Genomic DNA, 144,179 nt, shown 5'->3' with positions numbered 1-144,179 from the left:
GAGATGTCTGCACTCCTCTATTCATGGCAGCATTATTCACAGTAGCCAAGATACAGAAACAACCACAGTGTCCATCGACAGATGAGTGAATACAGAAAATGGGGTGTGTATAAAGATGGGATACTACTAAGCCTTAAAAGGAAGGAAATCCTGCCATTTGTGACAACATGGATGAAGCTGGTGGACATTATGCTAAGTGAAATAAGCCAGACACAGAAAGACTAAAACTACATGATCACACTTATATCTAAAGAAGTCAAACTCATAGAAACAGGGAGTGGTTACCAGAAGCTAGGGGTTACAGGAAATGGGGAAATGTTGGTCAATGGGCACAAAGTAATAAAAATAAAGAAAATAAGTGACAACATTTGAAAAGCACTTAATATATAGTATGAGATCAGTAAATGTTGGCTATCTTAAATGTTATATCGCTTCAGTCTTTTATTTCATAATAAATACAAATCTAAAATATTCTTCCATCTCCAGGCTTCAAAGCATCCACCAGTATCCCTCTGTGATCCCTCTTCCATGGACTTGCTCTCTTGAGACACTTTATTAATAATATTCCAGTGACTAGATAAATTTTTCAATGAGAAAGAAACCAATCCTGTAGCCTCTGGAAGCCAATCTCTTTCTTTAGAAGCATTTGATGATAAATCACATGGAACTTTCACTTAGCACAGATTTTTTCCATGTCATTAATAAAGGTACTTTGCACCAGCAATGACTATATGGAGAGAACCATTGAACTATATATTAAATATCATCAGGGCCATGTAAGTATCTGGCATTCTTTTTTTTTAAATATATTTTATTGATTTTTTACAGAGAGGAAGAGAGAGGGATAGAGAGTTAGAAACATCGATGAGAGAGAAACATCGATCAGCTGCCTCTTGCACACCCTCTACTGGGGATGTGCCCGCAACCACGGTACATGCCCTTGACTGGAATCGAACCTGGGACCCTTGAGTCCGCAGGCCGACGCTCTATCCACTGAGCCAAACCGGTTTCGGCTCTGGCATTCTTAAGAGGATGTCTTTGCTCCACCTCTTCCTATATGTGACCTTAAGCAAGTTAACTTACCTTTCTGGGTCTGTTTTCTCATAGATCTAAAAAGTCTGGGTAATAATTCATACTTCATAAATCAGATGTAAAAATGAAATGGTTAAAAATGTTAAATGTTGATTCTAAGTAGAGTTTGGTAAGTTAAGGATATTAGCTGTATAGCAACCTTTAAAAATAATAGCTAAAATGACAACAAAATAAATAAAACGAATATTAATATATTTCTGATTAACTCAAAAGAGGGCAAAAAACAAAATAACAGAAGAACAAAAGCTAGATGAGACCCATAAAATTTTTTAATAGATTTAAGCCCAACTATATCAATAATAATATAAGTAACTAAACATTCCAATTAAAAAGAAGAGATCATCTGATTGGACAAAACAGCAAGATGGTATGCTGTCTAAAAGAGACATGCTTTATAAAAATTTAAATAGATTGAAAGTTGGAATAGACAAAAATATATATGCAAACAATAAGCATAAGAAAGCAAGTGGGTGAGATATACTTCAAAATAAGAATAGTTTTATAATTATGCAAGAATCAATTTATCAGAAAGACATACCACTCATAAATGTGTATGCATCTAATAACAGAACTTCAAGTATATGAAGCCAAAACCAAGAAAATTAATGGAATAAACATTAAAATCCACAACCATAATTGGAGACTTAAAAATCCCTTTCAGGAATGGTTAAAATAAGTACATAAAAACAATAAAGATCTAGAACAGCTTTCCTAAACTAGAATTTTAAGCTCTTAAAAATAATTTGAGAAATCATTTGATTTGAGAAATGTGTAAGAAATTTAAGCACCTAAAAATTATTTGAAAAAAAATATTTTTTCAATGTTCCCCAAGATGGTACATAATTAGCACCATTCTAGATCCATAAAATAAATTCATTAGGCACCACTGCTTGATTATCTGCACAACCCTAGTTACAAAGAGTTAATAGAGAAGATATGAAAAATACTATTAACTTGATTTAATTGGAAGTTACAAAACTTTTACACCTAAAAATGGATTTGGATGTTAGTTACAAGGTTTTATACACTTTTAAAAACTCATCAACCTATACATTTAAAATGAGTGCATTTTGTCATTTGTAAATTATACCTTGATACATTTCAGTGAAAAAGAAAACCACTAGAAGATTCCACTACACATCTACTAGAATGTCTAAAATTAAGGAATAGGACAATACGTAGTGCTGGTGAGGGTGTGGAACAACGAAAACTTTAATGTATTGTTGATAGGAGTGCAGAGTAATACAACTGCTTTAGGAAACTTTTAGGAGTTTCTAATAAAACTAAGTATAGGCCTACCCTATGCCTTCCTTCCCATTATACTCCTAGCTACATAATCAAGTGAAATAGTTCCACATGCCCACAAAATAATATGTTCAAAAATTTTCATAGCTTTATTCATAATAAGTCAAAAATCAGGGTAGAACCTAAATGTCCAACAACAAGTGAATGGATAAACAAATTGTATTATATTCATATTGTAGAATATTGCAGAGTAACACACAAAAAATAAATTCTCAATTGATATATAACATGAATGATTCCCAAAAGCATCTTAGCAAGCAAAAAACAAACAAACAAAAAAGCCAGATACAAATCGTTCCCTTTGTATATGTTTAAAGACAGGCAAAATTGTTCTGTGGTGATGGAAGCTAGAATAATGGTTGGCTCTGGGAATGGGGGATTGACCGGGGAAGTGGTATGAATGAAGCCTTCTTGGATGATGGAAATGTTCTTTTCCGATCTGGGTGACGGTTACATCGATGTGTACTCACTGAGCTTTAAGAATAAGATCTGTTTACTTTTCTGTATGTAAATTTACACCTCAGTATTTTTAAAAGATTAAATAATATAATTAGGTTAAATCACAGATCAACCTGACATGTGGATGATGTTTAGTAAATTATAGCTATTGTTGTTATTTTATCTTAAATACCTGTTAGTAACATCTGCTAAACATATGTAACTGTTCACTTCGAAAGATAAGCTAAAACAGAAAAAAGAAGGCATGTGTGATTTGAGAAGGGAATCTGTGAGTGCAAAACACTGGACGAAATGCAAAACTTGTAGAGCCTGTGTCCTATAAATCGGTAAATTTCATAAAATGTTTATAAGTTACATAGCCATTGGAGTTTTGTCACTAGTGTCATTTGTTTTCCAAGTCTTCCATTTAGAAAGCAACGATTATAGCATAGTGCTTTTTTACAAACATTTTAAAGGCACTAGGAAAAAAGAGATTTATTTTAAGAAAATAAATGGGTTAAGATTTAGGTCGAAATCCCAAAATGATTTGTGTTTGTCCTTAATTTGCTCCAGGAAAAGGGCTGCTTTGAGAATCTCAGCATCCTCTTGGGACCCCCTTGCTCCCTGCCTCTTTGCAAGAATACAGGCTGGGTTAGCAATGGAGCGGTGAGACCTGCAGGGGCAAAAGAACAGGGAAAGTGTGTGGGTATTCTTGAAGGCACAATACCTAGGCCTTACTTAAAAACAGAACTTCATGGATGGAGGGGACATAAAAAATAGATTGTAATAGTGGTCTTACTCTTCACAGGAGAAGAAAAAGAAGAGTGAGATTATTATGTAGAAAACATGCTTTAAAATGGGAAATACAGAAGTAAAATAGGCAACATGCAGTGAAGAAGCATATGATGCCTTCTAAATGGAGTACCTGGATATTTTAGGGCCTCGATTTTTTTTATTCTAGATGTCTTATTTTCTCCTCTGTACTCCACCAAAGAAAACTAGCCATACACTCATTTATTCTTTCTTTCAATAAATATGTTTTGAACACTCCCATATGCCAAGCATTGTTCTAAGCCATGAACACACAATAGTGAGGCTCAAACAAAGCCTTCAGGGAACATATTTCGAGACACGAGAAATGAACCAGGTATTCACAAGTGAGTTGTCATCCCCGGGTGTCTGAAGAGAGTTGCTGATACAATCCTTGGTTGTCTCACCATGTAATAAAAAAAAAATGCAAGTAAGTGAAGGTCAAAACCTCTGTTCTTGGAGAAATAACAACACTGTGAATGTGGAATGGGACAAAAATTTTAACAGAGTGGAGTAGGGGTAGGGGACCTCTTGAATTTGCAACCAGAGCAATCACGTTCTTACACTAAGTCCTGGGAAGGGGAGGGGTGGTATAGCTAATGTAAAGGGGAGGGGAGGTTCCAACAATTTCACTTAATATTTATGGATGCTAAATAATTAGATTATAAATATGCAATTGTGCAATCAATCTATGTTCAACCTGTAGAACTAGTTCATACTTCTCCATATCATAAAGAGCTAATGAAGTAAAAATCTATTACCAAAGTAAAAACTTAATCACCTGATACATGAACTTGACATTATAGATTCCCTGCATCAATTAAAAATTCAAAGGGTTCATACTTTGCATTTCTTGTTCAGTGTTTATAAAAGCACTAGCTTTGTGATTCCTAATGGTTTCTCTACATCTGTATAATCAATACTGTGGATAACCATTACCTTAAAAACAAGATCAGCGAAATATGATTTTAATATTAATATATTACATTTGCAATGCAGTGCTATTATCTTTGAAAGTGTTTTACATTCATTCTCACTTCCTGTATCTGCATTCCACTTAACAGCATCACTATGCATCTGCATGTCCAAGCCAGAAACTGAAATAATTCTTGTCTCTTTCATTTCCAAGTTCTATCCACTGTACTTCATAAAAACTTCTCCATCCCAGCCCCTCTCGCTCTCCATCGCCATAGTTTTGGCCTCACCTTGTCTTATGGGACTGCTGTGGAGGCCTCTTAACTCACCTCCCACCCTTCGCCATGCTCCCACCACTTGAACCTTCCATATTGCCAGTGCTTCTTAACACAAATTTGAGAGAGTATTTATTTCACTGAAAAAAACCTGAAATGATTCTTTATTGTCAACAGAGAATAAAAGCTAAAGTTCTTATAAGCCATCCAACAGCTTTAAGTTGTTCACAGTACAGTCCCTATCCACTATTCCATTCTCCTTTCCCTTTCCCCAGGAGGATGTAGACCCACATAAAACCACTTGTCATTTTCCCATCATTACAACTCTATTCATTTGCACTCACTGTACCCTCTCCCTAGAAGATTCTCCCCCACAATTTTCTAGCATATGATATCTTTGAAGGCCCAAAAAAAGAAGTTATTTCAGGTAGCTCATGGACAATTCTATAGGGGCATACTAGAGGAGAAAAAACTTTCCAGCATCATACCTAACTACACTATAGTAGATTAGGAACAGCAGTAGTTGGAATTATAAACATACAGTTGAAGAAGGCTCTTGATTTAAAAATATGAACTTGGAGCAATTACTATATATATATATATATAAAGTCTCTGTAACAACCTTGATGTCTGTAAGACACCAGCCAAGAGTGGGTCATTATGGGCCATGAACCAGGTTGGATATAAAAGAAGGTCAGTAATATTGCATAATGAGGATGATGGAAGAAAAGAAGCAGGACCAGAACCATGATACCTCCCCTACCCCTTCCTGGCTACAGGCTCACTAGTGCTTTTGTGAAGAAGAAGCAACAGCATGATCTAAAGGATAAATCCTGGCCCAATTTTGCTTCTCTTCCTTCTCATTTTCCACCCTTAGCAAATATCACTCATTAATCCCATAATTTTTCTCATCTCAGCACACATCTCTAGGAGTTGGTGCACACTCATAAACATGTACGCACACGCACACACACACACATGCACACTCATCTGCTACTTGTTCCTGAGGTTCTCAGTACTCACCCAAGAGCACTACTGCTAGTGTCTCATATATTTCCATCCAAGTAAGCATAATAGAAAAGGAAGAGTGAGTGTGCATCCCAAGGGCCTGTGGATATAGCCCTGACTGCATAATGCAGGAAATTTATTAAAAGTCTCATATTTAAAAACTTCATGTGAATTTACTCCTTAATGCATCCAATTTACTTTGTAATAAAAAAGTGTTTTAAAAGGCTTACTATAGGAGAAAACTGACTTTGACTAGTATGGCTTTGAGTGCCCTTGGTCCTTAGCCAGGTGTCTCCATCCCTGTTTGAGATTCACAGTCTGTCCGATTCTGAAAGCCATATGCATTCTCAGACAAGCAGTCACTTTGAGGAGACTGCTTTTGCTTATGAACCAGGAATAATCTAGAGTCTTAAAGACAAATTCAAATCAAGAGCTATGTACCCCTTTGCCACCATTCTAGGAACCCAAATCCCCTGTTAAGCCCCATTTCACTGGAGCCCCTTTCATCTTAAGTAATTGCTCAGATTTCAAAAGGCTAGAATTGAATGGAAAGGAGTGATGTCTTGCTTTCCACAAACTAATGACAGATTAATTGGCCATACCATTTCTACTATTAATAGAAAATGAAGCTCTAACTTGTAATGGTCACACCTCAATCAGCATCCCCTTTTTGAGGGCAGAGCGGCCAGGTGAGCCATCAGGTGCTAAGAAGGAGGAACTGTTAATGGCAATTGTGTCAAACTAATCTCAGAGCAAGCTCCTGCACTTTATTATGTAAATTCTCAGGATAATTGAATGCCTTATCAAGGACATCCATCCAATTAATTTTTAAATATTAACAGAATTAATTTATCATCAGATAGTTTTAATCATAACTGCCTAGAATTGTTTTTTATTTTTTAAGTTAGCACTCTAGAGTATTTTTAAAAGTTCAAAGTGGTTTGACATTTGAAAAATGTTTGCTGCTATTCTTATAACATGCAAATGGAAGCAAGAATTTACATTGCAATTGATTTAATATTGGTCACATGAGTTATACATGAAAGAGTCAAGTCCTACTTCTAAAATCTTTGAATAGTCATTGATTCACAAACTATTCTGTGAATAGTCTTATCAAATGTGTTATAATCCCAATATGGTATTAAGATCTTTTTTAAAAAAAAAGGAAATCATCAAATGATGAAATTCTGACACTGATTTGACCCCCTGCTATGGATTATAGAGACTACTGGAGACACATCACCTACCTCAGGGGACAGTCTATAGAGGGAGAAAGAAACATTAATGCACTCGGTACAATATGAACAAGGACATATAAGAAAATCATCATTGGTGAAAGGATAGGAAACCCCAAATTCGTAGCTGACTATTTTGTTTTGTTGTTGCTATTAATCCTCACCCAAGGATATTTTTCCATTAATTTTTAGAGAGAGTGGAAGAGAGGGGGAGAGACAGAAAGAGAAACATCGATGTGAGAGGGAAACATTGCTTGGTTGCTTCCCACACACGCCCTGACCCCGGCCAGGAATCGAGTCTGCAACAGAGGTACATGCCCTTGACTGGAATTGAACCCAGGACCCTTCAGTCTGAGGACCAACTTTATCCACTGAGCCAAACTGGCTTAGGCTTAGCTGACTATTTAAATAGGACCCTAAGAAGACTGTGGTTTTAATAAACATTCTTAAAAATGCACCTGTGTTACGAGCTAGGCCTTGACCTCCAACATCTGGTACTTCGTCTTGATCAACCTAGTGGGATCTCGATGGAAGACTCCTTTCCATGTCTAGTTTATTTTGTGGCTGGAAATAAATAAGCAGGATCATAAAAACGAGCTGTCACAACTACTCAGATTAACCAAATGATAGTGCAGTCTCTGCCACCTATTCAATAGACCACAGGATCCTAAGGATAATTTTAAAAGGTATATAAAATGTTTATCGCAGTGCCTGGCTGCCTGTCACTAGGGCCTGAATAAATGTTAACTTCTTTCACTTTTATCTATTTCCTCTCTTCGTCTTAACTATCTCCAATCCCCAATCAAACATAAAGTACATTTTTATACTGGAATAGGGTAAAAGAAAAACCAGTTAATTCCCTGATGTTGCTCTCCAAACCACTGCATGTGTGAATCTCAATGCTAGTTGTGCAGAGGAAAAAGACTTTACAAATAATCCCTTATATTTGAGGGGAAACCCTGAGCTAAATTATTCTCCATTTAGATAAAGTTAATGTGACTTCTTTGGAAAATCTCCTGAGAGAGGAAGAAACATTTTGGCCCACAGGCCTGACTCAGCACATTCTTAATTTCATTCAGCCTGGGGGTGAGAAAGCTCTGGGAAGCCCTCACAGAACACCCAGAGAACAGCTCCGACCCCTGACCCCCAGGGGATCGAAACAATTGTAAAGATGTGAATTACAATTTCACAGGGAAGTAAAGCCAAGAACCCTGGTTTCACTCACTGTAGATTCTAGAATTTAGGAAAACTTTGTTATCTACTTCTCTTTTCTTCTTCTTCTTCTTCTTCTTCTTCTTCTTCTTCTTCTTCTTCTTCTTCTTCTTCTTCTTCTTTTTTACAAATCTATTTATACATATACTAGAGGCCGGGTGCACAGATTCGTGCACCGGTGGGGGTCTCTCGGCCTGCCCTGCAGAGAACTGGCCGAAAATGGCTCTCCAACAGCCCCCAAGGGGTCTTGGATTGTGAGAGGGCGGTTCTTGGGTGATGCACCCCGGGCTCCCTCCTCTCTTCTCCCAATATTGTGTCACTTTCTCTCTGTATCTGTCTCACTTCTTTCATCTCACTTTACCCTAAGTTTGGCAGTAACTGATGACTTGTGGGCATTTAGCTGCAAAATGCAATTATTTAGCAAACAGGATTTACTTAGCCTGGAATCTAGTCATCCTAGGGCAGGACCCTGCTCAATGTCAGGCTCCTGCCCAGGCCCTTCCGCCCAGGCAGAATCCTGTGGCGGCGAAACTACCTCCTTCCCTCCCTGGAGATTGCCCGCTGGTGCTACTGTCCACCTGGAAGGTGGGAAGCTGCGGCCGGTTTCCCAGCCGAGAGTGGTAGTGGGAAAATTCACTGTCTTCACTGGAAATCGATATTAAGTGGATGGGTGGGCGCGGGCGCCAGACGTCAGGGCCACAGCCAGTAGGTCCTGCACGTCTCATCATTTAGCTAATCTAGTCAAAAAGTTTCTGTAAGGGCCAGACCCACGACCTCTGCAATGGGCTAGAAGCCCGGTGGGGAGCCAGACCCGAAGTGGGGAGCCAGACCCAGATTGTGAGAGGGTGGTTCTCGGATGATGCTCCCCGGAATTGGGCTCCCTCCTCTCTGGTTCCAGGTGCGTCACCTGAGAACCGCAGCTGCCAAGTCACTGCAGCTCAGCAGCTCCTGCATTGAGTGTCTGCCCCCTGGTGGTCAGTGCGCATCATAGCCATCAGTTGGATGGTTGGATGGTCAGCCGGTTGACCGGTCACTTAGGCTTTTATATATATAGATTATTTATTTTGCTTTCTCAAAAGGCTCTTCCTCCCTCTAGGTACTTTTCCTTAACTCTATTTCCTCCTTTTTCATGTCTTCTTTTAATTCCCCCTTTTTTTCTATTTGTGTCCATTCCTGGGGTGTTCTCCCTCCCTCCCCATTCCTCCCCATTGCCCCCTCTCTTGTTCACCTTCACCTCTCTCCTTTGTGTCTCTTCTCCTGTCTCTCCAGCTAAGTATCCTCCTAAAACTCCCTTCTCTCTCTGGAAGATAAAGCTGCATTCCATAACCTGATAGTTACCTTGTAAGACAGTTTTATTTTTCCTTATGGTGTAGTTCCATGGCAAACAGGCAGTGTGGTGCAATAGAGAAAACATGAGACTTGAGAGTCTAGGTTCTTGGGATCCACCTATGTACCAACTTCCCCTTTTACGAACTGAAAGTTATGTTTCACAAGATATTATACAATAGAGCATATCAATCCAATTCAATATTGAAAAGACATTTTCACACAGATGATCACAGTGGACATACAATCATTAAATGTTAAGTAGTACAGGTAACAGCTGACCTTGATGTCCCCTACCTGCAGAATGAAAGAGCTTTTATGTTATTGACCAACTGATAAAGGTTCCTTTTAAGAACTAATGTTCTTGGGAGTTATTATAATGGTTAAATAAGTACCAAGCACAGAGCAGATTACTACACTAAAAAAAAAAAAAAAAAAAAAAAAAGGAAACACCAATAGCCTTGAGGGACAACCACCAATAGTTCCCTACTCCTGACACATGTTTACCTTCAAGACAGGATACTTCTGGGCCTTAATTCTCTAGAAAGTACATGACCTCTCTTTAAAAGCATTGTTTAATTCCTCAACATTATTCATACAAACGGAACCAATTCTTACTGCTTAGACTTCTGGTATGTAAACACCCAAATTATAAGCAGGAACTGCTGGTCCTTTAAAAGAATATACAAGTTCTGGGAAATAGGACGAGGTGTTTGTTCTTTCCCACACTTCTGGTAAAAGAAAATAGAAGCACTTCTCTCATGCCATGGATCCAATTTAAAAAATAACTCACACAAATTCAGTTCTGATCATGTAAACACACTGGGTTGCAATTTACTCTTGTATTATTTACAACAAAAGGTTGCTAAACAGATTAATAGCATGCTAAGTAGCGGCATCTCCAACGTTTCTATATATAAATGGGCTTAGAGGCCACGGTCTGGTTGGAATAGAAGCCAGTGGACTTACTTTGAAACTGCCTTTGTATAGGAAGCCCCTCAGTCTTTACTTTGACGATGTGTTCATACATAAAAGTAGTATAGATTTTTAAAAATTATAGTATGCACACTTTACATAAAATTGAAAAAAACATTAATTGTCCACATCAGGTGTTTGTTTGTTTGTTTGTTTGTTTACTGCGGCTCTAGACGGCTGATAGGGATTACAGGGAGAATTAACATCTTCCCCACCCCAAGCATCTCCGGATAATAACAGATGTTGCCTAAAGTAACAACTGGTTCCAAAAATTTTAGCTCTTCCCACAGAGTTGAGGCTACTGGCCATTGGAAAAGCTGAGACTGGGATCCGATAAATGTCTCCAAGTCCATGCACATTCTCCCGCTTCACGATAGCCAGTTTGGAAGGAGCTTGGCTCCGAAACACTTTGAGGGCCAAAAATTCCACTACAGTATGTTCTTGAAACTAACAAAATAGCATTTATAGAATGTAGACTTTTTCCTCAATTTAGACTGTTCTTCCTCATAGTAGGACTATATTGTTATTTTGCTGTATTTATTTTTATATCCTGGTTATGTATTTAAGTGTCACCTACTCTACCACATAGCTGTGTGTATGCAAACACACACATATAATAAATACTTAGTATTTGTTAAATAAACAAATGAATGACTCAGTGAGATTTTATTGAACCATAAAACTATCACCCCTGTGTAAACAGCAGAGAGTAGCTGGAATTATTGATTTCTAAGAAATAGAAAATTAATTCTTCCATCCATGAAAAGCCTCTGAAAAATCCCAGAATTTGTGTAAAAAAAATGGTGTTTGTAAGTGCATTTTCCTAGGCAGAGATTCCAAAGCTTTCATCCATTTCTCTAATGGGGGTCTGTGATCCTGAAAAGATAAAAAATTACTAGTCTAATAAATTCTCTCTATTATATCCCTTATGTCATATAAATGACCAGCCAAACTATGCTGGTCTACTTATGAAAGACTTAACCTACAAAGCTATATACTAATCTACAGATATGTAACATACCTCCAGTGACAAGAAACTCACCACCATGAGGCCGTCCAGACTACTTTCATATTTTGCAGCTTAGCTTCTGATTGACCACAGCTCCACCCTCCAGAGTCACACAGAACGTATCCAGCCCCTATGCCACTGGACAGCCCTTCATTTATTTTTATTTAGGCAGCTGCCATGACCCTTCCTACCTTCTCTTACACAGGCCAGGCTGTACATCCTCAGTGCTTTCAACATCTGCACCCTGCAGCTCTCAGTGCCTTCAGGACTCTGCCCAACCCAACGTGGCGGACCCTCCCAGAGCCAAGTGCAGCTCTCACATCCTCGTTCTGTGAACCAGACTAACAGCTCATCACCTGAGGGCAGTTGGTTCTCCCAAAAACTCCTATAATTTTTTTGTGTTTTGTTTTACAGTTTCACCACGACCCTCCAATTCTGTTCATGCAGTTTGTTTGAGGATCCTATTGCAATTATCCCTGTCAAATGTCCACCTTGTAAATGTAACTTGCTTTCTGTTGAGGTTCCAATGGATTCTTAAGTTCTATCATTCCAACTTTTAGCTGCCATCCTTCACACAGCTTCTCTCTCTCTCACTTTAGTTCAGACAGGTTTTCATATAGGTTACTGCCTTATAAATATGCAACTTTGGCTATACAGTCTTTTTATGTTTATCTTATGTTATAATGTTAGAGGGAGGGATAAGGAAGCAGAAGTGTTAGTCTACTTATGAAAGACTTACCCTACAGAGCTATATACTAGCCTGCAGATACCTACGAGCCCACACAGTGGGAGGTGGGGTGCAAGGGCTGGCTTTCACTGCCATGCCCTCTCTGTGAGAGAGGCAGCCTCCTCCAGACTGACTTCCATGCACACCTGGGACAGCTTCCGGTGGCCATTGCTTCCACTAAGCAGGAGAATCAGGATAGACCCCAGCTGCTGCCCCCTCCCTCCAGCTGGCCGCACAGGCACACCTCAGCCCTGCTCCAGTCACAGATCGCTCTTGAAAACACGAGGAATGGAGCAGGACGTCGCTCCAGCTGTACTCCTCAGAGCCGAAAATATCTTCCAATGTGGATTGCCAGAAGTGAATTCTCCCCACTCCCATTGCTCCTCGCTCTCCTGCCATTTCCCACTGATATTTGCTGAGGTCCCGATGATCAAGCAAGCATTTCCTATTAAACCACTGATGAAGCATGCTTTTTTCTCGATCTTTGTTCTCCTAGGCCTCTTTTGCATCTGACAGTGCTCACCGGTCTTCCAAGTATCAGTATATTGCAAATATATAGTTATTTGCATGTACCTCCTCGTGTTACTTCATTTCACCTTCACAACAGCTCTGTAAGACAGCCAGGACAACAGTACCATCCCTGTTTTACATACGAAGAAACTGAGACATAAAGCAGATGTGCCCACATTGACATGATGCTAGGTGCCAAAGCAAATACTAGAAAAATCTGCCTTCTCAGTCAGGGTTCATTCCATGCCAGGCCACCTTGGCTTCCATGATACTATAGTGAATAGTTACCATTTGATTGCCAGTTACTCTACCTGATCTAGTCTTGTAGACGTATGCTTACTACAGAATCTGACGCTCAGAGAGGTGCAATAACTTGCCTAATGCCACTCAGTTAGTAAGAAACTAGGAGGTCTTGCTCTGTTTTTGGCCCTCTGTTCTTCCCATACTACACAATCTTTCAAAAACCTAATTTATTCTATGGCTGCTCTTCTAACTTTCTAAAATCTATACCTACATAATTATGCTTTCATTTCCAAAACCTATTCCTTTATCTACAATGCCAAGTGGAGATTTCCACTCACATGGCTTTCCACCATTTCAAGCCTCATATGACTAAAAATGAATTTGTTATTCTCGCCTCTCTAACCAGGTCCCCCTCCCATCACTGTAGTACCAGCGTTTGCCCAGCCACAGCGCACAGAACTTTAGAGCTGATTCATTCCTCTCCTCGTCCCCCATATACTGTCAGTCACCAAGTTCTACTGGATGTTTGTGAAGCCACTCATTTTTCTGCCTCTTCCTTCCCACAGTCACTATCTAAGGCCCTGAAACTGATGCTATTGGGTCAGCTGTCTTTCAGCAAAATGTGCAGGTTTCAATACCCACCCCTCCCACCCCCGCCACTGAATTCATCTTCTATGCACTGTTTCACCAATCTTCCTTAACACAGCTTATATTACTTCCTCCATATATACAACTTCAGAGTGCCCATAATCCATAAACAAGGAGTCTAGAGTCTCATATGTAGCTTTCAAGCCTTCCCCCCCTCCCCAACCCCCAACCTGCCTCCCCTTATCTGTCTGGGCAGGTTAAACCTTACTGCTTACCGTTATTGCTAAACTGCCTTTCTGCTCACTTCTGCTTATCCCTAGTTTATGCACCCTTTAGGTGTAAGTCAAACTTCACCTCTTTCCAGAGACCAGGTATTCTGGAACCCATAAAACCATAAAATTCCTGCAGCACTTACAGCTTGCACCATCAATCCAAGCACCAGGCTGTTCTCTGACTCCAGTAGCTTATTTTTGCTTTATATGACAGTAAGCTCGAGAGAAATGGAGGAAAGGGGGTATAGCTCATGCTCCTCTGTTCCCCACGACTCCTAGCAAAAATGCCGAGCATAAGGAGGAGGTTCAATAAATCGCTGCATCTTAAGAGTTTTAGCATGCATTTGTCAGGCTTGTTTCCCCAGGGGGAGGTCTGTGGGTCACCTCATGGGATCTTGAAGCAGGCAGGCTGTAGACCACATTTGGAGAAGCCTTGATTTCTCATGATCAGTTGAAAAAGTCATGCCAAAGGCAGACAAGACACTGGTGTTCATTCTTATGCTCGTCAATAGATCAGCAATAACTTGAATACACACAATTTTCTGTTATCTACAAGTTGTTGTTTTAAAAAAGAAGATTTGCTATGCATATAACAAAATTCCAGGTATGTTGAAGGACATGAGATACTAAATAATTCCTCACATTCCAGAAGCAAAAAGTTGGTCTATAACTGGTTTTATGATAATCTCATGCAGTAGATGAATTTGAAAATCCATTTGTAGATTGGATACGAAAGTTAGAATGCAGAACTGTTCCAGTTAAAATGTAATTCATTAGGCAACCCAGCAAATATGATTTTACAATGAATAATCTGACATAAATATACAGATAGTGAGGCAGAGAAGTAAAGAGAGATTCATATGATGCTTTTAGCTTTACAGAATTGTTTAATGAATTTCCAAAACATTTTAGAATACGTTGAATATTTATGGAATTAAATACAGTAGAAAAAAATGATAGTTCAGGAAAAAGAATAAAAGAGATGCTTGCACCTTTAGGTTAATAACCCACAATGGATAAAATTGTGCAGTTCTTAAGAAACAAATACGTTATATTATGGAATTTTTTCAACAATGGAGAACTAGAGAAGAGTTTAAAGAAGGCCATGATTTTGTAGAGTGCATTTTAGGTAGTCAGTTTGAAGTTAACTATGGTTTTAACAATGTACAACTATTTGATTTCATTAGTGCGCTGACCACTTTTGAGAAATATGCCCATGTTAACAACCACAATGTAAAGTTAGGGTATTGTGTGTTTTTTTTGTTTGTTTTTTGTTTTTTTTTTAATATATATTTTATTGACCTTTTTACAGAGAGGAAGGAAGAGGGATAGAGAGCCATAAACATCGATGAGAGAGAAACATCGACCAGCCGCCTCCTGCACACCCCCCACCGGGGATGTGCCCGCAACCAATGTACATGCCCTTGACCGGAATCGAACCCGGGACCCCCCAGTCCACAGACCGACTCTCTATCCACTGAGCCAAACCGGTTTCGGCTAGGGTATTGTTTTATTTTAGGAAGATATAAAGATCTTGGTGTAACTAACATCTTTCTTTCTAAATTTCTCCTAATAAACAGCAACTTCACTTTTACCTGGATATCAGTAACTGACCTATCGCTTTTCTGGGCGGTCCTAATTATTACAACTTCCTCCTTCATTACACAGAAATCTGCTCCTCTGACTTACCCTCCAGTCCCAACTCTGCCCTGCAAAATCACCAGGGCAATAACCCACAATGGATAAAAACTTCATACGAGTTTTTCTAGTATTTGAACTTAACTTTGAGATCTCCTTTAATTCTTCTTTTCTTCTGGCTAAAAATTCTTAGTTTCTTCAGCCATTTCTCAAGTGGCATTTTCTCTAGAAGCCTCATCAATCTAGTGACCCTGCCCTCACCATTTTATAGCTCACTAACATCTCACGAAGTATGGCTCACATCATTTAGTACAAGACTCTGATGTTGACCGCCCCCCCCCCCCTGCCCCGGCCCCAGAACAGAATCTAGGGAAACTACCTCATCTAATGTGCACCCAAGACTTTCTATTAATACTACCTAAAATTGCATAAGCTATTTTAGTAATTGCACCATAGCACTAGCTCATATTTAGTTAATTACAACCCTCAACGTTCCCATCCCCCACAATAAACTATTTTAAGTAGTGTCTCCTATGTTCTGTACATATTAAATAGAGACTGTAGGATCTATAGTTGGGACTTTACATTTATAATTTTACAGGCAACTATTTGTCCCTCCCCTCTAAAAATCCCTAGCTTTTAAGCCCAGGCAGCCCTGTCCTTCCCTAAAGATATCAGCCCCTGGTTCACTGTCACTCTCCAATCTCTGCCATGGTTCTTGTCATATCAGTAATCATAGAGGCGATTACTTCACTCCTGGCCTTGCCATTTTTCTGGACTCCACTCCTCCAATGACCTTGTCCTCCACTCCATCTCAGTCTCCCACTCCCCTCAATAACTGTATCCCCTTCTTATCCTATCTCAAACACCCATTCTTTCACTGCCCTCTATACTTTACAGTGCCTTTTCCAAAGCTCCCTTAGTCAATAATTTATTTTAACTTTAAAAGGAAAACACAACTAACTAATACAGAGATCGTTGAGTAATATTCAGCCACAGCTATTTTTATGAAAATAATTAGTTAGATATACTAGTAGATAGATATAGATAAATAAATTTTACACACACCCCCGCCCCCCAGCTATATTATCTGAGCAATCTGTGCTCGTTAGATTATTACAATGCCCTTCTAGTCTAGCTTCCAGCAATTACTTGAGAATGAGGACAATAAAAAGTGACACAAAAGCAACTGTTTAACTAAACTAAATACTAATATGAAACAGAAAGATGCACATGTTCTAGGAAACCACACCTGCGTTTAGCACAGATTCTTACCCAAAGGAGGCATTCAATAAATGTTGACCAAATTGAATAGATAATAAAAGCTTTCCATAATCTGTGCTATCCAGGATGGACCATATATTGAGCAAGATAATCCACAACTCTTCTCCAAGCCCTCAGAATAAGAAGTACATGGACAGCCTAGAAAAAAGAAAGGGGCAGGAAGGCCTATAGTATATTTGAGGAGCAATAAGCAGGATGAGTTTCCTGGAACAGTAAGTTCATGAAGAGGAAATGATGCTGAAAGCCCTGATAAAATGTATCTATGTATTTTAGGATATGTGACTGCTTCTACAATTTAACATAACCTAATTTCAATTCCCTATGTGAAAGGATATATAGTGTACTTACTGCTAGAAATGTTATTTATTATATCCAGAGGCTATATCCAGAGAAATAAAGTGCATTAGAAACTCTTTTATTCTTCTTATATGGTCTGTAATATGTTCTAAAAGCAAATGAAGTGTTCCTTCCCATTTCAATAGAACGGGTGTTTTCGCAAAAGATGAAAGAAGACAGAAGACTGAGATTATACCCTCTGAAAAGGATTACTGGGAATGACTCCAAATAAAAGTGTACACATGTCTATCAAATACATCCACAAATGAAGACAGTCAATCCAACCTCCACACGAATTTTAGATTATTATTAATGTGTAATGTACAGTGTATTATATTAAATGATATAAACATAGATATATAATCATTCTGAAAGCTATTTAAATGATTATAGACTAAGAATAGTTTTTCTAATAGATTATCACAGTCAGCATTTGAAAAATATAAATTTATGAGCACTGTGGTCCAAGTAGAAGGTAAATTGGGAAAATCTATTTTTTACCAATCATCTAGAAATTTAAGTCACATTATCTATAACTCAATATTACTGAAACAAATCTTACTGGACTGATTTCTCTACACCATTCACCACTTTGTTCTTTATTTTTCCCTCTAAGCATGAAGCAGTCAATGAGTTAATTTCCAAATCAGCCAAGGAGTTAACTTCTTACCACTGCATTTTGATCAAATGGTCTATTTTAAATTCTCCCTTTAAACAAAGAGCCATTCTTCTATCCTTGTGTTATTGTATGCTCCTCTTGAATAGTTTCCAGGAATAACAGATCATGAAAAAACACACAAAAAAAACACCAGTTGCTCTTAACATCCTTTGTATAAAGTTATTAGATGATGGCACTGATTCCTGATTAACAACTCCAACACGCTGTAGCCTACCCGTGGTGTATTAAAACTTGCCTTGGCAACAGACATCATTTTGCATGCCCATTATAAATTTTAAACATGAAAAATTAAAGAAAGTGTTACTTTTCATTAAGAATGTTGAACCACCAAAGGGACAGAAGCAATAAGACTATCTAAAAATGGGAGAACTGACGGGAGTGTCATAGTGTGGCTTTAATGATGTTTAAACACGTATTCATTTTAGGACACTACTGACAAATATTTTTGGAAATGTTTCTTTAAGAACTTTAATTACCATTAATGTGTAAAAATAAATGATAGAATCTCTGTCCAGATGGCATGATTGGTAGTGTTTTTTCAGGAAAAAAAAAAGTTTTTAAAACATCAATACCTGTTTTACATTGTATAATTCCATCTGAAAAAGAAACAAAATCTGTTTACAGTGCATCAGGACAAAATCTAATTTACTTCTTAGTTTGATTTGAGTCCCAAAGAGCACCATTCTCTTAAAAAGGTAAATCCTCTGGGTTTTATGTCTGATAAAGTTAAAGATACACCTGCTGACTTTGCTTAGAGCAATAGAACTGCCAAAATAAGAGACAAGAAAGCTGGCCCAGATTCTATGGGCATTTTTCAAGATCTGTTATTTACTTAGGCATCATTTTTGGCATCTGGGTCTCTTATAACAGCCATGCAGTCTACCAAGTAAGAAACATACATTAAACAACAGACAGTTATAGGAGAAATTCCTTCAGAAATAACAAACTAAAAAATTCTATATAAATATGTGCTATAAAATTTTATTTCTATAAAATAAGTGCCCCCGTTCCCTCCCATCATTTTCCTCCCATCCAGACTTAACATCATGTTTGATTTTATTAGTGTATTTGCTGCCGCGGATAGGAAACCCCTATGACAGCTAACTAAGTACAATATTTCTACAATAATAATAATGATGATGATGATGTTGAAAATTGCAAATGCCTGCTTTGTGACAGCAGGAGATGTTCTAAACATTGTATAAACAGCAACTCATTTTAGTGAATAGTATGTCACTGAACACTGGGCACTTGGCTTCCTTTCCCTAATTCACCCCACCCCTGGTGACACTAATGGGACGAAGGCCATGTCTCTAAAGAAAGAGTTTACTTTGATGATGGTGGACAAAGTTCTGAACCATGAGCTACCCTCATCAAAGAACGGTAGTGGTAACCCAACAAAAAAAGGTACCTTTATTTACCTACTATCGTTTGCCATCTTGTTTTGCAATTATAAAGAGTTCTGTTTTTACTTTACTTACAGGAAGAAGTTGAAAGACAGGCTAGGCAGCCATCTTAGTCTTATCCTCTCCCCTGACCCCCCCCCCCCCCCATCGTACCCCCAACTTCTCATAAAATAATTAACATAGGACAAGTGGATTTTTCAGATTTAAGTCTTTCTTTTCTTTTTGTGCTTGTAAGATGGTCGCTTTCTCTCTTCCCTTCGGAATGTTGCCATTTTATTCAACGCATTCCCCAAGCCTCCTTCTCCCAGCTCACATCTTGTCCTGGAGCAGAGTTAAAGCTGCCCCAGGCCACGCCAGGCGGCCGGTCGGGGGTGGCGGCTTAAGGAAGGGGCTCCCCTAAATCAGCTGCCCAGAGTGTGAAGGCCAGTCCCGCTGCCTTTCCCCTCCGCTGGGAGCGCCCACCACCCCAGGCCTGGGAAAGCTCCATTTCCAAAACTGCACACGCCCCTTCCCCCACAACAAAGCTGCCTCCGGGCACACAGATGCGCCCTCCTCCCCGGCCCCTGGAAAAACGGCGCTACCAGGCCGGCCGCTCCTGCCCGACCCCGCCGCCCGCAGCCCTTGGCGGGACGTCTCAGACCCCCGGCCCCGGTGGGCACCCGCGCCCTGGTTCGGGGGAGTCAAGCCGCCGGAGGCTGAAGGAACCCCGGGCAATTTTCAAAAGCCGGGGAGAGTCCAGACGGCTGGAAAGCTGAACCTCGCCCACTCACCACCCCGGTCGGGTACCACAGCCAGGCCGGCCGCTTGAAGGGGTTGCAAGTGTCAGTGCTCCCGGCAAGAGCCAGTGCTCCAGGCACCCGGGCAGCTGGGAACGGCAGGCAACCCCCACCCGTCCCCCCTGAATTAGACGTACACACCCTGGGATTTCTGTTTCCTGCGCGGGGAGAGGGAGAAATGAAGGATGGGGGGGGGGGACGGGGGAACCGGGAGGGAGCAGGGTGTGGCGATCGGTGGAGGGAACGGGTAAGGGCCGGTCAAAGTCAGCTCTCTGCCCGGGACGGAGCCGGGTTAGGGGCCGCGGGCCTGCCTGTCGCTTGGCGGTCAGCGCCCCAGTGGCTGGGCGCAGGCTGCAAACACGCCCCCCAAAATCGTGGCAACCGGCCAAGAGGCCCCCAACAGCTCCAACCCCTGGGCAGAAGGAAGAAACTTGTACACAGGCACTCCAGCACCAGGTGCCGCGCGCGGTTCGCCTCTGAGGACCATTTTAAAAGCCAGGATAATGGTGACCAATAAATAAAAGAATCAATAGTATTTTGTTTTCCTCCAAGTCTTTGGGAAAATGAAATTCAGGTTTTCGTCCAATCCGCTAACATGTACAGGCGTCTGAGACCAAGCGGGTGTGTGTGGGGGGGGGTGGGGGGGGGGGATGGAGGGGGAGGTTGGTGCTCAAGGTGGGGAGCGGGAGGAAGGTGCAGAGGCGCGCTGCGGGGAGGGGGCAGGCTGGGGACCCGGTCCCCAACGCCATTTGCGGGGCTGCGGCGCCCGCCCGCCTTACCTGTGGATGCAGTTTCCATGGCAACGGGCAGCGGCCGGGCGGGGTTCGAGCCCAGTTCCCGGGGCGCCGCTTCCCCGGCCCCCGCGCCCAGCTCCGGGCCGGACTCCCCCGCCGGCGGCGCCGGCCTCGCCCCTTTCGGCGTCACCGCTTCGTCCTCCCCTTCCTCCCGGTCCCCAAACCACTGGGACCTGGGGCCGGCCGGCGGCAGCAGCTCTTCTTGGGGATCCGGCGGCGCGGCCATGGCTGGCGATCCCGGGCGGCTGGGGAGCTGGAGGTGCGGCGGCTGGACCGGCAGACGCTCCCCGCTGCTGCCCACGCCGGGACTCGGGGCTGGGGAGGCTGCGGTGTCCGCGCCGCCGCCGCCGCCACTCCGGCCGAGCTGCCGCCCGCCGCGCTCCCCGCTCCAGCTCCTCCTCCTCCCCGCCCCCTCCGCCCGGCCCGCCGCCGCCTGCGCTCCTCCTCCTCCTCCTCCTCCGGCTCCGGCTCCGGCTCCGGCGCGCTGCCGCCTCGCTGCTCCCCAGCCGGTTATTACGCAGGTGGAAATGGCTTGCTCCGGCCGAGCCTTCCTCGGCACACGCCGGCCCCGGGCCTGCCGACCGCAGGCCCCGCTCACGGACGTGCCAGATCGGCGTGAATCTGCATGTGGTTTGGGGCGCACTCAGAGGAGGGGACGCGCAGGTGGAAACCACCCCCTGGCTGCAGCGTGGCTGGTTAGGCCAGCCGCCCTCCCAAGTCCCAAAGTTAAGCCCGGATGGGTGCCCTGGGAACCGAGGCGAAGAAAGGAAGCTGGGACCCTCGGGGCCACAGTGCTGAGGGGGACCACACGGGCTGTGGGGGAGACGTAGGTCTGCGCGGGGAGGGGGGCCGGTGTCGGCGGTAGATGGAGGGGACTAGTCAATGCTGTGTCCTCAGATCGTTGTCTCCAGCACAGCGCTGAAAGTAGTGGAGTACCGGACAGCCTCCTGGGGGGGAAAAAAAGCTTACCAGACCTCATTCCTACCAGCGCTGAGGGCAAGGAGGACAAAAAGCAGCCATGGTCCCCTTCAGAAACACGGAGCCAAGGCCGCACAAATTAGAAGCTGCCTGTGCGTATATTTATTTTGCTGTTTTATTTGTGAAGTTGGGCATTTCAGGAGGCTTGCTGCTTCTGCTGCTTTTTTGCCCTTTACAGCCCTCTCTGCTGCGGTGGAACATATTTGACAGAAACACGGAAACTCAGAAGCGACTTGCCTTATAATGTATTATTCCCATATGGAGACCCATCTTTTCAAACACGACGTGCCTTTTTTTTCTCTTCCTAAATTGTCTATAAAATAATGTGATTGGGGAAAAATAAGGTTCAACCCCACGCAGAGGGTGGGTGAATAGGCTCTGCTCCTTCTTAGAAATGGTGAGGTGTGAGCTGACGTTCTGAGAGGTCGGAGGGACTGCCAAGCCACCCTAGGCATATTGAGGATTTCATACCTGTCGATTCTTGTATTCAACTTCAGCACCATTCAGATGTTCCTCGAAAAAAGCTGAAACTTAAAAGCCTAAATTTTGCCCAGTCTGTGTTTGCTAGTACATTAATGTTCAAAAAACATTGTGTCAATAAATTGGAGAACATGTATTCACTCAACAGACAATAAATATGGCCTACTAGTGCCAGATGGCCCTGAGAATCTAATGATCACCAAATTTCACATTATTGATATCTTCAAAATTATGACGGACATGTTTATTATCTTGATTGTGGTGATAGCCTCACAGGTATATACATATGTCAAAATGTATCAAGTTCACTATAAGTATGTGCATATATATACATATACATATATATATATATATATTACCTCAACAAAGCTATAAAAAAAAGTATTCCCTCCAACAACAATGATCAAAAAATTCTTGGTTATCATGAATCATCATGACTTTTTAAATCTTCCTATAGGGAAAATGAGCCTGTTTAAGAAAACTTAAAGATGAAAAACTATTCCACTGACATCTTTCCATGGAGCTTAGTCCTGTCATGTGATCATGGGGCACTTGTGAGACTTCTCAGATCTATTTTTAGAATGCCCTAAAGCGTTAGAAATACCACATGGAAATTTCTCATAGTTTCATTATTAATAACATGCCAAGAACCCAGAAAACTCTAATGATGTAACAGTTAAGTGGTTATTGATAGGTTCTGAAACGTGGAAAATTGGTATGACAGGGCAGTTATATACAAAATAATATGGAGAATGCTATTTCGTTTCTCTGAGAAACATTAATGGAAGCCATCATTTAAGAACTGGAATAACTATGCAAGCCTCTTAGTTGATAAGGAGTATTGGGATATGATAATATGTATTTTCCATATTTCATCAGATAATAATCAATACTCTAATTGAGACTGTGTGGAAGAAATAAACAGTTAAATAAATTTAGATTTTACTTGTTAAATGAAACTAACATTTTCCATTTTAAAAGAAAATTTCCGTTTCCATTTCCAATTTAATTAAAATTCCATTTTGATAATGACTCCATTTTGCTCTGCTGGAAAAGGTGTGCACAGTCTCAGTTTTAGCAATTTTCACAGCTATCTTTACTTAGCGGATTCCACTTCCGGATGTATACAAATAATTATCCATCTGGAAGAAGAAATTTTCAGGTTTATGCTGTGGTTTGAAATTACCAATGTTTATTTATAAGTGTTATTTATTTTACATTTGCACTCCTGTGAACTGACAAAGCTTGACTAATTTGAAAATGACTGGGCATAAGACACAGTCAACGATGGAATTCCAGGGCTTGCATAGTTACTCTAAGTCAGCGATTGTCAACCTTTTTCATCTCATGGCACACATAAAACTAATTACTAAAATTCTGTGGCACACCAAGAAATACATTTTTTGCCAATAGGTATAATTTTGATTCATTCACACAGGGCAGCTGCTGTTACTTTTTTTTTATTTTTTTTGACAATCTAAGAGTTCAGTACCCCTGACTAAATAGTCAAGTATTGCATGTTTTAAAAATTCTTACGGCACACCAGTATGCCACAGCAGTGCTTAAGAATTGCTGCTCTACGTTATGAATTGCTTTAAAATGTTTTTGAAACAAATAGGGCTGGCACCTGGGAAGGATAGCAAGAAGAGTTGAGATGAAAGAACTGTCAGGTTTTCTCTTATCTGTTGCTTTTTCGAAAAGAAGGTATGTTCGTTGTTTCAAAAGAAGGAATCTGGTATGGTATATTTATTTGGCATTAGCATCGTAACTTAGACCAAACCTTATATCATGGGGCCACGGATGTGGGGACATGCAGGAAGAGCACCACAAGCAACAAACTTGAACCAAGATGAAATCCTTCCTGGCCTCAATATTAAAGCTACCTAATAGCTCTGTGCCTCGGTTTCCTCAACTGTAACCTGGATATTTTAATAGTCCCTTTGGCATTGGATTTGGGAGCGTTCTAAGTGCATTGACAAATGTAAAGAATATTATTAAGATACTAGAGGCCCGATGCACAAAATTTGTGCAAGGGTAGGCCTTCCTTCCCCCGGCTGCTGGCACTGGCTTCCCTCTGGCACCTGGGACCCGGGCTTCCCTCCAGCCACTGGCAGGCACCCAGGATAGGGCTTCCCTCACAGCCCCAGCTTCGTCCAGAAGGTCGTCCAGAAGGATGTCTGGAAGGACGTCTGGTCTAATTAGCATATTACACTATTATTATTATAGATTAGAGGCCCAGTACATGAAAATTCATGCACTGGAGAGGAGGTCCCTCAGCCCGGCCTGTCCCCTCTCACAGTCCAGGAGCCCTGAGGGGCGGGAGGTGACCCAGCAATCAGGGGAAGGCGACACCCCCATCACACCTCTGCTGCTGCCACTGCCAGCAGAGAAAGCCTTGGCCAGCCCTGGTTACCTGAGCCTTGGGCGGCCCTGGGCAGCTGAGCAGCCGCCATCCAAGGCTTTCCTGCACCTCGGGCCAGCCCTAGGCGGCTGTGGGGGCTAAGGACAGATCCAGCCACACCACACACCTGCCACCCCCCACCCCCGGCAGGGCTGAAAGGACAGGGACACTGGCAGGGCTGAGGGGACTGGGCGCCACCATCTTGTGTCTATGGGCACCGCCATCTTTGTGACTGTGTGACGGTCAATTTGCATATCCCCTCTTTATTAGATAGGATAATAGCACATGCCAAATTATTTCCAGAAAATGGTTTATGATAGTAAAAGCTCTGTCTGGGTATTTATATTTGTGAAGAGCAAAGAGTCAAGAGTAAACACTTGAGGCATTTAAAGCAAATTAGATGAGAAAGGATCCCCCTTTATCCAGTTACCATTGGTCTGTTCCTAGTAGTAGTTCCTGTATTCTGAAAGACAAACCTTATATATGATAAACATACTTGAAAGGTTCTTCTAAGTAAGATAGTTGTTTGACGCAAGGTGAGACTCACTCTGAAGCAAGCAATAAATGAGGCATGCGGCCCGTCGGCCGCGAGTTTGACATGCTTGCTCTGAAGCCTCAAATTTGTTTGGTTGTTGTGAGTGGGGTTGGTTCAGGGCTTAATTTGTCTATATGGCATGCAGCTCATTTTACAACATGTTGTTCACTCTTCTATAGAGTGTAGATGCTCTTGAATTTGATATGGAAAAGTTCTCCACTTCCTACTGCAGTGAAAGAATGTTTAAATTGAAACTAACTTATACAAGCTATAGGCCAGTGCACAAGACAGCTGTGTTTTCCCCAGGGGACCACTACAGCACTCACAGCTGTCACAACACATTTGGAACACACCAGACTCCTCCTGTCCCTGGGGAGTGGCTGCTGTTACTTCATCTGCCACCCGAGGAGATAAAGCTTCTAATGCCCTCCAGTTGGAAGAAGAGAATTGATTGCTTTTCATTAAATCCAGATTTGTTTTCTTAATTTGTACATTTGAGTAAAACTGCAAAGATTTTTTATTTCTTCGGGCAAGTATATGAATTAGGAGATCTGTAACTTAAATTCTCTGTGCTTTGAATTCACAGATATTCTGAGCTTGAGAAGCAAACCAAAATATACATGATAGACATTGATTGCCTTTTAATAGTGCTTTGCAAGTTTACAAACAGATTTCATGTAATACATACACACACATACACACAATTTCCAAATTTTGGTGAGATATGGTATCTCGCAGTAATTCTAATTTTTTATTTAGTTGAAGGTCAATGAATTAGGAATTTTTTCATGTGCTTCTTGGTAATTTGTATTTTTTTAAATAACAGCTGTAACTGAGACATAATTTGCATACAATACAATTTAAAGTATATAATTCAATGGCTTTGAGTACATGGTTGTGTAACCATCATCACAATTTTTTTTAATATATTTTTATTGATTTCAGAGAGGAAAGGAGAGGAACAGAGAGAGAAACATCAATGATGAGAGAGAATCACGGATCGGCTGCCTCCTGCAAGCCCCACACTGGGGATCGAGCCCACAACCCGGGCATGTGCCCTGACTGGGAATCGAACCCTGACCTCCTGGGTCACAGTCCGATGCTCAACCCCTGAGCCACGCCGGCCGGGCCATCATCACAATTTTAAAACATTTTCATCATTCCAAATGGAAGCCTCATACCCCTGTCAATCACTCTCCACCCTCACAACCCCAAATCCAGTCCTAGGCAATCACTAATCTACAAAAGAAATTTGCCCATTTGGGACACTTCATATGTATGGATTCATACATTATGTGTCCTTTTGTGTCTGGCTTCTCTCCCTCAGCATAATGTATTCAAAGTTCATCCATGTCATAGAATTTATCAGCACTCTATGCTTTTTAATGTGTGAATAATACTTCATTGTATGGATATCACATTTTGTTTATCCATTTATCAGTTTATAGACATTTGGGTTGTTTCCACTATTTGGCTATTATAAATAACTGGAGGCCTGGAGCATGAATTCGTGCACGGGTGGGGTCCGGCTGGCCCCGCGCCGATTGGGGCTGATCAGGGCCAGGCTGGCCAGGGGGAGGGGCCATAGGAGGTTGGCCAGCCTTCCCCGCCCCTGCAGTGGGTGTCATAGCGACCGATCGTTCTGGTCATTCCAGTAGCTTAGGATTTTATATATATAGATGCTAGTATAGGTGTTTGTGTGCAAATTTGTGTATATTTTTTCATTCATCTTGGGTTTATACCTAGGATTAGAATTGCTGGTTCATATGGAGACTCTGTGTTTAATTGTTTGAGGAATTGTCACACGGTTTTCCAAATTAACTACCTCATTTAAAAAGCCCACAAGTAGTGTATAATGGTTTCAATTTCTCCACATCCTTGTCAACACTTGTTATTATGTGTGTTGTTGTTTTTTATTATAGCCATCTTGGTGGGTGTGAAGTAGTATCACATTGTGGTTTTGATTTGTGTTTCCCTAATACTAGTAGCTAATGATGTTTGGCATCTTTTCATGTGCTTATTGGCCGTGTGTGTGTGTGTGTGTGTGTGTGTGTGTGTGTGTGTGTGATATTTGGAGAAAAGTCTATTAAGATCCTATGTCCATTTTAAAATTTGGGCTATTGACTTTTTTTATTTAGTTGTAAAAGTTCTTTATATATTCTGGATACAAGCTCTTTATCAGATACATGATTTGCAAAATTTCTCCCATTCTGCAGATTGTCTTTTCACTTATTTGATGGTGTCCTATGCTACCACAAAAAGGTCCAATTCATCTATTTTATCTTTTGGTACTTGTGGTGTTGGTGTTATATCTAAAAAATTATTGCTTAGTCCAAGATCAAAAGATTTACAGCTGTGCTTTCTCTTAAGAGTTTTATAGTTTTAGGTCTTATATTTAGATCTCTGGTCAATTTTGAGTTAATTTGTATATATTCTGTAGGTAATTTGTCTTTATTATTTTGTGAGTTGCTTTTGTGTCCAGTTCTATACTTTTCCAGTCAAATATTTTTTTCTCAAATTTTTAATTGCTCTTTGTATTGTATTTTTGTTATTTATGTTTCACATTTATTTTTCAGAGATGATGAGTAACCAAGGCTCTAAAAAATCTTCAAAGACTTCTTTAAAATCATATGGCTAATGCAGCTGTTACTAAAGCCTAAGTCTTCTGACTTTCAACCTCATACTCTCCAACTTAAAAGTCCTGACACAGTGCAATCACATTTTCAGTTTGTATGCAGTATGTCATTAACAAGAGCCTGGCTTAGCAGAGCTCAAGGTAAACTACAAAGGCAGTCAAGTTTAGTGCTCGTAGACTACACCCAAAGTATTTAAAATTTAAAGCAAAACCACCAGCTTCAAGACCAAGGACAGGAAAGGTACAGATACCCTGTAAGGAAGTCAGAACCCTGGACAGCTCAGTAGGAGCATTAGCAAAAAATAGTGTTTTCTTCTAACAGGACTGAAACCACTATTATTAGTGGCTGACTCATGCTTCTAGGGGTTAGTTCCAATTTAAAGGGCTCTGGCCTTATTCATATGACCCCAACGTCTCCTGGAGAAAAGTGTCATATCATCTTCCAAGAATCTGTCATCTTTATGAAGTGGCAAGGCCTAATCTTCAGGTCTGACAAATATGTGAGGAAAATTCCAGGTTCCTGAGTCTTTGGGGGGCGATGTGTGTATGTCTGTGTGTGTGTGTGGGGGGGGGGCATGGGAGTGTAGGGGGAGTGGGGCGGGTTATGCTGGTCTAAAGAGAAATTGTTTTCTTTCCTTTCTTGGATCTCTTTATCCATAAATCTGCTTTTCCACCAAATTTGGGGACTAGGCAGGAACTCCACTGTAAGTGGGGATCTGAAACAGTACTTGGTAGAAGCTTAAGTCTACCTGAGAGTGCCAAGGAGAGTTGAGGGGAATACTTACATGAAAGTACTAAGATCCAGGCCATATTTATAATTCCATGTACACCATAATATGAGTTTGGCCATTGGTGTCACAGGGCAGATAGAACCACACAAATTCTGTGGCTTGCATGCACTTATGAATTGTCCTGAGTCACTGGTCATCTATTCCATTGCAGCCCTATTTGGTGTAAGGCCATGATCAATAAGGATAAGACTATCATGACTGGGAAATAACCTAAGATAAAGTTGCAAACTAAAGTCCTTAGCATGAAGATAATCCAGGATACCTGCACAAAGTCAATAAAGAGAAAGAAACACTTTAGGTCCATTTTGTTTCCCTTGAAAAATAATCAATTAAAAAAATTGAACTTTGTCTCTTTGAAATTGGCATAGCACACTAGAACATCAGTCAAAGGATGCTTTCTGTTTTAATGGCAAGAGGGCAACTATCTTATGTATAGAAACAATTGCTCCACAGAACATCTAGATGATCCTCTGGAATAATGTTACTCTTCAACAGAATCATGGCTTCCTGTGCAGCTTAATTGTGAAGTTGTTAGGAAGATCCTGTCAAATATTGTTTCTACTCTAGCCTGTCACCAGTATTGGAAGTTCAACCTTTTGACTTTATAAATTTGGCAGGTCAGTGCTTTTGTAAATGACAGCATCTCCAAATAAATAACTTGGCATTCACGGAAGTATCATAACTCATAGTGAATTGTCAGACTGCTTCACTAGCTGAACTTACATTCTGATAAGGGGAGAAGACTAGGGCCTGCCCTCCACGTTGCCTGGGAGGACAGCCACTGGAATGCAATCACAGGCCCTTGACCTCAGAGGGAGATGCTTAACTTCCCCAAGGCTGAACACATTTCAGCAAACCATGAACAGGCTCAAGAATCTTGCAGATTGTGATATAACAGAAGTTATCCCTAAGATTGTGAAAATATTTATTTTCTTGGAACTTTTTCATCTTTTCGGAATTCTCTAGGAAAAAAAAGAAGTTATATAAAAAGTCTCTAAGGTAATCAGCATCTTTTATTTAGTTATTTTTTGCACCTTTTAGATACTAATAAGTTTTGCTTATAAATTATACATGTAAGGGGATCTTAAGCATCAAGGATCAATTCATAAAAGGAGCACTACCGGCTGCCAGTAAACCAGAGGAAGACACGGATTATGCATTTGACTGCATCAAGAAAAGCTCATGGATACCTTTTAATGAGCAAGGATGCTCTAATGCCTAACTTCAAATTCTGCTACCTGAAAAACAAAACAAAAAAAACAACTCCAGTGCTGGACAGACCAGCTGGGCCCCCTGCCAGGAGCACTGCTATGCGAGAGCATTGTGAGGACTAATATGGGTTGACTAGGAGTTATTTTGATCCTGTAAAAATAAACTTCTTCCTTCTCACTGATTTATATGCACATTTTATATAGCATATAGTAGATACTTAATACATAACAGCTAAATAAATGAATGAAGTGTGAAGATTTTCACTAGAAGAAGACACATTGAGGATCCTTTAAGCAAAGTCATCTCTTCTATACCAGCCCTGAGATATCAACCCAGGCTCTCCACCAGGCTCCTCCAGATCCTGTGATATCCTGGGTCCTGGCTTTGACCCATAGTTTCTTTCTGGAGATAGAGTAGCTTAGACTTCAGCTTTCAACCCCTTCTTGTCCTGGTTTCTCCCTCAGATGTGGCTTCACCTCTGGTGACTTGGCCTCCTGTAGTGTCACGTCAGCCACTTTTCACCTTGCAACTCTCCACCCACTTCCCAAATAAACCCTAGCCACTGGCTCTCCTCTCCTTGGCTTCCTGCTCTCTACAGCTGTCACCCATGGGATAGAGGCTTTTGTGCAGCTGTGGCAACTGCAGGCTCTGAAGTTAATCTCTTGCTCTTGTCAATCCCTACCTATTATGCCCATTTAGCCCCCAATATGCAGAGAGGGGTACCACTTGGGGATACCAAGGCCATGTGGAAGGTCATAACATTCCTAAATATTGTAAAGCACAGTGCCTTGAAGTCTGAAATAGTTCAGCACGAAGGCCTTGAAGTTTGGACACCTCATAAACCACCTCTTCAGAGGGTTAGAGATTAAAATCTCCAGTGATAATAAACACAGTCTCCTGCTCAGCTGCTATGGGGAATCCACAACTTAACTGGGGTGAATTTTTAAGGGTGCTTAGAGGTAGTGGTTGGGTATGGAAGCGTTAGTGTCAATAACAGAGCTATAACTTAGTCTTGGCCCAGATTGCTCATTTAATTTAGCTAACTCAGTTTAGAATGGAATGAAGCCACTCTAGATAATGAGTTTAAGGAAGTTCTGAATAGTCAGTCTACTTAGGCCATCTAAGTAGAAATGTTGTGGTTCCCTCCAATTTATATGTCTAAAGATTGGAGCTGAATCAATGCCCATTAAATACTAGCTCAGGTATTTGCATAATTATTTTCAAACTTGGTGGCTGCCTTGGGGACCATCTTAAACTGATATACTTAGGCTAACCTGACTCCACTTTCTCTTGCCCTTTGCATTTGGGCAGGGAGGCCACTATGCCATTTTTAAGCCCCAAGTTGAGAGAGGGAGTGGGGGGAAAAAATCAATTCTTGTGTAATGAGGCCCCTCCCAAAGGATTAATTGCATCACAGAGCAACCCCAGCACCTGCACCTATCCCCCTACAGTTTCCCAACAAGTTCGACCAACCTTAAGAGGTTTCAGGAACTATACACTTGGGCTGATAACTAGGGACCACATCTATTTCTGCCTAATATTGCCCCCCCCCACATGTTACCATATTGAAAATATTCCATAAAGCTCCATGCTCATTGCATTCTATGTGGCATTCCCAGGAGCCAAACACTGCAGCAGCCCTCATTGCCCCACTGGAATGAAAACCATTGGTGGTCAACCTTGAGAATTAGCTACTCATGAGAACTATTCAGTATCACTAAAAGACTGTAACCCTGAGTGTATTATAAAAGCCACTTTTTACTACAGGTTTGAGAATTTATGGTCTGCCTCAGAGCTGACATTTTGCTCTCCTAGCAAGGCCTGTTATTTTCCTGGATTCTGTCCAGAAACCAACAGCCAAGAAAAGCGTTCCTGAGATAAGCTAGAGGTATCAAAATTTCCAGTACACTTGTAGTACCACTGAAGCTACCATCCTGGCTCTAGGAGCCCCGGGTATGATGGGGTATGTTCACCCCTCCCAGAATACAACGATGCAAGTCCTCTGAGACTTTCTTCCAACCAATCTGTTACAGTGCCCCAACTGAGGTACCCTATCTTTTGGTACATGTTGAATTGGGGTACAATCATATTCTGGTTGACTGTCACACAACTCCAGGTACCTGGCCTATTCGCTCATAAAATCCTGGGTTGTTGCTAGCAGCACGGGCTCTCTGCTGAGTTGAATCAACCCAAATATGAGACTGTAAAGGTCAATTCTCTGGAATTATCTCTCCTCATTACATTCAATGATGTGCATGATTGGGGCAGGCCACCAAGCTCTAACAGTCTCTAGTATTTTGGGGGTTTGTGGGATACTGTGAGATAGATTGATAATATCTATATATTATTCCTTCCATATTTCTCCATCCTGACTGCCAAGCTTACCAAAATGTTTAAGGAAAATAAGCCAAGCACCATAAAAGACCTAAAAGGCATTTAAAATCACAAAAATGACCATCCTGCATCTATTCTAGTACACCCAGACTATTAGGGTCTTTCCTCCCCAAGCATATGTTCTGAACATACCATAGAGGACTATTTTCTCAAAGTATGGGCTAGAGACCAGCTACATCAGAATCACTTGATTCTACCTTAACATGCTTGTTCCTGGGCCCTACCCCAGTTCTAATGAGTCAGATCCACTGGAAATAGGCTCAGAAATATGTAATTTAAATAAGCACCTTAAGTTATTCCTACAGCTGCTAAATTTTGAAAATTATAACAGTAGCAGCATCCTTCCTAACTCAGCCCTGACTCGGCATTTTTACAAATCTATTCCATAAGTTTACCATTTTCCATCCCTTGCCTCTTCTAACCACCCAGTCAAAGTTATATGATATAGGAGAGGAAGTTCTTGATCACCACTAAAGCAACATAAAGCTTGAGAGCATTATTTGGAAGAGGGCCATGTTTTCAATAATAACAAAAACAGGCTATTGCAACGAAGAATACCACCAAATTGTTCAGAGATTAAGCCAAAGGTCAATTCTTTGGTTCTAAGACCCTCCTGGTGCCAACGTCAGAGTAAGCTAGGCCAAGTAGAGACAGCAATGAGCAGTTAGCCATAGGCAAGGTAGTCAGGTAGGTTAGGGAGAAGTGTTTATAACTAAGAACCCAGAAAGACTGGTGGAGCTGGGAGCATTTAATACTAGACAGTAGCTGGTTGGGTATTTGCAGCAAGGTGTAGAGCTAGAAGAGCTAAGACAGATGGGGTTAGGAGATACAGAAGACAGTGAGGGTGGGAAGAGGGCATTGACAGCACCCAGCAGAAGAATTCAAGGAACAGGCTAATCTAGTAAAGGCCATATTAATAGACACATCAAGACAATGTACAAAGACAGGTACAAAGATAAATGTGTAACTCAGGTTTAGAAGCTACATTAGATTTGTGGTTGGAGTGGGGGTAGGACTGGAGAAAAAAATTGAGATAAAAATAAAACAAGGACCTTAAATGGACAGATGATGATAATGTGCTGTGACTGAGGAATACAATCAACTTTCTGAGCCTGCAGTATAAATAAAAGACCCAAGAAAAGGAGAGAAAGAGGAAAGAATTCTCCACACAAAGAACTGGTCAGCTCTTTAGCGAATTAAGACTATCATGCCTGCTTAATTTTAGGCCATGGCCATGTAGCTCAGTTGGTTAGAGCGTCATCCTGACATGCCAAGGTTTTGGGTTCCATCTTCTGGTCAAGGCACACACAAGCATAAACCAATGAATGCATAAATAAGTGGAACAAACAAAATGATGTTCTCTCTCTCAAAAAAAAAATTTAAAAATAAAATAAATAAAAAATTCACTGTCCCTCAATTTTCTCCTTAGAGCTAAATGCAAATATAAATGGGACAGTAAAATTAGGAGGTTTTATTGTCTGAGAGTTAGTGCCTCCTTACAATTCCATTCTGGCTGCCTTTTAAGAAAAGCTACTAATTACATGTCAACAAATCAGGGACAAAGATTATTTAACTTTCTTAGATAGACCCATCAGAAACAGCATTCTGTTGGTCTAATTAAAACTTTACTTTAGCTAGGCCTATGTGGCTCAGTGGTTGGGTGTCGACCCATGAACCAGGAGGACACAGTTCGATGCCAGGGTTTCAGGCTCCATCCCCAGCAGGGGGCGCGCAGGAGGGAGCTGATCAATGATTCTCTGTCATCATTGATGTTTCGATCCCTTCCTCTCCCTTCCTCTCTCTGAAATCAATAAAAACATTAAAAAAAAACTTTACTTCAGAACAATTCCTAACTTTAATTGAATGATACATATTCACTGCCAGACAATAATAAGAGGCCCTCTGCTGATGACTTTAGAAGTGCCACATAATTATCTCTTCCACTGTCAAAGTAAACCCTAAGTTGTGCTGCATTCATTTTTTGTGTGATATAAGAAATTCAAATGTGTGACATAGAATTTTCACAGATAATCTAATAAAATCATTAACTGGAAAGTATACATTTGCATAAGGATCTAATGTTAACAGTAATATAAAAATTAAATTAGCATTTGAAGTCTCCAGACTTTTGGTTCTCTGGAATTAAATTTAAAGGCATTACAAAGCCAAATTGTAATCTGAAAGTCTCCAGAGTTCTCTAGCAATAAGCATAGGGCTTTGGGGGAAATAAATTTAACTATCAATTTAAAAGGTTTTAATTAACAAATTATTTTGCAACTCAAGATTTTCTTATTTAGGTCTGTAAAGTCACCTCTATTTTGTTTAAACAATCCTCTTTAAATCAGGCACTGACCAATAAGTTTGTTACATTCCGTGGAAATAAACCTTCCCAATTGTTTTCAGATTCGAGCTGCCTTTACCCATAAATAAAGAGATTACATTTATATGTTTGTCCTTTGTCTAGGAGTATAAAGAAAGAGATGAATGAAATGAAGTCTTATTTCACTTACAATGTTTATTTAGTTTGCTTGATTTTCAGTAGTTTCAATTTCCATTGTTTCTTGAATAGACACATAAAAAATATATCATAAACTTTAAAGTGAGAAAAGGAGATTAACAAGACTGATCACTCTTTTTGTATTCCTCCTATGGCTTTTAACTGTAATCGACTTTTGCTCCAAATACTATCTGGAATATGTTAATGACATTCTTCCTTTAAGAATTACTCAGGACAAAGGCTTTAGTCTGGCAAATCACCAGTGGTTATTAGTCTACAGCTATACAGGAACTCTAACTTAATTGTTGGCTGGTCAAATCCTTGAGCTTAATCTAGAAATAACATTCTTAAAGTTATTTGTATATATAATACTAGAGGCCCGGTGCAGTGTGGTCCCTTGTTCTGGCCTGTGGGGATCCAGCCAAAACTGGCTCTCCGACATCCCCCTAGGGGTCCCAGATTGCGAGAGGGCGCAGGCCAGGCTGAGGGACCCAACCGGTGTGTGATCGGGTCAGGGAGAGACCACAGGAGGGCTCCAGGGTGTGTCCGGCCAGTCTCACCCAATCCTGGCCCAGCAGCATGCTAACCTACCGGTTGGAGCATCTGCCCCCTGGTGGTGAGTGCATATCATAGTGACTGGTCAAATGATCAGAAGGGCAATTAGCATATTAGACTTTTATATATAGAGATGAAGAAAGCTGTGTGTTAGCTCTCTCCCAGTCTTGTACTGGGTAGGAAAGACACAACAGATTTCTAATACTATACTATGACAATTACTATACTTTTATCCAAAAGACCTGCATCCCCTCCCAAAAGAAAAGCTTAATGTACATAATTCAACTACTTGATTTCTGAGCCAACTTTTTAATCTAAAAGGTTAGCTATCTAAACTGTTATCTAGTCTTTATATGCAGCTAAGATAAAAATTTGTCCAGACAGGTCATCTTGTTCAACTAGATTTTCAGAGAAGATAATATTAAAAGTGCAGTTATCAGATTTCTTTGGTATTTGTTTTAAGCCCATAAACAAACCACAAGTATTTAATTAATTTGTTTTTAATTAATCAATTAATAACATATGAAAACTGAAAGTTCTGTGAAATAAAAAATATAGAGGAGCACTGACCAGTGTGTTCAGTGGTTACAGTGTCGACCTGTGCACCGAGGGTGAAGGGTTCAATTCCCTGTCAAGGGCATGTACCTTGAGTTGCAGGTTCAACCCCCACCTTGAGTTGGTATACGTGGGAGGCAACCAACTGATGTGTCTCTCTCACATCGATGTCTCTCTCTCTCTCTCTCTCTCATCTCTCCCTTCCACTCTCTAAAAATCAATGTAAACAATATCTTTGGTGAGGATTAACAAACAAAAATGTAGAGGAAAAACGTACCTTTTTCTATATGTTTATGTATGTTTACAACAGTCAATATTAATTGAACCATGACAAATACATTGAATCATTGGTAGTTGTTAGATTGATGGAAATACTTTTAAAATATTTTTCTTGAGAATCCAGTTTAAAACTATAGTCTATTGAGTGAGGTGGCCACCTGGTGATGGAAACGAGCACTGCAGGCACTGTTTTGTATGAACTTGATGTCATCTTCTACAAAAACCAACTGAACCACAAAAATATAGTAGCGCTGTCCAACAGAAACATAATGTAAGTCATACAGGTAATTTAAAATTTTCTAATCACCGTTTTTAAAAAGTAAAGAGAAACAGGAATTTTCATAATACATTTTTATTTAACCCAATATATAAAAATATTATTTCTGCATGTAAACAAGGCAAGAAAAATAGTTTATTTTTTCATATTAAGTCTCCAAAATAGGATGTGCATTTGACAGCACATCTCCATTCGGACCAGCCACATTTCAAGTATTCACAAGTCACACGTGGCCATGGCTAGTAGATCTAGAGCAGATCTAGAGAAGGAAATGAGAGCTGCCATTTGCTTTTAACGCAGTTCATTCATTTCTCAGCCCCTCTCCTCTGGCCACTCTTTTAAAAGTTCCTTCTTTTCTCTCTTTAAATTTTACTTTATTTTGTAAATATTTTTTGCCTCCTGAACATTTTAGAATACTTAAACGACCCTCAAAAGCTTGTCCGAAAACAAGAATACAAGAAGACACTTGGAGGGCCCATTTCTGCGGGGAGGAAGCGGGTTGGGAGGTGTCTGCCTGCGCGGCCCTTCCATTAGGCTGCGTCGGCGCTCGGCGGCTCTGTGCAGCGCTCAGCTACCTTCCTGGAAGGCAGCGGTCGTGGGCTGCACAAGGGAGGCCACGCCGGTGGGGATCAGGGACTGTCGCGTCCGGCATCCTTGTGACATCACAGCGCCATGCTTTAGGGATTCCAACCCACCGAGACTGCGGGTTTCCAGGCCCTGCGGTTCACAGGTTTTCAATGAGAGCGAGCAGGGGGTTCGAGGAGGCAACTAGGTCCTCGCTACGATGCGCACAACCCACTGCTTCCAGTCGCGTCCTCAGACCCAGCGAAAGCAAGTGAATAGACCCGCGGGCCGCAGGCACGCCACCCATTTCCAAGTGGCACTACTAGCTCGGTCTTCCGTTTGGACCCCGACTTCTGCTGATTGGTTGGAGGGTGCCGCCACGTGATCCAGAAACGGTCCGCCACTGCTTCCCCTGCCCTTCCCTCCCCTCCCCACCCAGAAGTCACCCGAGGCTGCGCGCGTTTCCTGGGCAACGGCTAGGCTGAGTGTACACATCAGGCCAGGGGCTAGAGAGGGTGTCGTGCCTGCTGCTGCAAGACAAGGATTGAGAGGTTGGAGCGGACTCGTCAGTCTCTATTGCCTCAGCATCCATCTTCTCTCTGGCATTTGGTGAGTGTCTGTCACACGTAGTCTGACCCTTGGAGTTTAGGCTCCCCTCTTGTCTGTCTCCAGCCACATTAGGAGTAAGACAGGAGAGAAGCAACATTGAAGTCAAAGGACCTGGGAATGGTGCAAGAGGGATAATAAGGAGACAGTGACATGGCTTTATCTGAGGCCATCAGTGACCAGAGCAAAGTTTACTGGTAAGCTGAGGAGGAAAGGGAGGGTGGCCCAGAGCCACAGGTACAGCCCTTACTGCTCCTGAGGTGCTGGGCAGGGAGAAACCACCTGGATACTGCTCCCCTCCAGCCACAGGGGCATTTGGCCCGTCAGTGGTAATGGATGGATTCTGACCACTTTATACCCAAGGGAGGAAACAATTTGATCATACAGGGCTTCTCGTTTGTAGAAAAGAAATTTGATTCTCTCAGAACGACACTCTACCCAGCGCTCATGGCAGACAGAAACATGGTCCTTTACACTCTGTTATTATACTCTGATTGGTCATGTACAGCAAGTATTTCATTTATACCATAAAGGACCCTGTGGTATGACAATTAATTCAAACCATTCAACAAACTTTTATCAAACACCATGTGTGTGCCAGGCACTGTGATAAGTTCATGGTCTCTGCCTTCAATGAACATGTAACCTTGTAGGGAGGAAAGACCTGCAAGCATCACAATACAGTGAGGCAGGTTCCATATATAGGGCATATATGCATGCAGGCCTTAAATGGAGTCACAAGGAAGAGAATGATTATAATACTACCAGACCGAAAGTCTTCACACAGAAAGTTCTCGATTTAAATCTTTAAGGATGTATGGAGTATGCCATTAAGTCAAGGGAAAAGACATTTTAGGTTAGGAAAAACAGCACATGCAATAGTATAAAACTATCCCAGCCTGTTCAGAGAAATACCATTATGGCCGAAGCCTGGGGTGGTCTAGGGAGTTGGTGACTGATGAGCTTGAGAGGTAGGCAGGAGTCAGCGCACAGAGACCATGAATACCTTCCAAGGGGACGAGTGTGAACAAATTTACCTTTCAGGAAGCTGGAATTCACAGTAGAGGAAGGATTGGAGGGAAGTGGGACTATAAGGAGGGCATTCAGTTAAGGTGAAATGATGAGGGCCTGAACCAAGGAAGAGGCAATTGGAATGGAGAGGAGGAAAAAATTTGATAGACAATTTAAGAGGTATATGCAGAAGGATTTTCATGCGTGAGTGAATGTGGGGGGAAAGGAAAAGAGTGGTTGAGGGTAAGTCCCAGGTTTCTGACTTGGATGAGTAGAAGGATGGTGCTATTTACCAAGAGAAGGCACACATTAGGAGAAGCAGGCTGGCTGGAGAATATAACGAGCTCAGTTTTGAGCATACTGAATTCGAGATGTGTGTGACACATTCAGTTGGCCTTTTCCACGTGGTTGGTTGGATTTGTTGCACAGGGAAGAGGGAGATACAGATGAGTAATTTTTCACCAAGAAGGAAACAATTGCTCAGAAAAGTAGGTTTGAAATAACAAGTGGAGAAAAGCCGAGGAGAAAAAGTCACACCAAAGAGGACAACTTAAAGAAGAGAGTCATCAGAATTGTCAAATGCCATGTCAAAGTCAAGTTGAAAGCTGAAACATGCCCAGTGTCTTTATCAATTAAATTATTGTTGTTCTTGATCAAAGAAACTATAAGGCCTAAGCTGTCCCCAATCAGATTGCATTGAGCTAAGAACTGAATAGAGATAATGGAGTATTGCTAATGACTAGAAGTAAGGTATCTAAAACCAGCTATTCTTAGAATACAGGCAGGAGGATTTTTTAAAAGTTAGCAACCACCTAACATTCATATATTGAAGAGAAAAGAGATGCTAGAAAAGAAAAGATGAGAACACATGAGAAAAAGGAAATGCTGACAGAGCAATAGCCTGAAAGAGACTTAAGAGGATGGGATCAGTACACAGGAAGAGAGATTAACTTTGGACAAAAAAAAAAAAAAAAAAAAGAGAATAATTTTACTAAGACAGGAGTCAGGAAGAGAAAGAAATACGTGTTTAGGAGGAGATGGAATTTAGAATGCGTGTTATGATGGCATCACTATTCTCTGGGACAAGATTATCTCCTGGAAAAGAGAATTTGAGAAGAGTGGTGGAAGTTTAGAATAGTCTCTAAGTCATGAGTCCCAGATCTGTAGCTCTAGTCCTACTCTCCTTGGGAAAGGAAGCTGAAGAGGAAAATATAAAATAACTGTTGTTGAAGATCCAGCTGAAGTTAGAGGCATGCATTTGTAGTAACTTAAACTCCGTGCTGATTATGTGAAATCTTCCGGCAGCATTCCAGAGCAGAAGAGAGAGGTGATGGAATAAGTCAGAGATCTGAGATTTGAAGGGTGAAAGCTGCAGAAGCTCCTAGTGGTTCCAGATCCCCTGGAGGGACTAGAGAAGACCTGTGGGCCCTTAGATGAGCAGGTCCTGAAAAGAGCTTTCCCAGAGTGCAGGGGAGTGAGTACAAGCTGGCCAACAGAACACATGTCTTGATGGAATCAGAAGCTTTAGCTGGAAGCCTTGAGCCTCCTTGTGACTAGAAAAAGTATACAAAGCTTATAAGTACCAGAAAGGTCCAGGGTTCTCATAATTCATATTTAATTATGAAAATTATAGAATTTGGCATTTAAAAATTATTTTTTGCTAGTTAATTATGAATAACACTACTTTTTTCCTAAATGAGGGCGTTGATGAAGGGAAAACAAGGTGAATGCCAGGTTAAGTTAGTATCCCAAATATGTATATTTTTCTCTATCAAGAAAAAGTCTTCTTAAATGGAGAGCTATACCTTGTTCTCAAGAAAGACTCAATACTATAAAGATGGAAATTCTTCCTAAATTAATTTTTACAATGGAGTCTCAAAACCCCATGCAAAATTTTAAAAACCAAATACAAAATAATCATAAATTTTATTTGGAAAAATAAATATTAAAGAATAGCCAGGATTTTTCCAAAACAGAATATGATATGGGAATTCACAATATAAATCACAGTGTTTAAAACAGGATAATACGATAGAAATAGACAGAGTTGAAAGAGAGCACACATTGGAAAGTCCAACATTAGACTCAAGTACATGTGATAATTTAGTGAATAACAAAGGGAACAGTTAATGTCTTCTGAAAAAGCTATCTTGGACATACACTAGATAACTTGGATCACCATTTGGTGCCTGTGGGGGTAAATTGTATTAAATCTATTTAGTTATTAATTCATATCATCTAAAATGAAGAAGTTGGCTAATTCATTTTAATCAACATATATTAACATGCCAGATATGTCGCTAAGCCCGTGGTTTCTTTTCTTTGCTCTGTAAGTACACTTAGGAAACTAAAAGACATGAACTGGAGGCAGGGTAAGGGTGTAGATGAGAGATGACTATTGTCTTCAAGTGGTAAATTAGGCTCATACTGTGGAAGAAAATTATACTTGTTTTATATGAACCCAGAAGGTAAAATGGCAACAAATAACAAGAAGTTATGAAGAGACAGTTAAATTCAGAATAAAAAATAACTTTCTAACAGAAACCTTTATAGATGCAGTGGACTGTCTTGGGGCCCAGGCAGATACTTGGTAATGTACTGTGTGAAGGTTTCAAGCCACAGGTGGGCAGTTGCACCTAAGTAGGTTTAAGAGCCCTTTCAATGTGGAATGACATCACTCTAGTGTTTAATTTTTTATTTTCCTTAACAGATAATATATTATCACCATTATTTTTAATGGAAGATGATTGAATGTGAAAATCTAAACCAAGAAGAAATAATTAAAGAACTGGTGAGTTAGGGCCAAATTTATTTCCAACCACATCTGTAAGAATATTAAATAGAATATTTTACACTACTTTCTGGAGTTTACCTAGAGATTTCTTCTACAGCGTGACCTTTGGAATCAAAGAAAAATTATACATATGGTACAACATTCCTTCTTATGAGAGTAAAACATGGCATCAGTGCAAATGACAGTTTATAATTTTTAATGGCAAAAACACATTTTTATTATTTTAAATAGGTTATAACCCAGTTTCTTTTTTGAAAACAGTGTTTATGCAATGGTTTATCTTATGAGATGGTTGTACAAGAAGGATCAGATACTTCAAAACTGGAGATGTTTTTCTCAGGGTATCCCTGTATAGTCGGATTATCATTATTTCCTAATTTAACAAGTCTCACAATCATTGCTCAAGATATAAAAGAAATTTCAGGATTAGAGACTTGTTTACAACTCAAAGAACTTTGGATTGCTGAATGTTACCTAGAGGTAAGTCTAAACATATAACTTTACATGAAATATTTTATACTGAATTCTATGGTTTTGGAAAATAATTCATTGAAATATATGCTTGAGACGTGGATCAAAACAGATCAGTGAGGGGGGAAAAGAGACCATACATGATGAATTGCACTAATACCCTTTATCCAGTAAAAGAAAACAAAACACAAAATAGATAAGTGGGCAAAAGATGGAAATAGATTTACACATAGGAAAAACTAGAAATAAAGAATTAAAACATAGACACATCTACTTTTTTAGTAATCAAATCAGACCAAATAATACCCAGTATTGCTTAGGAATTAAATCAGTTCACTTAGATACTATTGCTAATGTGAAAATTATGACATTTATATTGAAAAGCAATATTGCAAAATGTGTGAAGAGCCAAAGAAAGGTACATACTATTTGACTCAGAAATCCCTATTCTAAGATTTTTGTCCTAGAGAAGTAATTCAGCAGCAGAAAACAACTGTATTCATGAAGTTATTTATTGCAGTATTATTTATAATAGATACATTTTTGAAATATAAATATGCCACATATAGGGTTACTTTAAAGAAAATGATTATAAACTTCCTGAAATATTTTGTAATTATTAAATATTTTCATATTTTAAAATTATGAAATATTTGACAATTATCAAAACATTTTAGACAGTCTTAAGTTTAAAAAAACACTAATCTGTAGAGGTATTATGATTATAACCATATAAAATTAGGTGCAGAGTTGATTTAAATAAAAATAGAATATACAATTGAAAATAGTTGTATATAGGTGCAGAGGTTATATGTTTTTCCTTTAAAAAACTTAGTTAGCCCTGGCCAGTGTGACTCAGTTGGTTGGAACATTGTCCCATACACCAAAATGTCATGGGTTCAATTCCCAGACAGGGCACATACCTAGGTTGTGGGTTCAATTGGGGTGTGTTGGGGAGGAAAACAATTTATGTTTTTCTTTCTCTCCCTCCCTCTAAAAAAAATCAATGAACAAATCCTTGGGTGAGGATTTAAAAAATTTAGTTAATTTTGCTGGGTATTTATTTTGCAATAAAATTTGACTTTTAAAAGAAAATGTACTTAATATCTACTTTATTATAAGGATTATGGTAAAATGTAAGCTAACACTACTCAGTCTGCTCTTTTTTTTTTAAACAGAAAATTGGAGGTCTTCGAGAATGTAAAAATTTAGAAAAACTGTATTTATATTATAATAAAATTTCTAAAATAGAAGGTTTAGAGAAATTATGGAAACTGGAGGTTCTTTGGCTGAACCACAATACAATTAAAAATATTGAGGTAAGATAATTTCACTATATGTAAAGTTAATTACTACTATGGAGTTTAAACCAGAATGTCCAAGATCTTATTATGCTTAAGAGCCAAAATACTCATGATTAGCTTAATTATTGTTGTTAAGAAAAACTAACAAAGAGAACTTCATCTACATTATTTTCTTTATTCCTCCCACAAAGCCTGAGAGGTAAAGTGTTATTTCCTCTTTGGAGGTTTTTTTAAAAAAGAGATTTAAATAAGTTTATATATTACTTGCCTAAGATTATAAGCACACTTTTCCCTATTCCCCTTCCTCTTCCTCATTTCCTCTCCATTTTCTTGTTCCCTTCTCCTCCAATAACTCTTTCCAGGTGCCAGAGAAACAAAGATGGCTTCATTGAGGCTCCCACTTACTTCTGTGCTCAATGCTCAGAACACCTGGAGAACTAACCAGATTGATCAGATGGTTTATAAGTATAGATTTTATTGATTTCTCCTAAATTATATACTGTCTAAATTTTTAGGGCTTGCAAACTTTGAAGAACTTAAATGATCTCAACCTTGCTGGAAATCTAATAAGCAGCATTGGTATGTACTGTTTCATTTGGAATGTAAGGTAATCTATATATATAAAAGCCTAAGCGACAGTCCGACCATCCGACCAGTAGCTATGATGCGCACTGACCACCAGGGGGCAGACGCTCAATGCAGGAGCTGCCAAGCTGCAGTGACTTGGCAGCTGTGGTTCTCGGGTAACACCCCTGGAACCATAGAGGAGGGAGCCCAATTCCAGGGTGCATCACCCTAGAACCACCCTCTCACAATCCAGGACCCCTTGGGGGATGTCAGAGAGCTGGTTTTGGCCCGATCCCCGCAGGCCAGTCCTCTAGTGCTACAATAATATTTTATCAGTATAAAAAGTACATTTCTTTTTTTTAGACCTTTTTGTATGATATCTTTGCAAAGCATTTCTGAATCTATGATTCTAAATCAGAGGTTACTAATTATACAGTGTTGTTGTTTGTCTTACTTACCTGCAAGAAATGATGCCCATATACAATTCAGAAATATGACAGGATATGAACAGGAGGTAAAACAAGAAATTTAATTTTTCTTTCATCTTGTTTTTTTAAATTAAAGGTCGATGTCTTGATCCCAATGAACAACTGGAAAAATTAAACCTTTCTGGTAATCAAATATGTTCTTTCAAGGTATGTTTAAGTGGAATGAATTTTTATTTACCAACCTGGATCATGAACCATCTTATTGCAGAAAATGGACTAAATAGCCAGCCCCCTTTAAAGAAATAACTTGATCATGTTGGACTATCCAACACTCCTGGGAATTTTAGAGTTAGCTGACTAAACTGACCCTAATGATCTGACACTATTAAAACCAAATAACTACTTGGCTTTTAAGGTACTAATTTCTCTTAGTTTCCCCCTGGTCTTTCTAACTATACCTCTTCTGATTACTCATCCTTTCATAACATCTAAAAAACGGACTGCCCCAGGTCAGTCCCAGGGTCTTTTCTTATTTCTGTCTGCATTCACTCAGTAAATAATCTCACCATGTCTAAGACTTTAAATACCTTTTATCCACTTATGCCTCCTAGATTGGTATCTCTACTTTCCCTCACAACTCCCTAAACTATAGATATCTTCTGTGCTGACTCAAACTGATTTCCCCTCTACCGAACCTTCTTCTCCTGCAGCCTTCTCTGCCTCTCTAAAGAGATCTTCATTCTTCTACTAACATAAGCCAAATACTTACCGTCCTTTTGACTCTCCCATTCCTTCAACTCCATTCAATTCATCAGCAAATTCTGTTGGCTCCACCTCAGAATATGTCCAGAGTCTGACCATTTTTTTACCACCTGTATCACTACTGCCCTGGTTTAAGACACCATCATCTCTAACATTCATTATTGGAAAAAACAAAACAAAACAAAACCCTCCTAACAGGTCTCCTTGTGTTAACCTTTTTGCTATGATGTGTGTTCTCCACCCAGCAGTCCATTCCTTTAAAAATATGTCAGATCAAATGACTCTTCTGCTCAAAACCCTCCCCTGACTTCTCTCATCTCTTTCAGAGTAAAAGCCATTAATCAGTGGTTACAATGGCCCACAAGACACTAAATTATCTAGTTCCCCAACTGTCTCTCTGACCACTCTCCCCTTTGCTTACTCCTCTCCAGCCATTCTGATCTCCTCACTGCTCCTTGCACACACGCACCTTAGGGCCTTAGCACTTGCTGGGATAGTCTTCCCATATATTTTCATTGCTCATTTCCTCATTTCTTCCAGGACTTTGGTCAAACATTATATTCTTCATGATGCCTTTCCCGCACAATTTAGGTAAAAGAGCAACAGCCCCTACTGCCCTCCCCATCCTGAAGCACCCCCATATCTCTTTCCCTGTTTTATTTTTTGTCTTGGCACTGATCCACACCCCTTACAAGCTTCGTGAATACAGGAACTTCACCTGTCTTGTTCACTGCTATGTTCGCAAGGCTTAAAACAGTACTTGACATGTAATAAATCTTAACAAACATTTGTCAAGCACCTGAATGAACGAGAAAAAAACATAAAAAGACTTCATGCTTATGGCACATAATGTGGGTGGAAACATGGCATTCATAATTTTGACAGTGTCAGATTGAAGGTGCATATTCCAACACTTCCCCTATACAATACTGAAGAAAGATGAGCAAATTTACAATAGAAATAATTTTAAATTGATCAGTATTAAAATAGACATTCTTTTACTCAGAGAAGAATATAAGACACCAAAAAGCTATGGACTGAGGCAGAATGTTGTAAGCACCTTAAAAGAAATTTAAGCACAATTTTATTTTCTTGATCAAAATCAAAAGGGAATATTTGATGTGGTCACACCTTGAAGGGTTGACAGAATTTTGACAGGCATTGTGGGCCGATCTTCCAGGCAGTGGCAGGTAGGCATTCGAAGATGGGGAGAACAGTATGCACAAAGGCATGGAGGTCAGAAATCAAAGGGTATATTTGACCAGAGGAAGCTATGAAAGAGAAATCCAGAATTCCATGGGAGGTAATGTTTAAGCTACCAAAACTACGAGTTACCTAAGGAATGCGCATTCTGTACAAATTTGTGAAATGGCCTAAGTGGTGGAAAGGGATATAGCAAATTCAAGAAACTAGAAATCCTGTGTGGCTGAACAGAGTGAGGGAGAGAATCATGAGTTGAGGCTGAAGAAGATGAGGCAGAATGCTGGGAGGATAAGGGATTGCCCTGCCAAGAAGCCAGATGGAGGGTTACCTTACGCTGGCTAGCTGTGGCGGCCTCATGTGGCCAAGAGCATGGACTTCACAGGGGGAAAGATCTGTCAGTTCTGGCCCTGCCACAAACCAGATGCAGTGGTAACATGAAGTTTAAGTGAAATGATAATGTAAAGATCTCAATAGTAAACACTCAATAGATATGCAATTTTATTATTATTACTATCACATTTATTATGTTAACCTATTCTCTTTCAATCTGGGGAGAAAATAGGGTTATTGTGAACATCAGTTGTATGGCATAATATTAAAGAGGCTCCCTATAATAATGATAGCTATCCTATATAATAAAAGCCTAATATGCTAAGTGTCCGGTTGACCGGTCGGCTTCAACCAATCAAAGCGTAACATGCTAATGATATGCTAAGGCCGCTCAACCGCTTGTTATGACATGCACTGATCACCAGGGGCCAGATGCTCTGACTGGTAGGTTAGCTTGCTGCTGGGGTCCGGCCGATCGGGACTGGGTGAGATGGGCCAGACATGCCCTGGAACCCTCCTGCGATCCCTCCCCAGCTGGCCAACCTCCCGTGTCTCTCCCCAGCCCCAATCATGCACTGGTGGGGTCCCACAGCTTGGCCTGTGCCCTCTTGCAATCCAGGACCCCTCAGGGGATGTTGGAGAGCTGGTTTTGGCCCGATCCCGCAAGCCAGGCCGAGGGACTCCACTGGTACATGAACTTATGCACTGGGCCTCTAGTTTATTATAAAAGCATTGAACACAATTCACAGCAACTTGTACTATTCTCATCTTAAGAATATTCCTGAAACACTGTTATCTTGAATTTTTATCTCTAACCTTTCCATCCACCCTAAAAAGATACTATCCTAGTAATGCTGGAATAATTTCTGTGCCACTTTCCATCCACACCAGGTAGCTCAACACTAATTTTCAGTGATGAAAAGGACTTCAATGTCATCTGACTTTTGAGTGTGGGTGGGGGGTTTCTGTGTAAGACTTCAGAGTTCACAGTCTCCTAATCCAGACTGATGGTCAAATGCAACATAGTCACCCATAAATTAAAGGGGGTCTTTACTTACAAGAAGCTCTGAGATTTGCCTCCCTTGTTCCTGCTGAATTACACCAAATAACTATTTGCACAGCTCTGACCAGAAACTGCCCTTTCAGAGCAGCTCTGCTTAGCGCCACTCCTCCCGTGGGCCCAGCCCACAGCTGCAGCTCCTGCCTGTGAGTCAAATTCTCACTTGTCCAGAGAGAGTTTGGAGACACATTGGCTACCTAACCCTGTTACTTTCTCCTCTAACAGCCTGACTTCACTACTTGCTTCCCCATTCCATTTGTGCTTTATCTTCAGAATTACTGTTTCCTCGCCCTTGCTTTAGATTTCCCTTAACTCTGATTCTGACTCTACTATGTAGCATTGCATTCCTTTAAGTCCAATCCCACCATAGCACCCTCCTACCCCAGGAACCACCCTAGTAATGCTATTGTTGAGGAAAATATGAGGATATCCTGGAGGTTGGAAGAAAGTAATAATCAATTCAATTCACATATTTATTTAGTGCCTACTGTGTTCGAAATGCTGAGTGCTGGGGATGTAAAGTCAAACAGGTCACAAACCCTGCTCTCAAACAGTTTATCTCAGGAATTGCCAGACTTTTTCTATAAGAGGCCAGGTAGAAAATATTTTAGGCTTTGTGGGTCATATGGCCTCTGTCACGTGTTCTTTTTAATTTTTTCCGCACAACACTTTAAAAATGTAATCACCATTCTTAGGGCCAAAGTCCATATAGATAGACCCTTGGCTTACAGAGTTATGGATGAGCAAGCAATTGGCAGTACAGCATGATAAATTCTATCACAAAGGTAAGCTAGTGGCTAAGAGTTCATAGGAGGAACACCTACCCCAAGCTTGGGGTGAAGAAACAGGGCTCCTAGAGAAGAGGAATTTTAGGTTGAGTCTTGACAGATTAAGAGGTTAAATCGGGGTGAAGTCCAATCCACTCAAAGGCAACAGTTTGAGTGAGGGTCTAAAGATAAGGTAGGGTCTGGTACACTCTCAAATTTCTAGTTGTTCAGTACGTGGCTAAAGCATAAAATGTCAGGGTTTAAATTGGAAGACAGAAGACTGAAGGGTGAAGCAAGGGCCAGATGCCAAATAAAGGCAGGTGGAAAGATGGCTGAAACTTCAGGATAAAAGATGTTAAGGAGAAACAGTCTGGAAGTGCATTATCAACCCCTCTGCTTCCATAGGTTGTGAGAAAAATGAGGCCTCAGGAGAAAGCTAGGTTTCAGAAGTCCTTAATAGGTAGAAAAGGCATTTACAGAAAAAAAAAAAATTAACAACTGAAATTCAGGAATTTGATGGTGACTGTAATAGAGCCAGGGCCCCATGGCCTTTGATGAGAAGAGCAGATCTGCAGGCCTAGGAAAATGGCGAGCTGTGTGCCTCGGTGGTAAGTGTGGGGAAGGCTGGGGAAGGGAGTAGGAGACTTACAGGCACAAGGGGGCGGTGTTACCAAGGAGCTGCGCACAGAGGAACCGTCTTACTGAATGTGCTCAAGCGACTGGCTCCAAGGTTCCAGGTGAAATACATGATTTAGTAAATATTCTTTGGCCTTTTGAAAAAAGTACAATTTACACTCATAGTTATATAGAGTCTGCTATTTAGTTATCGATGATCTACATATATTTAGCGTGTTTTTCATTAGACAAGAACATTTTATCCATCTAGATCACTTTAGCATATTTAAGCAGATGATTAGGATGCATTACATTATAGTGATCTTGAGTGTTCAGAAGCCCTCTTTAGAAATGGACAGTTGTCATTAATTAAACATTATTACTGCTGCTGTTTTAGGACCTTACCAACTTAACCAGGCTTCGTCGCTTAAAGGATTTATGTCTGAATGATCCTCAATATAAAACCAACCCAGTTTGTCTGCTGTGTAATTATTCCACACATGTACTGTACCACTTGCCTTGCCTTCAAAGACTTGACACATATGATGTGTCAGCAAAGCCAATCAAGGAGCTGGCAGATGTAAGTGCATCCCTAAGCGGGTATCTGTGACTTAAGTTTAATTAACTGCTTCTTTCTGGCTGTGTCCACATATGGCAGGTAGTATTATCTTGTCAGTTCTTGTCACCAATTCTACTTTTGCCCCAGTGAGCTGGCTATTTCACACAGATAATATACCATTAATAAAATAAGTCCTAAGATCTCAATTTTGATGACAGTGCCGAAAGGTGAAATAATAATAAAAAAGTTTTTAATTTATACAAAACTAAAAGGTAATCTGACAAATTTTCATCACTGTTAAGATTATTTGCACTAGTGCTATATATACACAAACATTAATAAAGCCTAAAGAAAGTAGAAATGAATCAAGTGACTTCCTCTCATTTGAAATTTTATGTATAAAAATGAGAAAATATCCATGGTGGATGGTAGTATGCTAGGATTAGGTAAATTTTAATCTAATTAAAGATGATTTGGGGAACCATTCACACTGCCAAAATCTTGAAGATCTCTGAAATCTTGAAGAGAACTATTCTGGAGCTGCTGCTGCTGGTGAACCTCCCAGTAGAGGGTCTACTTTGATGTGCTACTAAAGGGTCTGTAATTTCAGAATGGAGTGCATAGGGAGTCACCAGGTTTATTAATAGTCTTTCACATTATATTTCTACCTCTCCCTGCCACATTTGTTCATTCAATTAACCATCCAATAAATAGTTTTTGAGTAGGTAGAATGTGCCAACCACGTGGATCCCCTCACATATGACCCTCCCATTCTTTCTTGTGGCTCATCCATCATCTCAAATAGATAATGTTTTTATTCTTTTATCGTAACTTCTTTCTCTTCTCTTGCTAGTCTGCGAATTTATTCTAAAATTTCATTCTCTCTTTTTTTCCCCCCCAAAACTGGGATTATCATCCCTCCCACCCCCATCTGAGAAATAAATTGTCTTACAATATTAAGTAAATGGCTAGAGTTCTTGTCCACTAACAGATGTTTGGAATCATTGAAGGGCCAAGGAGGAATGCCTTCTCTAACAATGTTAAGTCTAAAATAACAGCAAAGCTTTGCAGTGAAAACCATATTTTTATATCAGGCTATAGTTTGACATCAGGCTGTTACTGCAAAGGTGAGCAGGGTGAATATTATTCATGATATTACTTGGCTGATTCATTTATCTAACACATGACATCCCAGGCACAGTTCAAGGCTCTAGAGACATAGAGTGACCTAAGCAGGCAAAATCCCTGCTTTCTTGGAGCTCTACTGAGAGCAAACAGATAATAAGCAACTAAATAAGGAAACAAGCAGTATATCAGATGGTGATCAATGTTATGGAGAAAATAAACAAGGGTGAAGAAAACAGGATTGTTGATAGGGGCAGAGGACAGGGTGTTGACTATTTTATATAGAACTAGAGGCCCGGTGCATGAAATTCGTGTATGGGAGCGAGTATCCCTCAGCCCAGCCTGCACCCTCTCCAATCTGGGACCCCTTGAGGGATGTATGATTGCCCGTTGATTGGCAGTCAGACATCCCTCTCACAATCCAGGACTGCTGGCTTCCAACTGCTCATCTGCCTGCCAGCCTGATCACCCCCTAACCACTCCCCTGCCAGCCTGATTGATGCCTAACTGCTCCCCTGCCAGCCTGATTGCCCCTAACTGCCCTCCCCTGCAGGCCTGGTCACCCCCAACTGCCCTCCCCTGCAGGCCTGGTCACCCCCAACTGCCATTCCCTGCAAGTCCAGTCGCCCCCCCAACTTCCTTCCTCTGTCAGCTTGGTCACCCCTAACTGCCCTCCCCTGCAGGCTTGATCGCCCCCATCTGCCCTCCCTTGCAGGCCTGGTCCCTCCCAACTCCCCTCCCCTGCTGGCCATCTTGTGGTGGCCATCTTGTGTCCACATGGGGGCAGCCATCTTGTGTGTTGGAGTGATGGTCAATTTGCATATTACTCTTTTATTAGATAGGATTGTTGGGGAAGGACATGCTAAAGTGACATTTGAGCAGAGATTGGAAGGAAGTAAGAAAACAAGCTGTTCAGGGATCAGCAAATGTAAAGACCTTGATGCAGAAGCATGCCTCATATTTAAAGAACAACAGAGGCTAGTGTGGCTGGAGAAAGTGAGGGTGAGAGAAGTCAGAGATAAAGACAGGAATGGTGGAGAGCAGATCATGGGAGACTAGAATGTTGTGAGGACTTTGGCTTTTACAATGAGTGAGATGGGGGCCACTGGAAAATTTTAAGCAGAGGGATGACGAGATGACATGTTTTAAAGGGATCCTTTTGGATAATGGATTAATAATAGAGAATTAGAGGAGGAAAACGTGAAAGCAGAGAGATCAGTTAAATTCCAACAACTTGGATGAGAGATGTTGATGGTTTGTTACAGGGTTTTAGTAGAGGTGGTGGTGGAAAGTAGTCAGATTTTGGTGGTAGTTAGAAGGTAGAACTCATCTGGATTTGCTGATAGATTGGATGTGAAGTACAGAGGAAAGTAGTACAGAATAAGTCCAAGTTATTGGCCCAAACAACTGAAAGGGGAGGAAATTGCTATTTCATGAAATGAGGAAGAGTATGGGAGGAGTAGGTTTAGATGGAAGAATTATGGCTTAATTTTAATCTTATAAATTTTGAATAACCTTTTGAACATTCAAGGAGTATATCCAATAAATAGCTGGATATATGAGTCTGCTCTTTTATAGAATTGCCTGCATTGGATTAGATTGATAATTTAGTAATTTGCTCACTCTAAATAAAATGAGTTCACTTAAAGCATCCTTTCATAGATTTGAAAAACAAAACAAAACAAAAAAACCCTACATGAAATCCTGTTCTTAGCCATGCTTTTAAAAAATGAATTAATTTTACATTCACTTTTAATTCTTTTTAATTTCTTTACTTTCTCCATAAGTTAATGAGATAGGAAAAATGTAGTTATGTATTTGCTTTAGTAGCACTGCCACTTTAGATAAATGATACTATTTTATAAATTAAATTCTATCTCTTTATGTTGTCATCTTGGAAGTAAATGTGAATATGCCTCACATTTAAAATATTATCCATAAGGAAAATCTTTGGAATTTTATATTTCGCTTATCAGGTTTAAATATAGAACATCATCATTAGTAACTTAACATGCAGATCTTTCAAATTGTTAGTTAGAACATATTGCACTCATAATATACTGCTAATAGTTACCTATAATGTTTTTTATTTCAGTTAATCTTTTCTCTTTTCTCACTTTTAGACCACAGCAATGAAAAAGATAATGTATTACAATATGCGTATAAAAACTGTTCAGAGGCATCTTAATGAAGACCTTGAAAAACTGACTGATCGAAAATGTAAATTACAGAAGTTGCCAGAAGAACGAATAAAACTATTCAGCTTTGTGAAAAAAAATGTAAGACATACTGCTGTAAATTTTCAGTGGCCACATCTTAAGGAAACTGGTGAATAAGATAGCATTATATTTTCATTTTATGTATATATACACATATACACATATGTTATTTTAATTAATATTGAATTTCAAGTCAAGCTTATTCCCAAAAATGTATTGATTCCAGGTGTTTTACTAAGCCTCATTCTGTGCTTACAAGTATATAGTTCAAAATAGGTATGGGTTTAATACATAAAAATTAAAAAATTTTAATATATAAGAATTTTAAAGTAATTAATTCAATATGATTCAGAGTTATAGAGATTTGTTAGACTTGTTTTAGCCTCATTTTTATTAGATACCAGTAGGTTACACTCAAATTCATTTTCTTGTCTAAAAGGATGACATATTCCTTTACTAATATTATTAAGGTATACAATAAGGTCAGAACTTTATATCAAGCTATACTTTAGTAGTTATATTGTGTGTACCTTTTTCACTTAGAATAAATTAGGTTTCCTTTACTAAAAGTAGATCCTAAAAAATTAAGGATTATTTATCTCAAAACAGAACTTTGCATATAAAAGAACTATGTATTTTTTAAGTATGAGAAAATAATGAGTTATTCAACAAATGGTGTTACAAAACTAGTTGAACTACTTGGGGGTGGGAAAGTTGGACCCTTAGTTCACATTTTACCAAAGTAAATACCAATGGGAAAAAGATTTAAATGTTACTATGAAAAAAATTAAGAATATATAGATGTAACTGATCTCAGCCTACCAAATAAAAGAAACACTAGAAATCGCAAAGGAACAGAATGTAGATTTGTTTGAAAAAAGAAGGTAAAATGCCTTTGTACTAAAAAGCATAATTAATGAAAATAAATAACAAATGACATTCTGAAAAAATTGTTTTCAATAAACATGTTAGACAACATGATATCCTTAGTATAAATGTACCCATAAATAAAACAAGAAAAAGTAAATAGAAAAATTGATCAAAGTACATCAATTATCTATATAATAATAGGATAATATGCAAATTGGTCAGGACACTGTCACATAACGACCTATCAGCAGGGACCTGAGGCTGCTTGGCGCCTGGCCAGGGTGGGGGACCTCAGGCTGCACCCCCACCCAGCAGGGCTTGACAGGGGACCTCAGGCTGTGCCCTTCTGCCCTGGTGCTGGGCCAGGAGACCTCAGGCTGCACCCCCTGCCCCAGTGCCAGGCTGGGGGACCTCAGGCTGTGCCTCCCGCCCAGCAGGGCTTGATGGGGGACCTCAGGTCATGCCCCCTGCCCAGCAGGGCTTGATGGGGAACCTCATGCCATGATCCCCGCCCTGGCACCATGCCGGGAGACCTCAGGCCACGCCCCCTCCAGGGGACCTCAGGCCGTGCCCCCCGCCTGGTGGGGCTTGACGGGGGACCTAAGGCTGTGCCCTCCACCCTGGTGCTGAGCCAGGGGACTTCAGGCCATGCCCCCCGCCCTGGCACCAAGCTGGGGGACCTGAGGCTGCACCGAGGCACCTGAGGTTGCATTCCCACCTGGTGGGGCTTGACAGGGGACCTGAGACTGCACTCCCCACCCAGTGCCAGGCTGGGGGACCTGAGGCTACGACCCCCCTGCCCGGAGGGGCTTGACAGGGGTGGGTCTGGCCAGGTCTGGGTCTCCTGTGATTTCGAAGCATGTGCAGGTGGGCAGGGACTTGACTCTGGGTCTCACGGCACGCCTAAGACTCTGACAGGAGGGATATTTTCATATACATTTTACTAATTTTCTTTCATCTCTGACACTTTTATTATAGAGAAAGGGCAAATAGCAATATTAAAATATTTCCTCTAATTAATTCCCTTTTAATGTGCATGATTTCATGCATTGGGCCACTAGTCATTTTATAAAAGAAGAAATTAAAAATGACTAATAAACATTTGAAAGAACCTCAGCCGATTATTAATCTCTGAATGTGAATTAAGATAATGAGCAGCCATTTTCACCTGTAAAATAGTCAAAGCATAACACATGATAGTACTCAGCCTGGTGAAGATGGGTGTGACACTATTACACCACTGATGGGAGTATAATTGGGTCAGATATGGTAACAGCCTAAAACTGCTCAGAGCCTTTGACCCAGTAAATCTACTTCTAACACTCTATTCTGAAGATTTGGATATATTTCTTTATATAAAGCTATTCATTATTACTCTATTAACAAAAATAACAAAAACCCTGGAAACTACCTAAATGTTGAAAATGGACAATATTTTCAAACCAATTTCTTTGCTTTTCTAACCCTAACCCTAACCTTAATCCTAATATTTAAGGTTGTCTTTCACTTAGCCAAAAGAAGTTGGCTGACTGAATTTATACCAAAGTTATAATCACCTGCTGGCCATGTTTTATGAATTTTGGTCTATTTATTATCTAGATTTCTACTTTGTTCATTTAAATTAACTACATATTTAATAAAGTCCACTAAAAATATTTGCTATCTGGTACATTGATTTCAACAGTTGGAACGGGAATTGGCTGAACTCAAGGGATCTGGCAAAGGGCAAATTGAAAGACCCAATAACAATAAAGTAACCGAGCTTGAAATATTAAAGAACTCTGAAACTGTCTCAGAAGAGCCAAGCCTTCAGCAGAAGATACAGACCAAACTAAATGCCTTGAATGAAAGAGTAACATTCTGGAACAAAAAACTGGATGAGTATGTTTAATAAATTATCTAGTTGTTCAAATTTAAAACATGAGAGAATATAATGTTCTGGGCCATCAGTTGAGCTCAGTGTCCCCTTCAGGAGTGGGAAGAATTATAGTATTAAGTAAAACATGGAATGTGTTTCCTAGTAGAGATAGGCATCTTTGGTTCAGAGCTGACATATAGGTTTTTTTTAAAAAAATATGTTTATATTGATTTTAGAGAGAGAGGAAAGGAGGGTGTGGGAGGGAAAGATCAATGTGAGAGAGAATTATCGATCAGTTGCCTCCCATTCATGCCCCAACTGGGGATTGAACCCACAACCTGGGTTTGTGCCCTGACCAGGAATCGAACCAGCAACCTTTTGGTACATGGGATGATGCTCAACCAATTCAGCCACACCGGCCAGGGCAAGCTGGCATATAGGTTTTTACAGAGGCAATACTTAATTAGGAACAGTGAACATCCACTGAGTGGCATTCTGTCACATCACTACTCTAGTGTCTGCAAACTAAAAATATTTATGTGTTTTTTCAAACTAACTGCTACCAGTGCAAAAGCTCATGGCATGGAGGAGACTGAGCAAAGCACACACACAGCTGTGTGGAATAATGTAGAAATGAATTCAGGTTGAATGTTAACTAGAAATATAAAGCAAGAAGACTTAGTAAGTATTGTGATTTCTTTTTTTTTATTTACTAGGGCACCAAGTGGGTAAGTTAGTATGCCCTGCAATAATGCTAACAAAATAATAACTAACATTTATTGAATTCTTATTGTTACTCAGTGCCAAACTCTTTGCCAAGAGCTTCACATGCATTTTGCATATAATCCTTAAAAAAGCCTTTTCAGTTATCAGTACCATTAATATTGCCATTTTACTGAGAAACTGCAGCATAAAAATGTTGTGACTTGTCTAAGATCTGAGAGCAAGTGGTAGAGCCAGGAGAGTCTTTGAACCTTCACTTGTTCTGAGATTAACAAATATTAAGGTGATTTTAGTTGCCAAAAATATAATGTATTTTACATGGTTTAACTATTAACACCACACTGTCTTTATCCATTGACAAAAAGCCTTGTATTTTAACATCAGCTTCTTAAAAAATCAATCATGAATTTCAATGTTGTGACGTGTAGATCATTTTAATAGTTTGATACATTTTTTCTTCAATAGAATCGAAACAATTTATCGTACTGAAACAAAGCGAAAGAAGAAAAGTAGTGGGTTATTGATCCCATTTTTGTCAATTGAGTTGGAGACTGTAGGAAATATCCACTTTGAAGAAGGCACTCGAGCTGATGAATGGTAACTCTGTTTGAAATTTAGTTATAGGTTTAAAAATAATTCTAAGTGCTTTGGATCATCAACCAAAATATCAACTTATAAAAATGTTAAAATACCCCATTTTCAAAACTGTTCTTATATAGAATATTCATTCATTGAGAATTGACAGTTACCTATTTTACCATCTATACGTCTTTCTGTTTATATCATTGCCATAAACTAACCTTGAAAACATCCTAATGGTATTTCATTGCTCTTTACCCAATTTCCCTTAGCCCAAAAGAAGAATATAATTTAAAAGTTCATGGTCAAGTATTAATTTTATGTATGTTTATACTGATTATTTCTGGACAGACTGTAGTGCTGGATTCTGAATATTGGGCGAGAAGTTAGAACAGAGAAGGAATGGCAAAGCAGCATTGGCAACCGCAGATTACAAACACCAGAGAAGGCTGCCTAAGAAATTTCCTGGCGGCTCCAGGATCAAAGTCAAACCAAGCTGTCTAGGGCTAGCTAGAGCTCGGGTGCACATAGACTGTACAGGTTAAAGAAAGGCATACACTTGAAAACCAGGAATCCAGATGGCCAGTGCACTTAGACAAAAATAGAGAGAGCTGCCAGAAACAGAAGCAGGAAGCCAGCACCCACACTTCAGAAACAAGGCCTCCTGGTAGACACAAGGAGGTGGTTGTGTTTCCTCAACTAGAGGATACAACCAAAAAAATAATGATCTTTCTTTAAAAAAGCCTTTACAGAAAAGTATCACTGATTATTACTTTCACATTTCTGTAATCAATTTCTCAAAATTGGGAAACCCATGAAATAGCCAAAGATTGCCCTAGAACTCTAGGAGCTTACTGCAAACTTGGGTGTGTGGACAGAGACCAAGAAACACACAGAGCTACAGAATGGACTTGGTACTTCACCCCAGGGGATGCTTTTACTCGCAGTCAGTGTTGAAATAAACTGTGATTCTTTATGGAATCAAATGCAAAATTTGCATTAACTTTTTAGGAAAAAAAAAAGTGTGATTGTTATGGGTTACTTTCAACCAAGCCCCCTGATTTCTAGTAAATGTGGTTCTCAAGAACCTTGTGGGTACCTTGGTGGAAAAGTGTGAGAAGCTCTGCCTCAGGAAGAAAGAGACCTTTTGAAATCTTTTTTTTGTATCAGTACATCCATTTGCCCAGCAGTTACCAATGGTTGCTTAACCACCATACTTTATTTTTATGTGCAAAATATAAAAGGTGTTCATTCCAGTTCCCATGCAAAGAAGTAGAGGCCTTAATTTTTCAAGTGCAAAACCTGAACGGTGTGTCTTTGCAAGATGCATGAATAATTTTTCAGCCTGTCACTTATATGCACTCAATCTAAACATAATTTTTTGTATCTGTTTATTTTTAACTTGTTATAAAGTAAGCTCTTTGTAAAACAGGTAGATTAGTGGAAAAAATATGTAAAAGAAATGGCCAATACACACTGTCTGTGTCTATGGGCTATGTCCATGGGGTGTGCATAAAACCATTTAGGCTATTATGTCAGCCTGATAGTAACTTAGATACCTTGATGGATTGTAATAAGTGCTAACGATTGTTTACTTGGTTTTAATAAAAATAACCTTGATCCATTTTAAGGAGAAAATCAAATACATGTTGGCAGAATTCCAAGGACTGTTTTTCACTTCTAGCATACTACAAACTTGGCCACCTTAGTTCTGATCTTTTATGTATGTTAAGAAATAATGACTAAAGTGCTTTAAATTGTACTAACTTCTCTTTTATTAATATTTTTAAAGCAATAATTTAGCCCATGAACTGGAATAGAGCTAGAGCTCACATATAGGTTTCCCCACTATTTCAAAGAAGAGCATTTCTATGAAACCTTTCATAAACCAAAATGGTGTAAAATGAAGAAGCAATTACTATTACCTTATTTGGGAAAATTTTTGTGCATTCCCAAACCCCCAAAATAATACACCAAATCATATCATTTAATAGATAAAACCTAAAATAACACTAGCATAGTAAAAGCAGGAATTATATGATACACAGCCTATATAAAATAGAAATAATGTATGTACAGGGTAGTTGTTTTTTTTTTTCAATTCTTGACACTATTACAGATGACCCCATTTCTCCACCCCCGCCCCCAACCTTTGTCTACCTCCACTCAGCCCCTTCCACCCCTTCCGTCTGGCCATCACCACACTGTTATCTGTGTCCATGGGCTGTGCAAATATGTTCTTTAGCTAATCTCTTCACCTTCTTTCATTCAGTCCCCCCCGCCCGCAACCCTCTCCTCTCTGACAGCTGTCAGCCTGTTCCATGTATCCATGCCTCTGTTTCTATTTTGTTCATCAGTTTATTTTGTTCATTAGATTCCACATATCAGTGAGATCATATGGTATTTGTCTTTCTCTGACTGGCTTATTTCACTTAGCATAAAAATCTCCAGGTCCATCCATGCTGCTGCAAAAGGTAAGATTTCCTTCTTTTTTATGGCCATGTAGTATTCCACTGTGTAAATGTAGCACAACTGTTTTATCCACTCATCTACTGATGGGCATTTCAGCTATTTCTAGATCTCGGCTATTGTAAATAACACTGCTATGGACATAGGGTTGAATATATTATTTCAAATAGGAATTTTGGAATTCTTAGAATATATTCACAGAAGTGGGATTGCTGGCTCAAAAGGCAGTTCAATTTTTAAATTTTTATGGAAACTCCATACTGTTTTCCTCAGTGGCTACACCAGCCTGCATTCCTACCAACAGTGCATAAGGGTTGCACACCCTTTCTCCACATCCTCATCAGCATTTGTTATTTATTAATGGTAGCCATTCTGGCAGGTGTAGGGTGATATCTCATTGGGTTTTAATTTGCATCTCTGTGATGATGTTGAGCATTTTTTCATATGCCTGTTGGCCATCTTTATGTCCTCTTTGGAGAAGTGTCTATTCAGGTCCTTTGCCCATTTTTTAATTGGATTGTTTGTCTTTCTGGTGTTGAGTTGTATAAGTCCTTTATATAATTTTGGAAATTAACCACTTATTAGATGTATCATTCTAAATATTAATTTTGTACCCTGCTACTTTTCCAAATTCATTTATTATATCTAGTAGATTTGGTGGCATCTTTAGGGTTTTTTTATGTACAATATCATGTCATCTGTGAATAATGACAGTTTTACTTCCTCCTTTCCAATTTAGATGCCCTTTATTTCTTCTTCTTGTCTGATTGCTGTGGCTAGGACTTCCAGTACTATGTTGAATAAGAGTGGTGAAAGCAGACATCCCTACCCTATTCCTGATCTTAAGGGGAAAGGTTTTAGTTGTTGCCCATTGAGTATGATGTTGGCTGTGGGTTGGTCATATATGGTCTTTATTCCCACTTTCCTGAGAGATTTTATCTCAAATGGTTGCTGGATTTTATCAAATGCTTTCTCTGCATTTATTGATATGATCATGAGGTTTTTACCCTTCAGATGTTAGTCTTAGGGAGAGACCACCCATCAGGAACCTCTGTGATCTTAGTCCACACCCATGCTCAGGTCCTGTGCCAGTGAGAACAGACATCTCATCAAAGGCAAATATATACTACATAGGGTCACTTAATTTCCTTTCAAATTGATCCATTTTTAAATCTCCTCTTAATCTAAATTCTGTGGCACTTTAAGACAGGACCAGAATTATTGTGAGTATGGCCAGATGAGGGTAGCAGAGAGCAGCTTCAGTACATTTTCTTGAGCTCTTCACATGGCCTGCCCCTCCTCCTCCTCTCTCAATTCTTAGCTCAAAACCCTTAAGTGGCCCCCACTCCATTCCTTACCTCAAGCCTCTGTTTCTTCAAAGCACTTATCCGTTTAGAAGTGATTTTATTTATGTCTTATTTCTTTGTCTAACCCCCTTGTAGTATAGGCTCCATGAGAGCTGGGATCCCGCCTCTTTCACTTCTATATTCCCTAGTTATGAAATTACTGGAAAAGTCCCACCAAGAGATGGTGGTGATTTAGAGTAGTCTAATCACAGTGGCAATGATAAAATAGGGTCATATTAAGGATGTATTTTAGATGTAGGGCCAAAGAGACTTGCAGAGGACTTGGGTACTGATGAGAAAGAGAGGAGGCAAGATTTATTCCTGGTTTTTCAACCTAAGCTAATAGTGGTACCATATACTGAGGTAGAAAACACTCAGGAAGAACAGGTTTAGGGGCAGGCATTGGTCAAGTTATGTTTGAGAGGCCTATTACATATGCAAGTGAACAAACATATCAAGTGGGTAGTTGGATATATTTGGTCTGGATATATCCAGATAAGTTGAGTAAAGTCTAGAAATAAAATGTTGGAATATATATATGTATATATTCCCCCAAAAATGTATGCACACTTTGACAGCTGATAGCTCAACTTTGAAAATGGAATGTATTTTCATAAACACCATTTTTATAATTATTCAAAGTATGCATATACATTTTGGGACACACACACACACACATATAATATTTTGTATTATATATTGCCAAAGGACCAGATGAAATTATCTAGGCATAGTGTTCATGGAAATAAGAGGAGAGCCAAAGACTTAGTCCTAGGTCAAGCCAACATTCAAGAGTCTGTCAGAGGAAAAAGAAGGAGCAAAGAAAACCATGAAGAAGAACAAAACAAGAAACATGTAGTTTCGCTGAAGCCAAAGGAAAAAGTGTTTCAGAAATGCAGGATTGCTCTACTAATATATCTTTTAGTCAGAATAAATACATAATGATTAATAAGAGAACTATTATTTTTACCAGAGGCCCGGTGCACGAAATTCATGCACGAGGGAAGGGTGTGTCCCTCAGCCTAGCCTGCACCTTCTCCAATCTGGGACATCCCTCTCACAATCCAGGACTGCTGGCTCCCAACCACTCATCTGCCTGCCTGCCTGATTGCCCCTAACTGCTTCTGCCTGCCAGCCTGATCACCCCCTAACCACTCCCCTGCCAGCCTAATTGTCATCTAACTGCTCCCCTGCCGGCATGATTGTCCCTAACTGCTCTCCCCTGCTGGCTTGGTTACCCCTAACTGCCCTCCCTTGCCAGCCTGGTTGCCCCTAACTGCCCTCCCCTGCCAGCCTGGTCACCCCTAACTGTCCTTCCCTGCAGGTCTGGTTTCTCCCAACTGCCCTCCCCTGCAGGCCTGGTTCCCCCCCAATGGCCCTCCCTTGCAGGCCTGGTCCCCCCAACTACCTTTCCCTGCAGGCCTGGTTGCCCCCAACTGCCCTCTCCTACAGGCCTGAATCCCCTCAAACTGTCCTCCCCTGCAGACCTGGGTCTCCCCCACCCCCCAACTGCCCTCCTTTGCAGGCCTGGTCCCCCCTTAACTGCTCTCCCCTGCAGGCCTGGTCCCCCCCCAACTGTCCTCCCCTGCAGGCCTGATTGCCCCCAACTGCCCTCCCTTGCAGGCCTGATCCCTCCCAACTGCCCTCTCCTGCTGGCCATCTTGTGGTGGCCATCTTGTGTCCACATGGGGGCAGCCATCTTTGACCACACAGGGGTGGCCATCTTGTGTGTTGGAGTGACAGTAAATTTGCATATTACTCTTTTATTAAATAGGATGTTTCAAAATTTAGCATCTCTTTTATCGATTAAATAAGTGTGCCCAGTTTGAACCAACATAGAGCCACTATATGATGATGTATCTTTGTGGGGGAAGGGGACATAAAATATGGGCTATAACTATTAACATATGCAACTTTGTGTTCTTCAACATTTTGAGGAAAATCTATTACTTTCTGTGTATATATTTTGTATCCCTATCTAGGTTCAATTCCTGCTATGAATTAATTCTAGCACGTTTTTGTTCATGGGACTTCAGATCATATGGTATTACAGGAGTGAAAGTAAAACGTGTCATCAAAGTTAACAACCGTATTCTGAGACTAAAATTTGAAGATAAATTCCAAACATTTTTGGACAATGAAGATATGCATGATTCAGAGTAAGAAGTTAAATTCCATAAGGAACATTTTTTAAAGTCTGATTTTTTTTTGTAAAAATGTCTTCCTGTTTTAAAAGTTTACAATATTGAAAATATAACTTCTTAGTAAATATTCCCTTTCCATGCAACTCCCTTGACCAAGATGACCTCCTAGTTTAACCACATTTGGGCTCTTGTTGAGACTGAGGGCGAGTGGAAGTTTAATAATGACACTGGAACATCCAATATAATTAGGATAATCCTGGGCAGGACATACAATTTTCTTATCTATAGCTAAACTTTTTTAATATCAGATTTCAATTTTTTTAATCTCTATTCTTAAGGACCTATAGAAAGATGCTGGAATGCCTTTTTTATGTTTTTGATCCTGAAGTTGCAGTAAAGAAAAAACATCTGCTACAAATACTTGAAAAAGGATTCAAAGACAATGAAACAAGCAAAGTAAGGAAAAAAAATGTCATTCAGAACAATGGTCTCTTCCTTATGAACAAAGTTTCGGTTAAGCATGAACTTTTTCCTAAATCCTTTATTTTTAATGTTTTTATTGATTTCAGAGAGGAAGGGATATATATATATATATATATATATATATATATATATATATATATATAGAGAGAGAGAGAGAGAGAGAGAGAGAGAGAGAGAGAAACATCAATAATGAGAGAGAATCATTGATCAGCTGCCTCCTGCACACCCTACACTGGGGATCAAGCCTGCAATCCAGGCATGTACCCTGACCAGGAATTGAACCATGACCTCCTGGCTCGTAGGTTGATGCTCAATCACTGAGCCACACCGGCCAGGCAATCCTTTTTATTTTTTACCCATATGTATATACTAGAGGCCCAGTGCACGAAATTCGTGCACTCATGGGGGGGGGTGTCCCTCAGCACCAGCCTGCGCCCTCTCACCGGCCAGGAGCCCTCAGGGGATGTCCGACTGATGGCTTAAGCCCACTCCCTGTGGGAAGCGGGCCTAAGCCATCAGTCAGACATCCTTAGCACTGCCACGGAGGCACGAGAGGCTCCCGCCACTGCCACTGCGCTTGCCAGCTGTGAGCCTGGATTCTGGCTGAGTGGTGCTCCCCCTGTAGGAGTTCACTGGCCACCAGGGGATCAGCTCCTGCGTTGAGCATCTGCCCCCTGGTGGTCAGTGCGTATCATAGTGACCGGTCATTCCGCTGTTTGGTCGATTTGCATATTAGCCTATTATTATATAGGATAGTAAACTTCTGTTTCACAAAAGGCTTAGTGCTATCATAGAAAGTACAGCATCCTCATTCTTTGGATTGTACAAGAATAAGTCCATTAATTTATCTGCATGACTATTTAATCTTTCTAGGTATCTTACTTTTTATGTTATGATCCTTTTGTTGATGATCTTGAAGTCTACTTTTGTCTGTTTTCAGCATTCCAAAGTCCATCCCATCTTGGGAAAAAATACATTCACTAACACTGCTGTGCTTTCTGTCATCTTATTTTTCTCTTTCTTTTTACTGCCACCATTTATTTATTCTCTACTTCACTGTCCACACCTTGATGCTGACATTGCTCTATTCCTGATCACCCTGAGCTCCAAAATAACATCAACCCTTCTCAGTCCTCTACCTTCTTGTTGAGGCAGCTGTAGCACACTGGTATAGAGCAGTGTTTCCTAACCCTTTTCACATCATGGCACACATAAAACAAAAACATTGCTGCATTTGAATCCACTACACTACTCACCAGTTACCAGACTTCCCCTATCTGTGCCTGTTTCTTCCTATCTGTAAAATGAAGATGATAATGGTATCTACTTCACAGAGTTGTGGTCAGGATTCAGTGACATATAAATTAAAAAAGTTCTTGCATATCAATGTCTACAACATCATTTTTGACAAGAGCCAAAAACTAGAAACAACACAATGAATGGGTAAACAAACAAATTATATATATATATAGTATTATTCAGCCATAGAAAGTAATGAAATTCTCATACATGCTATGACATGGATGAACCTTGAAAATATATATTAAGTGAAATAAACCAGACACAAATGGCTAAATACTATATGATTCCACTTATATAAGGTACTAGAATAGGTAGAGATAGAAAGTAGAATATGGGTGAACAAGGGGGGTGGGGAGGATAGAGGAATAAGGAATTATTGCTTAATGAGTACAGAGCTTCTATTTGGAAGGTTGAAAAGTTCTGGAAATGGATAGTTGTGATGGTTGCACAATATTGTGACTATACTTAATGCCAATAAATTGTATGCTTAAAATGTTCAAAATGGTATCTTTTACCATATTTTTACCGACATTTTAAAACAAAACAACAACCTCCCAGCTGCTCTGTGGAGAATGGATTGAAGGGAGTAGGAAGAAATAACAAGGGCACTATATGCAGGAGGTGCTACGCAGCTTAGGTCAGAGGTGAGGGTGGCTTCAGCAAGTGGTATGGTGAGAGTGCCCTCTCTGTACTTTCTGGAAGAGAAGTATGAAGGACGTAGGGAATTGAGAGTTTTAGAAGGTAAAGTGCTCAGGGTCATTTCAGAGAACTGTGAACCGCCATGGGCACAGAGGGTAGGGGAAGGATGGGGCTAACATTTCTGTCTGTTTTCTGCCAGCCAGACACTGTGCTAGTGCTTCAACTCCTGCATCTCCTAAAGGAGATGCAATATCTCTAATCCTCCCAGTGGCTCTCTACAATGCTCTATCCAGTACAGTAGCCACTACCCACATGACACTGCTGAGCATTTGAAGGGCTACCAGCCAGAACAGAGATGGACTCTAAGTTTAAAATATATACCAGTTTTTGAAGACATAGAACAGAAAACGGGACTGTAATTTCTTATATTGATTACTTATTGAAATGATAATATTTTGGAAATATTTGATTAAGTAAAATGTATTATTAAAATTTATCAAAAGGGTTCTTGGACCAGTTCCTGGCACATAAAATTTTTTAATAACATTTACTACTATTGTCTGAAACATTTGATACTATTGACTGATCTTTCCTTTCTGAAACTCTCCTTTGGCATCCATGGTATTGCACTATTTTTATCCTCTTATCTTTCTGATTGCCCTATCTTTGTTTCCTTTTTGTTCCTTGTCTTGCTTCAAAACATCAGAATGCCCAAAGATTAAATTTTACTAACATGCCCTTCTTTGTACACCCACCATCAATTACTCTCATTGTTAAGATCTTAGAAATGGGGGGACATATTGGCTGGAAAAATCTCATATTTCATTGCTTTATGTAATGTACATGATTTCAATAATAAATAAAACCAGTATAAACAAGTTTAGGAACAAAATTAACTGACTTTTGATAAGCATACAACATGATTGGATGGAATTAGAAGTACATCAGTAATTTTAAAAGTACCCTCTTATACTGACTGTTACCATACTGTGGGTTATAGAGAGAATGGAAAATATTGGTTAATGTTGTGAATTGGTTAAGTGGAAATAGATTAAGTGGCAAGCAGTTGGAGCACATTTGTTATATTGAAATGTAATCCTTTATATGCATTTCTCCAAAAGTCCTTGAGGATAGGGACTTTGTTTATAGATTCTTAGTTCAAGTCTGAGGAATAAAAGATGGATGAATGGCAATCACACCTGTTTCTGTGCCTTCATATGTTTTCTTCCTCTTAAAAATACTTTCCTCTATAAAGTTTCTGATTATTGGAATTATGTCTAATTTTAACCACTTCAGTTAAAAAATGATATCTTATTTGATGCATCTATTGATGCCTTGTATTTTTTATTATTGGGTATAGTTTCCATCCCCTCTCTTATTTGACAGCCAAGACCATGCTATAGCCTCACAATGCCATACAAATAGCTTGCATCTAATAAATATTAAGTGATGTTTCCTAGAAATCTAAGAAGGTTGTACTTACTGGAATGTGGAAATTGTGGTCATATGAGCCACATTTCAGCATTTATTTTATAAAACCCCTGGACAACAGATTTCAATGCAAAAAAAAAGATATAGGCAATTCAGCATTTACAGAAAAGTTATATTTCTAGATAATTTGGCTACTAACATTAAACTAATAATAATTTCAAAACTGAGTAAGTGACATGGAGAAGTAGAACTGAGTTTAGATCACGGCTTTGCCAAATTCTACATCTGTCTTTGGATAGATCATATAATCTCTCTTAGCTCTATTTTTTTTTTTGACTGCTAAAACTAGAGATTGATTGCTCTTTAGAGTTGCTTTCACAACAAGTAACGTAGATATTTCTGATAGAACACTTTGAAGAAAGAAATCAAGTCACAGTGCAAACTGAAATTTCCATGCATTAGCACAGTGAGATGTATCTGAAAAACAAGGTAGATTATTAGACCAGACATATTATTAGAAAAAATATACATATGTTAGAACCTTCATTAATGTAATATCTCATTCCCATAGGATTTTCTTTTTGGAATATGCATAATTACTAGTGGGGTATCAGTGAATATGTGTAAAACTGTAGCTCCTGTACCACATAAACATAAAATAATAAACCCACTATGTTGAAGTATTACCGATTTTATAAAAATACTGGCTTTGTTTTTCATTACAGCTGCCTCTCAGAAAGGAAGCTGTCCCTCTTGCCAACAGCCTAAGTATGTGTGAGTGTCCCAGAATTGAATTTCTACAGCAAAAGCACAAGGATGAGAAGAAAAACTCTTTTGACCATGAGCTCTTTAGACACGGTAATACAAATATACTCTATTTCTGAACTCTTAAGTTCTAAGTCTTCAAATTCATTAGTTTCATAACATTTTTGATACTTGGTTTATCAACTCAGGGAGATTTTCTGAAACCATTTTATTTAGTATTTACCATTGTAGTGATACGTGACTTTCTGATCTATTACTTTAGTCAGGTTGTCAACAAATATTACTGAGTGATTATTATGTGTCAACATAATAGGATGAGACTCATTTGTTACTCATATTTAATCCACGTTATCTAATATAAAGTCAGCTTTTGTTCATTGTGTCCTAAAATAAACTTTAAATATACATACATACACACATACATATAAATGTATATATGTTATTTACACTTACACATACCCCAAATTTGTGGGAAAGAGAACTTGGCCCATTTATGCAATAATCATCATAGAGAGCACTCAGGAAGGCAGGCCTTATTTGTCCTTAATTATCAAAATATAAGATGATAAGAAAACCTGATTATAAATCCAAAATTGGCTAAAGACCCATTGTGAAGTATATGGCTTGCTTTATAAGTTGCCTTTCTAAAGATAAACTTTTGTTATTTCATTGATTCAGTCATCAGAACTTTATTTGCATCTTGAGTAGATATAAATAAAAGTACATGACCCATTTGTAGGACGCTTCTAGAAGAGGTTCCCTGGTACCTACAGATTAGGGGAAAAGACCAGCTCTTCATGTCCTCTCTTGCCTTGCCCTCTTCCACAGTTCATTTTTCATCCCACCAGTATTTACTGAATGCTTGCACACAGTGAGGCACTTGGTAGGTGATAGGGATAGTCAATGCAAACTAGACAGTCTTGTCTTTTATGGTGCTCACAAGCATTAATTATTATGCAAATTAATGTAGAATTACAATTATCATAAGAGCTACAAAGATGAAGTATTAATGCATAGTATCAATTCTCATCATAATGAGAATTGACCAGGTCAGGGAGTAAGGGACACCTATTCTTTGGTCTCAATTATCCAACCTACTGAAGATTGAGTACTTAGAAATTTGGTTAACTCATTTATATGAGTTATATTCCTCCAGAAAATTAAGCAGATTATTGAATCTAGAAAGAACTATTTATTTGAAAAAACAACATTTAAATCTTTTTTCTCATCCTTCTCCATTTCCATCCTAAGGATGGTGTTTTCTATCTTTCTAGCATATGCTTTCTAAAGCAATTAGTGTCTACCAATTAACATTTTATAGCTTACTAGAGGCCTGGTGCACGAAAATTTGTGCACTTGGTGAGAGGGGGCCGGGGGTCCCTCAGCCCTGCCTGCACCATCTCACAGTCCGAGACCCCTCAGGGGATGTTTACAGGCCCAGGGATCGGGCCTAAGCCGGCAGGTGGACATCCCTCTGGCAGCTCAGGAGCCAGTGGGAGTGGGCCTAAGCCATCAGTCAGACATCCTTAGTGCTGAGAGGCTCCCGCCACCACCGCTATGCTCGCAGCCGTCAGGCTTGTGGCTGAGCAGAGCTCTCCCCCTGTGGAGCGTCTGCCCCCTGATGGTCAGTGTGCATCACAGTGACCAGTCATTCATTCCTGGTCATTCCACTGTTAGGGTCAATTTGCATGTTACCCTTTTATTATATAGGATATGCAGTTCTTTAAAAAGTCATCTGAATGTTTTATGCATAATAATTAGAAATTACTCTATATGATTCCTGGAGATCCTTAGGATTTAGTGAATCTCAAGGTTCCCTAAAATCTAAAGGGAAATGAAATGTTCATCCATCAGTAGACATTTATTGAATGTCTCCTATGCTCCAAGCAACATGCTAAATACTAATGATGCAGAGATGAATTTTTACAACAGTTAACATTAAGAACGACAGATTTCTTATTTTAAATTACTTAATAAAAACATTGCTAAATTATTGGGTCCTTTCCTTCCTTTTCTGTAAAGCTTTGCTTGATATAATCACAGGAATCTCCTTTTATAACCATTGCATTTATTCAACAAGTATTTCTTGAGCTACTATTTTGGATCAAGCAATGTGCTATGTGCTATCCAGTGGCAACAAGTTAGGCAGGATCTCTGCCTTTACAGAACATAGTCAGGTCTGGGGCCAATAAGGAATGTTATATTGGAAAATTACTGAAATGAATTGTTAAAAATGATTTGTTTTTTCAACTTAGGCATCCTCCTCATTACAAAGGTTTTCCTTGGCCAGAGTGTTCAGGCTCGTGAACATGACGCCATCAATCAAGCCAACTATCCAATGGTTAATTCAGTGTTCGTCCCTCGAAAATGTGCACTAAGTATGTCTGCCATAAAGAGAAATGTGCTTTCATCTTTCTGAATACAAAATGTTACAATTTAAGCTCTACTTAAAGTAATTAGTAAACTTTTCTACAAAAAATGTTCCTAGATACTAATGAACTTCCATTTTTCTAACCCCTACATCAATGTCATTTATATGTGCAAATATTTTATTTGTAAGATTTTATATTTTACATACATATAATAATATATATATTACATATGATAAAAGATAAAACCCTTTTAACAACAAAGGTTTTAGATAAATACATTTTTAAAAATATATATTTTATTGATTATTTACAGAGAGGAAGGGAGAGGGATAGAGAGTTAGAAACATCGATGAGAGACAAACATTGATCAGCTGCCTCCTGCCCAATCCCTACTGGGTATGTGCCCACAACCAAGGTACATGCCCTTGACCGGAATTGAACCTGGGACCCTTGAGTTCGCAGGCTGATGCTCTATCCACTGAACCAAACTGGTTAGGGCTAGAGAAATACATTTGTCAAAACTATATGATCACATATTGAATAGAAGAGTGGAAAAGTATGAAAAGGGAAATAATATGAAAAAAAGTAAATCCTACTAGTCCATGTTGTGACAAAGTGACTAGTAAGTACTTATAGAATTAACAAACAGTCTAGGTAGTGTGGGAAAATATAAGAAAAAACCCTCCACACACTAACATTATAGTTGGAACTTCCTGAATTTGTTGTTTATGAATCTATGTAAGAATGAAAAAGTAAATTATGTGTCATGTTGAAGAGTGTTTGTTTTGCCTGTTTTTGTTTCTGATTTTACTCTAGATTCTATAGTGGGACAAAGAAACTGTGATTGCAGCTTTCGGCAGTGCAAGTGGTTTGTCTTTGATCATGACCTTGTTTTGCCAGAATACATCGTTGAATTTGAGTTTGTTACAGCGGTATGGATGTATTTTTAATACTAGAGTTTGTTAAATGAGAACATAACATTAATTTGAAGTCTAATAATGTTATGTCAAATACATTATATATATATATATATATACATATATATATATATATATACTAAAATTTTAAAAGCAAATCATTATGACACCTAAATATTTTAATTATGCAAATATATTACATGAGCACCATATGGATGGAGTCCCACTGGAAAAGATTCAAACTATATTGAAGAATCTATATATATAAAAGCCTAAGCGACCTTTGCAACCAGTCACTATGATGTACACTGACCACCATGGGGCAGATGCTCAATGCAGGAGCTGCCCCCTGTTGGTCAGTGTGCTCCCACAGCCAACCTCCCATGGTTCCTCCTCTCAGCTGGCTGGCTCCGATCAGCCCCAATCGCCAGCCAGGCCGAGGAACCCCACCCGTGCACGAATTTGTGCACTGGGCCTCTAGTATGGAATAACATGAAAATCTGCTTTCATTTCAACCGCACTCCCTTTCAGGAGGCATCCATTATTAACAGCTTTGTGGGTTTGTTTTCAGACTTATTCTATGCATTTACAAATATAACAACACATACCATTTTACATTGTAAAATCAAATTCTAAGTATTCTGTGATGATTTTTGCCATTAACAATAGGTTTTAGACATATTTTCACTTCAGTATATATAGGTCTATACATCAGTCTTTTGGTAGGTGCATACTATTCAGTAATAATCTTATTAAATTGACTTCCCTATTGATGAAACATAGGTTTCTTTCAGTATTATTACTATTTAAAACAATATTTCAGTGAAAATCATTGTAGATGTTTCTCTGCAGCATAGATTTAAAGAAGAATTTGGATAGTAAAAGGGCATATACATTTTAAATTTTGATAATTTGAGCATTCTTTGCAAAGATTTTACCATTTTATAAATTTCCAACAGTATTATAGTGTTTGTTTTTTTGCATCTTTACCAACACAGGCTATTACCAATCTTTTTTTCCTCACTCTGATGGGGGGAAAAAAAGGTTATTTTATTATTTCATATGTTATGGGTTATTTATAATTTTTGAATCATCTGTAATATCCTTTTACCGTTTTCTATTGGGCTCTATTGTTTTCATACTGATTGGAAAAAATTTTATATGCATTCTGGATATTAATACTTTATCATGTCTATATGTTGCAAATATTTTCTGTCACTTATATTTTTATTTGTAGCAAAAAACTTACCTTTCATTTTAATTTGAAATTTACACATTAATTTTTAAGAAGTCAGGTATTTCTTTCTTTTCCAGTATGGACTCTAAATTTTATGTCTCATTTCAGAAGGCTTATATAAATACTAGAGGCCCAGTGCACAAAATTCGGGCACGGCGGGGGGGGTGGGGCTGTCCCTCAGCCCAGCCTGCACCCTCTCCAATCTGGGATCCCTCTCACAATCCAGGACTGCTGGCTCCCAACTGTTCACCTGCCTGCCTTCCTGATTGCCCCTAACCACTTCTGCCTGCCAGCCTGATCACCCCCTAACCACTGCCCTGCCAGCCTGATTGATGCCTAACTGCTCCCCTGCCAGCCTGTTTGCTCCCAACTTCCCTCCTCTGCAGGCCTGGTTACCCCTAACTGCCCTCCCCTGCAGGGTTGATCACCTCCAACTGCCCTCCCTTGCAGGCCTGGTCCCTCCCAACTGCCCTCCTTGCTGGCCTGGTCCCTCCCAACGGCCCTCCCCTGCTGGCCATCTTGTGGTGGCCATCTTGTGTCCACATGGGGGCAGGATCTTTAGCCACGTGGGGGCAGCCATCTTGTGTGTTGGAGTGATCATAAATCTGCATATTACTCTTTTATTAGATAGGATAGAGGCCTGGTGCATGGGTGGGAGCCAGCTGGTTTGCCCTGAAGGGTGTCCCGGATCAGGGTGGGGGTTCCCTTGGGGCATGGGGCAGCCTGGTGAGGGGCCTGTGGTGGTTTGCAGGCCAGCCATGCCCCCTGGCGACCCAAGTGGAGGCCCTGGTATCTGGGATATATTTATCTTCTACAATTGAAACTTTGTAGCCTGAAGCGAAGCCAAGCCTTCTGCTCACTCCGTGGCGGCAACCATTTCTGTTGGAATTTATGTATCTTCTATAACTGAAATTTTGTAGCCTGGAGTGGAGGCCTATGCCGGCCAGGGCAGGTGGAAAGCTTGGCTTCCTCCATTGCCGGGGGCAACCCTAGCCTGCTCTCTCCAGCTCCATGGCTGCTGCCATTTTTCTTGGGATTTATCTTCTATAATTGAAACTTTGTATCCTTGAGTGGAGGCCTGGGCCGGCCAGGGTGTGTGGAAACCTTGGCTTCCTCCATTGCCGGGGAAACCCAAGCCTCCCTCCTGCTCTCTGTGGCAGCAGCCATCTTGGTTGGGGTTAATTTGCATACTCACTCTGATTGGCTGGTGGGTGTGGCTTGTGGGTATAGCGGGGTGATGGTTAATTTGCATATTACTCTTTTATTAGGTAGACTTCTTTTTTTCTTCCAATTCTTATATAGATTATTCTAAAACTTTTAGATATTTAGTTCCATCTAGGTATTTTTCTATATTGTGTGAGGTAGGTGTGGTGATCAAATAAATTTTCTCTTAAAAATGAATAGCTACTTGACAAACATCATCTTTTTTCCTCTTAGAGGAAAATTTAATTTTGTTTTTAAAATTATTTTCATATACAAGGGGTTGATTTATAGATCTTCCTATTCTGTTCCATTCATCTCTTTGTCTAATCTTAGACCCCTATCACATTGTTTTGGTTATTACAACCTTGATATGTTTTAATAAATGATAGGGCAAATTCCCTTCCCCTGACCCCAACTCATCGAGAAAATAAATTCTCAGCTACTCTTGAGCATTTTCTTTTTCAAATAAAATTTAGAATCAGCTTGTTAAATTCTATTTTAAAATCCTATTAGGATTAGATTGAGATTGTATTGAATTTAAAACTTCATTTAGGGTAAAATGAACTTTGCAGTATTGGGCCTCTCATCCAGGAACATGATAAGTTATTTCATTTACTCAAGTCCTCTCTGACAGTTTTCTTTACATAAGTCTTAATTCTTGTTAAGTATAGTTCTGGGCATGTATATTTTATATTGTTATTATGAATGGAATTGTATTAGTCAAGTATGCTTTCAGCAAAAGACACAGAAATGCAGACAAATAGTAAATAGAAAAAAACGTCAAATTATAAGTAGTTGTGAGGTGGGCAGTTCCTGACCATTCAGTGATATCAGCAAAGACACTAACTCCATCATTCTTATGCTTGCCACTTCATGAGCTCTTTTGACCTGAAGATTCAGTTTTTTCTTTAGTTTAGGGAAGTTTTCTTCTTGTAATTCCTTGATTATTTCCTTTCTTCTATTTTCTGTCAAGCTCCCTGGAACTAAACGTTGGACATTCTAAATTATCCTCCACATCTTGTAATTTTTTTCTTTCATATTTTATATCTTCAATTTTAAAATTCTGTGTTCTGGATGAGTTCCACAATATCAGCTTCTACATTGCTAATTTGATCTGCTACCATATCCAATTGGTTTGTCAAAGCCTTTATTAATTCCACTTATTGTTTTTATTTCAAAGTTTTTATCTTATTTTTTCTATAGTAGATGCTTTATTCTCCTAGGTTTTTGAAAATTCTCTTATAGACTGTTTCATTTTTTTCTAGAGTCATTTCTGTCTGTTCATATTTTTCTTGCTTATCGATATGTAATTCTTACCACAATTATATAATTATCTGATTACTAATTACCTGGAGCATTCTCCTGCTGTTTTACTTGTCCACTCAGAACACCAAGTTTCTCTGGACCTGCTCTGCAGTGGTTATCTCTTGCATGTGTTTTGGCTAGAGGTTACCTTTCTGCTCCTATTTCTCTGTCAATTCAGTCCCCTCTGATTTATGTCTCACAATTTCTAGTCTTGTTGTGCCCTATCCATTGTAATATAATTTTTTGCTAATTTTAAGGAATATTTAGTGGGAGGGGATGAATACATCACATCTATTCTTAGCCCACAATTTTAATCTACTTTCATACATTGCCTAATGTGATTCTTATCATTATAGGTATCTATAATAATAAAAAGGTAATATGCTAATTAGACTGGACATCTTCCGGATGACCTTCAGGACGTCCTTCTGAACAAAGCCATGGTGGCGGGGCTGAGGCAGAGGCGGTTAGAGGTGATCAGGCCGGCAGGGGAGAGCAGTTAGGGACATCAGGCCGGCAGGGGAGAGCAGTTAGGGGGATCAGGCCAGCAGAGGAGAGCAGTTAGGGACATCAGGCAGGCAGGCAGAGGTGGTTAGGGGCGATCAGGCAGGTAGGCAGGTGAGCAGTTATGAGCCAGTGGTCCCAGATTGTGAGAGGGATATCTGACTGCTGGCAGTCAGACATATGCCGAGGGGTCCCGGATTGGAGAGGGTGCAGGCTGGGCTGAGGGACCCCCGCCCCATGTACGAATTTCATGCACCGGCCTCTAGTCTATAATATAAAAGCATAATATGCTAATTAGACCAGACATCCTTCCGGACAACCTTCCAGATGAAGCCGGGGCTGAGAGGGCTGAGGCAAAGGTGGCCACTGCAGCGGGTGGAGGCCGAGCCCCTTGCACGAATTTCGTGCATTGGGCCTCTAGTTACTATATAACTAAATAAACTTATCTTTTCTAAATAGCCTATTTCTTTTTCAAAATGATAAACTCAGCAACCAAATTTTCAATATTTTAAATAAATTTTTAGGTCAAGACTTATTCTTTATTTTCTTCAGTCAACAATGCTATTCTAGAAGAAAGCAAAAAAAGTTCAGAAGGATCAGTACTGTCCCAGGAATTGAAATTTGATGATGAAGTTATAAAAATGGACCCCAGGATCAAGCCAAGACCGAAACTTATTAGTTTGGATGATAAAACAATACTTTCCCTTGCCAAGACTAACATATACAGTCATATTGTGGTAAGTATTATGATGAATAACATTTTTGGACAAGAACCTTAAATTTGGAATCAGAACCTATCATATGAAATCTAAAGATATTAAACCACCTATCTAATCATGCCAGGCATCATATGGTCAAATTCCAAAGTACCCAACCCTTTTCTTCTATGTGGGCTACATTTGTGCTGTCTGTTAGCAATGTTATATTAACTATACATGTAATTTAAATGTTTCTATTATTCACATTTACAGCTTATTTTAAAAATTGGCCCTGGTCAGGTAGGTTACTTGTTGGAGTGTCGCCCCGATACACCAAAGTTGTGGGTTCAATCCCTAGTCAGGGTACATACAAGAATCAACCAATGAATGCATAAATAAGTGGAACAACAAATCGATGTTTTTTTCTTTCTCTCTCTCTGTCTCTGTGTCTCTCTCTTCCTCTCTCTCTCTAACAATAAATAAATAGATAATAAAATTTAAATGGCAGGATTAATTTTAGTAATATATTTTAGTTAATCTAACATACCCCAAATATTATCATTTTGAAATACAATTGATATTAAGATTCATTAACCAAATTGTTTCATAATAACTATTTGAATTCTGGAATATGTTTTACAGCACATTCCAATTAATTGTTTATTTTTTTCTTTATTGATTAAGGTATTACTTATATGTCCTTATGCCCCCATTTCTCCCCCCAAGCCTCCCACTCATGCCCTCACCCCCCGGTGTCTGCAATTCATTGTTTCTGCACTATAATATCGAGATGTCATATTTGAGTAATAAAAATTTTATTATAAAACCTTAGTAATGCAAGGTATAATACATATGAGTGTGTTTTGACTGGATTGAAATTCCATAACATGTATTTATGTAGACTTGAAGGGACTGAATAAAAGTTAAAAATACAACAGAAGATAGGTCTTTGGTTATCTGTGGTTTGTAAGATAAAAAAAACAGAGAGGAGGAAAAACAAACTAACAAACAAAACAGAGAGGAAGAGAATATGATTTCAGAATGCCTTAGCCTGCTATGACCTCAACCTGGATGCATTAATTTGGTCAACACCCATAAGAATGGAGAGGCTTTTTCATCTTAAATTTGTTTATACTGCTTAAAAGCCAGCAAACTTTCTAGAGCTTCCAGTAAGAATACTAGATGTCACAAGAATGTTTAGAGAGCACATTCTTTGTTTTCCTTCTTTGTGCAATTACTGTAAGTTCAGGTACATACCTCTCATTCTCTTTTTGGTCTTCCCCACTGGATTGAGTTTTATGAAAATATAAATAAAGATAAATAAATTATATAGAAATAAAAACCCCAGATTTGTAACATATGATTTTATATTCTCTTATAGCACAATTACATACCAAAAAATTAGGGTTGTCAGTGATAGTCTGTTTTTTGCATTGATTTATTCATCTAGCATTTACTGAGACTGGGCTATGTTTTAGGCAATGAAGTAAGTATTGGGGGTTCAGAATGAAGACATTATTTTTCCTGCATCAAGGACATCATTTTAGTGGAGGAGACAGATATGTAAAAAAACATAGGAAGCTTGGAGTTGCTGGGAGAGTTCCACAGAAAGAGGTGAGTTTTGTGCAGATTTTTGAAGGATAAGCGAAATGTAGTTGTTTACATATTCCAGGCAGAGGAAATACTCTACCCAGAGGCACATGGTTTTGAAAGAGCATGGTGTCTTCAGGGAACCAGAGAAACTCAGTGTGACTAGAACATAGGATGTGTGATGGTAGGAGGTAGAGGTGTCGGTTGGAATACAGGAAGCAACCTGAAGCAATAGGTGGAAGAGTAGGAGATTATAGCCATATTAGATTGCATTTTTAAAGGCAAATTTAAAATTTTGATTCTTTAAGAAACTGGCTCTCTGTAAAGACTCTAATTTTGGCAGCTTGTGATTAGATTTCACTAAAGTCAGACTGGTGGTATGGAAATCCAGTAAAAACTATTGTAGTAGTCCAAATGACAAATAATAGTCTGAACTAAGGCACTGATAGTGGTGATAGTATGGAGTGATTGGTTTGAGAAACATTTCTAGAATCAAATGAATGTGAAAAAGAGGGAAAGGGGGTAATCAACAAATCTGTTAGATACTGAAACTCTTAATCAGGATTGACAACATAGACTATCAAGCATATATATATATATATATGGAAGTTGATGAATTCAGTTGTGGACATGTTAGGTGTAAGGTATCTGTAGAATTTATGACGGATGATACCTACATATGACCTGTAGAATAAACTGGTATGCATAAATTGGCCCTTCTTAATTTCAGCTAATTTTGACAACTATTTGACATTTACTTGTTTCTCCCTACCAGGAATTTAGTTGTGTCCATAGTATATATAATACGGTATTAGATGGTAGAGATAAGTGAAGAAGATTGGGAGGTAGACACCTGATTTTATCCTAATATCAATTTATTGTGAATACTGCAGTTAATTGTATTAATACATTTTCTTATGTTTATTTTGTAGACTATATATAATCTTCACTTGATACCATTCACAATGCTGTAGCTTAAAAAGATATTTAGATATCAGGGTCTCCCCCAATATATAAATATAAAAATATATAATATAAAATATTATATATAATATAAAAATATATAATAACATTCATTTTTATATAGCCCAGGAGATATGAACAGGGGAAGTCTGGGCTAAATTCTGACATAGAAATTGTCTTAGCCACTCTTCCACCTCCTTCTTTGATGATCTGTCCTTCTACTTTAGCACTTCACTCAGCCTTTCTTCCTCAGTCCAGTGCTCTCACAGGGTTTCCTGCAGTCAAGGTATATCCTTGCCATCCTCTCTCTTGTGAGTTATCCAGCTATTATCCAAAATCTTTAGGGCCTACATTGTCCACTAGCTAGCCTAAGCAATATATCGGTCCTAATAAATATCTCAACAATATCTATATATATAAAAGCCTAAGTGACTGGCCAACCAGCCAACTGGCCAACCGTATGTTAGCTATGATGCACACTGACCACCAGGGGGAAGATGCTCAACTCAGGAGCTGCCCAGCTGCAGTGACTTGGCAGCTGGGGTTCTCAGGTGACGCACCCAGAACCAGAGAGGAGGGAGCTTGATTCCAGGGTGCATCACCCAAGAACTGCCCTCCCGCAATCTGGGACCCCTCAGGGGATGTTGGAGAGACAGTTTCGGCCCGATCCCCGCAGGCCAGGCTGAGGGACCTCACCAGTGCACAAGCCCATGCACGAGGCCTCTACTATTTAACTATTTTCTTAAAATAATTTCATGCCAATTAAAGATAAACTCAGACCAAGTGGAAAATCAAATTAATCAAGAACCACATCTAATGATGCTATAATAAACTATACCTTCTAAAAATCCTACATTAGATTTTTAAAATATATTTTATTGATTTCAGAAAGGAAGTGAGCGGGAGAGAGAGATAGAAACATCAATGATGAGAGAGAATCATTGATCGGTTGCCTCCTGCATACCCCACGTTGGGGATCAAGCCTGCAACCCAGGCATGTGCCTTGACCAGGAATTGAATCATCAACTCCTGATTCATAGGTTGTCACTCAACCACCAATCCACAGGCTGGGCAGATTTTTTTTTGTATTGGCTCAATCTTAATGTCATTTAAGTAACTATGGTAGAGAGTATAATCTGTCTTATTTTTAATTTATGTTTTATTTTACTTCAGAATCTGAATCTACATGGAAACAGCTTGAGTAGACTACGAGATCTCTCCAAGTTAACAGGACTTCGAAAACTTAATATCAGCTTTAATGAATTTACTTGTTTAGATGATGTATACCACTTGGTAAGAACTGTTCTTTTGAAATTATTTAAGTAAAACAGAATTATTAATTTAATGGATAAATTGTGCTTGTAATTATGACCTCATATATACCATATTCAAGATTATATAGCCCAGATCAGGAACAAAACCTACATAGACTATACTATGTTAATTTCTCTAAAATAGAGATTCCATTTGAAAACCAAATATACATCTATGGTCATATCTGATTTCTAGCTACTTTAAAAAAAATTTTATTAAAACCATTCCAGATTGTTTTTAAAAATATCCTTTGGAAAGTGTCATTTTCGTTTTATTCGGCTCTTACTTCTTTACATTAATATTATCAGTTCCTCCCCATCTGTTCATGTTATTTCTTTCTCTCTCTGCCTTGTCCTTTCTACCTGAATGTCACATGCATGGCTCTTGTTTGACTTATGTTTGTTGTCTCATAGTTCATAGGACAAATACAGTAATGCTCATATACACATTAGTTTGGATCTTGTCTGGCTTTTGCTTTCCTTGTCATATATTACATAGCAAAACTAATTACATATGTGATTTCATAACACCAATCCAGCATTCCAAGTTTCCCTGGGTCCCAGCTCATTGACATACCTTTTCAGAATATCATTCTCAGCTCTTATTCATTCTCTACCTCCTAGCAACCATATCAAAACTCTTGCACTGCTGCTTCCACCACCGTTGTGGGGGCGGTTACTTTGTTTATTGGCCTTAGGTTTCAATGTTAATTAAGCTCACTTCCTTGTATCTTATGGTAAGCCAAAGTCCCATTTATTTATTTATTCATTTATTTATAAATTGAATTTATTGGGGTGACATTGGTTCACAAAGCCATATAGTTCTCAAGTGTACAACTCAACAAAACATCATCTGCATACTGCATCTTACACCAATCGCCCAAAACAAAGTCTCTTTTAGTCCCCATTTTCCCCCTTTTGCCCATTTCTGTTTGCTCTGCCTTGGTGATTCACTGAGACCCCACCCCATCCAATTTACAATCCCACCCAAGCTGTGGGCAGCAGCTTTTGCATATGAATGGCCTGTCCTTTCTCAGGCTAAAAACCTGTCAAACAAGCTGCAGCTCAGACAGGGAGCCCCAAACCGATCAATAAAAGGCCCAAGACCCAGCACCAGCACTATCCTGCCTTGCTTCACAGCTGGACTTCATCTGGGCACTTCCAAACCTGATACAAAGAGGGGGAATCTGCAGATCTCTCTGGTTGGCCCTAGGCAGTTGCTGACTTTGTACCTCCCTGGACACCCAAGAGCCAGTGTACCCAGTGGTCAGTGTCAGACTATACCAGATTATAACTCTACACATCTGTAAGCAACACATTCAAGGGGCAGACTCAGTGAGCACCAAAGCCCCAATGAAGCAAGTCCTGCTCCATAAAGGTGTCTCCTGCACAGCAGCGTTCCCACTGTAGTTGCAGCTGGTCCTCACAGCCAGTTGGCCTTTAGGTCAATTCCTCCCAGTGACACTAACAGCAGTCAAGTCTCAACTACAACAAGACTGTGCTCACAGCCCACAAAGGGGTGCACCTAGAACTCCCAGCTTAGGTGACTGGGAAGGCTGAGTCACTGAGCCCTATAGGACAACTACTACATAAGGCCACTCTATCAACTCAAGGAGACTTAGCAGCTCTACCCAATATATAGAAACAAACACAGGGAAGCAGCCAAAAAGCAGAGACAAAGAAACATGTCACAAATGAAAGTAATGGAAGAAATCAAACTACTGGATATAGAGTTCAAAACCACAGTTATAAGGCTATTCAAGAATCTTCTAGAAACCTCTAAGGGACTTTGTGAGACTTTCAAGGAGCTTAGTGAGAATGCAAAAAAAAAAAAAAAAAAAAAGAAAGAAAGAAAAGAAAAAGGACCAGTCAGAAATTAAGCATACACTGACTGAAATAAAGAATAATATACAGGGATTCAACAGTAGACTAGAGGATCCAGAGAATCAAATCAATGATTTGAAATATGAGGAAGCAAAAAACACCCAACCAGAAGATCAAAAAGAAAAAGAATCCAAAAAATATGAAGATAGTGTAAGGAGCCTCTGGGACAACTTCAAGCATACCAACATCTGAATTATGGGGGTGCCAGAAGAAGAGAGAGAGCAAGATATTGAAAACCTATTTGAAGACATAATGACAGAAAACTTCCCCTACCTGGTGAAAGAAATAGACTTACAAGCCCATGAAGCACAGAGAACCCCAAACAAAAGGAACCCAAAGAGGACCACACCAAGATACATCATAATTAAAATGCCAAAGGCAAAAGACAAAGAGAGAAACTTAAAAGCAGCAAGAGAAAAGCAGTTAGTTACCTACAAGGGAGTGCCCATATGACTGTCAGCTGATTTCTCAACAGAAACTATGCAGGCCAGAAGGGAGTGGCAAGAAATATTCAAAGTGATGAATAGCAAGAACCTACAACCAAGATTACCCAGCAAAACTATCATTTAGAATTGAAGGTCAGATAAAGAGCTTCACAGACAAGAAAAAGCTAAAGGAGTTCATCACCATGAAATCAGTATTATATGAAATGCTGAAGGGTATTCTTTAAGGAGAGGAAGAAGAAAAAGGTAAAGATAAAAAATATAAACAACAAAGTGGCAACATATCTATCAACAATTGAATCTAAAAATTGATTGAATAAAAAATCTGATGAACAGAATAAACTGATGAATGGAATAGAATGAGGGGCATAGAAATGGAACAGACTGACAATTCTCAGAGTAAAGGGAGTTGTGGGGGTGTGTGGGAAGAGATTAGACAAAGATCTTTTATGCATGTATGCATTACCTATGGACACAGACAATAGGGTGGCAAGGGCCTGGGGTGGGGTAGGAACCGGGCGGAAGGGAGCTATGGGGGAAATATAGAGAGACCTCTGTAATAATCTCAACAATAAAGATTAATTTAAAAAATTAAAAAATAAAAATAAAACTACCCTAATAATACACATATTAGATATTATGCTATCATTAAAAATAATTTTGAAGAACATTTAATGATATGTGAGCATGTTAAAGGATACAAAATTCTATGCAATATAATCTGTTTTATACAAAAATATATATGTCCCTATAATAAAAATTTTTCAATTATTCTTTCTGAGCAATAGAATTATATGTTTTCTATATTTTCTTTGTATCTGTTTATTGTAGTTCCCAAATTTCCAACAGAGAATATGTTACTTTAATGATTTTTAAAAATTCATTCACTTTTGAATAAGAAAATCTTAAAATAGGTTTGGTTTGTACCTCTAAATATCAACCTTTTAACCAAGTTCAATAGTTTAAAGCAAAAGCCTAAGTATTAAGAAGTGTAATTTCTTGTTTGGGGGGACAAATTATCTTCCCAGTTTCTCTTTGCCTTTTCTTCTCTGGAAGCAAACAGTGCCACTCTATGTTAATAAGGGTGAAGTGTGAATTAAGAGAGAAGGACTAAAATAAAATACCTGTAGCTCTATAGTGAATGTATACATTGATACAATGATTGCAGTATAACTACTGTTTAGGTTTCTGTGAGGATGAGGATCATAGAGAAAGGAATTATGTAAATACAAACCACAATCCTTTCAGCATTGCTTCTATTTGCATCTATTGCAGTACAACCTTGAATATTTGGATGCAAGCCATAACCATGTGATAACCCTTGAGGGATTTAGAGGTCTGATGAAACTGAAGCAGTTAGACTTGAGCTGGAATCAACTGAAAAAATCTGGCGATGAAATAAATATATTATGCAAACACACCACAAGCCTTCTTACTCTTGATATTCGACATAATCCATGGCAAAAGGTATGTAACAGACGTGATAAAAAAGCAAACAATTATTTTTATTTCAAAGCCATTTTCTCACTACTATTCGATGATAGCCAGAAAAAGGCAAACTATCTTCATTGCATTAGAATTTCTTCTTTAAAAAATATTTTTTATTGATTTCAGATAGGAAGGGAGAGAGAGAGAGAGAGAGAGAATGAAGAGAGAGAGAGAAACATCAATAATGAGGAAGAATCATTGATTGGCTGCCTCCTGTATGCTCCCCACTGGGGATTGAGCCTGAAACCCAGGAATATGCCCTGACCAGGAATTGAATCGTGACCTCCTAGTTCATAGGTTGATGCTCAACCATTGAACCATACCAGTCGGGCTAGAATTTCTTTAAGTATTTCATAAGTTGAATTTAGTATAGTGATCAAATGAATCAAATGTTACTATAAAAAGTAACATTATAGCCTATAAGAAGGCTATAATTTCATGCCAGACATTTTTGTAATCTAATAGTTTGATAGTATTATGCTTTAAGAATGTTAGATGTCATTGCCATTTATAAAACTTCAGAGAGTTTATGTAGCTCTGTGTGCTAGAACTTTATTGTAATGAAGCAAAGGAACCAAGAATAATAGAGTACAGTAAAAGAAATATACTACAAAAGGGGGAACAAATTTGTCATCTCCACTACTATGTTCTACTATAAAAAGAAATTTGAACACTTTATTTCTCATCAAAAAATATGTAGGTTCATGCTAAGAAATTTCAGTATGCAATGATTATATTTAAGTGTATCTCCAAGTATTTAAAACAATCCCCAAGTTTATAATTTCAAGAATCCTCCTTTCTTGCTTTTCAAAGACTGGTTCTATTCAATTGGCCATATTACTGTTTATATTTCTTACATCTTGCTCCATAAAATTAAAAGATATTTTTCTTTTACCAAAGCAGACTTCTTAAATCATCACAGTACACCTATCTCCCTGTTGCCAAATTAAATGTCCAGGGCTGAAGATCCATGTTGAATCCCACCCATAGCTGACTAGCTGACGCTGATCTAAATAAAAGGAGGCATGGCCATTGTTCTTTGAACACTTTCATCACAGTCGCTTTTCAACAGCTTATGGGATTTCCCCCTTTGTAAGAATAGAACCATCCACCTCCAAATAGGACAGATTAATTCACAAATATAATTTAATTTCAACTATTAGGTAAAGAACTAGAGGCCCAGTGCACGAAATTCATGCATGGGAGGGGTCCCTCAGTCCAGCCTGCACCCTTTCCCAATCCGGGACCTTGGGCTCCTAACTGCTCGCCTGCCTGGCTGCCTGATTGCCCCTAACCACTCTGCCTGCCTGCCTGCCTGATTGCCCCTAACCACTCTGCCTGCCTGCCTGATGCCCCTAACCACTCTGCCTATCTGCCTGATGCCCCTAACTGCTCACCTGCCTGTCTGATTGCCCCTAACTGTCTCTGCCTACCTGCCTGATCTCCCCTAACCACTCTGCCTGCCTGATTGCCCATAACCACTCTGCCTTGGCCCCTGCTGCCTTGGCTTCGTCCAGAAGGATATCTGAAATGACGTATAGCTGTCAGGTCTAATTAGCATATTATACTTTTATTATTATAGATAAGTTAAGCCTTTATTTTTAGATGTATAATAAAATGAAAGATGCATAATTTTGAGTTATATGGGAAGGAATGAAAAAGCACTTCCTTCCATGCCATAACCGATGTAATATTTTGTAAAAATTAACTTTCTGTTATTTTTCCCCAGCCAGCCACACTAAGGCTGAGTGTTGTTGGCAGACTGAAGACCCTGACTCACTTAGATGGGGTTGTAGTTTCGGAGGAAGAAGCTACAGCAGCTATGAAATTCATTAGTGGCACAAAGATTACTCAGGTTAGATTTTACTCTTTAATACTAACTGTGATATTTTGAATATACAAATAGTATTTCCTATGTTCTTGTTTTGTTATTAAGATTTTATTATTGCTAATAAAAAAGTAATCTTACCTAATAAAAGAGTCATATGCAAATTGACCGTACCTTCACCACACCCATAAGCCATGCCCGCCAGCCACGCCCGCCAGCCAATCAGAGCGAGTATGCAAATAAACCCAACCAAGATGGCTACAGCCACAGAGAGCAAGGTTTCCCAGGCAACAAAGGAAGCCAAGCTTTCTGCCTGCCCTTGCCAGCCTAAGCCTCCACTCAAGGCTACAAAGTTTCAATTATAGAAGGTAAACAAATCCAAACAGAAATGGCGGCAGCCACAGATCTGGAGAGAGCAGGCCAGGGTTGCCCCCAGCAACGGAGGAAGCCACGCTTTCTGCCTGCCCTGGCCAGCCTAGGCCTCCACTCAAGGATACAAAGTTTCAATTATAGAAGGTGAATTAACCCCAACAGAAATGGCTGCCGGCCACGGAGCGAGCAGGAGGCTTGGCTCTGCTCCAGGCTACAAAGTTTCAATTGTACAAGGTAAATAAATTCCAGATACCAGGGCCTCCACTTGGGTCGCCAGGGGGCATGGCTGGCCTGCAAACCACCAAAGGCCCCTCGCTCAGGCCGCCCCACGCCCCAAGGGAACCCCCATCCTGATCCGGGACACCCTTCAGGGCAAATCAGCCGGCCCCCACCCCTGCACAGGCCTCTATCCTATCTAATAAAAGAGTTATATGCAGATTGACCATCACTCCAACACACAATATAGCTGCCTCCATGTGGTCAAAGATCCTGCCCCCATGTGGACACAAGATGGTCACCACAAGATGGCCAGCAGGGGAGGGCAGTAGGGAGGCACCAGGCCTGCAAGGGAGGGCAGTTGAGAGGAAACAGGCCTGCAAGGGAGGGCAGTTAGGGGTGACCAGGCGGCAGAGGAGGGAAGTTGGGGGTGACCAGGCCGGCAGAGGAGGAAAGTTGGGAGCAAACAGGCTGGCAGAGGAGCAGTTAGGCATCAATCAGGCTGGCAGTGGAGTGGTTAGGGGGTGGTCAGGCTGGCAGGCAGAAGTGGTTAGGGGCAATCAGGAAGGCAGGCAGGCGAGCAGTGGGATCGGGCCTAAACGGGCAGTTGGACATCCCTCTAGGGGTCCCAGATTGGAGAGGGTGCAGGCTGGGCTGAGGGACACCCCCCTCCGTGCATGAATTTCATGCACTGGGCCTCTAGTTGATATATAACAATCATATCCCTTAAATTTTTTTCTGTTTAAATATATCCCATTTAACTTTTTTAAAAATATATTTTATTGATTTTTTACAGAGAGGAAGGGAAAGGGATAGAGAGTTAGAAACATTGATGAGAGAGAGAGAGAAAAACATCGATCAACTGCCCCCCGCACACCCCGCCACTGGGGATGTGCCCACAACCAAGGTACACGCCCCCGACCAGATCAAACCTGGGACCCCTCAGTCCGCAGGCCGTTGCTCCATCCACCAAGCCAAACCGGTCAGGGCCCATTTAACTTTCTATAAAGTAAAATAAGCTTAGAGGCCATAAGAAATCATTTAGTGAATTATCTACATGGTATTGATATTTTATGTTGTGTTTGAAAACAACAAAATCTATTAACCTGAAGGAGGGGAGAGGTCTATGTTACAAGATTAATAGTACTAATATTTTGGACAAAGTCGCTTCACCATTCTAAATATCTCCAGTCTAGATTTCTATCTATTTACTTTTTGTAAAGCATTTAAATATTATTAATTTTAGATCTATCAAAATGAAGGAAAGAAACTCTTTTGTTGATTAAAAATACAATTAACTCCTGAAGAAGAGTTGGGGATTTACCCTACCAGAAATCAAAACTTACAAAAATCCTTTAAGACAGGGGTGGGGAATATCTGGCCTGTGGGTTGGACTAGTATAAGGCCAGTGAAATCATTTGCTCTGGCCCTGCAACACATTAGGGATGAGTTAATTAAATGTTTGACCAAATATAGCAGACTAATTTTTGTATGGCCCACAAATGATGTTATAAATATCCAAATGGCCCTTAGCAGAAAAAATGTTCCCATCCCTGCCTTAAGACAATGTGGAATTGGTGCAGAGTTAGACAAATAGACCAAAAGAATAGAATATAAAGACTCAATATTGACCCACACATGCATGGAGACTTGATAAATAACAGAGCTGCCTTTACAGATCAGAAAGGCTAGTCAATAAAAGGCACAGCGACAAATGCATTAAGAACTTCACTGTAAAAAGAAAAACCAATATGTTTTAGAAAAAAATATCAGATTCTCATTATGACCTTGAATTAGGGAAGGACTTATTACACAAACAGAGAGCATAAAACTGTAAAAGACTGGATTTGTTTTCAGTAAAATTAATACATCTGTTCCTCAAAGGGGATACCATGAAAAGACATACTAGGAAAAGAAATTTGCAACACATATAACTAACAACAAATAGTTTTTTATAGAATTAGAATATATCATGAAAATAACCACCCATCACATAGAAATAAATGGTCCAAAGATTTAAACAGACACTTCACTGGAGAGGAAGTCAGAACAGCCAAATAACTTAGGAAAAGATGCTCCACCACATTTGTACTAGTATTCAAGAAAAATGAACATTAAAACTGCAGTGACTGCTCTAGTGGATAGAGCATCAGCCTGCGGACGGAGGGTCCTGGGTTAGATACTGGTCAAGGGCACATATCTCGGTTACAGGCTTATCCCCCGGCCAGGGTCCTGGTTGGGGCGTGTGCAGGAAGCAACCAATCGATGTGTTTCTCTCACATAGATATTTCTCTCTGTCTTTCCCTCTCTCTTCCACTCTCTCTAAAAATCAATGGGAGGATATCCTCTGGTGAGGATTTAAAAAAAAACAAACACAAAAAACTGCAGTGATTTACCAATTTATAGCCACCACTTGGCAACAATTTTAAAGCCTGACAATATCAAGTTTTAGCAAAGATCTGAATTAACATTACAATTGGTACAATTACTTTGGAAAAACAATTTGGCATTATTTAGTAAAGCTGAATATAAATATACCTTACAACCCAGCATATATACTGGGTACATATTTGTATATACTCTAAAGAAACTCTTACTGTATACACCAGGAGTCATGCACAATAATATTCATGACAGGAATGTCTATAAGAGCAAAAAATTGAAATCAGATCCAATGTTCACTAACAGAAGAGTTGACAGGAAATGCTACATAGCAATGACATCTAAATAATCTACAGCTACATGCAGCAGGATAGCTAAGTCTCTTGAATATAATGTTGAGTAAAAAAGCAAGTCATAGAAAACTTCATATATATTATTCAATTTACATAAAGTTCAAATATGTGCAAACTAAATGATATATTGTTTATGAACACAAACAGGTCAATAAAGTAAGTAAATGGTAGATACAAAATTTGAGATCATTTGATCATTCTTAGGGGATCAACTGATTCACTTGAGTAATGGCCTGTGAGGAGAAAGAGGAAAGAATCAGAAAGGGTAATAGGAATAGTCTAGCTCGTAAGCTGGTTTCATGGGTGGATCATATGGTGTTTGTATTACAGTATTCCTTTCACAATTTTATAAATATTATTTGTATGGTTAAATATCTGCTAAAACAAAAATAAAGTACATAATTTAAGGTTTATCTATACATTGAAAACATTTTAAGGCAAAGGAAATGTCCTATTTTAAAATTATTCATTGGGCCACTCGTGTAGCAAACAGTACTTGTAACTAGTTAGAAATAAACTTCTATATGTCCTTTCCTTTACTCATCATGTGTTTTTTATTGTATTAGTTATCTCTCTTACGGCATTCTAGCAGTAAAGAGGAAAGACCACGGATACTTAGCATATGGCCTTCTGCCAAAATTCTGACACAGATTTCGAAGTTAGGACCGCATGCACATCTGAATGCAAACTGGTACTTGAAGGTAAAGGCTAATTCTATTAAACCCAATTTTTTAAAAAAGCTTAATTTCAATAGATTTTTTTAGTTAGCTTTGGTCTGTATATCATAAAGAGGACACAGATAGGTGTCAGAAAAGTGGAAGAGCGGAATTAAAATTAAATAGGGAGATCAAGTTGTATATAGTTATGTTATGGGGGCTAAGCCTTGGCAGTAGTCACTATAGAATTGGAGATTTTTTACATAAAGGTAGACTACAAAATCAAGGAGTAGATTCTGATAATATGTCAAAATAAGCAAGCAAACTTTAAAGGTCAGAGCCAGAGATCAAACCAAAAGTTTGGGTGGCAAGGTGAAAGGGATGGACAATCCTGGCATGGGCATAGGGGAACCTCATTAGAATTCAGCCGCAGTTAAAGGAAAAGGTTCTGGAGCCCCAGCAGCTTCTTGCTGCATAAAGCACCCTTACATATCTTACCAAAGATAGAAACTGGGTTAAGAAGCTGAACCTTGAAAATGGAAGATATTAGTGGCATGATTTTTATGATGGGATATATACAGATAATTTAGCTGTGATGCAGGTCCAGTGACAGCCTTGGGACACAGGGAGTTCTGGAATTAGAATGGCCCTTTAAATTGTTCCAAGTTGGGCTGAGTGTGCCAGGCCTTTATATCCCTCTGTCATTGGATGTGGGCCAGCCTGGGCTGGAGCGTGACCTTGGGCAAGGCAGCTCTCTGCAGCTGAGGCTGTCCCTGAAGGAGCTGAAAGCTGAAAGCTTTCTGCCAACAGCTGGGACAAGTCTTTCACTGCAGTGGGAATCTGACTGGCACAGCACAATGACCATATTCCATATAAGTCCCTCTTGGAGTTAAAATGTTGTCAAATTTTACTTTTTGGTAACCTAAGGGCTTCGTAATATTGTGAAGGAATTCCTTTGATGTTACCACATTTGAATCATTTCACTAATCATTTTTTATAACACTGAATTTGTTGATGAGATTCAGAAGTAATATATACTGTTAATTATTCTACAGATAACTGCCTTAAATTTAGATGGGCAACATCTCTTTGAAATCACAAATTTAGAAAAATTGGAAAATTTGAAATGGGCATCATTCAACAACAACAATCTCACTAAAATGGAAGGCTTGGAATCCTGTGTTAACTTAGAAGAGCTCACATTAGATGGGAACTGCATCTCAAGGATAGAAGGTAAAGAATTTGAGAAATTGAAAGTCAGAATATGAATATTTAATTGACAAGAGCAAAAAATGAATGGCACTGAGGATACAATTTCTGAAGAGGAAAAGCTCTAGAGAAATGCCAAGAAGGTTAGGAGCAGAGTATTCTAAACACCTATTAGTGGGATCAGTGACCACCTGATGAATATCATGAGCCCAGGTAGCTGACTTTCACCTCCTCCGCCTTCCCTCTCCTCTCCTCTATGCCAGTGTTTACCAACTCTTACCAAACCTAACATATTACAAACAGGCAGTAATTAATATGTATAGAATTGAAAAAAATGAATGAATGAAGTGCTTTTTAAAAAGATAAAACAGCCCACTTTGTTTTTCAAAATATGGAATTAAGGTTACATTTGGAAATTTGAAGACTTTAACAAAAATGAAAATTTATTCACAAGAGATTAAAAATCAAATGTACTATGTAACCTTTTATAGGGATCCACATGCAAGTACAATTAGGCAGCTTCACTAATGTCTGGGTATGCACACACACACATACTTATCTGGGCATCAAATATTTCTGAATGTGCATTTTAGTAACAGGGAGGCCCTTGGCAAGGACTGAAGGTAAAAATTAGAAATCATAGCTGGAAAAAAGACTTAATTTATACTTTATTCACTTTTGAATTCTTGGATTATTTTTAGCACGTGTGTGTGTACTACCTTTTTCATAAAATAGAAAATTTTATATCAAAAAATTCTACATGCAAAAGCAAATATTAAATATCTTTTAAAACAGCATGAATAAATAGCATTTGTTATACTTTATGTTAATGGCTGTTAACAATATATTTCTAAACCTTGCTTGAGCATAAGAATCACTTGAGCTACTTATTGAATATACAGATTCACAGGTCTCTCTGTAAGAGAGAATTGGTTAGTAAGCCTGAAGGTAGCTCAGGAATTTGTATTGAAAACCATCACTAGTCTTCCATTCCCATACAATAGGGTGTTAGTTTAGCTTTGTACATATAATTGAGAACCCTATTTCCTTTTTATTCCCTTCCATATGCCCACTAAAGGGAAGAATCCTCCAACCTATACTCCCTTTCCCTATACCTACTTCTCAGAGAAGATAGCTACCCCACTAAACTTTAACAGATATTTCTCTTCATTTTTCCAGACATAGATAGGTTTAATATCCATTTAAAAATTTCTGCTTGGATGGTTTTATCTTAACATACCCTAGATCGATTTACTTTCAGCATTGCATAGTCCTGTGATAGAAGTTGGTGGGAAAGGGGAGTGGGTAAAATTTACTGAGGACCAATTATTTGCCAAAAGCTATAACTGATGCTCTTCAAATGCCATTCCATTTAATACCATAGCCCTTTAGAAGTAGATTTAGTATGTTCATTTTATGGATGAGGAAAATGAGGCTCAGAGGTCACATCATTTTACAAATCTAGTAGTGATACATTTGAAACCAACCCTGACTCCAAAGCTTTTATCTTTCAACTGCACCTCCTTCCTACCTACAGTTATAAAGTGCCTACACTATGTAACGTACACAGGAGTTAGATTGTGGTGAGAGGTGGCATTTTTTTTAAAGTTCTGTCTTAGAGTACTTGTAATCATACAAAGGTAGAATTAGCCTAGTTGATTATTTTTAATGCAAATAATACCACAATGAGGAATATGCTCCAGAGTATTGTACTCCGGTTCCTTACCCTCTTTTTAAATGGGGTAATTATTTTTACCTTTGTGTAGAGCTTTGTGTTACTGTGATGGTGAAAAATCTTAATTATATCACTTGAAGTTTATTTGAAAGCAAAATTTAGTATTTCCTACTACGTAATACCTTCCCTTAACAGCTAAGAAGAATGAGTCTACTCAGAATTTCAAAACTGGAATTTAATACATTAGCTAGGACTTCATACACACTATATCCTTAAATAAAAGGAAAAATGATGATGGTTAATATTACAGAATCTGCAGAAAAAGAGAAACAGAAAAATGACCATTTATTTTTTTAAATTAACCTTTCAGTGCTGTCTGAATCTTTTCTTGAATTTGCTTATTTTTCTAGGCATTTCCAAGCTGACTAAATTAACCCGCCTCAGTATAAACAATAATCTTCTCACTGGTTTGGAAAAGCATACTTTTGATAACATGCTTCATCTTCACTCCCTTTCTCTTGAGAACAACAGAATCACTTCATTGAGTGGTTTACAAAAAGCTTTTACTCTAATTGAACTATACATAAGCAATAACTATGTTGCTCTCAATCAGGAGATCTACAACTTAAAGGTGACTACCTGGGGTAATGTTTTTGTCTTTAAAAATATTGTTTCTTTGTACTATAAAGTAATGCATGTTCCCTGTACAGGGTTTGGGAAATATAGAAAAAATGTAAGAAGAAAATCATGATCAAGAATAACATGGTTTATTCCATTTATGTATATACATACAAACAAATGTATGTGTAACCATAACATGCCCAGGTTGATAACCTCAATGGGTAAATTTTTTTTTAGTACTCAGATAAAATAACCCATTCCTCCTAACTCAGTATTTCTAAGGATTTCCCAACCTGGATAGAGAGTAAGATTCTTTAACATTTCCTGTTCTCAGAGCAATTCTTAATTATCTCTCACTTACTTACTAGTTCCTACTGGTAGCTCTGTCTTTCTGGTCAACTTTGCCGTCGCTTTGTTCTCTTTAGTTCTCCCACGCTACTGTATAACAGGGTTTACTGAAAGTTTGAATAAAATGGGAGTTTACCACAGTACAGAATAGGAATTCATTTCACATGTAATGTGTGATTTAATTGTTTATAAAGGTCAATGGCCGTTTCCTACCACTGGAACCCACTGGAACCTTGGCCCCTTTTCTTTTGCTTATACCATATTTCTAGGACTTTATATCCTAACAAAAATGTAGGTCCACTTCCCATCTTCCCTCAAGTTCAGATTTCTCCCCATCTTATTCCCCAATATAAATAGTTCTTCTAACGCTTGCAGAGGCAACCTAATCAACAATAGCCACAACAAAATAAACAATTTTACATTATGATACAAAATAGTTTCACTCCCTCTAACCTTAACCTCCCCCAGCCATATCCACTCAGGACCCTTTCTTCACAAGGGCACATTAAAATGTCTTGTCTGATAAGAAAGCACATTTTCCTTAAAACAAATTCTGCCACACTCTCAGAAGGTAAGAGCACTTTAGTTTTATCCCTCATCAGAAGGCAGTGTTCTCCATCCCAGTTATATCTCTATGCACATATACATACTATTTAATAGGTCATTATTCCATAAACAAAGTATACTCTTTTAACCTTCCTTCCAAATTATTATTACTGATAGATGATTCATTTAGCACCAGCATCCAAAAATGGATTCTGATCGTATTGTACAAAATTGGACTCTAATGGTTTGAATGGGCAACACTTGCACTGAAAAGTATACTTAAAATCACTCAAATCACTATAAAATGATAGGGTAATACAAATATTAAAATTCAAGGATAAACTCTTAAGGGGAAAAATTTGAGATATATATCACTTTAAATGTATGTATTTTTATTACCCAGAATTTATGCAACTTGGTCATTCTAAATGTGTATGGAAACATTATTGTATGGAATCAAGAAAATTACCGGTTGTTTGTAATATTTCATCTTCCAGAACTGAAAGCTTTGGATGGAATCTCAATTGTAAGTTGTTTTATGACTCAGCTTTTGATCCATATGGAATATATGAATATTCATATATCCATAGGCCATAATCATATTTAACATTCTTTATCTCTAACTTACTATGCTTATTAACATCTAGGTTTCCAAAACACATTATGGACCTGGGTTTCCAAATTTTTTCCTCTGGCCAATTCTTTTTTTCCCCCTTTTATTAAATGTATTGGGGTGACACTGGTTAACAAAATTATACAGGTATCAGGAGCACAATTGTACAGTGCATCATCTGAATACTGTATTGTGTGTTCATCATCCTCCTCTGGCCAATTCTAAAAATCTGAATTGAGGTGGCAGGGAAGCAAAGATGCTACCTACATTTGCACCCACTAATTCAATGCCTAAAAAATAAACAGCACAATTTTATGGAACAGGAGAAAAAAACTGCTCTGGAACCTTACCAAAAAATGCTCTGGAGTCCTACCAAAAAACTGCTCTGGAGTCCTACCATCCCCTTGGGCTCCAAAATAGCTTCCTGGAACATAGAGTTATTATATTTAAGAAAAATATATTTAAACCAACAAATGATATGTCAACATTACCAGTAAACTGTAAAGAAAAATAAGACAGGACTAAATATGAAAGCAATATTTAGAAGCTTGAATTCTGTAACAACTAAGTTAATACAGGGCTCCTGTGTAACACTGCCTAAGTCCTGCCAAACAATAAAATTCATCAAATCTTCTAGAAAATTGAGAGATAGTTCATGACTGTTTGGGATTCTGAAGTGCTCTGAGAAGATTGCTAATTCTAGTCTGCTGCTCTCTGTGGTCACAAGACTAGGAAAGGGGAAGCCAATTAATCAGAAAACTTTTAGACAAGAATAGGCTTACTCCCTCCAAACACCACAAAATAAATCATGGCCCCAAACAGAATGGGAGCAAGGAGAAAGGCCTTGAAGCCCTACCCGGTTTGGCTCAGTGGACAGATCATCTATTCCTCAAAATAGAAAATCAAAAACATTCTCCCCCAACACAAACAAATTCTATAAAATCTTGTACGGGGTTTTATTTAGGTATTGGCTTTCATTGGGGGATGTTTTAAAAGCAGACTTAGGAAACGCATGTGCTCTAATGATGGTGTCGAAGATCTTATCCTTCCTATCTCTCTGTGCCCTCATTGAAGGATCACGTGAGAAAGTGCTTTTAGAAGTAAGTGTGGGAAAACTTTTTCCTCCAAGGAAAAGTTATGCTCCGCTCACTGACAATGAGTGTTGTTTAACTATTTTTCCTTTCACTTTGACTACCTAAAAGTTCAGGGCCAAATTATGGTTCAGTAACAGAAAACCCTGTAGGATTTATGGTCTATCTGTTCCTACCCCCAGTTTTTATCTATTTTGACTTAGATCATTCTTGGTCCCCATCTCCATTATTTATTATTTTCATTTTACTGCTGAATTATATGTGCTTCCTGTAAGCTGCTACAAATTCTTTGTGGGATGAGGTAGAGTATAAATATATGAATTAATAATGGAACATGAAGACCAGACTGAATAATTTAGACTTTAATTGAGGCATAATGGGAGGGCATTATAGATTAAGTAGGGGAGTAACATATTCAAAACTATATATTAGGAACTTTAACCTAACAGAAGTGTTTACAATAATAGATGAAAGACCAATACGAGGCTATTAGAATAGTCTACATGTGAGGTACGGAGAACCTGAATTAAGGGGAGTTGACTTTAAAATGGAGAGCTGAAAGGTATGAGAAATACTGGGGAGAATTGACAGAATTTAGCAATCAATTGGGTTGAAGGACAATGAAAGGGAAGAGTAAAAGATGTCTACAAGGTTTGAGTCTATACCAGTAAGAGATATTATAACAGGAATATGAATATAAGAAAAGCACTTTTCAGAAATAAGATTATTAATGTTGAACACACTAAGTTTTATATGATAGTGGATCCATCTGACTGGAGAGGCCAGGCAAGCAGTTGAAAACACAGGACTAATTTGAAATATGGAAATTTGATTTACATTTGTTTAGATTTGGAAGTAATTTGAAGAAAGTTGATAGTTAAACCAAAAGCATATGTAAGATTTCCTAAATTAAGAGAGCAGAGAAAGTAAATAAATCCAAGTGAGGCTTTAAAACTTCCCCTGAGGAAATTTACAGAGGAAAAGAAGCCATAAAAAGTATGTGCCCAGGGAGATAGAAGAGCAATATAATTCTAGAGTTGTTTTTGTTAATCCTCACCCAAGGATATTTTTCCATTGACTCTTTTTTTTAGAGAGTGTGGAAGGGAGAGGGAGAGACAGAGAGAGAGAAGCACATCAATAGGTTGCTTCCTATATATGTGGCAGGATCGAGTCTGCAACGGAGGTATATGCCCTTGACCAGAATCGAACCCTGACCCTTCTGTCCACTGAGCCAAACCAGGTAGGGCTTCAAGGCCTTTCTCCTTGCTCCCATTCTGTTTGGGGCCATAGTTTATTTTGTAGTGTTTGGAGGGAGTAAACCCATTCTTGTCTAAAAGTTTTCTGATTGACTTCCCCTTTCTTAGTCTTGTGACCACAGAGAGCAGGCTTTTTGTGGACTTTTTTGTTTTCTCTTATTGGCATTTTTGGATTTCTGGCTTCTCCAACACCTAGTTCAGCATACATGAGGAAAAAAGAAAACCCAGGTCTAAAGGAAAAAATTCACTTCTGTGTATTTCCTTTACTCTTACATCACTATCACACTCGCAACACTTACCAGCTATGTGCAGGGCCTTCCCCCAGGGGAATCTACAACTTGTCCATCTGTAGTCTCTCTTTTGCTGGCAGACAGAACAGTATCATTGGCATTCTGTGTCTCAGATTAGGTCCATCTCTGCATTACTATAGACCCCCCAATTTTCACCTATTTCATAGGCCCATATGGCCACCTTAACTAAGCATAGGGTAATATCTGCTTGTCAATTCCAATTATTTTCCAAACTTAGAAGGAAGTTCTAATGGGTATTAATATGACCTACTTTAATGTACCCTTCAAATTTCCATAGGGCCATGCCTCATATGGGCATCCCTTTAATAGGCCAGGCTTCCATTGCCCTCCTGCCTGATCATATGGCTTGGCTAGGAACATTGGATGAAGACCTCATATATATATTTTTTAATTATAAATAGCAAAATGCACCAGGGAACTCACCACAATGTGATTCCTCAAGTCCCAAGGTCCCTAGCTGGTCTGTTTTCTTCCCTGTACCTTTCAGTCTTCTTCTTTATTTTATACTAGAGGCCCAGTGCACAAAATTTGTGCACAGGTAGGTTCCCTAGGCATGGTTGGCGATCAGGGCCAATCTGGTTCCTCTCGGCCTCCCTGTCGCCTCCTCCTTCCTTCGCTCCCTCAGCGCCCCTGGTCCCCCGCCATGTTCTGCACCACCCCCTAGTGATCAGCACACATCATAGTGAGCAATCAAACTCTCAAGGGGACAATTTGCATATTAGCCTTTTATTATATAAGAGAATACCATGTGCAGGGGTTTTAGTTGTACTTAATAGGAGGAATAGAGAGAAATGAGTCCACTTTATTTTGACCTGGAACCAAAGAATGAATGTCATTTAGTCATCTGTAAGGGAAGACATCCCTTCCTAAATGTTCTCATATGTAGGACCCACCAGAGACTGAGTGTGCAAAGGATTTGTTTGGTGGCAGACTAACTTCTGACATGATCGCAGAACGACAAGGACATTCAAACTTCACCCAAATGCAAGAATTAAATTGGACTTCATCATCCATCAGGTAAAAACATTTTATTATATGTTTTTTGATATTATAATTAAACATGTAATTATTATAAGTTTCTAAGGCTTATAATTTATACATCTACCCAAATATAACTTATAATTCAGAAAATTAACTACCTTACTTCAAAATCTCATGCTAACTTTGCTACCCTTATAATTTTTGTCATCACACACTATGGTTAAAAATGTCATTAATCTCTTTCTAGGACCTTGTATTTCTCTTTTCTTTTACAACCAAGCTTTTAAAAGTTAGAATATACTAAGTTTACTCCTCACATCATATCACCCTAATTAATGCAATCCAACTTCATTCCTCTGACACTATTCTTATGAATGTCATCACTGTCCTCATGGTTAATAAATCATTTTATTGCCTTTCTTTTTTCCTTATTCTGCACTAATCACACACAGAATAAGGAAAAAAGAAAGGCAATAAAAGGATTTAGTTTATGATAATGACCCCCAACTTTTGCCCAAACCTAGGCTCCGCACTTGAATATTCAATTGCTTTCTAGATAGCATCTAGAAAATAATATCCACATATTGTTGCCCATGCCAAAAATCTAAGAGTTATTTCTCTTTCTCCTTTGTCCTTCATTTTTAATTAATCACCATGTTCTATAGAGTCTATGTCTTAAGTATGTCTCATAATTACCTTCTTCTTTCCAAAATCACTGCCATTAGCCTAGGTTGGGAAAGAAACAATTTTAGAAACTTTCTTGACCTTTTTTATTATCATATATAACCTTCCCTGCAAGTCCATCTACAATCCATACCGCCTTTTAAGATGCAAGGTTTATCAGAACACTTCCTTTGTTAACATTGTTCAGTGGCTTTCCATTGTCTACATAATAAAATTTAAAGTCCCATTGTACAACATAGAAAACCCTTTAATTACCTGTTTATTTTTATCTCTTGTAATCCTTACCTCTGTGGCCCTATAACTCTTTATGCTCCAGAAATTCTAAAATATTATAGTTCTTCAATCTCAATCATAAGATGATGTGTCATGTTTCTGCCTTTGCTTATGCCTGTTCCACTGCCTAGAACTCTTTCTTTTCTAATTTGCCTAACAAATGCCTATAAATTCTCCAAGTCTCATTTTAAGACTGTTCTCCCCTGCAAAAAAATTCCTGACTTCCCCAAATACGTTTTTCTTTTCCTAAAATGCCATTACACCTAACTCTATTATAGCAATTTTTCTTCATTTCAGTTTTCTGGATCCCACTCCTTCAGGGCAGAGACAATGTCTTTTCATATTTGCTGTAACCTTTTCTGACATATTGTCTGCACTTAGGAAATAGTAATGAAAATATGTTGAATGAATAAAAGTACGTCATAATTATAATTTCAGGGTTTAGAGTTTGTTTAAAGAAATGGGCAGCACCGTTATTTAGCTTTATGCTCTTTCTCACAACTCAAAGGAAGGTGGAAGAGTTGTAAAGCATTCTGTTTAATTACCGAAACGTTCTTACAAAGTGGAATGCAATAAGTTTTCAGATCTCACAGAAACCTTGCTGTCAAAGATTTCACTTGCTTTCACCTTTTCTTTTCCATTCCTAACCCCTTCCTGGCATTTCAGAAATCACCTATTTCACTCATATCCTCTGCAGTTTACAATCTGAAAATCTTATGATTTACCATATCAACTTCACTATGATTTCATGAACATATGAATTTATAAAGAAATTGAAGATGTTAATTGTTTAAAGTTTCTTTTATGATAGTGTTATGTTATAATAGACATTTTTTTAAAGCAATGAAATTCTATGTCATTTTTTTACATATGTGCTCCTCCAAAAAATGTATTTATCTCATCACTTGACCCATACTTTTTATAGCATTTGTCAGATGAGATTTTTGAAAATGCTTTTGGTGTTGTACATGAGGGATTCACCTAAATAATTTTCCTACTAAAATTGTAACTGTATTTACTTTGTCTAAATTCAGAACTGTGGATTTGATTCCAATTGACCAATTTAGAAATGTGTGTAATGTGAACCTACAGAACAATAATCTTACCTCATTCAGTGGATTAATCTATCTGCCTAATGTGAAGGTAAATCACAAATTTTATTTCAAAGTTTTCAGTAAAAGCTGTAATTTTCTTTACTTTGGATTAAAAGGTATTTTCATGTTATTAAAGAAAAACAATTCCTAAAGATTTTTTTTCACCAAACAAGAAAAAGTATTACCTTCCAAAGTTATTTTGGTGGACCTCAGTTTTATGTGATTATCTTATAAGCAGTAAATCTTACTCAGTGTAGGAGATGGGGATGGAAGGCTGAGATTTATCTATCCTATAGCTTGACTGAGCCATTTTATGGTCTTTTAAACATAGGAAAATAGCAATCTCTTCAACTAAAGAGTTATTTCATCTGAATGAGGCTTGGAGAAATCAGTGCAGATTGAGAAAGTAAACAGCTCTCTTTTGTCTTCATTATTTTGTTTAAAATGTTGTCATTTCCCAGAATGTCAAATAATTTTTTTAAAAATTCAAAGCCAAATCCAGACAATTTGCAATATAAAAATTTGTAATTTTAACACTGATATCATTAAATTATGTTGTACAGTCCAACCATTTTAATAGCTTTTGAGATATATATGTATATCTCAGCATTTATTTTTTAAAGCCTGATTAATAAGCTATTCTTTTGGTAGGTTTTATGCCTCAACTATAATCATATTGAATCAATCATGCCCAGACTAAAGCCTCAGAATCACTTGACCAACAGGCAAGTACTCTACCAGAAAGTGTCTTCAAGTGGGTATGGGCAGCAAGGAACATCAAAAATAAACAGGTACTTTTCTTTTATCTTTACAATTATAAATCAATTTTGTTGGGAATTTAAAAAGCAATTAAGTCACATTAATGATAGCAGTAACATACACTTAGCTTATTTTAATACTTATTTAATAGCTACATGCCAAAGATGAACTTCACAAATAAAAAGGTACTCAAAATACTCCTTTGTAATTAATTTTTCTTTGCTTCCTCCATTTCACACTCATATTGTAAAAAAAGAAAATGGCCGAAACCGGTTTGGCTCAGTGGATAGAGCGTCGGCCTGCGGACTCAAGGGTCCCAGGTTCGATTCTGGTCAGGGGCATGTGCCTTGGTTGCGGGCACATCCCCAGTAGGGGGTGTGCAAGAGGCAGCTGATGGATGTTTCTCTCTCATCGATGTTTCTAGCTCTCTATCCTTCTCTCTTCCTCTCTGTAAAAAATCAATAAAATATATATTTTAAAAGAAAATGAAAAACCTTGTATGTTTAATGGCCTTGTGTGTGTGTGTGTGTGTGTGTGTGTGTGTGTTAATTTAGATATAACTCACATATAACATTCACCTTCTATGTATAATTCAGTGATTATTTTAGTATATTCACCAAGTTACAACCATCTAATTCCAGAACATTTTCATCTCTCCATAAAAGAACCCAAAACCTAAAAGCATAGGCTTAGGTTTCTTTTGTTTTGTTTTTGTTTCTAAATTATTTATCTGGTTACTTAATGCCCCAGCATCAATGGAAACGATACATTATGAAGAATATGCAAACATACCTCCCATTTTCCTACACATTTTTGGTAGAACATAAATATAAATATATATTATATAAATTTTACCTTTTTCTAGAACTTCATATAACTACAATCATATAGTAAGTAGTCTTTTGTGTCTGACTTATTTTGCTTAGCATAATTCTTTTGAGATTTATCTTTTGTTGCAAGTGTCAGTGATTCATTTTTATTACTGCGTAGTATTCCATTATACAGATTATTTGACAAGTTGTTTCTTCATTTGTCATTGGTGAACATTTGGGTTGTCTCCAGTTTGAGGCTATTTTGATTAAAGCTTCTATAAACATTTCATTTATACACATCCTTTATAGTTCGAACTATTTATAGTAGTTTTTACAGCTTTATTAAAGTACAGTTTACATACTATGTTCACTCATTTAAGTGTATAAGTTTTACTAAATTTGGGGGGGGAAGGAGATATATGTACTACTATATGTAATACTTTAAACAATAAAAATATTAAAATAAATAAATAAATTTATAGAATTGTGCAACTATTACCACAATAAAGTTTCAGAACATATCCATCACATTTCAAAATGGACCTTCAGGTCCATTTGCAGTTAATTCCTTGTTCCACCTCTAGCTCCAGGAAACCACTAATTTATTTTCTATAGAGGTCTGTTTTCTAGACATTTCATATAAATGGAATCACATACTATATGGACTTTTACATCTGATGTCTTACATTTAGCGTAATGTTTTTGAGATTAATCCATGTTATAATGTGTATTAGTAAGTGAACATTTTATTGCTGAATATGTTGGGTATTCCATTGTATAGCTATGCCACACTATGTTTATCCATTCACAAGTTGATGGATATTGGGTTGTTCCCACTTTGGGGGTAGTATGAATAATGCTGATATAAACATTTGTGTAGAAATATTTGTGTGCACTTATATTTTCATTTCTCTTACGTAGACACCTAGAGTGAAATTGATGCATTGTATAGTAATTTAATGTTTAACTTTTTAAGAAACTGCCGAACTATTTTCAAAATTGGTTGCACCATTTTTCATTGCCAATAATACTTTATACAGACTCTAATTTCTCCATATCCTCACCAACACTTGCTATTGTCTGTATTTTTTATTATAGCCACTCTAGTGGTTTTCAAGTGCAATTTCATTATAGTTTTAATTTGCATTTCCCTCATGACTAATGCTATTGAGCAGCTTTTCATATGCTTATTAGCCATTATTATATCTCCTTTGGTGAACTGTTTAAAACTTTTGCTTATATTTTAATTAGTTTGTTTGACTTTCTATTATTGAATTCTTTAAATATTCTGAATATAAGCCCATAATTAAATAAATGATTACAAGTATTTTCTCTCAATGTGTGACTTTTTATTTTCTTAAATGGTGTCTTTAAAAATTTTTTTTTATTTTGATAAAGTCCAATTTACCAACTTTTTCTCTAACACATAGGGATTTGTGAATTGTTCCTAGAAACTCTTTGCCTAACCTAAGGTCACAAAGATTTTTCTCATTTTCTTCAAAGTTTTATGTTTCTTTTTTTTAAAAAAAATGTAATTATTGATGTTAAAGAGAGAGAGGAGGGGAAAGGGAGAGAGAGATAGAAACATCCAGGAGAGAGAAACATCAACACTGATCGGCTGCCTCCTGCATGACCAGGAATCAAACTGGTGACCTCTTTTTTTTTTTTTTTTTTAATATATTTTATTGATTTTTCACAGAGAGGAAGGGAGAGGGATAGAGAGCCAGAAACATCGATGAGAGAGAGACATCGACCAGCTGCCTCCTGCACACCCCCCACCGGGGGATGTGCCCGCAACCAATGTACATGCCCTTGACCGGAATCGAACCTGGGACCTTCCAGTCCGCAGACCAACGCTCTATCCACTGAGCCAAACCGGTTTTGGCCAAACTGGTGACCTCTTGGTGCATAGGTTGACACTCAATCACTGGGCCAAAGTCTTATGTTTGATCTCTTACATTTAGGACTAAGAACCATTTAATTTTTTGTGCATATTTTGAGGTAAAATGTGCGGTCTAAATTCATCTTTTTGCATGTGGTTATCTATTATTCCAGCACTATTTAAAATATGATCCTTTCCCCCATTGACTTTCCTTGGTACCTTTGTTGAAAAGCAATTGATGGATAAATGTAGAAGTTTATGTCTGGCCTCTTAGTTCTATTCCATTGATCTATGTATCTGTCTTTTTACCAGACTGGTTTGGTTACTGCAGCTTATAATAAACTAGAGGCCCAGTGCACGAATTCATGTATGGGAGGGACCCCAAGGGAGGTGGGGTGGGGGGCAAAATGTGATCGGCCCTCCAGATGAGCGGTGGGATGCCTTTGCTGGCTGGGATCTGGATCCTTCCCATTGACATTCGCACTGGTTGTTGGGAGCCACCTGGCGGCCGCTTTTATATTTCTTCCTTGTGGAGGGTCTAGAGAGGGGAAGTGGCTGTGGTGCCTGAGGCTGACTTCCAGGAGGTCTGTGGCACTGTTGGGATCCAGCCGGCAGCACTGGTTCATTGGTGCCTGGCCCATTCTCTGGAGATTGGACCTGCAGAACTACTGAGGGAGGGAGTGGCTGCCACCAGGCTGGTGGGCCACCTGGATGGGTTGGTCAGCTGAGCAGTGCTCCCGCTTGTGGGAGCACCCTGACCACCAGGGGGCAGCTCCTGCATTGAGCATCTGCTCCTTGGTGGTCATTCCAGTCATTCTGGTCATTCTGGTCATTCTGGTCGTTCAGTTGTAATGGTTGCTTAGGCTTTTATATATATAGATTTTGAAATCAGGAATTGTAAACCCTTCAACTTTGCTCTTTTTAAAGATTGTTTTGGATATTCTGGGCTCACTGAATTTCCTTACAATTGTTAAGCTAAGATGGTTATTTTCTTTCTTTTTTAAAAAAATAAATCTTTTTTGATCAGATTATTACAGTTGTTCCTCTTTTTTCTCCCCATAGCTCCCCTCCACCTGGTTCCCACCCCACACCATGATCTTACCACCCCCCAACCCCCCCATTGTCTTTGTCCATAGGTGTAAGATTTTTGTCCATCTCTTCTGGCATCCCCACACCCCCTTTCCCCTGAGAATTGTCAGTCCATTCCCTTTCTATGCCCCTGATTCTATTATATTCACCAGTTTATTCTGTTCTTCAGATTTTTTATTCACTTGATTTTTAGATTCACTTGTTGATAGATATGTGTTTGTTGTCACTTTGTTGTTCATAATTTTTATCTTTACCTTTTCTTCCTCTTCTTAGAGAATACCCTTCAGCATTTCATATAATACTGGTTTGGTGCCAAAACCGGTTTGGCTCTGTGGATAGAGCGTTGGTCTGCGGACTGAAAGGTCCCAGGTTCGATTCTGGTCAAGGGCATGTACATTGGTTGCAGGCACATCCCCAGTGGGGGATGTGTAGGAGGCAGCTGGTCGATGTTTCTCTCTCATCGATGTTTCTAGCTTTCTATCCCTCTCCCTTCCTCTCTGTAAAAAATCAATAAAATATATTTTTTTAAAAATACTGGTTTGGTGGTGTTCATAACTGTGGTTTTGAACTCTATATCCAGTAGTTTGCTTTCATCCATTTCTTTCATTTGTGACTTGTTTCTTTGTCTCCACATTTTGGCTGCTTCCCTGTGTTTGTTTCTATGTACTGGGTAGCTGCTAAGTCTCTGGTTGGTGTCCTATAAGGCCCAGTGGCTCAGCCTCCCCAGTCACCTGAGGTGGACACTTTTGGTGCACCCCTTTGTGGGCTGTGTGCACTCCTTTAGCTTTTTCTTGTCTGTGAAGCTCTTTATCTGACCTTCAATTATGAATGATAGCTTTGCTGGGTAGAGTAATTTTGGTTGTAGGTTCTTGCTATTCATCACTTTGTATATTTCTTGTCACTTCCTTCTGGCCTGCATAGTTTCTGTTGAGAAATCAGCTGACAATCGTATGAGTACTCCCTTGTAGGTAACTAACTGTTTTTCTCTTGCAGCTTTTAAGATCCTCTCTTTGTCTTTTGCCCTTGGCATTTTAATTATGATGTATCTTGGTGTGGTCCTCTTTAGATTCCTCTTGTTTGGGGTTCTCTGTGCTTCCTGGACTTGTAAGTCTATTTCTTTCACCAGGTAGAAGTTTTCTGTCATTATTTCTTCAAATAGGTTTTCAATATCTTGCTTTCTCTTCTTCTGGCACCCATAATTCAGATGTTCGTACACTTGAAGTTGTCCCAGAGGCTCCTTACACTATCTTCATATTTTTGGATTCTTTCTCTTTTTGCTCTTCTGGTTGGGTGTTTTTTGCTTCCTCATATTTAAAATAATTTATTTGATTCTCTGGATCCTCTAGTCTACTGTTGAATCCCTGTATATCAGTGATGGGCAACCTTTTGAGCTTGGTGTGTCAAACTTTGCCAAAAAACTGAGCATAACTCGGGTAGTGTGTCACTTTGAGGAAAAAAACATTATTTCGCAAATGTTTCATCCTCAGGAGCAGCAAATGTTTCATCCTTGGCATGCGGCCGCCTCAGCGGCCGCGTGTCATCAGAAATGGCTACGTGTGTCAGTGCTGACATGCGTGTCATAGGTTCGCCATCACTGCTGTATATTATTCTTTATTTCAGTCAGTGTATGCTTAATTTCTGATTGGTCCTTTTTCATATTCTTGAGGATCTCACTAAATTTCTCAGAGGTTTCTAGAAGATTCTTGAGTTACCTTATAACTGTGGTTTTGAACTTATATCCAGTAGTTTGCTTTATCCATTTCTTTCATTTGTGACTTGTTTCTTTGTCTCCACATTTTGGCTGCTTCCCTGTGTTTGTTTCTATGTAATGGGTAGCTGCTAAGTCTCTGGTTGGTGTCCTATAAGGCCCAGTGGCTCAGCCTCCCCAGTCACCTGAGGTGGACACTTTTGGTGCACCCCTTTGTGGGCTGTGTGCACAGTTTTGTTGTAGTTAAACCCTTGAATGCTGTTGGTATCACTGGGAGGAGTTGACCTCCAGGCCAGTTGGCTGCGATGACCAGCTGTGTCTATACTGGAAGATCTGTTGCGTAGGAGACACCCTTATGGGGCAGAACTTGCTTCAGTAGAGCTTTGGTGCTCACTGAGTCTGTCCCTTGAGTGTTGTCTCTTATGGATGTGAAGAGTTGTAATCCACTTTGGTTTCACTCTGAACTGGTTACACTGGCTCTTGGATCTCCAAAGAGGTGCAAGGTCAGCCACTGTCTGGGGCCACCCAGCAGGAGCTACAGAGACATCTGCAGATTCCTCCTCTTTGCATGGGGTTTGGAAGTGCCCAGACAAGGCCCAGCTGTGAAGCAAGGCCGCTGCTGCTACCAGGCAGTGGGCCTTCTTTTGGAATCTCTGAGGCTCTCTGACCCAGCTGCAAGTTTTTTTTAGGTGAAAGGACAGGCCATTCATATGCAAAAGCTGATGTGCACAGCTTGGGTGGGATTGTAAATTGGGAGGGGCGGGGTATCTGGGAATCACCAGGACAGAGCAAACAGCGATGGCTGCCCTGAACCAGGGAGGTCCCAGGTTCTCTGCATCCTGTGCCCCCGGGCAGAAACAATAATCGCTGTGAGCACCTCTAAAAGTAAGCCGCCCTCGCATTCCTGTCCCGATGCCAGACAGTCCAGTTTCACCCCATATGTGCCTGGGTCCCCCAAAGTGTCGCCCGGAACTGGAGTTCAGAGCAAGCGGGAGCTTATACCTCCCAGTTTAAAGAGCAGCACATCCAGGTGCCAGCACTTTCCACACCTCCACACCTCTTACTGGTCTCAATGCGCTTTCTTCACCTCTCTAGTTGTGGAATTTCCACTCAGTCAGCTTTCCCGCAGTTCTGGGTGGTAGTTGTTCTGCTGTTTTAGTTGTGGTTTTGATGTGGTTGTAAGAGGCAGCAGGTATAGGTGATTACCTATGTCACCATCTTGGTTTCTCCTAAGATGGTTGTTTTCAGAGGGAGCGGGCACTGCTGGGCTTTTGATAGAGATTGCATTGAATCTATTGGTCAATCTGCCAAGAACTGCCATTTTAGTAATACTGAACTTCTAATCCATGAACATGAAATATTTCTCCACTTAGAGCTTCTTTAATTTATCACAGCAATGTTTTATAGTTTTCTGTGTATACATTTTGCACTTATTTTGTTAAAATTTTCTGATGTATTATTTTTATGCTATTGTAGATAGAATCCTTAATTTCATTCTCAGTTTTTTGCTGATATATAGAAATTCAAATGATTTTTGTATATTAAGTTTTTAACCTGTGACTTTGCTGAACTCATTTATTAGTGCAGTTATGTGGGGGGAGGTTAGGGGATTGTTTTGTTTTGTTTTCTTTTTGGTGAATTCCTTAGGATTTTGTAAATACAAGATCATGTCACCTTAGAATAAAAGCAATTTTATTTGCTCCTTTCTAATCTGGATGCATTTTTTTTCTCTTTCTTGGTTAATTGCACTTATTCTTGTGTTTTATTTTAAGTAACTCTGTACTTTACCATATGAAAATATTTTAAAGATTACAAAATTATTATATAAAATATAGAGACAACTTACTACAGTTTAATTTGGATACATTAAGAAATTCATCCTTTTAAAAAATCTTCAATTTATGATAAGTACATACAGGCTGTCTTTTTATGATATAACTGGTTTGAAATTAAGCTTATGGAATCAAACTTACATGTGTGTTTCAGAGATATAATAAGCAATGAAAATTTGCCTCCAATAATGCACAATTTAGAAGTTCTTCATTTGGGCTACAATGGAATTTGTAATTTAAATCAGCTGCAACTAAACAGACTAAGAAATTTAAAATTCCTCTTTCTACAGGGTGAGTAGCAACACTGTTAATACCTAAGTCTTTGTTATTAAAAACTGACTTGATATCCCTAGCCAATTTGGCTCAGCGGATAGAACGTTGGCCTGTGGACTGAAGGGTCCTGGGTTCAATTCCCAGTCAGGGCACATGGCATATGGAAGGCAGCTAGTCAATGATTCTCTCTCATCATTAATGTTTCTATCTCTCCCTCTCCCTTCCTCTCTGAAATTAATAAAAATATTTTTTTAAAAAACTGACTTGATTATCATCCTTTTTGATAAGCGAATACAAGCCTCAACATTTACTTAAAACAGATTCACTGATGAAAATATTTTAGTAATCACAAATGGGTTTCTCTTGGGTTATTTACATAAATAATGTCAATGCAATATTCTAGGATTATTGAATATTGCTCTAGAAAATGCAATATTTTATAGCCCTAGAAAATGCAATATCCTAGGACTCTGTACAGTATAGTATTACAACATAATTTACTTTGATATCATACTAGAGGCCCAGTGCATGGATTCATGCACCGGTTGGGTCCTCCTGGCCTGCACCCTCTTGCAATCTGGGACCCCACCAGTGCATGATCGGGATGGAGAGGGGCTGCAGGAGGGCTCCAGGGAGTGTCTGGCCTGTCTCTCCCAGTCCAGATCAGCCGAACCCCAGCAGCAAGCTATCCTACCGGTTGGAGTGTCTGTCCCCTGGTGGTCAGTGTGCATCATAGCATCATAGCTACCAGTCGAACAGTCGAACAGGCTTCCATATATATATATGTTCTATTTTAAAAACAATAAAAAGTATGGGAAGAAAACAGAAATACCAAATTATTGCTATTATATATAATTTAGATCTTTGCTCTAAAATAGTTTAAGATCTGCCTATAGAAATATACTGAAACAAAAATAAATTAAGTTCTGAATATATGTTATTAACTTAAGTGCAACAGAAGTTTAGAGAAATTGAAACATTAACCCCTCTATATATCTAGGAGTCTGAAAAAGTAATAGAAGTTAGATTGAAAGTGAGCATGATCAAGAGTTTTGCAAGTGAGGGTGTGGGGGAAGGAGAAAGTCACAAGGGCAAGATTGTGGTGTCTATGGACCAACACTTGGAAAGGCACTAACCTGATTAAAACAGAACATATAGTTCTCTGGGTGAGTTATAAAGTTTCTAAATATTATCAATTTCATGGATAATGCTCATTTTTCAGTTGAAAATAGGTAGAAATTGTAAATTTTTAGAAAAGTGGCATAAAAAACAGGGTTTGGAACATTAGTCTAACAATAAAGGGGGTCAAATATTTGGTGATGAAAGGAGATTCAACTTTGGGTGGTAAACACACAATGCAATGTACAGCATAGTATTGTACACTTGAAATCTATATAATTTTATTAACCAATGTCACCCCAATAAATTTAATTTAAAAACAAAAAATAATTATTAAATGACATAGAAGAAAGGTTGGGAAATACATCAGTGAGGTATATGGGGGAGATAACTGCATAGTTTATCTGAGTATAGTAATTTTTCTCTGAAAGACAGACTTTTCTAGACCATTTTTAATTTTTTAATGCATATTTTTGCCTATCAAAGGTCCTTGCCAGTTGGGTCAAGAACATGGAGAATTAGCCTTAAAAGAACAAGAAACTGAACATAACAATGTCAGATCTTTTAAAAGAAACATTGACATACAAAAAAACAAAAAACAAAAACAAACAGACAACCTACCCCTGGAAGGTCTATTTAATCTAGCAATGTATAGGACAAGTGTGTTGTGTTGCTGTGTCTACCATGGGAGATCACACTGAAGCAGCCTTATGCAGGAAAGGAAGCAGTTTACTTTGACAGTAATAGCTGCCACTTATTGAGTCACTGGTCAAGGTATTTGTCTACATAGATTATCTAATTCAACCTTCACAGCATAGTAATTTTATATGCATTTTACAAGAAAAGAAATTGAATCTCAGTGGGGTTAAATAATGTATCTAAATTTGTGCCAGTAAATGGTATGGTACAGGATAAAACACAGTCTGGCTCCAAAGCATATGCTCTTTCTGGCTCCAAAGCACATGAATGTCAAGGGCCCCAGCTATAATAGTGACAGACAAGAACAATGAGTAAGAGGTGAGTCCAAACTGCAGTTTAAAAAAAGAAAATACTAGCATTTAATGACTAACTAGATATATTAGGGGAGAAAAAATAGTTCCATATGTTTTTCATGATTTCATTAGGAAATGGGACAAAAGGGGGTATTAAAGCAGAATAAAAACATTGGGAAAGGTTGCTCATTTGCAGTATGGAAAGATCAGTTCTAGGCCTGATATTGCCATTTTTATGTCTTTGAGGAAGTCACTTAACTTCTCTGACCCTTAGTATTATGAACATTAAAAAACATTATTTACCATGTCCTATTTTGGGACTCATATATAAACAGGAAACATATATAAAAGTATTTTGTCAACTCAAGAGTCATCTTCTCATATAAATGATCATTAATATTTATAAAGCTATTGATTGCTACAGTAGAGAGAACACATAGGTTATAAAGGAAGGACTGAGCCCTAGCTGGTTTGGCTCAGTGAATAGAGAGTTGGCCTGCAGACTGAAGGGTCCTGGGTTCAATTCTGATCATGAGCACATGCCCAAGTTGTGGGCTCGATCCCGAGTAAGGGATGTGCTGGAGGCAGCCGATAATGATTCTATCTCATCATTGATGTATCTATCTCTCTCTCTCTCCCTCTCCCTTCCTCTCTGAAGTCCATAAAAATATATATTTTTTAAAAAAGGACTGCAGTTTTAAAATTATGTAATGAATTCTTAATTTTTAATGTGGTTATAGTATAAAATGTGTTTTTATGAAAAAGTGTATTAAGGTATATTTTTTCAACTTACACAACAAATTCATTTATTTTAATGAATAATTAGATTTACCTATTTGAATGCCTATTAGAATAATCAGATATACTCAGGAGCATATCTTTTTTGGCATTTTTATATATCTACTTTTGTCAAAACCAGTAAGTAAGACTATTTTAGTACTTAATTACTGAACAGATATTGTATATGTCACATCTTAATCTTTCAAACATAAAGAGGAAATTTTACAAAATATTGTTTGATGATAAGTCTACCTTCTTAAAAATCACATTTTCATTTCTCCTTGGAAATACATTCTTTTAAGTACTTTTTCAAAAACAAATGTATGAAAAATATTTAAATGAAGATAGATAACCCGTTATTCGGAAAGTTTGGGCTCACTTAATATATGATGACTTACCTTTTTTCAGGGAATGAAATCAGTCAAGTTGAAGGGCTTGACAACTTACTAGTACTTCAGGAATTGGTAGTGGACCATAACCGCATCAGAGCATTTAATGACAGTGCCTTTGCCAAACCAAGTTCCCTGCTGGCACTTCACCTGGAAGAAAACAGACTACGAGAGCTGAACAACTTACAACCTTTGGTAAAACTAGAAAAACTTTTCCTAGGATATAATAAAATCCAGGTAACATTATTGTTTTTTGTTAGGAGACTTACAAGACTTACTTAACTCCTCTGAACATAAAGCTTCCAAATACACAAATGAAAACTTTGCTAGTGTGTTACTTATCATTTATATGCCAGATAAATACTCGGTGATACAGAGGCATATAAATAGCCTGTGATGCAAAGATGTCCACTCTGCTTCTAGACTTATAAATCCAACCAACCCACATGCATCCACCTGGAAAAAAAAGGTTAGCTCTAAATGTTCTAAGGCTCGCCCAGCTGGCATGGCTCAATGGTTGAGCTTCGAAGTATGAGCCAGGAGGTCACAGTTTCATTCCTGGTCAGGGCACATGACCAGATTGCAGGCTTGATCCCCAGTGTGGAGCCGTGCAGGAGGCAGACAATCCATGATTCTCTCTCATATTGATTTTTCTATATCTCTATCCCTCTCTCTTCCTCTCTGAAATAATATATGTGTGTGTGTGTGTGTGTGTGTGTGTGTATTATATATGTGTGTGTGTGTGTGTGTGTGTGTGTAATATATATGTATATTAATGTCCCAAGGCTCTTCTCAGCAGTCCTCTCTAAGAGATCGCCTTTGTTCTTGACTACTTACTCTTGGTCCATGCTATTTCTGCATCTCAATTCCAGACTTCCTCTGGTCCTTTAAACTTCGCATATGGACTTGTTCTACCTGACATTTCAATCATTCCCAATTATGGTTTAATATTCCATCTCCCCCCTACTCAAGGCTTTCTTAGGATCTTGCCTTAGTTTTAGCTGCTCAAAATTCAACCTAGGCCATTGCCCCAACTGAGCCTGCCCAGACTTTTTCCTGAGATAGTATGCAGATGAGAGGGTTAAAAGTAGTAGTATGCATAACTTTATACAGCCCTAACATTTCTCTCAGTGTTTTGGTGGTGATCTGTTAGTCCTCCTTTTATCCATTTTACTACTCTGCCCATATCTCTAAAACAAACTCCATGACAAAATGAACTGTGGGCTGCCTCAAAGGGTAGGAACTGAGTCTGTCCTGCCCACATTTGTGTCAGTATACATAGTGCCTGGTACATAATAGGTACACAATCAATATTTGTCTGTGGCTCCACTTAGTCCAGTTTAGAAAGCCTTTTCTGGGATGACCTAAGGCTAGAAGGTGTCTGAGGCTAGAAGGAAATCATGAGCAGTACCCTTTTCTACATAGCAACTAGAAAATATACATTCAGAGAAAAAAAAACATCATGCAATTAATTTATCAAGGTTCAACAAAATTCATCTGAGATAAGACTGCAAAACTGAATGATTCTTACAAAGCTTTATCCACAAAAAAAAAATCTAAATTAGGAAAATTGCTATCCTATGAACAATCTTTCCAATGATAGCAACTGAGTTAACACAAAGGATTGTCAAGTTAGACTTACATGAATCAAAGATCTTACCCAGTATCACACTTTACAAATAATTTCAAGAATATACATTCCCATGGCTTCTCAGGTCCTTTCTTTCCTCACCACACACGCATACTGTCCAGCTTAGAACAAAATGTCCAGCTTAGAATAAAATGTGAGCTCTCCGAACGATATGATCCCATACAACAAGGGAGTGTTTTATTTATAGTTTATATGACATTTTATAGGGAGCCATGCCTGATAATTCTATACATCCTAGGTTTATTTATTATAAACAGTCCTTAACCAGAGAGATCTGCTAAGAGCATCTAATAAACAAGGACCTTCTAGTAAATAGCATTCGTCTATTTGACAGAACATCTAGTTATCAGTGTACTTACAAGGAGTTTAGACCGGGTAACCAGCTTTTCCCTAGAAGTGTCTCTAACCCACCTCCCCACCCAGCTAACCCACTAAAGAAAGTGAATGAATGGCAGATCAACTGATATAGCAATTTACTCCCCAGTAACTTAAACAGGATAATGCTTAGTCAAGCTTATTTATTATCAAAATTTAAAATAGCTAAAGGACAACTGCTAGGATAAATCATGGGAGATTATACATTGAATGAAGGGGTATTGATTATCATTTAATTATCAGCCCTTATTTGTTTATTGTGTCCTTGAAATGGTATTTTTAATTGAATTTAAATTGATCATTTTACTATTAAACTTCTAACCATTCAAATTATAATGCCTTAATATAACCATACATTTAGCTGGGGGGGAAATGAACTGAGAAGAATAAGAAGGTTAAATTGGAGATTCTGTTTAATTCTACTGAAAATATTATATTCCTCAAAATTCTTAACTCTTGGTTCAACTTTTCTTTTTGGGAGTGATCTTCTCTCTAGATTCATACCAACATGGATAGGCATTAGTTTGCACAACTGGCCAATCAGATTATAATCCTTGAATAAACAAGGATTTATAACCTAGAAGGGAAAAAGCACAGAAACATTAGCAAAATAATACTTCCAAAAAAGGTATATGCAGTCCTTCATTAATCTACTTTAAAGTCTTTCATACACTGCATATTCTTGATAACATATTCCAGTGTGGTGCTTTTGACTTAGCTATCATGTTTTGGAAAATTGTTGCCAATAGTCTTGCTTCTGCAAGAATCACAGGATCACAGTTGAAAGATGTTATTTAATTCATCTTTATAGTCCTTGCCTGGTCCTTATGTCTAAATGATTCCCCTATCTGGCATCCAACAATTGCATCTACTTTTAAGCATCTCATTTAACCTGTGTAGTAGCTTTTTAAATGTCTGATTTGCTGTATTTATTGAATATTTGGCTTTGTGAAGTTCTCCCTTTCTCAAATTTTCTTATTTCTGGTTATGGCTTTTCCTTTTCTACTTAGAGAAGATCCTTTAACATTTCTTATAAAGCTGGTTTAATGGTGATAAAGTCCTTCCTTTTTTTTTTTTTTTTTTTTTTTGCTTGTCAAGAAAACTCTTTATCTCTCATTCAATTCTGAATGATAACCTTACTGGGTAACTTCTTCTAGGTTGTAGGTTCCTTTCTTTCAGTCTTTAAAGATGTCCTGCCACTCCCTTCTGGCCTATAAAGTTGCTAATGAGAAATCAGCCGATAGCTATATAGGGTTTCCTTTTATGTGACTCATTTTTCTCTTGCCTTCTTCAGATTGTCTCTTTATTTTTAACTTTTGTCATTTAGCTACAATATGTCTCAGTGTGGGTCTCTTTGGATTTATCTTGTTGGGAACTTTCTGTGCAAAAAACTAAAATGTACAGTATTTGCAAACTTTCACCAATGTTAAATAAATAAGAAATTATCCAATCCTAGGGAAGGCAAGTAATTCAACTAGAGAAATCGTTTTTCAACTACATATATTCCCAGCAAATATATCAGGATGCAGTCCACTCAGTATCACATGCTCCTTTATGGTTAAGGTTGTATTGCATATACACATTTGAAATTGTTTAGACTGATTCACCTTTTCCACACTTCTGAATCAATTCTCTAGGAAATTAATCAACTATAATTAGAGTCCTGGAATAGATCATAACTTTTCTGAGAAAAAAAAAAGTTGTCTTTTCTTGTAACTGCTGCTATATGGCCTCTTTCCATGTTAGAATGTCATCTCTGCCAATCATGTATTTGGAATCAATATTACACAGACTTGTCTTTAATCAGTAATACAGAATATTGTCACTCAAGCTCACTTCATAAGATTCAATCATGAGCTAGCTGCAATCCAACACTTATATATAATTAGTTTCAAATCAGTGTATATTTGAAGATATTGGATCTAACCAAATAATAACTTACTTACTTTTGAATAGGATATAGCAGAACTGGAAAAACTCGATGGTATCTCTTCTCTCAGAGAGCTTACAATTTATGGCAATCCAGTGAGTATGTTGCTTTTCTAATTTACTAGTTAATTTACTTACAGTTGTATATAATTTATTTTTAGATAAAGTGAGAAAGGATTAATTTTGTTTACGTATTCACAGTTTTCCAAGCACAATTTATTGACTAGTGTCTTCTTTCATCTAGTTCCAATATAAACTTCCATTGTCATATATATGAGGGTCAGTTTTAGGGTTCTACATTATATTCATTGGCCTATTTGCCAATTTCTGTATACCAATATTACCCTGTCTTCATTACTAAAGTTTCTTTTAAGTCCTGATGTCTGATAGAGTAAGCACTTCTTCTATTCCACCTTCTGTTTTTCTTTCTTCACTGTCTTGGCTATTCTTTTATATATATTATATATATACTAGAGGCCCGGTACACGAAATTCGTGCACGGAGGGGGGTTGTCCCTCAGCCCAGCCTGTACCCTCTCCAATCTGGGACCCTTCAAGGGATGTCCGACTGCCCGTTTATCGGGCCTAAACAGGCAGTCGGACATCCCTCTCACAATCCAGGACTGCTGGCTCCCAACTGCTTGCCTGCCTGCCTTCCTGATTGCCCCTAACCGCTTCTGCCTGCCAGCCTGATCACCCCCTAACCACTCTGCTGCCAGCCTGTTTGCCCCCAACTTCCCTCCTCTGCCAGCCTGGTTACCCCTAACTGCCCTCTCCTGCAGGGTTGATCACCTCCAACTGCCCTCCCTTGCAGGCCTGGTCCTTCTCAACTGCCCTCCCTTGCAGGCCGGGTGCCTCCCAACTGCCCTCTCCTGCTGGCCATCTTGTGGTGGCCATCTTGTGTCCACATGCAGGCAGGATCTTTGACCACATGGGGGCAGCTATATTGTGTGTTGCAGTGATGATCAATCTGCATAGTACTCTTTTATTAGATAGGATAGAGGCCTGGTACAGGGGTGGGGGCCAGCTGGTTTGCCCTGAAGGGTGTCCCTGATCAGGATGGGGTACCCTTGGGGCGTGGGGTGGCCTGAGCGAGGGGCCTGTGGTGGTTTGCAGGTGGGCCACGCCCCCTGGCAACGCAAGCAGAGGCCCTGGTATCTGGAATTTATTTACCTTCTACAATTGAAACTTTGTAGCCTGGAGTGGAGCCAAGCCTGGGGCTCCCTCCGAGGCCGGTAGCCATTTGTGTTGGGGCTATAATTGAAACTTTGTTGCCTTAAGCAGGTGGGCCCGGCCAGGGTGTGCGGAAAGCTTTGCTTCCCCTGTTGCCGGCGGCAACCCTGGCCTGCTCTCTCAAGCTCCATTCTGCAGCCATTTGTTTGAATTTGTTTACCTTCTATAATTGAAACTTTGTAGCTTGAGTGGAGGCTTAGGCCTGGCAAGGGCAGGAAAGCTGGGCTTCCTCTGTTACCTAGGAAACCTTGCTCTCTGTGGCTGTAGCCATCTTGGTTTGGGTTAATTTGCATACTCGCTCTGATTGGATGGTGGGTGTGGCTTGTGGGCGTAGCTTGTGGTGTGTCGGAGGTATGGTCAATTTGCATATTTGTCTATTATTAGATAGGATGTATTTTTTTTAATTGATTTTTTACAGAGAGGAAGGGAGAGGGTAGAGAGCTAGAAACATCGATGAGAGAGAAACATCGATCAGCTGCCTCCTGCACAAGCCCCACCGGGGATGTGCCTGCAACTAAGGTATATGCCCTTGACCAGAATCAAACCTGGGACCCCCCAGTCCACAGTCTGACACTCTATCCACTGAGCCAAACCAGTCAGGGCTGTCTTGGCTATTCTTGGCCCTTTACTCTTTCTATGAGTTTTAGCAAACAGCTTCTCAAGTTATATGAGAATCTTGATATTTTAATTAGAATTGCATTGAGTTTAAATTAATTTTGTAAGAAATTTGCCACCTTTCCTGTTGGAGTCATTGAAGGCATCTAATAAGTAGCACCATTATTCACCTAATAACAAACTGAGAAATATGATATTGGCAGATGAGAGGTGAAAATATTTTGCTTAGCTTAGTGAGAAAGCCAAGTGGGCCTGCTAACAGATTCCAGAAATAGACAATCATGATCATCCATTAGCAGAAAATACTTGACTGAGGACTTTCTGAAGGAACAGAAAGCATTCTCCCAACAGTGAGCTCTTTCCAAAAGGAAAGATGGGAACTAAACAAGCCCAATTTATTATTTCCAGATTTATTAAATCACCCTACTTCCCCAGTGGAAAAGTGAAATGATTGAGAGAGCCCAGTAGTGATACATCAGGGATCTATTTCCACTAAAAAATAACATTAAGTAGTCTCTCCTAATATTTATAACATTAATCCTTCCCATTCATAAACACAAATATCCCTACATTTTTTATGTCCTTTAATTTTCTCCTTAAGGTTTTAATCATCTTTGATTAGATTTATTGTTGTTTTAATGGCTGTTTTAAACAATGTCTTTTTACATTTTTCTAATTGTTTGTTGCTGGAGTATAGAAATTCTGATTTTTGCATATTATTCTTTATCGAGAAACCTTGCTGAACTCTCTATTCTTAGTTCTAATGGATTGTAAACTGTTGCATTTTCTCTGTAGACTATCATATTATCTATAAATGACTCAATTATTTCTTTCCAATCCTTATGTTTTTTTTACTTTCTTTACTTCTCTTGATGTGCTGACTAGGACCTCTGGTACAGTGTTGAATAGAAGCAATTATAGTAGGTTACTAACTTCAAAAAAATGCGTCTAAGTTGTCACTGTTAAATCAGATGTTTGCTCTAGGTTATAGGTAGATAACCTTCAACATTTTAAGGCAATTCCTTTCCAGTTTATTATAAATGGTATTGGATTTTGACTAGTTGGTAACACAGTTTTTCTCTTTAATTTGTCAATATGCAAATTACATGAATAGACTCCAGCGCTGCCCTAGCCAGTTTGGCTCAGTGGATAAGTGTCGGCTTGCAGACTGAAGAGTCCGAGGTTTGATTCCAGTCAAGGGCACGTGCCTGGGTTACAGGCTTGATTCCCAGTGGGGAGCTTGCAGGAGGCAACCAATCAATGATTCTCTCATCATTAATGTTTCTCTCTCTCTCTCTCTCTGAAATCAATAAAAACGTATTAAATTTAAAAAAATAGACTCTAGTGCTTAACCACTCTAAAATTATTGGGATGAATACTATTTAGTTATGTTTATACTTTGCTAGATTTAATTTGCTAAGATTTAATGTAGCATACATATCTTGTATCTATAGAAATAAGTAAATGTATCCTATAATTCTATCTTCTTATACTATTCATTTCAAGTTCATCAAACCTGGTTTTTTTGCTTCATGAAATTAATTGTAGAATTCTCCCTCTTTTTCTAGTCTGTGAGTTAGCTTATCTAGAAGAAAACACGTGTTTCTTGAAGGATAATTAAATCTTATGTCTAAAACCATCTGGGCTTAATAAGCAGATTTAAACTACTTATTCAAATTCTTCAATGACTATAAATCTAGTCATTTAGTTTTCTATTTCTTCAAAAGTCAGTGTTAAGCAGTCTTATTTTTCTATAAAATTATCCTTTTCATCTGAATTTTAAATGTATTGTTATCATTGTACTCTCATGAATTTAAAACATCTCCATTATATCTGTTTGTTATCTTTTTATACCTAAGTTTCTTGATTTTTGTTTTTTTCTTCTTTTATTATTACAAGACTTATTAAAAGTTTGTCTATTGTATCACCCTTTTCAAAGAACCATATTTTGGTTTTATCAAATATATTATTTCTCTGTTTTTTATTTCATTCATTTCCACCCTTTATTATTTCTTTCTTTTAGTTTCTTAGAATTTGCTTTTAAAAAAAAATGCTTAAGTAGATGCCGAGCTCATTAATTTTTTATGTTTCTTATAACTGAATAAATTTTAGGTTACAAAATATTGCATTAGCAGCATCCTAAAAGTTTTGCTATATAGTGTTTTTCCTGTTCTTTTTTTTTAATGTATTTTTATTGATTTCAGAGAGGAAATGAGAGGGAGAGATAGAAACATCAATGATGAGAGAGAACCACTGATCAGCTGCCTCCCGTACGCCCTACACTGGGGATTGAGCCCACAACCCAGCATGTGCCCTGACCAGGAATCGAACTGTGACCTCCTGGTTCATGGGTCAACACTCAACCACTGAGTCATGCTGTCTAGGCAAGCAAGCAGATTTATTAAGGAAGCAAAGCAAGTGAATTTATTAAGAATACACTTGCCACAAAGCACAAGTGAGCAGCTCAGCTTGTCTGAGTGCCCCGCTGGTGGGGGATCAAGGGTTTTATACCTTTACCCTCTATAGGTTTCAAGGTTCCCTTGCCAGATAGATTTCAAGGTCCCCCTTTTACATTGTTGTGGCTTTTCCAAGAAGTTATGAAAACACCTAGAGATTTTATCTTGGCAAGTACCAAGACTGTTGACTTCTTTGTTCAGTGGGTGAGATAAACTCCTCTTTCACAGGCAGAGTCTGGAGAAATCCATATGCAGCCTTCCTTATGCTATTTCTCTCCCGTGAGGAGTCACACAATACATACTCTTCACTCAGCAACAAAAATGCTGCAACATGTGCATTATGTTTCTGCCCAGGGAATCCCAATAGACTTAGCACTCAAGAATTTGGTTGGCCGAAACCGGTTTGGCTCAGTGGATAGAGCGTCGGCCTGCGAACTCAAGGGTCCCAGGTTCGATTCCGGTCGGGGGCATGTGCCTTGGTTGCAGGCACATCCCCAGTGGGGTGTGTGCAGGAGGCAGCTGATCGATGTTTCTCTCTCATCAATGTTTCTAACTCTCTGTCCCTCTCTCTTCCTCTCTGTGAGAAATCAATAAAATATATTTTAAAAATAAATAAAGAATTTTGTTGGGTGCTAGTTGCATAGGTACCCTATGCCTATCACATACCAAAATTCCAGGATCTCAGAAGGAAAGCAGGTTGAGCATAAATCATATTATTGTATAAGTAGTCTAGGTACAGTGAACTATCCTTTTCAGTTAAGGAATGGTGGGAACACTTCTAAAATCTAAGTACCAAACATTAGTCAAGAGCTATCCTTGTAAGCAGACCCTTCTAAAAATAACAGCCTCAGGCCTACTATGTTAACTCTTTCTACACACCTTCATATGCAAATATTTTTAAGAGTAGTTTGGTACTATGACGTGATAGATGTGTATTGAATTAAACTGGAGAGTGCCTATTGGAAAATATGATTCAAACTAATTACTTACAAGTGAACTTTTATAATATAACTAGAGGCCCAGTGCATGAAATTCATGCACAGGGGGAGGGGTGGGTCCCATCAGCCCAGCCTGCACCCTCTCCAATCTGGGACCCCTTGGGGGATGTCCGACTGGCAGTCAGATATCCTTCTCACAATCCTGGACCGCTGGCTCCTAATCGCTCACCTACCTGCTTGCCTGGTTGACCCTAACTGCCCCCCACTGCTGGCCAGGTCGCCCCCAATTTCCCCCTCCCTGCCAGCCTGGTTGCTCCTAACTGTCCCCCCCCCTCTGCCAGCCTGGTCACCCCTTACTGCCCCCCCTGCTGGCCTGGTCGCCCCCAAATGCCCCCCTCTGCCAGTCTGATTGCCCCTAACTGCCACCCCTGCCAACCTGGTCACTCCCAACTGCCCCCCTGCTGGCCTAGTTGCCCCTCACTGCCCCCACTGCCAGCCTAATCACCCCCAACTTCCCCCCGGCCAGCCTGGTCACTCCCAACTGCACCCCCCACTGGCCTGGTTGCCCCCAACTTCCCCTCCTGCTGGCCTGGTCACCTCTTACTGCCCCTCCTGCTGGCCTGGTCGCCCCTCATGGTCCCCCCACTGGCCTGATAGCCCCACACTGCCTGCTTGTTCAGTCGTTTGGTAGTCCCTCACTAACCCCCCTGCTGGCCTGGTCACCCCATGCAGCCTGTTTGTTCAGTCGTTTGGTCGTCCCTCACTAACCCCCCCTGCCAGCCTGGTCATAGGCAGCCATCTTGTGATGGTGTGAAGGTCAATTTGCATATTACCTCTTTATTATATAGGATCCTATTCCTGAGGTGGATTGCCTGGAATTAATGAACAATATTATATACTAGAGGCCCGATGCACAAAATTCGTGCAAGGGGCTCAGCCCTCACAGACCCGGCTTCATCCGGAAGGACGTCCAGAAGGTTGTTTGGCTGTCTAGTCTAATTAGCATATTACACTTTTATTATTATAGTTGTACTCTAAAAAAGAGACTAAGCCTCCAAATGGTAGCCTTGGTTAGAAAAAAGAAAAGTTCTAACTTTCATTTAGCATAACAGGGAATTGAGAAATCTTTCCAAAAGGGAGCTCATATTTGTATCATCTACCTCTTTGTTGTCCATGCTAAACTTCCTTCTCTATAAAAGTTAACATTTGAAATAAAAGATTTTCTTAAGAAATAATTTATTTTTATCTTTAATCAGATTTCTAGAAAAATGGTACATCGCCATGTGCTCATATTTCGACTACCTAACTTACAGATGTTAGATGGAATTCCTGTGAATTCAGATGATAGGGCGAAAGCTGAATTTCACTTCTCTGAACTACAAGCAAAGAAAAATTCGGTAATATATTATTTATACTTTTTCTTTTAAAATATATACATTATTAGTAAAAAAAAAATTCTATCTTGTGCATTTTTACTTAAATATTTAAACCTAGGCCATGATGTTTTTGTAGATTATTTAGTATCTTTTCAGTGATTATTATCAAAGGCTTGATCTGGTGAATAGAGCACTAAACACACACACACACACACACACACACACACACACACACACACACACACTACTCACAAGCCAGGGGAGCTCCTTTTTCTAATAACATATTTTGACATAAAGCTAATTATTTAAAACTAGAGGCCCATTGCATGAAGAGATTCATGCAATATGCCTTCCTTCCCTTGGCTTCCAGCACCGGTTTTCCTCCAGCACCTAGGACCCAGGCCTTCGCTCCGGCTGGAGTCTGCCGCCTTTGCTGCAGACTCGTCAGAGTCTGTCTTCTTTGTCTTTGCTGCAGACTCAGGCTGGAGTCTGCAGTCTTCCTCTTTGCTGCGGCCAAAGTGCCACTCCTATAGATACCTTCGCCCCCGCCCTCCCTCTCATAGCAGGTGCCTGGAGCAGCTGGGCAACCACCATCTTTCTTCTTTTAATTTGCATATTCCCTCCTGATTGGCTGCTGGGCATAGCAGAGTGATGGTTAATTTGCATGTTTCTCTTTTATTAGTGTAGATGTGTGCCTCTTTCTCAATATGTCTGATAATGCTCTAAGGTAAGAAACTACAACATATCCTATATAATAAAACCCTAATATGCAAATCAACCAAATGTCAGAATGACCAGCGGAATGACCGGTTGCTATGACATGCACTGATCACCAGGGGGCAGACACTCAATGCAGGAGCTTCCCCCTGGTGGTCAGTGTGCTCCCACAAGGGAATCGCTACTCAGCCAGAAGTTGGGCTCATGGCTGGCGAGTGCAGTAGCGGTGGTGGGAGCCGCTCCTGCCTCCACTGCAGGCAGGCGGTAAGGAGCAAGGGGTCCTGGACTTCGACAGGGCACAGGCCTTGCTGAGGAACCCCCCCCCCCCCACCAGTGCACAAATTTCATGCACCGGGCCTCTAGTCTTTTAAACAGAAACTAGCAAAACTCCTTCCACTTAGCAGATAGGAAGGGAAGGAAGGAATTCTAACCACAGCTCTCTGGACTGTAGTTCATCTAACAAGAGAGATGTATATATTTTTTCTGTATATTGGCAAAAAAAATGGGCCTTTACCTATGAACCCTAAAAAGGTATTCTTTCCTAAAAATGGGAGAAAAGAAATTAGAGAGAGAAGCCACCAAAGCATATCATAAGGAAATTCTATCATTGACCATCCTCCAAAGACTAAATTTAACACAGAAAAGCTATGATATATATATATATTTTTAAGAAGCAGCATGATTAAAGCAATGCTTTTGCAAGGATTTAGGAAGAAGAGGCTAGAGACAGGGAAACCAGTTAAAAGGCTTTTAAAATAATCCAAGAAGGAGATTATGAAGACCTGGACTGGTTAGTATTGTTGGTGGGAGAGGGGCAGTGAGAAGGTAAGTGAACCTTTAATGTAAGTGAAAGCCAGAGAGCATAGACCTTAGCAAACAAAGATTACTTCTAAAAGTTATGTTGAGGAAAGAGATATGACTTACTATAGATGCTTTCACTTAGAATACCCAACTCTCTCTATTCCCTCTGTAAAACAAACTAAATCTCAGAGCACACTGAATGTGCTATACTCCTCTCCAGTCCATTTCAGCTTTCAGTAACAGATTCACAGATTTTTCAAGAGTTGGCTATGTGTGTTTTCAAAATTTAATGTTCTCTTATTTTAAATAAGCAGATATACTATAAATGCAAATTTTAAATTATTATTTCTCTGTTTCTATGAAAACCAAACAGGATACTTTGGAAGGTCAACAAAGCTCACACACAGACACACACATACACACACACAATGTCAAATTAGGTTCGGAGGGGGAAATGCAAAATATGAGAGAAAATTATAGATTCAGACAAAATATGTGGGAAAATTCTTTTTTAAATCTAGACAGATTCTTGTTTTCAAATTTTCTCCAGATGTCTTTTAAATTCTTGCTACTTTAAAGAAACCAAAATTAGACATTGTAAGCAAAACCTTACATGTGATTTATCCAAGAGCAATCGGATAAAGTACCAATCAAGGGACTCTTGCTTATAGAGACGACCTTGGACCTTCATCAAAACATTGTTGAGTGCATGTATTTTACGCTTTAAAATTTTTAAAGAGAAATATGAATTATATATATAATTCTTAATTATTCCCTGACATTTTTATTAACCTTGACTTTTTTAAATAACCAATAAGATTCTATTATAGGTCAAAGTAGCTATGGAGGCCTGTGAGACTTAAGGTGTACAATATTAATAAAGATTAGCTAGATTAGACCAAGGAAACTGGTTCATTTGTGGGTTATATCTCCAAAAATTTTTTCTAAAAACTATGTTTTGTGAAAAAAATCTTCATTACTAATCTGTATGGTATATCTAAGAAAGAGAATGATCTAATGTCATCTACTGAAATTACTGTCACAAGTTCCAGTCTTTCAAAGCACAACAAATAATCAAGTAAAATTCATTTCAGTGATTTAGGCCTCCTTTCCCTTTCTCTATTTCATATTTTTGGAGCAAGTCACTACTTGCTTCCAGGACTGGAAAACTTTGATTTCCTATTCTTGATATAACAAATTACCTTAGATTTAGTGACTTGAAACAACTCAATCTTTTTACCTTACAGTTCTGAAGGCCAAAAGTCCAAAAAATCAGTCTTACTGAGCTAAAAATCAAAAGTATTGGCAGGGCTGCACTCCTTCTGAAAGCTCTAGGAGAGAATTTGTTCTTTGTCTTTTCAAACTTCTAGAGGCTCATGGCCCTCTTCCAACAATGGCATCACTTTGACCTCTGATTCCATCATTAAATTACATCTTCTTTCACTCTGACCCTCCTGCCTCCCTCTTATAAGGACCAAATACAATCTTATAATTGTATTGGGCCTACCTAGATAAACCAGGATAATCTACCCATTTCAAAATCCTTAATTTAATTACACCTGAAAAGTCTTTTTTACCCTGTAAGGTAATGTAGTCACAGGTTTTGGAGATTAGGGTGTGGACATTTTTATGGGGGATGGATTTTCTGCCTACCACACCATATATGTGGAAGGCTCCAGTGAGAGACCTATAAAAATCATCACATTAAAATTTATAAATCCTATTTCAAGGTAATGTTGACCGAATTTGAAAAATTACATATAATTACATATAAATTCAGTAAATTACATATAATGATATCACTCGGCATAACTTTAAAGATCATGAATTTCCATATATATTATTAATTGACTTAATATAGTAGAAAAATTACATAAACTCAAATTTTAGTCAATGATGATTATTTCACTAAAGGGTTTACTTGTTGCCTATTCTTTTCTATTTCTCATATAGTGAACTCATTTTCCCATTACTATGCTATGATGTTGTCTTGAGTGATTCTAGATACCTATTTTGCCATTTGAATTAGAGCCATATATAAAAATTAAGTTCTTATATATGTCAACTTATTCTATAAGTAAGCATTTAATTTAATTTTTTAAAATTTATCAACACATGGTCAGTAATATAAATGGGATATTTGATGTCTTTATTCTAGGGAAACCTATTTTAAGATTCAATAATATATTTTTTTATTTTCATGGCTAGAACAAAATTGAGCCATTATTTCTTTTAGCTGTTTAGGAGACAGAATACTTTTGAAGTTTATTAGTTATCTTTATATTTTTCTTTGTTGAAATTGCTGCTGTTCCTTCTTTTTTAACAGCAAATAAAGAAGGAATAAATGAAATCTAAAATTGTCCTTTAAATCAACACATTTTTGGTGCTTTGGTTTCAGAAGAAAATTTTACAACATTCTAGGTTAGTAATGGGAGAGAGCCCCAGAAAGGAATTAGTTTAGGGAATTTGGGACTTGCCAGCTTTAGTAAAAGCCCTGATGTCTTAGTATTCATTACAAAGCTGCATTCTTAACAACACTCACTGAAATATGAAGAAAATTGGTTATTTTATACAAATGCAAAAGCCTATGTCTCTAAATAAATTGTCATATATTCAGAATTTACATTTTAAAAAGTATAAACAGGATCAGTCTTAATGAAGACACAGCAAGCACAAATTTCTAGGGAAACCAAGTCTCCCTTCTCTATTTACTGACTAGAGGCCCGGTGCACAAAATCTGTGCATGGGGGGGGGTGGTCCCCTCAGCCCAGCCTGTACCCTCTACAATCAGGAACCCCTTGGGGAATGTCCAACTGCCAGTTTAGGTCCGATCCCAGGGATCGGGCCTAAACCGGCAGTTGGACATCCCTCTCACAATCCTGGACCACTGGCTCCTAATCGCTCACCTGCCTGCTTGCCTGGTCACCCCTAACTGCCCTCCTCCCCCCCCCCCCCCGCAATGGCCTGATCGTCCCTCACTGCCTCTGTGTGCCGACCTGATCGCCCCTAACTGCCCCCCTGATGGCCTGGTCACCCCTAACTGCCCCCCGCTGCCGGCCAGGTTACCTCCAACTGCCCCCTCCCTGCCGGCCTGGTTGCTCCTGACTGCCCCCCCCCTCCTGCCAGCCTGGTCACCCCTTACTGCCCCCACTGCTGACCTGGTCACTCCCAACTGCCCCCTTCCAGCCTAATTGCCCCCAACTGCCCCCCCCCTGCCAGCCTGGTTGCCCCCAACTACACCCACTGGCCTGGTTGCCCCTAACTAGCCCCCACCACTGGCCTGGTTGCCTCTTACTGCCCCCCCTGCCAGCCTGGTCACCCCCAACTTCCCCCTCTGCCGACCTGGTTGCCCCCAACTGCCCCCTCCCCCTGCCGGCCTGGTTGCCCCATGCAGCCTGCTGTTCAGTCGTTTGGTTGTCCCTCACTAACCCACCTGCCAGCCTGGTCGCCCCATGCAGCCTGTTTGTTCAGTCGTTTGGTCGTCCCTCACTAACCCCCCTGCCAGGCTGCTCATAGGCAGCCATCTTGTGAGGGTGTGAGGGTCAATATGCATATTACCTCTTCTATATATAGGATTCTGAAATTCTTTCAAAAGCCTCTTAATCCTCAACTAACTTAAAAGGTAAACACTATTTAGAGAGGGAGCACAATCATTACAAATGATTGTTATAAGATACTTTTCTTAGTCCTCATTTTATTTGTTTATTTTTAAAAAACTAATTCACTGCAAGGCTTCTGATGAGATATTGTGAGGATATGAAGATGCAGAAGATATAACTTCTACTGTCCAAAAGTTTCTGTTCAGATAAAAAGAACAAACATTACAAAGAGAAAAGGCTTAATTTTTATTTTCTTAATTCTACATTTTCCTTGTGAAGATCTTTTGGAAAGGGGTCGGTGCCATCACATTGGATTCTAGTGATGAATACAATGCATCTGAAAAGACAGAACATAGTGTTCTGTGGGAAGTTAAAGACCCAAAGACCTCTTTTTTTTTTTTTTTTTTTAAATATATTTTATTGATTCCTTACAGAGAGGAAGGGAGAGGGACAGAGAACCAGAAACATCGATGAGAGAGAAACATCGACCAGCTGCCTCCTGCACACCCCCCACCGGGGTCATGCCCGCAACCAATGTACATGCCCTTGACCGGAATCGAACCAGGGACCCTTCAGTCCGCAGGCCGACGCTCTATCCACTGAGCCAAACCGGTTTCGGCCCAAAGACCTCTTAACAGATTTTGCCTCTTACTAACTCTGAGTTTAGACAAGTATATAAGTCATAACCTAAAAAAATTTTATTATCAAGTGGGGCTTGTGGTAGAACTAAACCTATTGACTTGAGTTTTGGAGTTGAGGGTTCTTAATTGTTTTTATTTTATTACATAGTTTATTCCTGTTGCCAACGCTCCTATGGATGGTGGACCATTTGGCCAAGTGAAAGCTTCTCCCATAAAGATAACAAATATAATTCTGCCTGGTGGATTTAGCCATTACTTGGGATCTGACTTCACTTTAACTCCTGAAGTTGAAGGTATTTTGACAGAGTGTCAAAGTGAATATTCAACAAACAAACAAATAACAAAACCCACTTCATTTGAAACAAAACTCTGTCTAATTTCAATTACTACTTAAAATTGCATGTTTTAAATTTACATTTTAAAATTGCATGTTTCATCTGGCCATTCTGATTTCAAATAAGTCTGTAGTATTTTTTGGTTCTGCTCAACTATTAATATGCTGTAACTAAACATTTGCTTGCAATTCGAACATTGTGATACTTGCACAATTATTTCCTGATATTTCTTTTCAAAGTTTTTACTTAATTTTGTATATTTTATAGCAAATGACAACTAAAACCAGTTCATTAGTCATCCTGCTAAAAGTAGAAAATAGAGGTTTAAAAATATTGAGAATAAGACTCATGTGGTTTGAAAGATATCTTAGAAAGAAAAGATCAGACTTTATCCTTGAAACCATAAACCAAATATTCATGGAGACAATACTAGTGTAGAATTTTAAGAGGTAGAGCTCTAAAGGAGAAAGTATGCTACAAGGACAGGGCATGGAAATGGTTCATTCTATTATGTACATTTTAATTCAGGCTTAGGTCAGATCTTTCCCCTAATTCCAGATCTTCACTGGCAACCATTTGGTGAAAGTGGGATTAGCTGCTCCTTCTCTGAGGGGCTCATCTCTTCCATTGCTTTTAATATCCCACATTGCTCAGGTCACTGTTGGACAATAAAACTGAACATGACAATAACTGTAAAAAGATCTAAGAGCCTGCTGAGAATAACAGATTGTTCTATGTGATCATTTTTAAAGAAAACTCAGTTAAAAGAAACCCAACATAATTTATTCTGATATTATTTTAAATTTATTTTTTATACTTCTACATACTTATGGTTTCAAGGTTTTAATCATAATCAGAATGTTTATGCTTTTATCCAGTAAATAGAGCTATCTGTAAAACTGGATGTACCAAATTATTAGGCTCCTTAACAAGATAATGCGATCTTCAGGAAAGTCATCCTATATAATAAAAGGCTAATATGCAAATTGACCAAATGGCGGAATGACCAATCGCTATGATGTGCACTGACCACCAGGGGGCAGACGCTCAACACAGGAGGTGCCCCCTGGTGGTCAGTGTACTCCCACAGGGGGAGCACTGGGCTCATGGCTGGCGAGCACAATGGTGGTGGCAGGAGTCTCTCCCACCTACACAGCAGTGCTAGGGATGTCTGACTGTGACAGGGCTCAGGCTGGGCTAGAGGACCCCCCGCCACCCGAGTGCACGGATTTCATGCACTGGGCCTCTAGTCAATATATATGGCATTAGTTCAACCCTGGATTCATCTCCATAACTTCCTTCTCAGATACCTTTCTTCAAGATTGGTTGTGCAACTATTTTTTAGGATTTTCTGGAAAGATCCTATGATTTCTTTCTTATATTCTACTAGGGGCCTAGTGCATGAATTTGTGCACCTTGAAAGGAACTGTGGGTTGAGAGGCTGCCGTGGGCACAGAGTTGAGTTTCAGCCCATCCTCCACGCCCCTGCCCGGCCCCTCCTGCCATGGCCCCCAGTCCCCTCTCTGCTGGAAGCCCCACTCCCACTGCCACCACTCCCACACACTGACGGTACCAGCCCCACTCGCACCTGCTGACGGCACAGAGCAATTGGGGCCAGTGCCAGCAGTGGGTGCGAGTAGGGCCAGTGCCGTCAGTGGGTGTGAGCGGTGGCTGCTGCCCTGAAGCCCCTCAGGAGCAGGGGGAGGTGGAGAAGCCCTCAGGGGCGATCAGGGCTGGCAGCCACTGCTCACACCCGTTGATAGCGCTGAGCAATTGGGATTGGCGCCAGGTGCCGGCAGCGGGTACAAGTGGTAGCTCCAGCATCAGCTGTGGGTGCCAGCAGGGCCGATGCTGGCAGCAGGTGCAAGCAAAGAATTTTCAGTAACCACCAGAGGCTTGCCTTGATGACAGCGACCGGTGCCCTGCCTTGGTAAGGTGTCCCTGCTCACCTGCTCCACCATCCCACCATGGCCAACACCCACCATGTTCCATGTACACCCCCTGATGGTCAGTGCATGTCACAGTGACCAGTTGTTCGGTTGTCCAGTTGTTCTGCCATTCGGTCTATTTGCATATTAGCCTTTTATTATATAGGATGCTTTGTCAGTATTTATTTTTAGAATTATGGTCACTTTATCTATACATCTATTATAGTACACAGCTTTGGATATTTATATTCTTAAAAATTACCTATAGAGGGCAGATTGAAGAGGATAAATGGAATGAATGGTGATGGAAGGAGACTAGACTTAGGATGGTGAGCACACAATGCAACGTGCGGATGATGTACTGTAGAACTGTACACTTGTAACCTATATATTTTATTGACCAATGTAACCCCAATAAATTCAACTTAAAAAAAGCTAGAAAGGATCAAATTGATTCACTAGCTCAGAGAATTAAGCAGTATTAAGTGCTAAAAATATATTCCAATTCTATATTTATTAAAAATTTTAATTCATTTTATGAAATCTGTGTCGCATACATTCAGCTGAAGGACAAATTTTTATCATTTATTTTATTACTTAATGTATCTATTGTTTCATAACTCCTAATTTCAGACAAAAAAACCAAGAATGCAGGAATTCTGACAAATAATCCTCGGAGCATCCATGCAGAAATAGCTTTTCGTCAACTCAGAGGAATAAATCTCTCTCCGTCTCTTTTATCACATCAGAATATGGCATCTCCAACTGCACAAATGTACCAAAGCAACCAAGATGAGGGAAGGTAAAGCTATTCTGTGCTTTAATATAATTTCTCATCATTAAAAAAACTTTCTTAAATCTGCAAGTCGTGTATAAAAATAGGAAATATTGTTATATACTATTGCATTTTCATTCTGAGAACTGAGAAAAACTATCACATAGCATAGACTTCTTATTCCACATTCACAAAATCTTTCCTGAAGTCCAGTATATTTGCATCATAATTCAAAAAGGCTTAGTTAGAATGGCTATCAAGGTAGAGGAGTGCTCACCTAGTACTTTTGTGAGGGAAAACTGAAATAATTACATGGGAACTACTTTTAATTGTATTCTCTCCCAAGTCACTTCTACTCACTGAATATGCAAAGCAGTTCACTTATGTTTTAAACAATAATTTCAACTCTCTGAAATCACAAAGACTGAGAATTTTGTAAATTCTTCAAATCTCTCCTTATAGTTCCTATTTGCCCTTCCTCCCTTCTGGACTCTAGCCCTAGAGGCCAGCTCAATGCCTAAGAGCCTGCTACGTCTCATTAAGAACTCACTCTGCTGCTCAAAACCTGTTTGCCTTGATTTCCAATAGTTACCTGTCTACCAACCTCTTGGTAGCGAAGCTCTAGGTCATAGAGGGACCTACTCAGCAGCAGATCTAGCTTAGGCCTCGCTCTTGCTGTACTGACTTCCCATTCATGTCCCATTGAGTCCTCAGGATAACCCAATTTTTAGATAGCCAAAAATTAGGGTCATTTTCTCTTTTATATCTTTTTGAACTTTACACATATAAAATACAGAAATTATTTACTGCAGAATTATCTTAAGTTAGCTGATCCATTAAGAAATTGTCACCATTATTTGACTCAAATATTTTATTTCTGACAGAATTCCTGGCAGACACTTCCCAAGATCAAATAGAATGGCACTACCTAAAGAGAAATGAACATACACCAAGAAACCTCTTTCTGTTTAGTAGTTGTGCAAAAACTAGCAGACAATGTCAGTGGGGGGAAAAAAAGATAATCATGTTACTTATGTTACTAAAGCACTTCAGTTTCATATGAAGGTAATCTTTGTCACCCTTAGTGAATTTCACTTACTAACTTTTTAAAAATATTTTTTTATTGATTTCAGAGAGGAAGGGAGAGGGAGAGAGAAATAGAAACATCAGTGAGAGAAAATCATGGCTCGGCTGCCTCCTGCACACCTCCTACTGAGGATCCAGCCCACACCTTGGGCATGTGCCCTGACAGGGAATCAAACCATCACCTCCTGGTTCATGGGTCGATGTTCAACCACTGAGCCACACTGGCTCTCTCTTAAACTTTCTTTATGGTTATCTTAATTATTTGTTTAAATTTCTATATTAGAAAAAATTATTAATTATTATATCATACAACAATTTAAAAAGATACAAGTGACATAAAAGTCAAAAGGCTCAAATATTTAGTCCTGGTATTGGAAACCTTTAGTTATAAAATCTCATTGTGGCCTATCATATGAAGATACTAAGAAATGTAATTTTAGGAAATAAGCATACTTTCATTTGTAAAATATTTGTTCATTTGGAGTTACCTTAAACTAAAGCATATAGTTCTTACCAAATACAACTATTACTAAAGCAAGTTGAGTTTAACTAGTTGAATCACAGATTAGTTTTTTTAGGACTATACTTGGAAAAAAAATCCTCAAACTGGGTTTGTTCAAAGAATTGTTTAGAGGCAAACCTGGACATCAATAGCTAGCGCTTCCTGAAGGTGGCTAATTGTGAGTTCAACCAGTCATTCATGCTCTAAGAATAACTGAGTGCTATTTCATATACAAAATTTGTTAATTGCCTATAGTGTTATAATTTTACAAACAGTTTTAGGCTAAAAAGAACATGTTCAAACTGAATAGACATTTAAAATTTGGACCCTTAATAATTATATTTCACTGGAAATAATTTTTCTAAAATATCACATTGCATAGTACTAGCACATATCACAAATCAAATATGATATTCAATGTGCTTGTTTGTTAAATACAGTTCTTCAAATTAATTAATGACTAAATTACCAATCAGATTTTAATATAAATGAGCTCCATGATTCAGACGTATTCTCTTTAAATTTTTCAAGTATTGGTTCAACATTGCATATAGTTTTCATACTATTTTATGTTCTTTACATGAAAATAAATTAAATTTACTAAAATATTTGTATTTTTTAATTTATCTGGAAATAGTTTTAAAGATATTTTGGAAACAAATTTCAATGTGTATGCAACAACTTTGTATCTTTTCTTCTTTAAAGGCTGTATGTTTGTAATTAAATCATGTAATATTTAAAATTTCAAACCTAATACAAATTGATTTTACACTTCTTAATGTGTCGTTTTTAAAAAACTATTATTCTTAGGTAGAAATAAGATCCTTTGTTTAAAAAACAACTGTGCAGTTCTTAAGATGTCCAGAAGATGTCTTTGTTGCCCTTTAGGTTTGACAACTGCCTACATTACTGTGTAGTGATAAGGGTCTGCTGTTCACTATTTGTTACCAACTGGGCATCATCTGCCTTTTTTTTTCTTTTATGATAATGTATAAATGAAATACCAAATATATTTTACTTTTATAATAAAATGTATTTTTTAAAATAAAAATCTGGGTGAGACAAATAAATGTAACAGGTTTTCACTGGAGAAAATTTTACAAGAATAGAAAAGTACAAAGCAGGAAAAAAACAACTCATTATCCAGCACCCACTTAACATTTGACATTTTTTTAAACTATTTTTCCTATTAATTTATAATATATTTCAGATCTATAATTTCATTCTTATGTACACATTATTGAATTTTGAGATATCTTATTTCAAAAATTTTAAAACACATCTGAATTTCTCCTTGAAGATAAATTAATTTGAAATATATAATTTGATAGTCATACTAAGAATAATAATAAACATGTATTTAAGTATTGCTAGGTATAGAAAACAGACACAAACCCAACCTTAGAAATATTTTAATATAAATATACAATAAATAATTTCTGTGGAATAATTTACTAATATAAATATTTATATAAAATAATTTATAAGGGGTGATTACTAACATAATTTAGCACAGTCATTCTGATGGCAGATGATACTGACATAATATACAACATACTCCTCTGGGAATACCTAGATAGGTTTAGCCATTGGTTATGTGTAGTTCATAAAACAATAGCTAGAACTTCACCCTTTCTTGTTCAATAAAACCAATGAAAATATACTTGAATAAGAGGGATGCTTTTGTAGGAGTGACTTTAGATTTGCTCTAAATTGTTTAAGTAAGTCCCAGACTAAAATTTTAAGTTATAGTATAAATTATTTGTAACACACTTCACAACTTATTGCAACAAAATAGACAGGTAGTGCTTTAAATCTACAAACCACTAGTCCATGTTTTAACATGGTTTATCCCAATAACAACCATATGAAGTAGATGTGAAATGTCTCTATTTATAGATAAACTAGAGGCTGGTGCATGAATTCATGCACAGGTGGGGTCCAGCTGGCCCCACCCCTAATCGGGGTGGGGAGGTCGATCGGGGTGGGGCCATCCAGAGGGAGGAGCCGAGGGCAGTTGGCTGGCTGCCCCCACCCCCTGGATGAACTCCCGAACTCCCAGTCGAGGGAACAATTTGCATATTAGCCTTTTATTATATAGGATTGGCTTTAAAAGGAAAAGAGCAGATATCACACCAAATCCTAGATTTTTTTAACTCTAAATTCATTGACTTACAGTTATTACAAGTAAATTGACATTTGACTCTTACTAATGTGCCATTAAGCAGCTGTTGTAGAGCCCTAGTGTATGTAAAAACTGTAAGCTATTCACTTTCTTCTGGTGTATTTAGGGAAAATTTCTACAGTAAAATTAGTATTTTATTCCCAGTAAATATTTTGATAGATTTCTTTTGCATGCAGGCATATACATGATTATTTGACTTGTTCTAAATTCAAGGACAATTCTATAAACAACATGGAAAGCTAAAAAATTAGGGCACTTTAACTACAGATTAGGAGCTTACTATGCTGAATTGAATATAGATGATGCCAGAGTAATCTTCTGATTTTAATATATGAAGGACTATAATTAATTGTTCAATAAGAACTTTATTTACTTCTATTTTTATAGTTCTGGATTTCTCTGACTGTTGATACAAAATCAACTATGGTTGTGAACAGATTTTTGTGTGTGCTTGCAGGCACCCATGACTTTTAAAGTAATCCTTATATTTAGTTTTAAAGTAATCCTTATATTTAAGTAACATGGCATTTCACTGCTTATTCATAAGTATCATACATTATGAGAAGTGTTTAATGTTTTAAAACATTAGATCTTACTGTTACTCATGCTGTAGTACTTAATTACCTTCCCTGTTCCTCTCTGCACTTTTCTCCATTATTGAAATATTTTTAAAGAAAACCTATACCAAATTGCAATTTTAGTTTGCTGACAGCCAGAAGCACACCGTTATTTTATTAGTAATATATTATTTTTACAATTTTTAATCTTATAAATATATGAATTATACTATTCTATTCTTACTCCTTTTTTCATTTGTGAATACAATTGATTTGTAGACTACTCAAAAGACATTTCTCAGATCTAATTTGTACATTTTTATTTTAAAATTTTATTTTGATAATTATTTTTCCTTCTAATTAAAATAAAATGAATGACTTTTTGGCAAAAACATGAAATGCTATAACCTGAAAATGCTACATTCAAAGGAACTTAGAAAGAAGTAGCTTTGAAACTGTTAATTACCTGAAATAAAATTATTTACCATTTATGTTCTATTTATTAGGCCTTACCTTAACTATATGCTCTTTTAGGTAAAACAAAAAGTCAATTCATTAACATCATTATTTTCCATATAAAATACCTGTGATTCTGAAATGCTCATTTAAAAATTAGAATATATTTTTTCCTTATATTATATCATTAAAAATAAACGTATTTCTATATGCTCCGAATAAAAGTCCTTTGGGATAATATAGTTTAGTAACTTATTTAAATTAATGACATTTTGATCAAACATTAAAATAAAAATTTATGTGCAATACTTTTACAAATAATATTCTACATTTACATCTGGTTTTTAATATTATAATTCTAATTAACTTCCAATTTGTTTAAAAATCTTTTATACTAGCAGAGTTCCATTATTAAACATTACAAATAAGAGAAAAGGTTAGTGATGACCTTAACTATTTTTGTAAACCAATTATGGTTATATAAACCATTTATGGTTATATTTATTTTTAAATAACAGTATCTATATCTTATATAGAAAAAAAATAAGGTCATGTGGTTTAAAAGGTATAGATCTGTATATCATGCTTATAGTAAAACATTATATTTTTTAGAAAATGTTTCAGATAATTTTAGTAGTTTGGCTCTATTTGTTCCATCTTTAATTATAACATAATGCTGCTCCTCAACCCGCCTTTACTCCGAATGTTTTACAAGTATGTTTCTCAAGAACAACAAAAAAAGACTAATCTGTAAAAATATATCAATAACATTTTAAAGTTTCCAATTATTTCTTATTACTATCAATTTGGCTGAAAACAGGTATTTACAAACAATGGTAGCCTACTTTCTTATGGCCTTTCATTTTTTATGAAGTGCTTTAAAAGAGTTCAATCAACCTTAATGGTGCATTTTTAGTTAAGGAAATAGAATGGGGAGAAGTCAATTTGAGCTCCCAGACAAACAAGTGTCTCAGAAAGAATAGGCATAAATGGATTTAGAAAACAGAGAGAGTACAAGTAAAATGCAGTGAGCAGAGCACTCAAGGAAGCCAGATACAATGAAAAGAGTAAAATACTGCAGAGCTTTTTAAGCTACATACAATTGGAACAATGGACTTGTTCCAGCCATCTATGTTAAACTGTTAAAAGATAGGTGAAAAGCAAGCTGTAATTCTATATAGAGTGTTGAGGAACAGTAGAATGAAGAGCTTTAAATTTAAAGAGAATGAATGCAGCCATTCAATAGGATGGAAATGAAGTCAAAATTGGCATATTTCCCTGGTTAATTTATCTTGTGAAGGACTCTATTCCGTTTTAGGTATTAAGCCTTTATTAACAATAAAATCATCTTTAAATTGTCACCATTGTGCATCTGTGAATTTCATATATACATACTATATATACAAACACAATATATGCAAGTAAAAATACAATATATAGGTCTCATATAACTAAGATAATTTAATATTGTAGTCTATCTCAGTCAGTGCACTGTATATGTCAAACTTCCTGTCCTCCAATAACAAAAAAGGGTAATTTAGAGTTAGTGGCAAAGTTTCAGGTGTACAATTACAAAAACTTGAAAATTAACCTGGATAACACATATAACTCATAGAATAGGATACCTTGAGATGACTGAATGGCTTAATGTTTTTAATTACCTGGAAGTCAATCAGAACACTTGTTTTCTAGATTTTGGGGAAACTTTTATTAAATGTATTGATATATTTTACTGTTTTAGGAGTAAAATAAATTAAAATTTTTTCAATTATTTATATAGTGCCTCAGGCTGATAGTTGTACATGATTTACAATTTTAGAAAAAATGTAGCTAAAGAAAAGAATGTAGAATGTGTCCTGAATTGAGGATATAACGTTGGAAGTTGATTATGGCAAGATCCCTGATTTGTGCTTTTGTCTTCTGGCTTATTTTTTGTGTGTGTGTTCTTTCAACTACTACAATGCTGAAATAATTTTTCAAGTTAGATGAAACTTCTAATATTTTCATGTATAGTGAATGGAATCATCATTATGTTGTTATATTATGCTTTGGATAGAGGTATAAGTATATGTATAGAAATATATCTAAAACCTCAAGTGCTTTTTCTGCATCTATTGATATGATCATGAGGTTTTGAACCTTCATTCTGTTTATGTGGTATATCAAGTTTATTGATTTGCAGATATTGTACCAATGTTGCATCCCTGGAATAAATCCCACTTAATCATAATGTATGATCTTTTTAATGTATTACTGGATTGTTTGCTAATGTTTTGTTAAGGATTTTAGCATCTATGTTCAACAGGGATATTGGCCCATAATTTTCTTTCTTTGTAGTATCTTTATCTGGTTTTGGAATTAGGATAATGTTGACTTGTAAAATGAGCTTGGGGGCCTTCCCTCCTCTTGAAGTTTTTGGGATAGTTTGAGAAGGATAGGTGTTAGATCTTTTTTCCTGTGTTTGATAAAATTTGCCTATGAATTTAGTCCAGTTCAAAAATTTTGTTAGGAGTTTTTAAATTACTGATTCAATTTCACTAGTTGTAATCTGTCTATTCAGATTCTCTGATTCTTCCTGATTCAGCTGTGGAAGATTGTATGTTTCTAGGAATTTATCTGTTTTGTCAAGATTGTCCAATTTGTCCTAACGGGTTTGGCTCAGTGGATAGAGCGTCAGCCTGCGGACTGAAGGGTCCCAGATTCAATTCCGGTCAAGGGCATGTATCTTGGTTGCAGGCACATCCCTAGTAGGGGGCGTGCAGGAGGCAGCTGATCGATGTTTCTCTCTCATCGATGTTTCTGACTCTATCCCTCTCTCTTCCTCTCTTTAAAAAAATCAATAAAATATATTTTAAAAAAAGGTTGTTCAATTTGTTGGCATATAGTTGTTCATAGTATTTTCTTATGACCCTTAGCATCTCTTTAGTATCAGTTGGTACTTCTCTTTCATTCCTGCTTTTATTTATTTGGATGCTCTTTTTTCTTGATGAGTCTCATTAAAAATTTGTCAATCTTGCTTATCTTTAAAAAAAAAACAGATCTTGGTTTCATTGATCTTTGTTATTGGTTTGTTTGGACTCTATTTTACTTATTTCTGCTCTGATTTTTATTATTTCCTTCCTGCTACTCACTGTGGGCTTTGTTTGTTCTTTTTCTAGATCCTTTAAGTGTAAAGTCAGATTGTTTATTTGAGACTTTTCTTATTTCCTAAGGTAGATCTGTAATTCTATGAATTTCCCTCTTAAGACTGCTTTCATTGTATCCCACTGATTTAGGGTTGTTGTATTATCATTATCATTTGTTTCAAGGTATCTTCTGATTTCTTCCTTGATCTCACTGTTAACCCATTCATTGTTGAGTAACATGTTATTTAGCCTCCATGACTTTGTGTGTTTCCTCAGTTTTTTTTCTTGTGGTTGATTTCTAGATTCATATCATTAAGGTTAGAGAGATGCTTGATATGATTTCAATCTTCTTAATTTGAGACTCGTTTTGTGTCCTAACATGTGGTCTATTCTAGAAAATATTCGATGTGCACTTGAAAAGAATGTATATTCTGCTGCTCTGAATATATCACTTAAATCCATCTGATTTAAGGAAACTATTTCCTTGCTGATTTTCTGCCTGGAAGATCCATCCATTGATGTCAATGGGGTGTTAAAATCCCCTACTGCAACTGTATTACTGTCCATCTCTCCTTTTATGTCCATCAAGATTTGCTTTACATATTCAGGTGCTCCTTTGGGTGCATAAATGTTTACAAGGATTATATCCTCTTGTTTGATTGCTCCCTTTATCATTATGTAGTGTCCTTCTTTGTCTCTTACTATATGGCTTTTGTTTTAAAGTCTATTTTGTCAAATATATATATTGCTACCCCATCTTTTTTTTTTCCTTTCCATTTGCATGAAATATCTTTTTCCATCCCTTTACTTTAGTCTGTGTATATCTTTCATTCTGAGGTGGGTCTCTTGTAGACAGCATATATACAGGTCTTGTTTTTTTATCCATTCAGCTACCCTATGTCGTTTAATTGGAGCATGTAAACCATTTACATTTAAAGTGATTATTGACAGGCATGCATTTATTCTTTTAACTAGATTCCTCTATTTTTCTCCTCCTCCTCTTCCTCCTTTTTCTCCTCCTCCTCTTCCTCCTCCTCTTCTTCCTCCTCCTCCTCCTCCTCCTTTTCCAAGCAGGCCCTTTAACATTTCTTATAATACTGCTTTGGTGGTAACTAACCAACCCTTTAGCTTTTCCTTGTTGGGAAGCTCTTTATTTCTCCAATTTTAAATGATAGCCTTGCTGGGTAAATTCATTTTGGTTTTAGGTCCTTGCTTTTTATCATTTTGAACATTTCATTCCAGTCCCTTCTAGGCTAAACTGTTTTTGATGAAAGATTAGCTGACAGTCTTATGGGAGCTCCCTTGTAGATAATTGTCTTTCTCTTGCAGCTTTTAAGATTATCTTTGTCTTTAACATTTGCCATTTTAAGTATGATTTGTCTTGTTGTAGGCCTCTTTGAGTTCATCTTGTTTGAGACTCTCTCCACTTCCTGGACATGTGTGTCTTTTTCCTTCATCAGATTAGGGAAGTTTTTGATCATTATTTCTTCAAATAGGTTTTGATCCCTTGCTCTCTCTCTTCTCCTTCTGGTACCCCTGTGATGTGGATGCTGTTACATTTCATGCTGTCCCAAAGGTCCCTTTAACTACCTTCATTTTTTAAAAATATATCTTATTGATTTTTTACAGAGAGGAAAGGAGAGGGATAGAGAGTTAGAAACATCGATGAGAGAGAAACATCGATGAGAGAGAAACATCGATGAGAGAGAAACATCAATCAGCTGCCTCCTGCATACCCGCTATTGGGGATGTGCCCGCAACCAAGGTACATGCCCTTGACTGGAATCGAACCTGGGATCCTTCAGTCCACAGGCTGACGCTCTATCCACTGAGCCAAACCAGTCAGGGCTGCATCACTAATTTCTAACAAATTACCTATTCATCTAGTAAACACACAATACATGTTTACTAATTGAATTAATGAATAAGTGAGAATGACATTTAACTGAATCCTCACAATAACTGAATCTTACTTTGTTCAAATGAGAAGATCCATTAAAAAAAATCTTGCCAGCTTGAAGGTCTTTTTCTCTCTCTTTATTGATTAAGGTATTACATATGTGTCCTTGTCCCCCCATTGTCTCCCCCACCCCACCCCACTCATGCCCTCACCCCCTGTTGTCTGTGTCCATTGGTTAGGCTTATATGTATGTGTACAAGTCCTTTGGTTGATCTCTACCCCTTACCCCCACCCTCCCCTGCCTTCCCTCTGAGGTTTGATGGTCTGATCGATGCTTCTCTGTCTCTGGATCTGTTTTTGTTCATCAGTTTATGTTGTTCATTATATTCCATAAATGAGTGGTATTTTTCTTTCATTGCCTGGCTTATTTCACTTAACATAATGCTCTCCAGGTCCATCCATGCTGTTGCAAATGGTAAGAATTCCTTCTTTTTTATAGCAGCATAGTATTCCATTGTGTAGACATATCATAGTTTTCTAATCCACTCATCTGCTGATGGGCATGTAGGCTGTTTCCAAATCTTAGCTATGGTGAATTGTGCTGCTATGAACATAGGGGTGCATATATCCTTTCTGATTGGTGTTTCTAGTTTCTTGGGATATATTCCTAGAAGTGGGATCACTGGGTCAAATGGGAGTTCCATTTTTAGTTTTTTGAAGAAACTCCATACTGTTCTCCACAGTGGCTACACCAGTCTGCATTCCCACCAGAAGTACAGGAGGGTTCCTTTTTCTCCGCATCCTCACCAGCACTTGTCATTTGTAGATTTGTTGTTGATAGCTATTCTGACAGGTGTGAGATGGTACTGCATTGTCATTTTGATTTGCATCTCTCAGATGATTAGTGACTTTGAGCATGTTTTGAGCTTGATATTTAAACATTTTCCTATACATTGCCAAGTGTAATGTAATTTCCCTCAGTTATAACCTTTCTTCTAAACAAAAATATTACTGTAGGGTCACTTTCCTAACTTGCCACATTCTGTGGTATCAGAAATATAGGTTCTATTTAGCATTTATGTATAAGCAAATTAAATAGTACCAGTCATACTCAACTCATCATAACTAAAGTGTAATTGGTTCTAAGTTATCCTTATTTTGTTCTTTTTTCTTGTGAATTCTCTTCATTAAACTGCTAGTTCTTTGGTGTTAAAAGATGTTTCTTTTTCATCTTTGTATCTGCCAAACCAACTAGCACAACATATTTTGCACATAGTAGGCATCAATAAATACTTTGGCACATTTATCATGCTATATATTAATTTTCTGTTTGACCTAATTGAGAATAATTTTCAAGAATCATTATAAAATACATTATATATTCATTTAAAATATACATTACAAGGATCCCTTCTTTATGTTAAAGTAGTAGGATAAAATTATCAGATAAAAATGAAGCTTTAAACTACCCTGATTCAATTCGTCTTCACAGGTTGTAAATTATGGGAATGTTACCAGAACTGTCAAATTCTCCCCAAAGCAATTCTTCAAGTTAATCAACACAGACAATCAGTCTTTTCATTTCTATAGCAATAAGAAAATTTTAAGCAGTATCTTTTGATTGGAGCTGTCTTGAAAAATGCTTAGTTGGAGGACTTATTTTAAAATTCTACTAGACTGAAATATTAAATGTAATTTGTCATGCAGCCTAGAGAAAGAATGAAGCATTTGGTACATTTTCCTAATTATTTCTGATTGCTGGCTGGGTAGCCCCAGCACTTCTACATTTTTAAAATCACCTTCAAGAGCTTCACCATCTTTAACCACTACTTTTAATCAAAGAGGCTAAGCATAAAATAATTTGACTATTATGTAGCAGAAATCTTAACAATGCTGGCTTTAACATTTTTATTAGTTGACCTTAAAAAGAGAGGCCTCAGAAAGTAAATAGTTGGTACTTAATGAATTCTGATTAAGATGACACATTACATAATGTTAATACTAAATCACTGTCCCAGGTAATGTGGTCAATACAGAAGTTGGTAGAGTTTAGTTTACCAATAATAATCATGTTTTGTTTAGATCTATTTAACAATAAATAAAGCTCACTCTTATGTTTAAAGTATGGTTAGAAAACTTATACTAGTATACCTTAAAAAAAACTACATAAAAATGTTATATCCTGTATTTATTTCCATCCATACATGATAAACTTAACACAAAAATAATACAACAGCAGAATTTTTTTATAATTAAGTGGAAATTTAGTAATATAGCCCAACCTCTTCATTTAACTAAGGAAACTGAAATCTGAAGAATTTAAGAGTCTTGCCCAATGTCAAATTATCAAGTTTCTTGCTGACAGTGAATTATAACATAGACCTTAATATTTCTGATGAAATATGCTTTCTATAGCACTGAGAAAATCATTAGCTTTTTCCTTTACAATATTACATTTCCACTATTTTAATCTGGGAATAAAGTTCCCATGTCCATTTATCCAACAAAGAAGAAGTTATTGGGTTCATGCTTTGATAGGAGTGAGGAAAATGTTGGTCTAGTAAATGGAGATTATGAAAAGAGGACAAGTATTTCAGAGTGTTTTCAGGTAGGGCTGCTTTTGTTTCTGAACAGAATGAATCGTTCTCTTTGGGAGGAAGCAGTAATGGATGGGATATTGGAGCTATAATCAAAAGGAGGGGGAAATCTGCTCAGGACTCCCTTATTGTTCTTAAAGATTGTACACTGTCTCATAAAATAAACACTTCACTACATGCATCAAGAGAAAAAAGAATGAAAATTCTTTCTGGGAGAATCCACATCACATTCAGGTTAGTATTTTTAAGATGTACTATATTTTTAATGAAAATGTATGCTGGGTAAAGGAGATATACATAAACTAAGGAAGTCTTTTTTTATAGAGTAAATGTAACATGCTTTCATAGGCCAGTGTTCTAGCCCAGAGTACTTTGGGGTATACCAATGATACAGAAACAAGTTGTCCAGGGATACTGAATTGTGGAATTTAGAGTGTATGCCTCTCTACACTAATTCAGTCATTGAAAATAAAAATATTCTATTTGATTTTTTTCAGTAGATAGTATGAGTATTTGTTTGGTTTTATTACATGTGGTAGGAAGGGCATTTATACCCTTAAAAAAAGCTTGCCTTTAAATTTTTATTCAATATTATCACCAGGAGAAAAAGCTATAAAGAAATTCACAGGGGAAAATATCCATAGGGTAGTTTTTTATAAAACCTCAATTAAAAATATCCATAATTTGTTTCTTAATATATGGTTACCTCTACAAGTAAATGCATCTTTCTTGCTGCTATTCTTTACTGATAAATACATTTTCTACTAATTACAAAGTCTTTCAGGAGGGAATTTTCCATTTAAAACTTAATTTGATATTTGGCTTGAAATTCATAAATAACAACCTTTTAAATTCAGTAGGATTGATAATTATTTTAATATTAATCTCTATACATTAGTTTTCATT

At 38.4% G+C, this 144,179-nt stretch overlaps 1 protein-coding gene across 1 annotated transcript; it reads left to right on the top strand.

Annotated features, from left to right (window-relative positions):
- The first annotated feature begins 36,522 nt into the window (after nucleotides 1–36,522).
- LRRC9 (leucine rich repeat containing 9) lies at nucleotides 36,523–131,925 on the top strand. The gene is made up of 33 exons (XM_054715482.1): nucleotides 36,523–37,615; nucleotides 41,334–41,414; nucleotides 41,679–41,897; nucleotides 43,067–43,207; nucleotides 43,708–43,771; nucleotides 44,324–44,394; nucleotides 49,322–49,504; nucleotides 52,732–52,887; nucleotides 55,382–55,578; nucleotides 56,744–56,875; nucleotides 62,655–62,831; nucleotides 63,155–63,272; nucleotides 67,397–67,529; nucleotides 69,692–69,814; nucleotides 70,625–70,740; nucleotides 75,499–75,711; nucleotides 79,399–79,518; nucleotides 83,141–83,332; nucleotides 85,083–85,208; nucleotides 89,071–89,205; nucleotides 90,216–90,393; nucleotides 92,455–92,675; nucleotides 93,963–94,085; nucleotides 97,717–97,847; nucleotides 99,803–99,911; nucleotides 100,514–100,653; nucleotides 108,099–108,235; nucleotides 111,517–111,734; nucleotides 115,480–115,548; nucleotides 121,950–122,090; nucleotides 127,976–128,120; nucleotides 130,724–130,892; nucleotides 131,750–131,925. Exons 2-33 carry the CDS (start codon nucleotides 41,367–41,369, stop codon nucleotides 131,805–131,807), a joined length of 4,503 nt encoding a protein of 1,500 aa, XP_054571457.1. The 5' UTR covers nucleotides 36,523–37,615; nucleotides 41,334–41,366; the 3' UTR covers nucleotides 131,808–131,925.
- Nucleotides 131,926–144,179: the final 12,254 nt, after the last annotated feature.

This window comes from Eptesicus fuscus, chromosome 5 (assembly GCF_027574615.1).
Source record: "Eptesicus fuscus isolate TK198812 chromosome 5, DD_ASM_mEF_20220401, whole genome shotgun sequence".
NCBI classification, from domain to species: domain Eukaryota; kingdom Metazoa; phylum Chordata; class Mammalia; order Chiroptera; family Vespertilionidae; genus Eptesicus; species Eptesicus fuscus.
The sequence above is the reverse complement of the archived record's forward strand: the minus strand, read 5'-3'. Positions and strand labels throughout refer to the sequence as shown.

Bases quoted from the DNA above. Each gene is read 5' to 3' on its own strand.
- LRRC9 (XM_054715482.1), top strand. From the start codon at position 41,367: ATGATTGAATGTGAAAATCTAAACCAAGAAGAAATAATTAAAGAACTG. The intron at 63,273-67,396 runs GTAAGGAAAAAA...TTTTCATTACAG, and splicing joins AAGACAATGAAACAAGCAAA to CTGCCTCTCAGAAAGGAAGC. The intron at 108,236-111,516 runs GTGAGTAGCAAC...ACCTTTTTTCAG, and splicing joins AAAATTCCTCTTTCTACAGG to GGAATGAAATCAGTCAAGTT.